This window comes from Haliotis rufescens, unplaced genomic scaffold (assembly GCF_023055435.1).
Source record: "Haliotis rufescens isolate VD_foot unplaced genomic scaffold, xgHalRufe1.0.p SCAF_20, whole genome shotgun sequence".
Lineage (NCBI taxonomy): Eukaryota > Metazoa > Mollusca > Gastropoda > Lepetellida > Haliotidae > Haliotis > Haliotis rufescens.
Window position 1 is genome coordinate 18,337,293 of NW_025963891.1, and position 121,086 is coordinate 18,458,378.

General features: G+C 40.8%; 2 protein-coding genes across 3 annotated transcripts; both read right to left on the bottom strand.

Annotated features, from left to right (window-relative positions):
* Positions 1-7,092: 7,092 nt before the first annotated feature.
* LOC124132966 lies at positions 7,093-55,755 on the bottom strand. Its single transcript, XM_046497153.2, has 25 exons — positions 55,604-55,755; positions 44,594-44,815; positions 44,080-44,264; positions 40,744-40,908; positions 34,634-34,791; positions 33,874-34,066; positions 32,254-32,387; positions 29,986-30,121; positions 29,512-29,691; positions 28,596-28,637; positions 28,241-28,420; positions 26,353-26,511; positions 23,357-23,566; positions 22,195-22,310; positions 20,992-21,127; positions 20,574-20,773; positions 19,830-19,911; positions 19,231-19,450; positions 18,336-18,505; positions 16,261-16,413; positions 14,977-15,119; positions 13,354-13,496; positions 9,738-9,838; positions 9,087-9,249; positions 7,093-7,943 (listed from the first exon to the last, which is right to left on the bottom strand). Exons 1-25 carry the CDS (start codon positions 55,647-55,649, stop codon positions 7,873-7,875), a joined length of 3,708 nt encoding a protein of 1,235 aa, XP_046353109.2. The 5' UTR covers positions 55,650-55,755; the 3' UTR covers positions 7,093-7,872.
* A 6,201-nt stretch (positions 55,756-61,956) lies between these two features.
* Positions 61,957-110,537, bottom strand: LOC124128363 (phospholipid-transporting ATPase ABCA3-like). Of its 2 annotated transcripts, XM_048400907.1 has the most exons (20): positions 110,441-110,537; positions 98,756-99,160; positions 96,434-96,742; positions 95,820-96,079; positions 94,480-94,720; positions 93,106-93,279; positions 92,148-92,329; positions 90,577-90,714; positions 88,242-88,371; positions 87,202-87,356; positions 86,298-86,453; positions 85,002-85,212; positions 82,938-83,187; positions 82,403-82,527; positions 75,834-76,862; positions 74,595-74,795; positions 72,939-73,459; positions 68,005-68,192; positions 64,669-64,839; positions 61,957-63,433 (listed from the first exon to the last, which is right to left on the bottom strand). In XM_048400907.1, exons 2-20 carry the CDS (start codon positions 99,108-99,110, stop codon positions 63,010-63,012), a joined length of 5,220 nt encoding a protein of 1,739 aa, XP_048256864.1. In that variant the 5' UTR covers positions 99,111-99,160; positions 110,441-110,537; the 3' UTR covers positions 61,957-63,009. The 2 variants fall into 2 exon arrangements, with proteins under 2 accessions (XP_048256864.1, XP_048256865.1); XM_048400908.1 differs by lacking the exon at positions 61,957-63,433 and having other exon boundaries at positions 64,707-64,839; positions 67,959-68,192.
* Between the last annotated feature and the right edge of the window lie 10,549 nt (positions 110,538-121,086).

A 121,086-nucleotide genomic window follows, 5' to 3' on the forward strand; every position in this document is an offset into this window, starting at 1 on the left:
GTGCCTTTTACTATTTAAAAATTTTGGATTTTTTTTTTTCAATGACAACAAGTTGAACTTTTAGAAATTTATGAATTCTTCTTTTAAGTGTCAAAATCTTGGACGCGATGTTAAACCCAATTTCACCTCACCTTTACGTGTCAAAAACTCAATCAGTATAGGATATTGTTATCACTGGGGACTTCAATATGGACCAGTCTGTCCGTGACAACAATGCACTATCCAACCTCATGGAGCAGTTTACATTCGCCCAGTATATCAGCAAACCAACCCACGCCCTTGGGGGTACACTAGACTTGATCTTCTGTAATGAGCCCATCTCAACTAGATTCTTTCCAGTTCCATACACTGGCCATCATCTTGTGTGGGGTATGACGGAATAGGTGTAGCATATTGAAGTGACTATCATTATTTCTTTGTATGTTAATCAATGTAGTAATGAACTGAACGTTTTGAATCTTAATATGTTGCATTTAATATACTATGTCCAAAGCAACATCTTGGGTTTGAACTGGTAATGACCATAGTCACATATCACAAACTAATACCATTTATGTTTCTTAACAAATATTCCAGTCAAAATGTGACTTGTAATGTTTTTTCTTTCTCCCAACCTAACGAATTCAGTAGTAGGTGTAGTAACTGGTTTTGTCAGTTTGTACTTCCTTCATGTTTTTTGTGGAGAAGGTTTCATTTGTTTCTTGAACTTCATAGAAATTGTGTTTTGCAGCATTATATTTTGTTTCTTCAAGATATTTTGCATTTACATCAAGTAGATGCTTCCCTTCTGCCTTTCACTCCTTACAAAATTTTGAATATTTTCAAATGTATGTATTTGTGTGATCAAATTTCACTGTTGTTGACATAATATACACTTCATTTGCTGGGCAGGAGACTTCGCCACGTTAGTGGCAAACTCTTCTTTTTTTAACAATTTCCATGACAAGTTCCACCTCGGTTAAAAAAGGTTAGGGTTTGTTTAGATTTAATTATGTCATAAATTCTGCAACAGGGGCGGGGGATATAGCCACGTTAGTGGCAAACTCTTGTTTGTTTTTGTCGGGTAAACAATTGACTTGCTTTTGCATGTGACTGTGACGGGTGCCACCGGTGGGGCAGGATACGCTCACCTTTTTGCGAATACCCGGTCTCATCTCTATTCGATAGTATTCATAAACACATGCTCAGGTTATAGTCGGAATCGTACAATCAAGAGTTTTGTCTCTTTTATTTAAGAATTGAACGTCAGTTTGGATGGGTTCATTGGATAAACTGTGTGAACCTCCGAGCTTGCGAAAGTTTAACCAGCTCTTTTAAATCGTTCACAGTTCAATGAACCCATCCAAACTGACGTTCAATTCTTATAATTTCATACTTTAATTGTAGTTTACTGGTCTCGCCGAATAATATCGTAACAATGTTTGCTTAAACTTGAAGTCCTCTGGTTTCGCCGAAGAACATTGCAACAATGCTATTTTGTTGGTATTTGCCGGCTCTCGGTCACATGTGTGTCCCCATTCATACTCAGTTACGCAACGAAAAAATAGTTCTTTGAATATATAAAACATAATCTAGAAATATGTCAACATAATTTAATTCTCTGAACAAATTTACAAACAACATTTGGGATAAATCAAATCTTAAAAACAGGTTACATGAAGTTGAACAAAAATATAAAAATGACCTCGAGGCGAGGTCAACCTTCAAGCGTGGATTTATATATGACGTCACATAAGTTTGCAAAGAGGTGCATTTCGAGTCGAACGGGAGCATGAGGATAAAATTTATATTTACTGCTGTTGAAAATAACGTTAATGGAGCAAATATGGAAAACACCCCGACGCTTGAACCCTCCCGTGGCACTAGCAAATTTGGAATATCACCGATTTATGAATGTGTTGCTTGTGTTTGGATAATCGCAAACCAATGCGGACGATGCGGAATGGACTGGCTGGGATTGAACTGAGTGCTCTGAAACCTGTGTGTTTTGTGTTAATTTTCAACGTCAGGGTGTGTTATATTTGGAGTTTGGGATTTGTCGCGTGTGCTGTAATACTTTGCTTAGCTGGTGTTTCTTGTCACTTGAGATGGACCTACTGTATGACCTGATGCCAGCTTCATAACTGTGCCCCGTAACTCCTCATGTGCCGCCGCTTCTCGGCCTAGATCGCACGGAAAGGATCGGCTAACTCAGAAACCGGAATAGTAGACTTCTAATTCCGCCTACGGATATTTTCTCGTCTCCGATGACCAATCGATAAAACAGGTAGTCAAGTTTTGTTTGTTTTTTTAAATTTAAGTTTCTTTCCTTACCTTTTTATGTTTTCTCAAAATCTTAGATTTTTTCCCGAAACGTATGAGCAGGATACGAAATTGTTTTCATTTGTGCTAGATTCCTGTCATTTCCGAAAACAAGGCATCAAAGTCAGTATCGCTCAATAAATTAATTTCGTTCACCTCAGTAATTTTACAGAATTAATTTTCTTCACTTGCGTCATTAGATCTAAATTTAGTATTGAAAGATAGCCATTCCATATCCAAATCACATTTTGTTTCATAAGGCAGCTATAGACGACATCAATCACCAGAACCAAAGCGTTTACTTATTTATAAGTCACATGAAATGTTACAAGACCAGGCAAAAATACTTAATTAATTATATTGCAGATAAATGCAGGTATTAAAAAGAAAATAGAAAAACGAGTTGATCGTAAACGCCGATCGACAATTCGGGGGAAACCCCGGAAAGTAGTTCCGGTGTCGCCCCCAGAATAAAATCTCCCCCCCCCCCCCCCCCCCCCCGGCGAATTTATACTGGTACAGTTCCGCCCCTCGAAATAGACTCTCCCCCACCCTACGAAATAAAATCTCCCCTAAGAATATTTCCTACCCCGGTCGTTTTATAAATACTTGCCTTGCAGTTCAATAGTTGAGGGCGTTGCCTAAATGTCGGACCGATTTTTTTTAGCCGAGCGGTCCTATAACCGCGCCTATTGAAATACTACATCATAAATGAAACTAAGTCGCCGAACTTATAAGCATAGTTTTTGCATAGCATTTCAACCGCCTCCCTAAACATGCCCCAAACCGCGTGGCAAACCTCGCACATGGAAACTCAGCCTAAAGGGCGGCGGCTTTTACATAAGCCAGTAAAGCTTGTTTGTCAATCCCCATTGATATATTTATGTATAAAAATCTGTTGAAACAAAATACATTGTAAAGCCTGGTTTGTTTGCATTAAAATCAAAACAAAGGAATCTGTAATTAAAATGGTATCTATCTATTTTTTATATCTATGCATAACTTATATATAGAATGCAAACCGAATTTGATGCGTGTTACTATTTTGTTTGGTTTAATAAAGTGTTTGTAAATATCTCTCGTTCTCATTAATTTCTTCAGTTCTGCCTTGTAGTCGCAAAATGAACGACGTCTCGCGATTTTTTATTAATGAAAAAAGTAGTCACGGTTATCCAATCAAAACGAATAAAACAAGGTCAACCTTGTACGACACACGTGTGACGTACGGATTTAGTATCTTACCACCTGTATCTTCACCACGTGGGTAATAAATAATTCTATATACAACTTTTCTTGAATGGAGCACATTTTAAAAAAAGATAATCAAAGTAAATTCGATATTACCGTGTTTAAAGAATTTATATCAGTAATATATTTCTAACTTAGATCACCCGTATGTAACCCAGGTAAAGCATGCATATCGGGGAACATTGTATATGATGTAATGTAATGTACAGTTTATCGTGTCTTCGTGCTTTAGCATTACACATTGGCTTTTCATATTCCTCTAGGTGTTAATGTTTATTTGTTTGTGGTTTTTTAAATTTTATTTTTTTTCTCTCCTTTATTTGTTCTGGGTAATATATTTATCTAAATATACATTTAGTTACTTGTGTGTGTGGGTTGGGTTTTTTTATTTGGTGATTTTTATTTTTATTGATTTTGCGGGGGTTTTCGGGTGGGGGCACTTTTCCTTTCGTTTTTCATAATAATATTTTGTTTAAGTTGTATATAACGTATGAACCCCTTCTCAGATTACTTTATCTCATTTCTATATGACGTGCTATTTTACTTCTCTGTGTTGTTCTTGTTTTCTCTTCAGTATGAGGTTATACTGTATCATTTTTACTGTTTTGATATTTTGTAATATGTTGTAGTCTTCAGTTATGCAAATCAGTTTCGGTGTGTCTTTTTAACAAGGTGTTCTTCATTAAGATTCACCGCCAGTCCGATTGTAACAATTACATGTACACTTTGCTTTGACGATGCCGGTTGATGTTGGCTGGCGGTGGGTGTTTTTGAATCTATTCTACATGCCAATCATTTCGGGAAGATGATACACATTTCTCTATGTTTTGGGTTACTTTGCTTATATAATTTCCGATTATCATTCTTAGTTTTATTTTTTCTCTTCTGCTGCGGTGATATCCATCCGTATCCAGGACCTTTGCATAGTCCAGATTTAAAGATTATACATCTAAACGAACGCAATCTTAAAGACAAAGTAGATTTAATCAGTGCTGAATTAGATAGTTATGATGTTGTATGTTTAACAGAAACCTGGTTGCACCATGATATTCTAGCCACTGATACCATTTTCATATCGTATCCCGTATCAAGGAATATATTTTAGATCTTAAATCAGAGAATAACGGACAGCCTGAGTTGGAGGCGCGCGTGGATATGCTGACAGTTTTTACGTAGTTAGTGTTAAAACCGAATGTTTGCGAGGATTAATAAGATTTCTGAATTCAGTTACAACAGTAACCGTACATGTATTTGTTACATTAAGTCATTTCATTCAAATTTGTTTGGTATGATTATGTCTTATAATTATTTTCGGATGGAAGGTACAATTACCAAATAAAATATGCTGAAATATCAATTCATTATGACCATAGTTCATAATCTATTTTTTAAAGTAACCCTCCTTACATTAAAGATAACTATTTAAGGAATATAGTACTTAAAGACATTGCAACAAACCGAATAATCATGGGGGAGACTTTATACTGAGGGGGGCGCGAAATATATCCGCCCGGGGGAGATTTTATTTCAGAACAGATTCTCCGGGGGAGAATCTGTACCGGTATAAAATCTCCGGGGGGAGAATGTGTATTGAGGAGAGTTTATATCGGTACACCGGCAAAGGTTCACGGGATCAAATTATTTTAGTAGTGTAGATCTATATGAGTTGAAATATTGGTACTGTCATGTACAGGTGTTTCCGGGTGGAAAAGACGCTTACGTAATTTTATGTGACGGTCATACAAATTGAGTGCAAATAATATGTTATGCTCGTAAATAACAAACGTCAACGCCAGAGAATGATCAGTCTCAATTGTCTGCCAAAACAGATTTCACTGGGCGTAAGTGCCAAAATAGTGATGAAAATTATATGAATGGATCACTGAAAATCAGTGATAGCACCATTGAATACACGTATGGAAATACCATTGCCTACATTATGAACAGTAATAGTTGAATTAAACATAAATCTGATTTTATTTTTTATGATAAATAACGTTTTTGTTATTTATCTTGAGTTTTGTACATTTACATAATCAGATGTAGACAAGAGTCCATCATTGTATTTTTATTGTTGTACAACACTGATGGTATATGGAAAAGAAGTAAATTTTCTTTCGGAATACTGTGGCACGCTACAAAATATGTACCCTTTAAGCCTTGTGACATCAGTGAATCGAAGATAACCACAACAAAAATCGGAACTAGTTTCAGCATATTTCTGTTTTTCCAATCATATATGTGACTCGTCGTAGTACGACTTTTCTTCAGCACATTGAGAGTTGTGGTTGTATGTGTTTGTAGTAGTAGTTAGGCACATTGTATTCAACATTTTGTATTCTTCAAATATATGGACTTTAAATTTGCAAGTTATGTCTTTTTTTATTAATGTCATTTTATATGCTCAATTTCAGATTACACATTAAAATTCTGAATTTACAATGCACTTCTGAAACGTTTGTCTTTCAGCTTTGTGATATAGTATAATTCTGTTTGAAGTGGAGATATGTGTTATAGTTTCATTAAAAGTTTCATTGATTCTTAATTCTGTATTTTTCATGTTCTTTTCTTGATCTGCACAGTAAAACATGTGACGTAATCCTAAAAGTCTTCGATTAAGCATTTTTAGTCAGTTGTTAAGTACTAACATATGGACCGGAATTGGGGTTGGGGGTTGGTGTGTGTGTGTGTGTGGGGGGGGGGGGGGGGGGTCGTCTAAGGCGCCGCAATTCGCTGTGCAGAGTTGCGTCCCTTGGGAACGCCAGAAACCTCTGATTGTTGGTTCGAATCCCGGTTCGCCCCGATTATGTTTCTAGGTTTGTCTGCACCATACCCGTGCTCGTGCGTTTCACCGAAGTGGTAAACCTGTAGTCCTGTATCACCCAAATAGACTTCCTGAATAGCAAATGTTGTTAGTATTAGTTGTTCATGCCATGACTACAAAATGACCAAAAAAACAACAAAGAGATGATGAATTATACATTTTTATTCGACCAATATAGCCGTGTCGTTATTGAAGAGTTTTAAGCACATCAAGGGAATAAAGTTTTTGTATATTCACCAAACCATGTCTTCTATATCCATATAAACAGTAACCAAGATGCACGTAGTCGAAACCATGTAGACATATAGCGCCTGAACGAAGTTTTTATTAATTCGGATTAAGTTCCCCCAACATGTCAGTATTGGCCATGGCCATCCTATAAATAGGTTCAGTTTAGCGTAACACGCCGTTGGCATTATGTTTTTCTGTGAAAACAATACACATAATGTTTGACTATCACAAGAACGCTTTATGTTTGACTACACGTGAATATTCGAATCTCACTCTAACACCATATAATGTCAAACTGAAATATTGTCATTGTTGGTGGGACGGAATTTCCTGAATATATTTACTTTTGTTTGTTTGTTTATTTGTTGTTTAACACCGCAACTCAGCAATATGCCAGCTATATGACGGCGGTCTGTAAATAATCGAGTCTGGACCAGTCAATCCAGTGATTGACATCATGAGCATCGATCCATGCAACTGGAATACGATGACATGCATCAACCAAGTCAGCGAGCCTGACCACCCGATCCCGTTAGTCGCCCCTTACGACAAGCATAGTCGCCTGTTACGGCAAGCATTGGTTGCTGAAGACCTGTTCTACCCCGGATCTTCAACTATTTACTGACTTCAATTGTAAAGAAATACCCGCAATACTGCCATGGATACAGGGAGACAATTATAACGAGACGGCATGGTATGTGGACGGACTGAAGAACTACATGTTATAATTTTATCATTCTTCTCGTTAGCGTTGCGAGACGTCACATAAAAAAAGTCTTTTTGTTGAAAGCGTGAGGTTATTAAAGTGGGACGCTGCCTCACTGTCGGCCGCCGAGTTCCAACCCAGACTATACGTTATAGATGGGGCATTGTCTATGGGTAATTATCAACTGCCAGATGAATATATACTAGTACTCAAAACAAGTTAAACACCCACAATTGGAAGGCTGTGTTGCAAATGCCACTAGCCATGACATATTAACTAGTAATATGAAAAGAAATCGGGTGTTCCTTTACTTCTTTTGTGCATTATACATCAGCAGTTTGGGTTTTGATAGACGTAAATCAAATTTGCTGGGACTGCCAACTGGCCGAGATTATCCCCTCTTTAACAACAGCTATGACGCTATGACTATCTCAGAGTTCGGTGACACACCGTTTAAAAACATGACAAAATAAATGACAAATAGAAACAGGGTTGAACACAATCAATGTGTGAAATGTATCAGTAAAAATATGCGTCCTTGGTCAAACCCACAGTGTACCCTTTAAAATAAGGCAATAGCGACAGCGGACCAGATCGTAGCCAAAACGAGGCTAAGATGGCGGACACTTGCCCCTGAAAAGAAGCCAAAGCAAAACCACGTGAATTTTTAGCAATAATAATCTATACAATAGTGTTAAGTTTGTTCAGAGTAAAGAGTAAAGGGCATGTTAAAATATCGTATATATTTCAGTATGGTTTGTGCAACACATTTACAAATTACTTTAAACCATGAGGGCATAACGGGCGCTGAATACAGATCTTCTGGACAGAATATTACAAAATATGCCCCAATGTATGTCCTCCCTTGCCTTCCTCATTAAAGAGGGGCAGTGGGGTAGCCTAGTGGTTAAAGCGTTCGCTCGTCATGACGAAGACCCGAGTTCGAATTCCCACATGGGTACAATGTGTGAAGCCCATTTCTGGTGTCCCCAGCCGTGATATTGCTGGAATATTGCTAAAAGCGGCGTAAAAACTCATCATGAAAGGGACACCATCTATAGGATACCCACAAACACGGAAATGGTGCAAACAAACAAAGAAACACAATCGCGACGAATCGTGATGCAATGAGATAGCTTTGGTTAGCCTTAGGGGTGCACCGCTGCACAGTTAATTGTGAGCCCTTGAAAACAAGAACGACAGTGGAGGTTAGTCCATGTTTAATATGGCAGTTCTATTCGAACTCAACATTTACAACGTAAACCTGTAAGCCATATTATCGTAAAAACCGCTATTTCATAGTGAGTGAGTGAGTTGGGGTTAACACCGTTTTTAACAGTATTCCAGTTATATCGCGGCGTGTCAGATTAATGTGGGAGGAAAGCCCGAAGTGATACAAGTCTCGGACGTTTACCACTTCGACGAAACCCACGAGCACGGGTATGGTGCTGACAAACCTAGAAACAAAATCGGGGCGAACCGGGATTCGAACCCACAATCATAGGTTTCTGGCGTGCCCAAGGGACGCAACTCTGCACATCGGATCGCGGCGCCTTGGACGACTGGGCCACCCGTGTCCCCGCTATTTCATAGAACATGATTGAATCGTGATATGACGAGGCCTTTCAACTGTGTCTACTTGTTTTGCCTGGAAATGATACCATCTGATTTGCATGGACGGTTTAATCTGTACTTGCAATAGAAGACGGTACATCTGATCCTGTGTTTCGAAGAAACACACTTAAAGTAAGTTTATCAGGTATAACACAGTATTACCGTTATTTGGATCTAGGGTGTCCACGATACTGAGAACCACGTTGAAGGAGGCGGACTCTTCGATGATGGATTTCTGGGCGGGACTCAGCTGCTGCTTCTGGAGATCCGAGACAGCGTTACTCTGCTCGGTCGTCAGCTGGGCCAGCTCGTCGGCCGTGAACGCCTACAGCACGCATAGCATCAGTAACTATAAAATTCATGTACTATTTAATCTGATATATTTCTGACTCCGTGAAGTCAACAAACATACACTTTTCTACTATCCATAGTGAGAGCGCCTTTGAGGTCAAACACCAACGGTGTTAGTGTGAGAGTGTATTTAATGATGGTCATTCGTCACCACTCGCCCCTTTCCGTATAACCTGCAAGACGATCGGCTTGTTCCGGAATAACACGAGTTGGCGGCATAATGGATCATGTTGTCAGCGTCGGCGACATTGTGTCATCGTACCCTGACGGCGTGGATCGTTGCTCATGATATCAATCACTGAACTGTCTGGTCCAGACTCGACTATTACGAGGCCGCCGCCATATAGTTTGAATAATGCTGAATGTGGCGTTAAACAACCAACAAACAAACTTATTGTTGCGTGTGACATATATAACAATTGTATACGATGTTCATTTGTGTTTATTGTTCCCAATACTCACACTGGCCAGGGTAGCTGGGGGCATGGAGGAGATAGCTTCTGGTTCTATCTCCTTGATGTGTTCATTGGTGAACGAGCTGAGGGTGTTCTGGGGAAGTCCACCTGGAGTACAAATACAATACATAGAACTCGGGACCCGTGAAGATCCGGGGTAGAATAGTCTTCAGCAACCCATGCTTCCCGAAAGGCGAGACTATGTTTGTCGTAAGAGGCGACTAACGGGATCAGGCTCGCTGACTTGGTTGATGCATGTCATTGATCCAAAATGCGTGAATCGATGCTCATGATGTCAATCACGGGATTGTCTGGTCCAGACTCGAATATTTACAGACCGCCGTCATATATCTGGGCGCGGCGTTAAACAACAAACAAACAAACATATAGAACTTGGAGATTCTTCTCACGGCCTATACAATACTCAGTAGCCACATCACTTTGGCAGATTTATTTTTAAATCGCAAAAACAAGCTTTTTTTACTGCTTGCTGCCCCGGCGCTTTGAGAAATCCCCCTTTTTATGATGTCATTTGAGGGTGAGAAAACATGTGGTTTGACAAATACATATTAAAGACAAAATTATGCCAAAAAATGAAGTATTATTAATTCTGTTGAAACATCAGTGTCTGTATGTCATTGACATAAAGCATTCCAGAGACGCCGAAATACCTCTTAACACAGGCTAGAACTTTGTCCATTTAATTAATTAAAATATAATCCCTTTGCACATTTATGATCTGCTAGAGTATGTCTTAAAAATGTAAGTTACTTTCTATATTTCGTTAACAAACAATCGACAACTGAATCGCTGCCCAAGTGTGGGTTAAAGTGAAACGCGCCTACGCACTGCATTGCACAGCCCTGCCACAGAGCTTGTTTAGTGTGGGGAGCCCTTAAACTCGCACACGTACAGATTGGTTCACTGTTAACACAGCACAGTATAAATCAACACGTCTACAGAACATAGTGATACTCATGCTGGTCCATTGATAAATCGCAAAGACGGAGCGTGGTGTATTTCGGAGATAGGTGAGGTGAGGTGAAATTGGGTTTAACGTCGCGTCCAAGATTATTGCACTTATATATCGACATGTGTGTGTGTGTGTGTGTGTGTGTGTGTGTGTGTGTGTGTACTAGTCCGGACTGATGCCGATATATAGTGCTAACTCACTGTGACACCATGCCGCAGTTAAACATGAATACGCCACTTAGACACAGTATTGACTCCGAGCCGACCAGTCCTTGTTTTAGCCCCTTAATGCCGAGCGCCAGACAGGGTAGCAACAAGTACCATCTTTTAACGTCTTTTGGTATGACGCGGCCGGTGATCGAACCCCGGACCTTCCGCTCTCCGGGCGGACGCTCTACCACTAGACCACGGAGGCTGTCCTTATTTCGGAGATAACATGTATAAACAAGAGTAATCTACTTTACAGTGAGACTACATCAAATTTTAAAGTAGGTTTATCTCAATTCTACCTTGACGGCAACAGCGCTTTGAAAACGCTGCTCTCTCGCAGCAACTACACCGGGTACAAAGGTCCCCTATCTTAGAACATTCCGAAAACGGGTCGCAGGTAGTTGGTTGGTTTGTTTGTTGTTTAACGCCGCACTCAGCATTATTCCAGCTATATGACGACGGTCTGTAAATAATCGAGTCTGGACCAGACAATCCAGTGATTGACATCATGAGCATCGATCCACGCATTTTGGATCAATGACATGCATCAACCAAGTCAGCGAGTCTGACCACCCGATCCCGTTAGTCGCTTTTACGACAAGCATAGTCACCTTTTACGGCAAGCATGGGTTGCTGAAGACCTATTCTACCCCGGAATCTTCACGGGTCGGTCGCAGGTAGTAATATTTGTAACACATATTACTATATTTCAATATTCAAATACCCATAGTCTTGACTAGTTCAAAATAAGTGTTCAAAACACATAGTTTTTCAAAAAGAAGTTAGCAAATAACCCTCCAAACTGTTTTACATTCGTCGCAATCTGCTGTGCACTGTTTGGGCTTTCGAAGGGTGGAGTGTTTTCCGATGGCATCTGCCAAATCCTTACGGCGGTGGTTGACGGAAACGGCAATGGATATCGATCACACACATTTTGGTAAACGACATGTTGTCATGAATAAAGATAGATTTTAAAATACGTTTTATAATGTTATATTTTACATTCATTGTCGGTTGTTTCAATGAGGAATTTGCCTGTTCCCTAACAATTTCACAAACATTATCTTTTGTATGCAAGATATGTCTTTGTTTAAGGCTTTTTATCTCATTATCGGAGCAGTTATTACGGCCGTGAACATCATATCTGTAAAAAAAACCATGGATATCAAAATACCGTATTTCCTCGCTAGACCGTGTATTAATTTCGCTAGAGCCGCTGATCAGGCGTGCATAAGAGACCTGGTTGTCAAAGAAACAATCGATGTATTCATACACACGTTTTTTGTGTGTGTGAAAAGGATTAATATATTTACACGGGTTTACGTAGCAAAAAGGAAACCTCTTTTTACCCAATCAGAATCAAGTATTCTTCGATGTCATAATAGAATTCACGATAAAACATTGTTCTATCATGACGTCATTTCTGGAGAATCGAATATGCGCTTGCAACTTGATGGCGTCATATTGGACAACGTTATTTTTTAGAGGGAAGTGTCTTGTAAGTTGTTCCCCATAGACGTGGTTGGTTTACGCAGATACACGCAGTGGCCGAACGATCGCATCCACAGGTGGGAGAGATATGTCATTAGGCATAAGGAGAAAAGGTACAGATGATCGACGTGAGGAAAATACCAAACTTAACCCACCTGTTCATAAAATGGACTTGTCCGACATTTCCGAGGTCGGATTCTATTCAGGGAATCATCATTAAATATAATTTGGTTAAATATTTTTTAAGCTTGTACATTTTATCAACATCCTTAAAGAGGCTGTACGTAATGTTGATATCTCATATAAGAAATAAACGACTCGTGGTTTATTCTTCCTGCGGTGTTTTATGTGTAGGATAAAACATATCAGAGGGTTTTTATGAGATGAACCCGAATCCAAGGTATAAAACCAAGGTCTTAAATCTCATAAAAAGGCCGAGGGGAATTGTTATCTAACTTATAAACCGAAAAAAAGGAACTTAAAACAAAATTTATCGACATTTTATGTTTCAAATATACTTTTCACGAACGTTAGGAAACGGGCGTAAAATATCTGTTGCTGGCGTGCAGTTACTTGAAAAAGACATTCTTAATGGCATTGTGACTTGTTAGCCTTGCCTGGGCTACAGATACGATGGTTGCGAGTTCGATCCGCGGGTATATAATGAAAACATTTATCATTTGATTTTATATTTCATAATATTGTGTTAAAATGCAAAATATATTTCTAACGAGAAAAATTCCTTAGTCACAATAAACGGAACTTGTATTAATAAAATCCCGGGGATATTATAACATCACTGTTTATGATATTTAACCCAACTTGAGAACAAAAGGATGACGTCACTAGCGGTTTATAATGTAACAACTCCCACTAGTCCTTTATTTCTTAAATAATTCCTTACGTTGTCCTACCAGTAGTCTGATAAACCGGGTCCGTCGCATACTCACCTACAAACACCCCGAACTCCCCGACCACAGCAGCATCCTTGCCGCTCCAGTCCGACCCCTCCACGGCCACGACTTTGCTGCCCACGGCAGTCAGCTGGGTCTGGTCCATGCACTGCACAGTGTTGAGGTCCTTGGCTGCCTCGCTGGTAATATACAAAACCTTACACAATACACATGACTGGAGTATGTTGACAATGTTCGCCTTTTATTCTTTTCCACAGTGAATCGATTTGCTCATGTTATGAACTGTATATCTGGTCTGGGATCTGTTGGGCGGTCGGGTAGCCTAGTGGTTAAAGCGTTCGCTCGTCACGCCGAAGACCCGGGCTCGATTCCCAACATGGCTACAATATGTGAAGCCCATTTCCGGTGTCCCCCGCCGTGATATTGCTGGAATACACGCAAACTCACTCTGGGATCTGTTCTCCAGATCGTGGTGGTTCAGCTGTAATAACAACAGTCTGTACTCACTGTCTCAGTAATATCCTATAAAAATATAACTTTGTATCGGCGACCTGTAAATATTCATGTCTAATCCAGATGACCATCAGTATTCAGCAACGCCCAACGTCGTCGGGGTACGATGCCAACACCCCTGATCACCCGATCTATTAAGTCGCCTCTCACAACAAACATAGGTTGCTAGGGACCAATTCTAACCCGGAATCTTGACACAAGCTCATTTCTGGTGTCCCCATCAGTGATATTGCTGGAATATTGCTATAAGCGGCGTAAAACCATACTCACTCAGGGATCTATTCTCCAGACCGTGGTGGTTTAGCTGTAGTAATAACAGTCTGTACTCACTGTCTGTGTGTTTGTGTTTAACTCCACACTCAGTAATATCCTATCTATGTAAGGGCGACCTGTAAATATTCATGTCTAGTCCAGATAGACCATCAGTATTCAGCAACGCCCAACGTCGTCGGGGTACGAGGACAACACCCCTGATCACCCGATCTATTAAGTCGCCTCTCACAACAAGCATAGGTTGCTAGGGACCAATTCTAACCCGGAATCCCGGCGGTAATCTCCCCTCAGTGACTGTAAATCATCTTCCCAAAACAAGAGAGTTAACTGACTATAAAAGTCCAGTTTCCACCCTTGCCGAACTAGGCTGGAATTACTGGGCTCGATCGTAGCGCCACCAGTGGCCATTACCAGTTATGTCCCTTCTAAACCTCTCCTATGGACCAATCAGATTCCACCACTCGTATCACTTGCGTTTGCTTCAGACAAAATGGTGACGCCCAGTCAAGATGATCTGATCGATAATCAAGATCTATATTGTGAAAAAACGGGTCTTACATCGCGAAATGCATCAAATCACGTGAGCACCTTGATTAAAAACATGAAAAGACTTGGAAAATATCTGCTGACAACGAGTTAGCGGTGCACATGCTTTGCAAATCCTGCAATCGACCGAAATCTGCACGGCAGTTTACGAACTGGATTTCGATTTCGGTGCGCGAATTTGATTGGACTATGCCAAGACTCGTTAGTCCAGCCAAAATGTAACTCCATAATACCAGCCTAGTTCGGCAAGGGTGGAAACTGGACTTTTATAGTCAGTTAACTCTCTTGCCTCGGGAAGATGCTGTAAATGGTCACGTGTAGACTTACTGTACGGCCGTCTGTTGCATGTCCCCAATCTGAGCTGCTGTGAAGCCACAAACCATGTTGCCCATGTCTCCCAGAGTCTCATCGTCCAACGTCGTCAGGTCAGCTCCCGTCTTGTTCAGGTAGGCCACCATCACATCGGCTGACTGAGACACACACACACACACAAGCGGGCGTTACTCATTTGAAATCATCGTGGCATTATATACCTACTTCTTTAAGTGACATTAGAAGTTGTATGATGAACAAGGGAGATTGTTCTATGGATATAAAGCTTCTAATTACAATGAATGCGGTGTTTCGGCGTAGATATTAACATCGTTATCAAGTAAGTGACGTGAACACATAGTACCAATGTAATTTATAATGAACATTCTTACACTGAATAAAGTGTTTCTCTGCCTCGTGATTCTATTGGGAACAGCTTATGAATCATGTAACATTATCCGGTTTTTATTTCCGTCAGAATATATCATTTCTCGCTCAGAGTGAAAAACAACTATTCATGGTTTCATTATCACACAAATTACAGTAAACTACGCTTATAACGAACTCAAAGGGACCACTTAGTTCAGTTCGTAATAACCGTAGTTCGTTATAAGCATATGTACAGCATAAATACATTGTATGGTCGGTACTAAAAATAGTTCGTTATATCGGTCAGTTCGTTAGAAGGGTGTTCGCTATAAACGTAGTTTACTGTAAGCTCAGAGCCTTAAAGGGGTGGCACAGTTGCCCAAGGGACCGCAATTCGCTGTGGAGATATGCGCCTTTTAGGCTAATGGATGATCGTGGGTTCGAATCCCAAATTTACTTTGGTAACACCTGGTTTTGTTGCTGTAACTTGCAATGATTGATGTGTCAGTATTTGTGTTAAATTGACGCTTCCAAATGCTGGATGTTGGTTAAGGCCGCAGTTATAGATATTTCTGTCATGGCACGTAGCTTGTAAGTAAGTGTGTGTTGATCAGACAAGGAGGCACTGGTGACCCAGTCGTCTAAGGCGCCGCAATTCGCTGTGCGAGTTGCGTCCCTTGGTCACACCAAAAACCTATGATTGTTGGTCCGAATCCCGGTTCGCCCCGATTATGTTTCTAGGTTTGTCAGCACTATACCTGTGCTCGTGGGTCTCACCGAAGTGGTAAACGTATGAGACCTGCATCACTTCGGGCTTTCCTCCCACATTAAGCCGACACGCCGCGATATAACTGGAATACTATTATAAGCGGCGTTAAACCCAACTCCCTCACTCACTTAATCAGACAAGCAACGTTGGGCATGACATACCTTAGCAAGTGGCATGGCGCCCAGCGCTTGGAGGACCTCATCATCCACGTCCAGAGACTGGACCTCCTGTGACGTCAGACAGTCCACCATTGTACCAAGAGCCTGGACGTCGGTTTTGCCCCAGGTTTTGACATCGCTGCCTAGGGCGTCGGCCTACAAGGGAACAGAGTAACACAAGGTAACCTGATATAGCCAGATAAAGGGAAAAAAGCATCCCTTATGTTTTACCAGTGTGCATGAGCTATGTTTGATGATCTACTGATGTGAATGAGGCATGATAAGGTCTACCGATGTGCAAACGATATGCTTGATGCTCTACCAATGTGCATGAGATATGCTTGATGCTCTACCAATGTGCATGAGATATGCTTGATGCTCTACCAATGTGCATGAGATATGTTTTATGCTCCCCCAATGTGCATGAGATATGCTTGATGTTCTACCAATGTGCATGAGATATGCTTGATGCTCTACCAATGTGCATGAGATATGCTTGATGCTCTCCCAATGTGCATGAGATATGCTTGATGCTCTCCCAATGTGCATGAGATATGCTTGATGCTCTCCCAATGTGCATGAGATATGCGTGATGTTCTACCAATGTGCATGAGATATACTTGATGCTCTACCAATGTGCATGAGATATGCGTGATGTTCTACCAATGTGCATGAGATATGCTTGATGCTCTACCAATGTGCATGAGATATGCTTGATGCTCTCCCAATGTGCATGAGATATGTTTGATGCTCCCCCAATGTGCATGAGATATGCGTGATGTTCTACCAATGTGCATGAGATATGCTTGATGCTCTACCAATGTGCATGAGATATGCTTGATGCTCTACCAATGTGCATGAGATATGCTTAATGCTCTCCCAATGTGCATGAGATATGCTTGATGCTCTCCCAATGTGCATGAGATATGCGTGATGTTCTACCAATGTGCATGAGATATGCTTGATGCTCTACCAATGTGCATGAGGTGAAATTGGGTTTAACGTCGCGTCCAAGATTATTGCACTTATATAGCGACGTGCATGCACGTGTATGTGTGTGTGTGGCTGCTTGTACTAGTCCGGACTGATGCCGATTTATAGTGCTAGCTCACTGAGATACCATGCCGCAGTTTAACATGAATACCCCGCTCAGACACAGTATACTGACTCCGAGCCGACCAGTCCTTGTTTTAGCCCCTTAATGCCGAACGCCAGACAGGGTAACAACAAGTACAATCTTTTAACGTCTTTTTGTATGACACGGCCCGGGATCGAACCCTGGACCTTCCGCTCTCCGGGCGGACGCTCTACCACTAGACCACGGAGGCGGTCACCAATGTGCATGAGATATGCGTGATGTTCTACCAATGTGCATGAGATATGCTTGATGCTCTACCAATGTGCATGAGATATGCTTGATGCTCTCCCAATGTACATGAGATATGCGTGATGTTCTACCAATGTGCATTAAATATGCTTGATGTTCTACCAATGTGCATGAGATATGCTTGATGCTCTACCAATGTGCATGAGATATGCTTAATGCTCTACCAATGTGCATGAGATATGCTTGATGCTCTACCAATGTGCATGAGATATGCTTGATGCTCTACCAATGTGCATGAGATATGCTTGATGCTCTACCAATGTGCATGAGATATGCGTGATGCTCTACCAATGTGCATGAGATATGCTTGATGCTCTACCAATGTGCATGAGATATGCTTGATGCTCTACCGATACGAATATGTGAAATATTCTACCCATATTCATGAGGTGCACACAAGATATGTCTCAATGTGTATGCGAAATTGTCTTTGCTTTACATTCGTGAACACTTGGTGTTCCATCGATTTATATCTGATGTAGGTCAGCACATCTACCCGTCTGTATGGGATATGTCAGATTTTTAAATGATATACATAAAATATACCTGATGTTCTATAGATGTGAATGAGATATATTTCGTTACTGTCATCTGTATGAGATATATCACAAGCTCAGCTTGTGTTGGTGAGACATGTACGTGAGCGAGACAGCCTTTGGGGTGCTCTATCGTTGTGCGATGTTGTACTGACGTGCATGAGCTGATCCCTGAGTGCAGCACACTGAGCAGCGTTCCATTTCGTCGTGGACAGTTGGGCCAGACAACCTCCCACCTCAGCTGGAGCCAGACCGGCGATTTGGCTGGCTGTAAGGAAGTCCAAGTTGCTCCCGAACTCAGAGACAGTCGTGCAGTCGCCACTACCTGGAACATACCAGGACGTGGTATCACGCAGTGTAAATTGGTAAACCAGGTTTCAGGACTTTTTCCTTAGGCACCTTAAACCTTGAAAATATTTGTCTGACACAAAAAACACCTTGTCCAAATCTTCTCAAAAGACCGACCTGGAGTAAATCATTTAAATAAATTAAATAAATTGAGACACACGTCTCCATTCCTATAAGAAACATAGAAACAAATCTTATTGATATCGGGAGAACACGTCAGACCATATCTACTGAAACTGACCACTGTCCTGAGCCTGCTGTTAGTTTGGCCGTACACCTACCTGTCGCCCTCTTCCTCCTGTACAGACCTCTAATGTAACGGAGGTAGACACCTACACCTACACCCACACCCACCTGTCGCCCTCTGTCCTAGGTCTGCTGTAAGAGAGGTTCACCATCCACCCACCTGTCGCCCTCTGTCCTAGGTCTGCTGTGAGGAAGGTTCACCGTCCACCTACCTGTCGCCCTCTTCCTTCTGTACAGACCTCTGATGTAACGGAAGTTGACACCCACACCTACACCTACACCCACCTGTCGCCCTCTGCCCTAGGTCTGCTGTAAGGGAAGTTCACCGTCCACCGACCTGTCGCCCTCTTCCTCCTGTACAGACCTCTGATGTAACGGAGGTTGACACCTACACCCACACCCACCTGTCGCCCTCTGTCCTAGGTCTGCTGTGAGGGAGGTTCACCGTCCACCTACCTGTCGCCCTCTTCCTTCTGGCAGCTTGCTGCTGGTTGGCTGTGGTCACCTCGATGGCAAAGTTCCACAAGTCCCCAGAGGCCTTCTTCACCGCCGTCATGTATGTCGTCTTTTCCTCCGTACCGATGTCCCTGTTGTCTCTCTTCTCTTGTTCCTCACGGAACTCAGACACCTTCTCCATCACCCCTTGGAGGATTGAGACCAGTTCCTCCTTCAGGGCCTGGAGGACGGAACATACTTTCAGTGCACAGTGTGTTCAGTGTTCGCCAACACATGTCGGGATTGTTTCGTGTTCAATTGAAGCCAATATATTGTAGGTTAATGACAGTAAAACATAAACAGTAACTTTTCCTTTCAATATATGTTAAGGAATATACATTGACTTTCACAGTGAGTCACTTTATGTAAAGCAATCAATTTTGGCTAAGTATATGTTGCAAGAGAAAAGCTAGTTTGTATGATAAGCATTCATTTTTTTTGTTTATAAGGGATGGTCATACATAGTTACAAAAATGGAACTTGGTTTGGTTTATCAGTATGTAAGCTGTCCTCTGGGATATAATACTGTTACATGTTATCTTTTAATAAATTATAATTACTAAATTCATGTCAGTGGCTGGAATCTCGTCCAGAGCGAACACCATAGCTGCCCCAAGATCTTCCAAGTCACTTGCTTGAATCCTGCAAAGAAATGGTTGAATGGCGTTAACATATCTAACATATCTAATCACTAGTTTAATCATTCCCGTGATCATAAGAAAAATTCAGTGGAGAATATATTCAGTCAGTACTTACGTGCAGACCATTGGATATCGTGGGAGGGACCTGGTATTGGTGTAAGAGACAAAATATTTTTTTCTGTCACTGCCTCCAAAACGAAAGGAGGATCAGAACATTTTTTTCAAAACACTGTTTTGTTATGACATCAAGTTTCTCTATAAAACTAAGGCTGAATTATTTTTCCCAGTGTTTTCAGCATAAAAATGTGCTTTTCAAACAAATCCACACACGCACGCACGCACGCACGCACGTAAACACGCACACGCACACGCACACGCACACGCACACACACACACCAGAATATCGAATGGTTAGTCCTTACACGACTCTGATTTGATTTTGTTTCAAATATCGATGACACATTTCGTTAACTTGATGTGTTGCTGTGTCGTCCCAGGTCCGGTAATATAAGCAAGTAGTGATGAACCCTAGCAAGGCACTGGTCACTGCCTCAGATCTGATGTCACCTAAAAATTCCGCAGTTCCCCAAAACATTTGTTTCACTACAAATGAGCATGTACGTGTGTGTGATAGAGTTCTTTTTGATTCAATCTGGTCCTTACTTCGTGACTGCAGCCAAGAGCTTCTTGACGATGGCCTTCTTCGTGGTCACGTCCAGCTGGGGACACTTCAGAAAGTACATGCCGTATTTCTTGAAGGCGTCGGTGGTCATCTTGTTGACGTCGCCAGCGCTCATGCCGCACATGGCGAAGGGGCCGATAAGGTCGATGTCGTCAGCAGAAAACGACGTTTTCTGTGTCTCCTACGGCAAGGAATTCAGAGCTCAGTGATTGACGAAAGAATATTCTAAATAATGGAACATTAACGCTTGAAAATGAATATGAAAGCACAATCGTTCTGGGCCCACTTGCACAAAGCGACCTTAGCGATAAGATTATCGTAACACTCATACTTTAACATAGGCTTACAATAGTCGCAGCGCTAAGATCACTTTGTGCAAGTGGACCCTGACGTATTTACCTGAACCTTGAGTGCGATCTTCGTCAACAGTTTCATCTGAGACCGAGTGACCTTCTCGATATATTCCTTTTTCTCTCCAACCACGCGCATCACTGACCGCAGGGTCTTACGGCTGAACTTGACCAAGTCCTTTCCGCTGGGGTAAACATACAACGCATCTTAATAAAGGCGACAAAACCTTTTCCATTTTCATAAGAAATCCATTGTACGATTCCGACTTTACCATAAGCCCATGTTTATGAAAGACTATCAAAAAGTGATGATACCAGGGGTGCGTTGCAAGCCACGAATCGCTAGGAGAAAGCAAATTAATCGTTCAACCCTGGGTCTGCAACAGATCGAAGCGCTTGCGCATTCTTCCAAAATGGCGGCGCAACTACCGCTTGGTTGCCTTGACGTAATGAAGAACGTAATAGAAGAGGCTCGATGACGAAATTTATGAGTACTTTTAAGATGTGGAGCAGACGGGGGATGGTGGAATGTTAGCTGCTTTTGCTCATTTCCTCGTTGATCCAGTCAGGAATTTCTTGTTCCGCTGTCAATGTCAGCCGCCATTTTGGTTTGAGAACGAAGCGACTTTAGCCAGCTATTGTTTCGCTTGCAAGCCGCTCCAAGTTAGCGCACTGTTGTAAGGCGAATCGCTGTACATCGCTTACAAGCAATTAGCGCTTTGCAACGCACCCCATATGTTTGCGAAAAGGTGACACACGTCACAAACATGAAATTTGAACATATCAATTGACCAAATAAGACTACGTCCCAATGAAGTACTGCACTATGTATACGAAATGCTGAGAGTTGTTTGCCTTGGTTTCTTCAAAACTTGAAACAAATATTTTTAAAAGTACTTAAACTATGCAATGAGATTATTATTTATAATATATTATGTGATGTAGTGTCTGTCTTACCGAGCGGGGGCACGGGTGGCCCAGTCGTCTAAGGCGCCGCGATTCGCTGTGCACAGTTGCGTCCCTTGGGCACGCCAGAAACCTATGATTGTGGGTTTGAATCCCGGTTCGCCCCGATTATGTTTCTAGGTTTGTCAGCACCATACCCGTGCTCGTGGTTTTCACCGAAGTGGTAAACGTCTTAGACCTGCATCACTTCGGGCTTTCCTCCCACATTAAGCTGACACGCCGCGATATAACTGGAATACTGTTAAAAGCGGCGTTAAACCTAACTAACTCACTCTGTCATTCTTACCGCGCGTGGGCGAGGAACATGCCGACCTGGTCGATAAGAGGGCCGTCAATGCATACATCCTTCACCTTCCCAGAGGCGCCAAAGACTCGCATCAGCTTCTTCACGATACCTCGGATCTGGAAGTCATGGTCCACAATTACTTGTTTGTCCTGGCACTATAGACCAGTGAAGATCCGGGGTAGAATAGGTCTTCAGCAACCAATTCTTGCCGTAAAAGGCGACTATGCTTGTCGTAAGAGGCGACTAAGGGGATCGGGTGGTCAGGCTCGCTTGGTTGAAGCATGTCATCGATCCCAATTGCGTGTATCGATGCTCATTATATCAATCACTGGATTGTCTGGTCCAGACTCGATTATTTGCAGACCGCCGTCATAAAGCTGGAATATTGCTGAGTTGCGGCGTAAAACATTAAACCAACCAACCTGGCACTATAAGGATTTGATATTTGCGCCCTGCCAACAGGTAATTCCTAACCATTCCAAAGACCAATTGTTCCAAATGTCTGATCCAACAAACCTTGTGTTTCTTTGAGATTCACCTGATTGTCTACACCGCTATCTGGTGAGGTGAAATTGGGATTAACGTCGCGTCCAAGATTATTGCACTTATATAGCGACGTGCATGCATGTGTGTGTGTGGCTGCTTGTACTAGTCCGGACTGATGCCGATTGATAGTGCTAGCTCACTGAGATACCATGCCGCAGTTTAACATGAATACCCCACTCAGACACAGTATACTGACTCCGAGCCGACTAGTCCTTGTTTTAGACCCTTAATGCCGAGCGCCAGACAGGGTATACACCGCTATAACTTGATTGTCTGATCAGCATCCGGGTGTTTACATGCTGCCATCGTATGGCGGGGGTATTGCTGTACGGCGTTAGGCAATAAACAAACTCACTTTTATCATGCAAATTGTGTGAGTGGCAGGTGCTACCGGTACAGCAGGATATGCTAAATAATCGAGACTTATTATTCTCTGGCATTTATATTTGCTTCCAAGTCTCTTTGAAGACGTCCCTCACTTAACGCAAAAACAGACATCGAATGCTTGTCCGTACTGCTGATTTCTAACGAAATGTTACATAAGTGACAGCGAATGTGAGGTAGATATGATTCTATACAGCCACAACTAATTCACATCCATAGCTCGTGTACTGACCACTCTACCAGACAGCTGTTGGATGTGTTTGGCCGCCCTGGCGATATTCTCCATGAGACTCTCATCCTCACACAAGTTCTCCCAGTCCGCATCACTAGCTGCGGAGAAGAAGAGGTCTGCAATCCTCTCAAACTGTGTCCCGCAGAAATTCCTGTTGGTGTGGCTCACGGGTCCGAAGCTACTCGTCACCTTCTTCCATACAGCGTTAGCCTGAAGTGAACAGTGCGTGAGTGAGTGAGTTGGGTTTAACGCCGCTTTTAACAGTATTCCAGTTATATCACGGCATGTCAGCTTAATGTGGGAGGAAAGCCCAAAGTGATGCAGGTCTCAGACGTTTACCACTTCGGTGAAACCCACGAGCACGGGTATGGTGCTGACAAACCTAGAAACATGATCTGGGCGAACCAGGATTCGAACCCACAATCATAGGTTTCTGGTGTGCCCAAGGGACACAATTCTGCTCAGCGAATTGCGGCACCTCAGACGACTGGGCCACCCGTGCCCCTGAAGACAACAGTCATTGGTACAATCAAATATTGATCTTTTGAATCGTAATTATTCAAAAGGTGAAATTAATTATTATACAGCAACCCACGAGTATGAAGAAACCAAAGAGCGGAAAAGGGTTTTGGTGTAGGCTTCTAGAGCAGAGAAGGGCACGGGTGTAGGCTTCTAGAGTAGAGAAGGGCATGGCTGTAGGCTTCTAGAGTAGAGAAGGGCATGGGTGTAGGCTTCTAGAGCAGAGAAGGGCATGGCTGTAGGCTTCTAGAGTAGAGAAGGGCATGGGTGTAGGCTTCTAGAATAGAGAAGGGCATGGGTGTAGGCTTCTAGAGCAGAGAAGGGCATGGCTGTAGGCTTCTAGAGTAGAGAAGGGCATGGGTGTAGGCTTCTAGAGCAGAGAAGGGCATGGCTGTAGGCTTCTAGAGTAGAGAAGGGCATGGCTGTAGGCTTCTAGAGTAGAGAAGGGCATGGCTGTAGGCTTCTAGAGTAGAGAAGGGCATGGGTGTAGGCTTCTAGAGCAGAGAAGGGCACGGGTGTAGGCTTCTAGAGTAGAGAAGGGCACGGGTGTAGGCTTCTAGAGCAGAGAAGGGCATGGGTGTAGGCTTCTAGAGCAGAGAAGGGCATGGCTGTAGGCTTCTAGAGCAGAGAAGGGCATGGGTGTAGGCTTCTAGAGCAGAGAAGGGCATGGGTGTAGGCTTCTAGAGTAGAGAAGGGCATGGGTGTAGGCTTCTAGAGCAGAGAAGGGCATGGGTGTAGGCTTCTAGAGCAGAGAAGGGCATGGGTGTAGGCTTCTAGAGCAGAGAAGGGCATGGGTGTAGGCTTCTAGAGCAGAGAAGGGCATGGCTGTAGGCTTCTAGAGCAGAGAAGGGCATGGCTGTAGGCTTCTAGAGCAGAGAAGGGCATGAGTGTAGGCTTCTAGAGCAGAGAAGGGCATGGGTGTAGGCTGCTAGAGCAGAGAAGGGCATGGGTGTAGGCTTCTAGAGTAGAGAAGGGCATGGGTGTAGGCTTCTAGAGCAGAGAAGGGAATGGGTGTAGGCTTCTAGTGTAGAGAAGGGCATGGGTGTAGGCTTCTAGAGTAGAGAAGGGCATGGGTGTAGGCTTCCAGAGTAGAGAAGGAAATGGGATGCAATGTGTTGTTAAATATATCCTCTGGGTATGTAAGAGAGAATCGGTCATAATTAAACATCGGTGATTTTCACATCATCCGTGTCATGTTGTCTCGTTAAAATTTGACTTAAATTAACATTAAGTGATTACATTCCATGTTGTATTCGAGTTTGCTTAGTGTTGACTCGCAGTGCAAGGTATCTGGAAAACAGCATAAATAACCCCAGATGTAGACTAACATCTAGTCTCTGAAATGAACTTATTTAAAAAAAAACAACAGTTGTTCAATTATAGTTACAAAATATAAGAGACTTTCTTCCATTTCGGATAACGATAATTTAGACTTGCAAACATTTTATAGACTTTCAAGGGTTGTATTTGATATATTTGTTTCAGGGTCTGAATGACAGACTGCCCCAGATGATCAGGTTCGACAAGTTGATGTCGTTATAGCCCAAGTTATGTAGATGTGTCCAAGGCGCTAACGTTGAACTTATACCTAAACGTGTCAAGATAAGACTCTGAAGAGAATAACAGTATTGTTTTAGGTTTACGGTTTGCCTGTTTTCTATCAAGTGGAGCCCTTTCGTCCGGCTGATTCGATAACCCCGCCGTCCTGACGAGAATCTGGGAAGGGTGACAGATGTTTAATGGAGGTGGGGACATTCTCATATGGGAGAAGGTGCTAGCCATGGAAGAGAATTTTTCCAATTAAATGTGGAATGAGGAAGATATTCGTATATGTCGCCTTTTTCTGCCATTATTGACATCCTACTTACCAATTGGGGCACGGGTGGCCCAGTCGACTGAGGCGCCGCAATTCGCTGTGCAGAGTTACATCCCTTGGGCACGCCAGAAACCTATGATTGAGGGTTCGAATCCCGGTTCGCCCCGATTATGTTTCTAGGTTTGTCGGCACTTTCCCGTGCTCGTGGGTCTCATCCAAATGGAAAACATCTGACACCTGCATTACTTCGGGCTTTCCTCCCACATTAAGCTGATATGCCGTGATATAACTGAAATACTGTTAAAAGCGACATTAAACTTAACTCATTCACTCACTCACTTACCAATTCTTTAGAGAATTGAATGCATTTCACGTTGTCAAAGTAGTTACGGCGCTCAAGGCCACAGTACTTACCGTTTCTGTAGAGATTTGAAGGGATTTAATTCTCTATAGGCCAAAGTACTAACCGATTTAAGGCCCTCAAGGCCTCAGTACTTGCCGTTTCTTTAGAGATTTGAAGGGATTTAATTCTCTTTAGGCCAAAGTACTAACCGATTTAAGGCCCTCAAAGCCTCAGTACTTGCCGTTTCTTTAGAGATTTGAAGGGATTTAATTCTCTTTAGGCCAAAGTACTAACCGATTTAAGGCCCTCACTACCCACCGTTTCTCTAGAAAATTGAAGGGATTTAAGGTTGTCAATGCCACCAAGGGACGTGATGTCAACACCAGATAGGTCACGCACACTCCTGCCAAGGTTAGGCCCGACTTGCCGGATGTAAGTTCCGAGCGTCTCGTTGTTTGCCATCGCGTGGTTCTTCACCTTCAAGAACATACAGAACACTATACAATATGTGTTTAGGTATTAGACATATCAGTTGGCATGTTTAGCTGTAAACGGGTTTAGGATTGCGTTTAAACCCTAAACGGAAAAAAAGGTTTTGCGTTTTGTACCTAAACAGGTTTACATTCTAAACACGCTGAATACGTCAAGACATATTATTTCCAGCCATGTTCGGGCACGAAACACACGTAGGTAGTAACATGATGCTTATTATCACGTTCTTCTCATGTCAACAGGTGACCGGAGATGATCAAAACATTTGTAATTTGTTGGTGCAGTAGATAAAGTTAAATTATTATAAACAAAATTACTGTTAATGGCTTATACGACACCTAAGATAGCTGATACCGCATTCTCGGTGCGTTCTTTGAGTACACCAGAATTATATGATTGTGGGTTCGAATCTCGGTTCGCCCCGATTATGTTTCTAGGTTTGTCAGCACCATACCTATGCCATTGAGTTTATGAGAACACAGAATTTGTCATTTGTGTGATTAAACACTGCAGAAAATGAATACCATTTCTTACTTATATGTCTGTTGTGTGCTGAACTCAGAAAATAGTTCATTGATAAATATTATATCCTTTATCCTAGTTTACAGAATGTTTTTTCTTAATGTCAAGTTACAATGTTGTAACAAAAGAACTGTCAATGTTCATAGTTAATGCTGTGAAACTAAGAAGTTCAAAATGTGTCATACTTGTATATACACCCATTACTATATAACATGTCAGTATTATGAATAAACACACACCTCACATGCCAGGGGGTCACTTAAGTGGTAAACGTCTGAGACCTGCATCACTTCAGATTTTCCTCCCACATTAAGCTTACACGCCCTGATATAACTGGAATACTGTTTAAAGCTGTGATTAAACCCAATTCATAATTGCCATGTCACGAACATCTTCCAGAGGCAAGGAAGTTAACTGACTATATAAGTCTAGTTTCCACCCTTGCCGAACTAGGCTGGAATTTCCAGACTCGATCGTAGCGCCATTAGTGGCTATTACGAGTTATGTCCCTTCTATATCCCTCCTTTCGACCAATCAGATTCCACCTATCTCTTCATTTGCTTCAAACAAAATGGCGGCGCCCAACCAAGACGATCGGATCGATAATCAAGATCTATATTGCAATAAAATGGGTCTTACTTCGCGAAGTGCATCAAATCACGTGAGCATCTTGATTAAAAACATGAACAGATTTGTAAATTTCAGTTGACAACATGTTGACAGTACACATGCTTCGCCAATTCTGCATTCGACCGAAATCTGCACTGCAGTTTACGAACCGGATGTCGATTTCGTTACGTGATTATGATTGGACTATGCATAGACTCGTTAGTCCAGCCAAAATATAAGTCCATAATTCCAATCTATTTCGGCAAGGGTCGAAACTGGACTTATATCGTCAGTTAACTCCCTCGCCGCGGGAGGACTGGTTGGTTGGTTGTTTTACGCCGCACTCAGCAATATTCCAGCTATATGACGGCGGTCTGTAAATAATCAAGTCTGGACCAGACAACCCAGTGACTGATACCATGAGCCATCGTTCCACGCAATTGGGATCGATGACATGCTTTAAGTCAACGAGCCTGACCACCCGATCCCGTTAGTCGCCTCTTACGACAAGCATAGTCGCCTTTTACGACAAACGTGCGTTGCTGAAGACCGCGGGAAGATGTCTATGGACCATAAAACGTACCTTCTTCATGATGAGTCTGCAAAGGCCTCGACGTCGTGGACACACAGGTTCCAGTTTAGATGTCATGCTCTGTATGCATCCTGCTATGACGGCGTCTGGTATGTCTTTGACGACGGATCTGGGGACGACCTTGACGAGAACGCCGACCTCCACAATTCCTTCGCAGGTGTAATCCGAAGGCTACCGAAAGAGGAAGTGACGTCATTGAAATCAGACGAATGTCTCAAATGTTAACAAGAAGCACCTAATAAGATCGACTGGATTACGAGAACACGGGTTTAATTTAATGAAGAGAAGAAGACTTATGGCGTAATTGTTCTTGATAAAAATAATACTTTCATCTCCGAGTACTCACACTTCCAAATTTTGATTTGCACTTGTCCCATATATAAGACAGCTGAAAGACAAATTGTTTTAGGAGTTAGTTATAACATATTCGGCAAGTAATAATTTCAAATCATAAAACAAAACAACAGACGCAGACATGTTGCCATGTGAATGACAAGATCCTGACGAGATTGATCCAAGAATTGAGTCTATCGGGTACTTCGCTAGATAATATATGATGGAGTGATGTACCCACCATTTCCCTGGAATCTGCATTACATTATACACTAGAGACGCTTGTTTAATTCTGGAAGGTATACTTTAGAATTATATGCCATCCCAGGACAAGTCGAATTTTCGTACTGGTTACAGTGAGTGAGTGAGTGAGTTTAGTTTAACGCCGCTTTTAACAGTATTCCAGTTATATCGCGGCGTGTCAGCTTAATGTGGGAGGAAAGCCCGAAGTGATGCAGGTCTCAGACGTTTACCACATCGGTGAAACCCACGAGCACGGGTATGGTGCTGACAAACCTAGAAACATAATCGGGGCGAACCGGGATTCGAACCCACAATCATAGGTTTCTGGCGTGCCCAAGGGACGCAACTGTGCACAGCGAATCGCGGCGCTTCAGACGACTGTGCCACCCGTGCCCCCTTACTGTTTACAGAGAAGGCCCATTTGTGTAAGGTGCCTAAATTAGCAGATTTGCATCCCTGGGTGCTGCGTCAGAATCCTGTGATCCATGATTATGTTTCCAGGAAGCTCGCCCCAAGATGGTAAACGTCTGATCATCATTTCTCCTCCCACATGAAGCTGACTCCCACTTATATAACTGAAACACTATTTTAGGCGACGATAAACCAAACCCGTTCACTACTGTATAGGGAAAGTAATGTAATTGTCGCTGGTGAGTGATTTCACTGAACATCCCACTGTACATTACCACTGCCCTTGACATGTCTGCTTCATTGATCATCTGCCAGTTGTCACAGAGGACGTCGTCGGAGATGTTCTTGAGGACGCTGATGGGGAGACCACCGATGAGGCGGCCATAGTCTGTAATAGCTTGCGCTGTCCACGAAAAGCCGTCAGCCGTAACGATACGCTTCAGAATCCGTTTGGCCTGAAGGTAAGATTTATTTAACATATGATAGTATTCGAGCGCTCCTTAATATATTTCGTGCGGAATATGAAGAGAAACATCATATGTTCACAACAATCAACCCAATCTATTTACATTACAGGAAACTACGGTTATAATGAACTCAAAGGGACAACTAATTTTAGTTCGTTATAACCGTAGTTCGTTATAAGCATATATACAGCATAACTACAGCAAATAGTCGGGACCAAAAAGTAAGTTCGTTATATCGGTCAGTTCGTTATAACCGTAGTTTACTGTATGTCATTCCCTTACATCTTTTGGTGAAATCTCGAAATCTGCCGGACAGTTGGATGTGAAGTTCTTCACAAAGGTCTCAAGGTCACTTTTGCTCAGGGTCTTGTCAATCAGTTTCCTCAACGGGGCGAACTTTACTACCACGCAGATCAACCTGAGAAAAGAGGTTTCGGTGATATACATTTTTGTAATATTATAGGATAAGGTCGCGGGTGGCCCCGATTTATAACTATTATAAATTGGTCTAGACTTTGATGGTGGGAGTCGGGGGCGGTAGGGCGTGTTATACAACGGCAATACAGTGTTGTGTGTGTGTGTGGGGGGGGGGGGGTCATGGAAATGGTCCAGTCACCAAAGCGGCACCACAATGTGCTGTGTAGTGTCTATTCAGCGTAACAGAATGTGATTTCGAACCCAGATTCTCCCTGATAGTGTTTCTAGGTTTGTCAGCACGGGACTTGTGGATTTCACCCAAGACGTATACGTCAAAGAGCTACGTCACTTCGGGCTTGCCTCCCATCGAAAGCTGACACGCCGTGATATAACGGGAATACTGTTAAAAGCGGCGTTACAAACAATCCCTCCCTCCCTTCTGATTGTATGCCAACATAATGGCGGTCGACACCTTCTCCTCTAGAAACCTTTGGCAGTATGTTTCCAGTGCCGTCTCATTCAGTTCGCCAAACACAAAGCAGTGAGCTGTTTTCTGGAACGAATTGGTGGTTAGTTTATGTTAAAAACTGATGACCAGTCGGTGATGATGACAGCATGTTCCTGTTCACAAATAAATGTAGCGGGATCAATGTATAATGTCATTCTTGATGTGCCCAGGTGACACAATATGTCTATATGGGGCGGTGGGGTAGCCTAGTGGTTAAAGCATTTGCTCGTCACGCCGAAGACCAAGGTTCGATTCCCGACATGGGTACAATGTGAGAAGCCCATTTCTGGTGTCCCCCGCCGTGATATTGCTGGAATATTGCTAAAGGCGGCGTAAAACCATGCTCACTCACTCACTCACTCACTCACTCACTGTTGTTGTTGTTGTTGTTGTTGTTGTTGTTATACATTTATATACCGCAGATATCCAAGTACTAGTATCTGCTAAAGTGAGGTTTTTATTTGTTCCCCGTCAAGTGGATCCGTTTGAATTCCAGTTATCATTCTCAACTCCTTGGGGAGTATACAACTCAAGCTGCCTAGGGGCGCCAGAAGGTTTTTACATCCACCTCACATTTCGGGTACCCATTCCCTGCTGGGTGAACAGAGGCACATTTGAACTTAGTCAAAAGTCAAAAGTTTCATTTTGAGGGCACATCCTTGTACGTTATGCGTACAGACATTTAACAGGTCATTGTCACAGATATTGTCGTCACGAGAACAGTTAGGAAGGTGAGGTCAAGTGTTCGGTATTCGAGCATGTAGTCAGGGTTCACATACACAATAATGTAACCTTAAAGAGATGAAATCATACAGGTCACTGAATAAAGCGTATTTGTGTCTATTGCCGTCATATAGCTGGAATATTGTTGAATATATTTGTTAAATATTCAAAGTAATAAACTGCAATTGTTAATCCCGATTAGAAAATGGTTCAAAATATCTTAAGGAAGCCTTAAACGACAAGCAATCATTATAATTACCTGCCACTGCTCAACAATGCAAGGTAAATTTCTTGAATGTGTGCAACACTCTTGTACTAACGATTATGTACTGTAATGTACACGGGCATGGCCTAAAATAAAATAAATATGGTTTGATTTGATTTTCTATCGTTATACAGTTCAGATATCGTTCTGCACATGCAGTAGATTGTTTAACTAAGTCAAAATTGTTATGGATGAGCAACTTCTTCATTACAATTGGGCGACCATTCCAACTTCTAAATGCCACTCAAAGAAGTTATTAGATTTTTTGTATTGTTTAAATTTATTTCTTACGTATTTGAGCTGTCAATTTAACCTATTCAAACGGCCATGTTAGATGCGTTTGGTTGAAACCTATGAAACCAATGTCCAATCAGAGAACGTTTCGTACGCTGTACGCTCGCATGAAAGTGTTTTACCGCTGCCTGTGGTTGTCGCAATCTTTGTGAAGCCATACAAGCTAAGAACAGCGATCTGACTGGGTATCGCGTTTTCATTTCAAGGGGCACAACTCGTGATCTACGCGAGGTGGCGCCAGGGTCAAGCCAAGAAAAGTGGCCTTGATGTGGCAAGGGTAGAAACTAGGCTTGGATATAGGCAAGTGGACATGCTTGCCTCGAGAAGATGAATTCACTCTTACTTAGTTTTCTGTTGTTCTGTGAGCGACCCCGAATTAGCTTCCCACCAGTCGCCGATCTTGTAACCAAGGATACGAAGGAACTTGGTTTCTTTCACGTCGTCTACGTCCAAAAAGGTATCCAGGTTGGCCAGGAGCTGAAACATAGCCGCCGGTGTAAAGGACAGAGTGGACCAGGTCTATGTGTGAACTGTGGTGTGTGAAGGACAGAGTGAACCTGGTCTATGTGTGAACTGTGGTGTGTGAAGGGCAGAGTGAACCTGGTCTATGTGTGAACTGTGGTGTGTGAAGGACAAAGTGAACCTGGTCTATGTGTGGACTGTGGTGTGTGAAGGACAAAGTGAACCTGGTCTATGTGTGGACTGTGGTGTGTGAAGGGCAGAGTGAACCTGGTCTATGTGTGGACTGTGGTGTGTGAAGGACAGAGTGAACCTGGTCTGTGTGCAGTTAAGGTGTGTGAAGGACAGAGTGGACCTGGTCTATGTGTAGTTAAGGTGTGTGAAGTACAGAGTGAACCTGGTCTATGTGTGGACTGTGGTGTGTGAAGGGCAGAGTGAACCTGGTCTGTGTGTGGACTGTGGTGTGTAAAGGACAAAGTGAACCTGGTCTATGTGTGGACTGTGGTGTGTGAAGGGCAGAGTGAACCTGGTCTATGTGTGGACTGTGGTGTGTGAAGGACAGATTGAACCTGGTCTATGTGTGAACTGTGGTGTGTGAAGTACAGAGTGAACCTGGTCTGGGTGTGGATTGTGGGATGTGAAGGACACAGTGAACCTGGTATATGTGTGGACTGTGGTGTGTGAAGGGCAGAGTGAACCTGGTCTATGTGTGGACTGTGGTGTGTGAAGGGCAGAGTGAACCTGGTCTATGTGTGGACTGTGGGGTGTGAAGGACAAAGTGAACCTGGTCTATGTGTGAACTGTGGTGTGTGAAGGACAGAGTGAACCAGGTCTATGTGTGACCTATGGTGTGTGAAGGACACAGTGAACCTGGTCTATGTGTGAACTGTGGTGTGTGAAGTACAGAGTGAACCTGGTCAGTGTGTAAATGTGGTGTGTGAAGGACAGAGTGAACCAGGTCTATGTGTGACCTCTGGTGTGTGAAGTACAGAGTGAACCTGGTCTATGTGTGAACTGTTATACGTGAAGGACGGAGTGAACCTGGTCTCTGTGTGAACTGTGGTGTGTGAAGGACAGAGTGAACCTGGTCTATGTGTGAACTGTGGTATGTGAAGGACAGAGTGAACCTGGTCTATTTGTGAACTGTGATGTGTGAACGACAGAGTGAACCTAGTCTGTGTTTTAACTGTGGTGTGTGAAGAACGGAGTGAACCTGGTCTATGTGTGAACTGTGGTATGTAAAGGACAGAGTGAACCAGGTCTATGTGTGGGCTATGGTGTGTGAAGTACAGAATGAACCTGGTCTATGTGTGAATTGTGGTCCAAATCTGAATTATAAGGAAGCCGCTCTTTGCTGAATGGATTTCTGTACGATATACAAAATTAAAAAAAAATATAAAAATATATAAAAATATGTGCTGCATGTTGCAATGTCATAATGGCAGATACTTGGCATCTGTGGTTTTGTAGACGACCGCTAAATTTCCAACTTTAGGATTTCTACCTGAGCAACCGTCATGTTGTCGATATCGTCACGAGGCATGTTGACCACATAGTTGGCGAAATCTGTAAGTTGCTGAGCTGTCCACTGAGACAGTTGACCGAAACATAAGATGAGCTTCTGACCTATCTTCCTCCTGACCCCTGACCTCAGCTTGCTGTAGAACCTCTTTTCCTTCAGACGGCCCTGTTGTGTGCTGAATTCACAAGGTCACATATAATTAAGGGTCCGAACATTTGATATTCTGATGGGAATTTATCGAAAATAATAAATTGTCCCAGAAAATTCTTGAAAACAAATAATAAGGTTCTGACTGTTGAATGAATAAGGAAATGTCTGCCACCTAAAAATACATTGTTGCAAGGTGTTGGTCTTTACAAACAGTTCAGGCTCTTAGTGTTATTAGAAAAAATATTGGCTTTGCTGCTGTAGGTAAAAGGACATCTTATCTCTAACCATATCAAGGGTCCGTCCCTAACTCCAGATATGTCGAAATGTAGTGGACAAATTGACACACAGTCCACTTCTGATATATCGAACTGAAGAGCACATAATGGGTTTTCCGACCTCATAATTAATTGCTACTTTCAATGAAAATCAGTCCCAACTTTGAACAAAACAAACCCGAAACAAGTTGCGGAGAAAAATCATGGTTGTCTGACATTGTTCATTACAAAAATAACTTGAGCCAAAAATGTTGCTATAGAATAAATGGTCTGCACTTAGATCGATGATGTCATGAAGGGCACCATGAGATACATACGCATTACAGAAATTGCTGTCTTCGATCCTGCCGATGTCCCTGACGGTGACGACGTGTGGACACCAGGTCATGTGGTAGACGTCCCAGCCGGTAGGCTGGTACTGCGCGACCTTCTGCATATACGCCCGGCACTTGGGGTCCGACATCCTGCCGATGATCTGGGAACAATGACACAGGACGTTAAGGCCAAAACAGGTGTCAGGGAACTTACCCACAACAGATATAGGTCGCTGAGTAGGTCAAAAGCACATTAGAATTGATTTATGTTTGGATGAGTATTCCTGACCATAGCTCACATGTGATGAAAAAATCAGAGTTCAATGGAAAACTGAAAAACATAATTTTGCCACCGGTTTTACAAAAGAAGAAAATAGCTTAGCTAGACTTTGTTTGGATGACAAGAGAATTTTTTTTTTAAAAACTAACCGGAAACAGACGAAATAGGGGCCTAGGGGCGAGAGCTAGCTGCTAGATACACTATCATAATAATAAAAACTATACTACAGTAAACTACGTTTATAACGAACACGCTTATAACGAACTGACGGATATAACAAACTTACTTTTTTGTCCCGACTATTTGCTGTAGTTATGCTGTATATATGCTCACAACGAACTACGGTTATAACGAACTAAAATTAGTGGTCCCGTTGAGTTCGTTATAACCGTAGTTTACTTTACTTAAAAATGTAAAGGACCACCCGATTCTTTCATATTGCTATAGTTATTCTGTCATGACACAACAGTTTAACTCATAATATGAAAGAATCGGTGATCCTTAACTCATTTTAGTAGTATATTATACTTGCTGATAATGAATATCTGAACAACAGTTTAACTCATAATATGAAAGAATCGGTGATCCTTAACTCATTTTAGTAGTATATTATACTTGCTGATAATGAATATCTGAACAACAGTTTAACTTATAATATGAAAGAATCGGTGATCCTTAACTCATTTTAGTAGTATATTATACTTGCTGATAATGAATATCTGAACAACAGTTTAACTCATAATATGAAAGAATCGGTGATCCTTAACTTATTTTAGTAGTATATTATACTTGCTGATAATGAATATCTGAACAACAGTTTAACTCATAATATGAAAGAATCGACGATCCTTAACTTATTTCAGTAGTATATTATACTTGCTGATGATGAATATCTGAACAACAGTTTAACTCATAATATGAAAGAATCGGTGATCCTTAACTCATTTTAGTAGTATATTATACTTGCAGATAATGAATATCTGAACAACAGTTTAACTTATAATATGAAAGAATGGGTGATCCTTAACTCATTTTAGTAGTATATTTTACTTGCTGGTAATGAATATCTGAACAACAGTTTAACTCATAATATGAAAGAATCGGTGATCCTTAACTTATTTTAGTAGTATATTATACTTGCTGATAATGAATATCTGAACAACAGTTTAACTCATAATATGAAAGAATCGGTGATCCTTAACTTATTTTAGTAGTATATTATACTTGCTGATAATGAATATCTGAACAACAGTTTAACTTATAATATGAAAGAATCGGTGATCCTTAACTCATTTTAGTAGTATATTATACTTGCTGGTAATGAATATCTGAACAACAGTTTAACTCATAATATGAAAGAATCGGTGATCCTTAACTCATTTTAGTAGTATATTATACTTGCTGATAATGAATATCTGAACAACAGTTTAACTCATAATATGAAAGAATCGGTGATCCTTAACTTATTTCAGTAGTATATTATACTTGCTGATAATGAATATCTGAACAACAGTTTAACTCAAAATATGAACGAATCGGTGATCCTTAACTTATTTTAGTAGTATATTATACTTGCTGATAATGAATATCTGAACAACAGTTTAACTTATAATATGAAAGAATCGGTGATCCTTAACTTATTTTAGTAGTATATTATACTTGCTGATAATGAATCTCTGAACAACAGTTTAACTTATAATATGAAAGAATCGGTGATCCTTAACTCATTTTAGTAGTATATTATACTTGCTGATAATGAATATCTGAACAACAGTTTAACTTATAATATGAAAGAATCGGTGATCCTTAACTCATTTTAGTAGTATATTATGCTTGCTGATAATGAATATCTGAACAACAGTTTAACTTATAATATGAAAGAATCGGTGATCCTTAACTTATTTTAGTAGTATATTATACTTGCTGATAATGAATATCTGAACAACAGTTTAACTCATAATATGAAAGAATCGGTGATCCTTAACTTATTTTAGTAGTATATTATACTTGCTGATAATGAATATCTGAACAACAGTTTAACTCATAATATGAAAGAATCGGTGATCCTTAACTTATTTTAGTAGTATATTATACTTGCTGATAATGAATATCTGAACAACAGTTTAACTTATAATATGAAAGAATCGGTGATCCTTAACTTATTTTAGTAATATAGTATACTTGCTGATAATGAATATCTGAACAACAGTTTAACTCATAATATGAAAGAATCGGTGATCCTTAACATATTTTAGTAGTATATTATACTTGCTGATAATGAATATCTGAACAACAGTTTAACTTATGATATGAAAGAATCGGTGATCCTTAACTTATTTTAGTAGTATATTATACTTGCTGATAATGAATATCTGAACAACAGTTTAACTTATAATATGAAAGAATCGGTGATCCTTAACTTATTTTAGTAGTATATTATACTTGCTGATAATGAATATCTGAACAACAGTTTAACTTATAATATAAAAGAATCGGTGATCCTTAACTCATTTTAGTAGTACATTAAACTTGCTGATAATGAATATCTGAACAACAGTTTAACTTATAATACGAAAGAATCGGTGATCCTTAACTTATTTTAGTAGTATATTATACTTGCTGATAATGAATATCTGAACAACAGTTTAACTTATAATATGAAAGAATCGGTGATCCTTAACTCATTTTAGTAGTATATTATACTTGCTGATAATGAATATCTGAACAACAGTTTAACTTATGATATGAAAGAATCGGTGATCCTTAACTCATTTTAGTAGTATATTATACTTGCTGATAATGAATATCTAAACAACAGTTTAACTTATAATATGAAAGAATCGGTGATCCTTAACTCATTTTAGTAGTATATTATACTTGCTGATAATGAATATCTGAACAACAGTTTAACTTATAATATGAAAGAATCGGTGATCCTTAACTTATTTTAGTAGTATATTATACTTGCCGATAATGAATATCTGAACAACAGTTTAACTTATGATATGAAAGAATCGGTGATCCTTAACTTATTTTAGTAGTATATTATACTTGCTGATAATGAATATCTGAACAACAGTTTAACTCAAAATATGAACGAATCGGTGATCCTTAACTTATTTTAGTAGTATATTATACTTGCTGATAATGAATATCTGAACAACAGTTTAACTTATAATATGAAAGAATCGGTGATCCTTAACTTATTTTAGTAGTATATTATACTTGCTGATAATGAATATCTGAACAACAGTTTAACTTATAATATGAAAGAATCGGTGATCCTTAACTCATTTTAGTAGTATATTATACTTGCTGATAATGAATATCTGAACAACAGTTTAACTTATAATATGAAAGAATCGGTGATCCTTAACTCATTTTAGTAGTATATTATGCTTGCTGATAATGAATATCTGAACAACAGTTTAACTTATAATATGAAAGAATCGGTGATCCTTAACTTATTTTAGTAGTATATTATACTTGCTGATAATGAATATCTGAACAACAGTTTAACTCATAATATGAAAGAATCGGTGATCCTTAACTTATTTTAGTAGTATATTATACTTGCTGATAATGAATATCTGAACAACAGTTTAACTCATAATATGAAAGAATCGGTGATCCTTAACTTATTTTAGTAGTATATTATACTTGCTGATAATGAATATCTGAACAACAGTTTAACTTATAATATGAAAGAATCGGTGATCCTTAACTTATTTTAGTAATATAGTATACTTGCTGATAATGAATATCTGAACAACAGTTTAACTCATAATATGAAAGAATCGGTGATCCTTAACATATTTTAGTAGTATATTATACTTGCTGATAATGAATATCTGAACAACAGTTTAACTTATGATATGAAAGAATCGGTGATCCTTAACTTATTTTAGTAGTATATTATACTTGCTGATAATGAATATCTGAACAACAGTTTAACTTATAATATGAAAGAATCGGTGATCCTTAACTTATTTTAGTAGTATATTATACTTGCTGATAATGAATATCTGAACAACAGTTTAACTTATAATATGAAAGAATCGGTGATCCTTAACTCATTTTAGTAGTACATTAAACTTGCTGATAATGAATTTCTGAACAACAGTTTAACTTATAATACGAAAGAATCGGTGATCCTTAACTTATTTTAGTAGTATATTATACTTGCTGATAATGAATATCTGAACAACAGTTTAACTTATAATATGAAAGAATCGGTGATCCTTAACTCATTTTAGTAGTATATTATACTTGCTGATAATGAATATCTGAACAACAGTTTAACTTATGATATGAAAGAATCGGTGATCCTTAACTCATTTTAGTAGTATATTATACTTGCTGATAATGAATATCTAAACAACAGTTTAACTTATAATATGAAAGAATCGGTGATCCTTAACTCATTTTAGTAGTATATTATACTTGCTGATAATGAATATCTGAACAACAGTTTAACTTATAATATGAAAGAATCGGTGATCCTTAACTTATTTTAGTAGTATATTATACTTGCCGATAATGAATATCTGAACAACAGTTTAACTTATGATATGAAAGAATCGGTGATCCTTAACTTATTTTAGTAGTATATTATACTTGCTGATAATGAATATCTGAACAACAGTTTAACTTATAATATGAAAGAATCGGTGATCCTTAACTTATTTTAGTAGTATATTATACTTGCTGATAATGAATATCTGAACAACAGTTTAACTTATAATATGAAAGAATCGGTGATCCTTAACTCATTTTAGTAGTACATTATACTTGCTGATAATGAATATCTGAACAACAGTTTAACTTATAATATGAAAGAATCGGTGATCCTTAACTCATTTTAGTAGTATATTATACTTGCTGATAATGAATATCTGAACAACAGTTTAACTTATAATATGAAAGAATCGGTGATCCTTAACTTATTTTAGTAGTATATTATACTTGCTGATAATGAATATCTGAACAACAGTTTAACTTATAATATGAAAGAATCGGTGATCCTTAACTCATTTTAGTAGTATATTATACTTGCTGATAATGAATATCTGAACAACAGTTTAACTTATAATATGAAAGAATCGGTGATCCTTAACTCATTTTAGTAGTATATTATACTTGCTGATAATGAATATCAGAACAACAGTTTAACTTATAATATGAAAGAATCGGTGATCCTTAACTTATTTTAGTAGTACATTATACTTGCTGATAATGAATATCTGAACAACAGTTTAACTTATAATATGAAAGAATCGGTGATCCTTAACTCATTTTAGTAGTATATTATACTTGCTGATAATGAATATCTGAACAACAGTTTAACTTATAATATGAAAGAATCGGTGATCCTTAACTCATTTTAGTAGTATATTATACTTGCTGATAATGAATATCTGAACAACAGTTTAACTTATAATATGAAAGAATCGGTGATCCTTAACTCATTTTAGTAGTATATTATACTTGCTGATAATGAATATCTGAACAACAGTTTAACTTATAATATGAAAGAATCGGTGATCCTTAACTTATTTTAGTAGTATATTATACTTGCTGATAATGAATATCTGAACAACAGTTTAACTCATAATATGAAAGAATCGGTGATCCTTAACTTATTTTAGTAGTATATTATACTTGCTGATAATGAATATCTGAACAGTTTAACTTATGATATGAAAGAATGGGTGATCCTTAACTTATTTTAGTAGTATATTATACTTGCTGATAATGAATATCTGAACAAGTAATGATTGCAAATGATTGCATGCACGCGTTCTGGTCGCCAGACAGACATATATTGACGTACCCCGTCATCAAAGCGGTTCCTAACTCCGAGAGCCACACAGTCTCCGCACCTATTGATGGTTGCCAACATAATGGCGGTCGACACCTTCTCCTCTAGAAACCTTTGGCAGTATGTTTCCAGTGCCGTCTCATTCAGTTCGCCAAACACAAAGCAGTGAGCTGTTTTCTGGAACGAATTGGTGGTTAGTTTATGTTAAAAACTGTTGACCAGTCGGTGATGATGACAGCATGTTCCTGTTCACAAATAAATGTAGCGGGATCAATGTATAATGTCATTCTTGATGTGCCAAGGTGACACAATATGTCTATATGGGGCGGTGGGGTAGCCTAGTGGTTGAAGCGTTAGCACGTCTCGCCGAAGACCCGGGTTCGATTCCCCACAAGGGTACAATGTGTTAAGTCCATATCTGGTGTTGTTCCCATCCTATCTATGTAACAGCGAATAGATCCCTGAGTGAGTATGGTTTTAAGCCGCTTTTAGCAATATTCCAGCAATATCACTGATGGGAACAACACCAGATATGGACTTCACACATTGTACCCTTGTGGGGAATCGAACCCGGGTCTGGGTTAGAACTGGTCCCTAGCAACCTATGCTTGTTGTGAGAGGCGACTAAATAGATCGGGTGATCAGGGGTGTTGGCATCGTACCCCGACGACGTTGGGCGTTGCTGAATACTGATGGTCATCTGGATTAGACATGAATATTTCCAGGTCGCTGTTACATAGATAGGATATTACTGAGTGTGGCGTTAAACACAAACACAAAGACAGTGAGTACACGGGATCTATTCTCCAGACCGTGGTGGTTTAGCTGTAGTAATAACAGTCTGTACTCACTGTCTGTGTGTTTGTGTTTAACTCCACACTCAGTAATATCCTATCTATGTAACAGCGACCTGGAAATATTCAAGTCTAGTCCAGGTAGACCATCAGTATTCAGCAACGCCCAACGTCGTCGGGGTACGATGCCAACACCCCTGATCACCCGATCTATTAAGTCGCCTCTCACAACAAGCATAGGTTGCTAGGGACCAATTCTAACCCAGCATCCCGACACAAGCTCATCTCTTGTATCCCCCACAATGACATTGCTGGAATATTGCTAAAAGCGGTGTACACCATAACACCACATTCATACTCATTCGTTATGTCTATATTGATGGCATAATGACGCATACACATAAACACTTACATCCTCGATTGTCAAGTCTATTAACTGTATTAGTTGTATCATCTGAACTCTGTACTAAATCTATACTTCAACTTTGCTTTGAGTTCGATTCAACTGACGTGCTAAAAATCTTATCCAATTACAGCCATGTTGTTAAGCAATATTCCAGCTATATGACAGCGATCTGTAAATAATTGAGTCTGGACCAGACAATCCAGTGATTGATATCATGAGCATTGATCCACGCAATTGGGATCGATGACATGCATCAACAAAGTCAGCGAGCCTGACCACCCGATCACGTTAGTCACCTAGCTAGGCCTCTTACGACAAGCATAGTCGCCTTTTACGGCAAGTATGGGTTGCTGAAGACCTGTTCTACCCCGGATCTTCACGGGTCCAATTACAGCCATGGATGAGATTAGGGTAAGATATGCTGATCTTCAGAAACGAAGATGGCATGATGACGACAACCACGATTGTGCAGTCATTGTGCAGAATGTGCAGTCATTTTCCGCCACGTCAGGGCGAAGACCCGGGTTCGATTCCCCACATGGGTACAATGTGTGAAGCCCATTTCTGGTGTCCCCCATGATATTACTGGAATATTGCTAAAAGCGGCGTAAAACTAAACTCACTCCCTCATTTCCGCCACCGTCCTGCAACATGCAAGTCTTGTACAACAAGATGGTTATTTGGATTCCTTGGTGCCTACAAACCTGATACAGAGTCCCGGGGCCACGTACCTCCAGCACCCGATACACATGTACAGCCAGCTACAGCCTCTCTGTTTGACTGACATTTAGTCTCAGAAATAAAGTTATCTTATTAACAAATATATATCTGTAAAATAAAAATAATAAAATCCAAATGGAGCAAGAACAATCCTGCATTTCAGGGTCGAGGCAATCTAGACTTGCCAAATTATTCTAGTCTTGAGTTGGGCTCCTGTTTTATTTTATTTTTTCTCTAGGGTCTGGATGACAGATTTCCTCTGTCTGAGAAAGAGACACAGTTACGGCCTAACGCAATCTGGCATCTGTATTAGCAGTTAGGCCATCATCTTCTTCATTCTGATATGGGGCAAGATTTACCACGCGATAGAGGACGTCACTTCTGTCGTTCTACCATTAATGTTACTGTTAGATAAGTGTAAAGGGTAAAAAGTACCAACATCTGTGTGCTACATCTATTTCATGATGTTTCGGCCGCCTCCGTGGTACTGAGGTACAGTGTCAGCCTGGAGTGTGGAAGATCGGGGGTTCGATCCCCGGCCGCGTTATACCAAAAGACGTTATAAGATGATACTTGTTGTTATTCTGCCTGGCGTTCGGCTTTAAGGGGATAAAAAGACAAAGATACAAAGACAACGCACCACCTTCCCAAAACACCAGATGAACAGAAGGGGCCCATGTTTCTAGAGCGCCCACCACCCGAAACAAAGACATTGCACCACCTACCGACAACACCAGATGAACAGAAGGGGCCCATGTTTCTAGAGCTCCCACCACCCGAAACAAAGACATTGCACCACCTACCGACAACACCAGATGAACAGAAGGGGCCCATGTTTCTAGAGCGCCCACCACCCGAAACAAAGACATTTGCACCACCTACCGACAACACCAGATGAACAGAAGGGGCCCATGTTTCTAGAGCTCCCACCACCCGAAACAAAGACATTGCACCACCTACCGACAACACCAGATGAACAGAAGGGGCCCATGTTTCTAGAGCTCCCACCACCCGAAACAAAGACATTGCACCACCTACCGACAACACCAGATGAACAGAAGGGGCCCATGTTTCTAGAGCGCCCACCACCCGAAACAAAAACATTGCACCACCTACCGACAACACCAGATGAACAGAAGGGGCCCATGTTTCTAGAGCTCCCACCACCCGAAACAAATACATTGCAGCACTTACCCACAACACCAGATGAACAGAAGGGGCCCATGTTTCTAGAGCGCCCACCACCCGAAACAAATACATTGCAGCACTTACCCACAACACCAGATGAACAGAAGGGGCCCATGTTTCTAGAGTGCCCACCACCCGAAACAAAGACATTGCACCACCTACCGACAACACCAGATGAACAGAAGGGTCCCATGTTTCTAGAGCTCCCACCACCCGAAACAAAGACATTGCACCACCTACCGACAACACCAGATGAACAGAAGGGTCCCATGTTCGTAGAACGTCCAGCAGGGTAGTGTAGTCAATCTGGTCCCACTGTTGCGTGACGTTAAGGTAAAGGGCTTTACCAGTTTGGTCCAAGGCCGAGACGAGGAACGTAAAGGTCTCCCTGGCCTCATCCGAGGTAAATGGAGACCAGTCATGATCTGTGCGTGGTGTTAACAACATTGGTCAACTGTTATAATGTAATAATATGAATTGGCGATTTTCTAAAATCCCGAGTGACTAAATAAATGCTTAAATCGTCTTATAACCCTGCAGTTTTACTATAGTATTCTTTTTGGATCATCAAGACAACAAGACCGATTCATTTAAATTACGATCTGATTTCTTAACTTTGAGTTTTCGTCATGCAGTAACCATATATGTCTGATCTAGTTTTACTCCTTTTATCCCCTTCTCACTCTTAAAACAAGGCACTAAAATCAAATACCGTTACCCGTTCGAATTACTTAATTAAATCCTATCGACTCACTTTTGCTCTGTCTTATTTGTTGGAAGAATGTCCTGTTAGCTTCAGGAAGTGTCTTTTCAAAGGCATTCAACTTAGCCTCGGTGTCGAGAAGGTCAGACTGACGTCCCCCGGTGCCGATCTGCGCATGACAGCGGAGGGACGGCAAGTTCCGAAACGCCTTGAAGTCTTTCAGAGTACTTATTGCAGGGCCACGTTGCCCCCTTTGTGTGTTCACTTGGCAAGCTGGAATATGATTGAGGTTTTTACTAACATACAGTTGAGGCGAAATATTGTCCGACTGAGGAAAAGCACATGGCGATAACACCCATAGCCAGTTGAATTAGAAAACAATAGCAGCAATGCAGTTTAGGAACTTTTCTTCATTCTTTGTTTACCGATTGTACTCAAATAGTCCTTGGTCGGAATAGACAATGAACATAACTTTTAAAATGATATGTTGAAAGTATACAAAATATCTTTGATGAACGGATGACATATTATGATCTCCTACACGTCCACGTGCATACGATTTAAGAAATGAGTAAAATGTCGGACGCCGTTATCATCCTTATCTTATGAATGCAACTCATTTTCAACATTGGCATCTTTTGGTTTTATTACAACTCGGTTGAAGAGGTGCAGCTTAAATGTTTTGAATATTTTGAGTTCAGATGTTTTGAATAATTATGTTTTTGACCCTATCGGTATTTTTTCAAGGACACTACAAACGTATCGTGAAAATGCGGCATCTTGGATCGGGGATTTTCTCATTCTCAATGTCGGCCGCCTTCACTCTCATTTTAGGGCCCAGTCGTCTAAGGCGCCGCGATTCGCTGTGCGGAGTTGTGTCCCTTGGGCTCGTCAGAAACCTATGAGTGTGGGTTCGAATCCCGGCTCGCCCCGATTATGTTTCTAGGTTTGTCAGCACCATACCCGTGCTCGTGGGTTTCACCGAAGTGGTAAACGTCCGAGACCTGCATCACGCCGCGATATAACTGGAATACTGTTAAAAGCGACGTTAAACCCAACTCACTCACTAACTCTTATTTCACCCACTTTTGTGTACTTCATCATGTTATAGTCCAAAACTTGAAGTACCATAAATAGGGAATATATCAGTTATATCAACGTTTTCGGTAATTGAATTGTTTGGTCGGCATACTTAGAAGTTAACGGATGACAAAGTAAAGACAATTTTTGGATAACAACATCTTTATTTGCTGTAAAGGCGACGTTTCGGTATCGATCCTTATACCGTTGTCATGCAAGGCTGAAAAAAAGTCGGCTGAGGTTGTTTATGTTGATTGCCGCGTCTCCATGTAGACGACGGATGAATTGTTTGATAAGCTCATAGTTTTTTTGTAAATAAGTAATTTAACTTCCACCTTCTTGAAAAAATACTCTCATCATCAATAAACAAAGTCTCGACCGCTGTTGTGACTGAACCAGTTGTGCTGACTGTGATGTGAAATGCCCATTATGCACCATGTGAGTGAGTGAGTGAGTTTGGTTTAACGCCGCTTTTAATAGTATTCCAGTTATCTCGCGGCGTGTCAGCTTAGTGTGGGAGGAAAGCCCGAAGTGAAGCAGGTCTCAGACGTTTACCACTTCGGTGAAACACACGAGCACGGGTATGGTGCTGACACACCTAGAAACATAATCAGGGCGAACCTGGATTCGAACCCACAATCATAGGTTTCTGGCGTGTCCAAGGGACGTAACTCTGCACTTATGCATCACGTACTCTTACTTGGAATAGAGATACAGCATAAACACGTCATGACAAATGTAAAGGAGGATATTTGTTTGTCCAGAGAAATGAATTATAAACATCATTACAAGTTATGCTGTGAATGAGAAACGTATTGTATTAAACGGGTAGTGTCCACAGTTTGGAGGATGGGGTCAGTTGTTCAGCAATCGATCAATCATTAAGACTGAAATCAGCACATGGAACCTATAATCCTTCAGATTGTCACAATTGTGATTCCGTATTGAGTATTCCCCTCACGGGCATCAATACATGCCCCAACTCGACGACAGGCGGAAGATGGGAGACGTCTGATCACAAGAAATGGGATGCCGCATCGACAGGATTCCGCAATGTTCCAAATCCCGCGTTGGCAGCGCTACAGATGCCGCATTGATAGGATTCCAGATGCCGCATTGACAGGGCTCCAGATGCCGCACTGACCGGGTTCCAGATGACGCAATGACAGGGTTCCGAAATATTCCAAATCCCGCATTGACAGGGCTCCAGATTCCGCATTGACAGGGCTCTAGATGCCGCATTGACAGGGCTCTAGATGCCGCATTGACAGGATTAAAGATGCCGCATTGACAGGATTCCGCAATGTTCAAAATCCCGCGTTAGCAGGGCTCCAGATTCCGCATTGACAGGGCTCCAGATGCCGCGTTGACAGGATTCCAGATGTCGCGTTGACAGGGCAACAGATGCCGCGTTGACAGGGCTCCAGATGCCGCATTGACAGGGCTCCAGATGCCGCGTTGGCAGGGATCCAGATGCCGCGTTGACAGGGCAACAGATGCCGCGTTGACAGGGCTCCAGATGCCGCGTTGGCAGGGCTACAGATGCCGCGTTGGCAGGGATCCAGATGCCGCGTTGGCAGGGCTCCAGATGCCGCGTTGGCAGGAATCAAGATGCCGCGTTGGCAGGGCTCCAGATACCGCATTGACAGGGCTCCAGATGCCGCGTTGACAGGGCTCCAGATGCCGCGTTGGCAGGGATCCAGATGCCGCGTTGGCAGGGGTCCAGATACGGCGTTGGCAGGAATCCAGATGCCGCGTTTGCAGGGCTCCAGATGCCGCGTTGGCAGGGCTACAGATGCCGCGTTGGCAGGGATCCAGATGCCGCGTTGGCAGGGCTCCAGATGCCGCGTTGGCAGGGATCCAGATGCCGCGTTGGCAGGGCTCCAGATGCCGCATTGACAGGTCTCCAGATGCCGCGTTGACAGGGCTCCAGATACCGCGTTGGCAGGAATCCAGATGCCGCGTTGGCAGGGCTCCAGATGCCGCGTTGGCAGGGCTACAGATGCCGCGTTGGCAGGGCTCCAGATGCCGCGTTGGCAGGGCTCCAGATGCCGCGTTGGCAGGGATCCAGATGCCGCGTTGGCAGGGCTCCAGATGCCGCATTGACAGGTCTCCAGATGCCGCGTTGACAGGGCTCCAGATATCGCGTTGGCAGGGATCCAGATGCCGCGTTGGCAGGGGTCCAGATACCGCGTTGGCAGGAATCCAGATGCCGCGTTGGCAGGGCTCTAGATGCCGCGTTGGCAGGGATCCAGATACCGCGTTGGCAGGGTTCCAGATGCCGCATTGACAGGGCTACATATACCGCACTGACAGGGCTTCTGATGCCGTATTGACAGAGCTCCAGATACCACATTGACAGGGCTCCAGATACCCCGTTGGCAGGAATCCAGATGCCGCGTTGGCAGGGCTCAAGATTTCGCATTGACAGGGCAACAGATGCCGCGTTGACAGGGCTCCAGATGCTGCGTTGGCAGGGCTCCAGATGCCGCGTTGGCAGGGATCCAGATGCTGCTTTGGCAGGGATCCAGATGCCGCGTTGGCAGGCATCCAGATGCCGCGTTGGCAGGGATCCAGATACGGCGCTGGCAGGGATCCAGATACCGCGTTGGCAGGGATCCAGATACCGCGTTGGCAGGGCTCCAGATACCGCGTTGGCAGGGATCCAGATGCCGCGTTGGCAGGGATCCAGATGCCGCGTTGGCAGGGATCCAGATGCCGCGTTGGCAGGGATCCAGATACCGCGGTGGCAGGGCTCCAGATACCGCGTTGGCAGGGATCCAGATGCCACGTTGGCAGGGCTCCAGATACCGCGTTGGCAGGGGTTCCAGATACCGCGTTGGCAGGGCTCCAGATGCCGCATTGACAGGGCTCCAGGTGCCACTCTGACAGGGCTCCAGATGCCGCGTTGGCAGGGCTCCAGATGCCGCATTGACAGGGCTCCAGATGCCACTCTGACAGGGCTCCAGATACCGCGTTGGCAGGGCTCCAGATACCGCGTTGGCAGGGCTCCAGATGCCGTATTGACAGGGTTCCAGATGCCCCATTGACAGGGCTCCAGATACCGCGTTGGCTTGGCGCCAGATACCGCGTTGGCAGGGCTCCAGATGCCACATTAACAGGGCTCCAGATGCCGCATTGACAGGGCTCCAGATGCCGCGTTGGTAGGGCTCCAGATGCCGCATGGACAGGGCTCCAGATGCCACTCTGACAGGGCTCCAGATGCCACATTAACAGGGCTCCAGATGCCGCATTGACAGGGCTCCAGATGCCACATTAACAGGGCTCCAGATACCGCATTGACAGGGCTCCAGATGCCGCGTTGACAGGATTCCAGATGCCGCATTGACAGGGCTCCAGATACCGCATTGACAGGGCTCCAGATGCCGCATTGACAGGGCTACAGATACCGCATTGACAGGGCTCCAGATGCCGCATTGACAGGGCTCCAGATGCCACTCTGACAGGGCTCCAGATACCGCGTTGGCAGGGCTCCAGATACCGCGTTGGCAGGGCTCCAGATACCGCGTTGGTAGGGCTCCAGATGCCGCATTGACAGGGCTCCAGATACCACTCTGACAGGGCTCCAGATGCCGCGTTGGCAGGGCTCCAAATGCCGCATTGACAGGGCTCCAGATGCCACTCTGACAGAGCTCTAGATACCGCGTTGGCAGGGCTCCAAATACCGCGTTGGCAGGGCTCCAGATACCGCGTTGGCAGGGCTCCAGATGCCGCATTGACAGGGCTACAGATACCGCGTTGGTAGGGCTCCAGATGCCGCATTGACACGGCTCCAGATACCGCGTTGGTAGGGCTCCAGATGCCGCGTTGGCAGGGCGTCAGATGCCGCGTTGGCAGGGCTGACAGGGCTCCAGATGCCACATTGACAGGGCTCCAGATGCCGCATTGACAGGGCTCCAGATACCACATTGACAGGGCTACAGATACCGCATTGACAGGGCTCCAGATATCACATTAAGAGGGCTACAGATACCGCATTGACTGGGCTACTGATGCCGCATTGACAGGGCTCCATATGACGCAGGGCTACAGATCGCAACTGATTGTGTCACCGCGATTCCTCAGATGGAGGATACGTGGAAGATCTGCCACTCCCAGGCCTGTCTCTCCTCCGCCCAGTCTGCCGGAAACAGAATGTGCGCCAGGTGACTTTTATTCCGCTACAGCCAAAACGTACGACGTGGTCATGCGTTGATCCTTGATGTAGCATACAAACATTTTTCCATATCTGTGCAGTAAAACACTGCAGGGAGAATAAACCATGAGGGCGCAGTCCCAAGTGGTTTAATCTCTCCGCAGTGTTTTATTGTAAGATAAACAACGACCACGAGTCGTTTATTTCTTAGCTGAGATATCAACATTATGTACGCCCTCGTTGATGATGATAAACTGTACAAGCTTGAAAAATATTTACCGGTATTTTAATAATGGTTGGTTGGTTGGTTGGTTGTTTAACGCCGCACTCAGCAATAGTCCAGCTATATGACGGCGGTCTGTAAATAATCGAGTCTGGACCAGACAATCCAGTGATTGACATCATGAGCATCGATCCACGCAATTGGGATCGATGACATGCATCAACCAAGTCAGCGAGCCTGACCACCCGATCCCGTTAGTCGCCTTTTACGACAAGCATAGTCGCCTTTAAGGGCAAGCATGGGTTGCTGAAGACCTATTCTACTCCGGATCTTCACGGGGATTTTAATAATGGTGACTCCCTCAATAGAATCCGACCTCGGCAATGTCGGACAAGTCCATTTTATGCATGGGCGGGTATTTCCCACATATTCTCGCAATCCTCACGTCGCCTACCTGAACCTTTTCTTCCAATACCGATTGTCATGTCTCTCAAGCTTTCGGATGCGATCTTTTGGCCATAGCGTTTATCTGTGTTGCCCAGCTACATCTATGGGGAACAACTCACAAGACACTCCCTCTCCAAAATAACTTCGTCCAATATACGAGCTACATCTATGGGGAACAACTCACAAGACACTCCCTCTCAAAAATAACTTCGTCCACAAAGAGGATTTGAGAGGGAGTGTCTTGTGAGTTGTTCCCCATAGATGTAGCTGGGCAACACAGATAAACGCTATGGCCGAACGAGCGCATCTCCAGAAATGACGTCATGATAGAACAATGTTTTATCGTGAAATAAACAACACTTTGTTCTTCGTTGTTCTTTGTGATCTATCGCATAGCTTTCTTATATAAAAATTAAAAAACGGAAAACTAAATGTGAATTTCTTTTTGCTGCCGTCGTCTATGTTTGAGGTCAAAAAGGTGTTGAGCACATGTAAAGTTATTATACAATAAAGAGACAAAAGCAGATTGAACATATCAAACTATGCTAAGCAGCTACAAGGACGAAGGGGGTTCTAACAAACGGTTACATCTGATTGGCTGAGGTTTGGTGAATACAACATCCGGGGTATTTCCCATTCTAAATTCAGTACCGTAAATTACCATATACTAGTATTCCTATCAATAATATGAGGTAGGGCCAACATAGAGACTGTCATATCAAAGGCCGTTACAACCAGACCCGTATTACACCTCCTGGCGGGCTGACACAGCTTGTCAATGCATTTGAATGGCAAACGGTACCAGCCATGGTAAGAAATTGGAGTTTCATCTCTTTGTGCGTCGCCTGCTCGGCTTGCTTTCCCGTGACAATGTCTTCCAAACAAGGTGAAGATACAGTTTACGAGTTGATGTTATGATTTATGATATAAAGGTTATGATATGGCAGTTTTCAACTCTTGTGTCGTGGTATCCTAGTAAGTTTTAGAGGAGCGGATTAATTAACTGGTATTGATTCCTTTCACTGGATGGACAATTGAAAAACGACTTCATCTGCAGTGTGCTCGGTTTTTACCGTAACTCACTAAAAGCATATTGTACTTCGTGAACAGGACGTGTATCGATTTTGACGTGTTATTATGTGCTTATGTTTCGCCATCTAGTAACCATGGTCGACGTCAATAGGTGAAAGTGACTCGGATAGACAAACAACCCAAAGCCTGTTCAACCAAAAGAACAGTGGAGGACATCACGAAGCTAAAGATTAAGTAATTGTTATCGGGGATTTAAAAAAAATATTTGTTGTTCTTTTTGGAGGGTGTGTCATTGTGTGTTAGTGTCTTGGTCTCTTTGTTTTGTTTAGATATTTTATTTTTGGTCATCTTATTGATATAACATTAATAATTATTGTTTTAATTGCATCCTGCAAATCACTAATCCTCCAATACCAAGCCACTGTATTAGCATTCAGTCTGACATCCATTACCAACATAAAACACTACCATCTAATCAAGTGAGTCTTTATCAGGATAATATCATTTAGTAAACAGTCCAATAATAAGATCTGCAAATAAAGCGTTTGCTATCATTCACTATCCAAAGCGCCCTTTCAGTTTCACGTCGATTAATACTTAATAGTCGTAATGTCGGTGATTCGCCTCACCTATCAATCTGTCCTATTCGGTATACCTTGTGTTTGTTGTGGAAACCTTTGTTACGTTAGTGAGAAAACTATATTCCTATCGACATATTCACTCTCATAATCCCTACACAGCAACCTTCAACCCGATCACCTGATGTTTATAGGGGCATTTTACACTTGAGCGAACACTGCCACGTTAATAATGGCATTTCAAAGTAAACTACATAAAGCTTGGACTGTACTATAATATACAATCAAACCTGAAATCGCAACCCACACGTCGATCTGACAGTGTGGCATTAAATATTTATTTTAAAGTATGCGAGCGCAAAGTCAGGGTATAGCTTTGATGCACTAAAATATATTTAGCGTATTTTTTTATGTTTCAGTGCATTCGTACAATACGACGTCACATATTAAATCAATATAATAATCAAGTTATATGACGACGGCCTGTTAATAATCGAGTCTGGGCCCCGTTCCTCAAAGCGATCTTAGTGCTACGATGATCGCAAGCCTATGCTAAAGTATGGGACTTACGATCACCTTAGCGCTAAGTTCGCTTTGGGGAACGGGGCCCTGGACCGGAAATCAAGTGATTGATATTATGATCATCAAACCACGTAGTTGAGACGCGATGACATGCGATCAACCAAATCACCGAGCCCCCACAACAGGGCCCACTTGCACAAAGCGATCTTAGCTCTACCATGATCGTAACTCCCATACTTTAACATAGGCTTACGATAGTCTTAGTGCTAAGATCGCTTTGTGCAAGTGGGCCCTGATCGGTTTAGCCGCCTCTTCTGACAAGCATAGATTGCTGGTACCCTATATTCCTACGAATCAGAAGACGAGGACATGCGTACTAATGCATGTAATCGATAAAGTATTTCCGAAGTGCAAACAGGCCCTATTGGTTCATGAAAAGCGTGCTATTATCGAGTTCCCACAAAGCCATACTTTACACCTTAGATGTTTCGTGTGGCTGCGAACAAGCCGCTTCTGTGTTAAACCGTCGCAGAGAAAGTACAGGTGTCAATTTTAGTTTTGTTCAAATGTATATATTTATGGTTTAGAACAAAGGTGCCGAGGATCCTTGTCTCAGAACAAGGGTTCCAGCGGGTTGTTGTTTTCTGTTGCCAAGCAACATTCTAACATCGTTAATGCGTCGAAATCGATCATCAGACAGGCACCGCCGGTCAATGTAAATCTGAGAAAGTATCTTATTACAGTCATAGTGACACTAGAGACCGTGTTTGTCGATAATCATGCATGTTTATATTATTCTATATTAAAACTCAAGGTCTGCGTTGTCACCATGGATGTTTTAGGTGATAGACGTATTTGTCGGTTCAGCAGTGTTACCATGACGACAGTTGTATAAATTCGCCTTTACACATTCGATTTCTGATGGCAATGTCTTCCTGGTTCTGAGAGGGTGTTTTCAATGCCATACTGGACCTTGTACTGCTGAGGTTGTATGGTACCAGATATGTGCATGTTAATTACCCGAAATCACCTAAAAGACTTCTATTAAACGGTATACATACCCACCTCGATATACCGCAGACATATCCGCCAGACCTAATGGCTTATCATGTACCAAGGTTCTCTTGAAAAGCCTTTGTTTTTAGTGTCAACCTTGAAAAGGTTTGAAAATCACAGAATTCGCGAAATAGCTAAAAAGCTTTGATTTTGTACAAAGTGACATAAACGTGTGAATAAAAGTATTAAAATTCATGACAGGCTTAATATTTTTTATTTGGTGGTTGGGAAAATATATCTTGTGCGATGTTTATATTGTTTGTTAGGTGTCATAACTGTAATAGGACTAATATATAACATGCTGGATTAAGAAAGAAATATTGAAAAGGCCTTGAATATTAGTGTTCCATATCTGTATGAACCTTGCGTATGCGATTGGTAGTTCACTGGTAAAGGAGCCGAAAAGCCGGGTTCGATACCCCTCTTGGGTAGATGAGCATCTAATTCTTTGTGCTCACTGTCATACTGCGGGACTGTTTCTGACTCATTAAAGCCGAGAGGAACGCAGCCTGTTTTCTAAAATTATCAACATCTTATATCGAGATACATATTTCAGTATGTAACTGCTTCGTATTAACTTGTTAGTTTGTAAGTTTCTACATGACAGCGGTCTGTAAATAATCGAGTCAGGACCAGACAATACAGTGATTGGCATTATGGTCATCGATCCACATAGTAGGGATACGATGACATGCATCAACCAGTCAGCGAGCCTGACCCCTCGATCCCGTTAGTCGCCTCTTACGACAAGCATATTCGCCTTTTAAGGTAAACATGGATTGCTGAATAAATATTCTAACCCGGTTTGTTTGTTTGTTTGTTGTTTGAAGCCGCACTCAGCAATATTACAGCTATATCACGACAGTCTGTAAATATTCGAGTCTGGACCAGACAATCCAGTGATTGACATTATGAGCATCGATCCACGCAAATTGGGATACGATGACATGCATCAACCAAGTCAGCGAGCCTGACCACCCGATCCCGTTAGTCGCCTCTTATAGCAAGTATAGTCGGTTCTTGGGGCAAGCATGGGTTGCTGAAGACCTATTCTACCCCGGATCTTCACGGGTCACCTTGTCATTATTATTATTATTATTATTATTATTATTATTATTATTATTGATGAAAACCATTTAGGATAACAAGGTTATAAAAACGTTTTAAATAACGATGAATTCGTATATACAAACCAGTTATTTTTTACAAACTAGTGGACAGAGCGTCTGCCAGCAGGGCGGAAGGTGGGTGATTCGATCCTCGGCCACGTCATACCAAAAAACACGTTACAAGACGGTGTTTGTAGTCAATACAGTATTCCCTGCCTGGAACTCGGTAGTCTGTCTTACAGACCCTGATACAAATATATATCAAATACAGCTCATGCAAGTCTGTAATGTTTGGTAAGTCTAGATTACTGCAGTATCAGGAAGAGAGTCTCTGGGCTCCCTTTTATTATATTTTTATTAAGATAATTGACCAACTGTTTTTTTCTGTACGATATGTTCATTTCAGAGACTAGATGTTAGTCTAGGAACTCGGCATTAAGGGGATAAACCAAGGACTGGTCGGCCCGGTGTTAGTATTAAGTGTCAAAAGGGGGTACCCATGTTTACCTGCGGAAGAAGTGCAATAATCTTCAACACGCCATTAAACCCCATTTCACCTCACCTTTTTTATTTTCTCAACACTTTTTCCATCAGTTACTCGGACACATTTATTGCTTGTTGGTTGGAATACTTGTACCTTTTAACCGTACAACAATCCTCACCTTGATATCCTCATCCTGAATACCTGTATACCTACATGTATAAACCGTACATCCTCATCTTCATGAACACTGCTTGATAATCGATTTTATAAAACACATGGTTACAATCATGTGAAATAACGAAATACACACGACACTGTTTCCCTAAATCAAAGAGCATTAATTAACACGATTGCGGTGAAGTTAAGGGACATACCTTGCAGCAGAGTCGCAATCAGCACAACCAACCTTCCTGTCGCCATCGCTTCTGCTTGTGTGTTGGATTCACCGAGACAGGGTGTGGGGATGTTTACGACTGTGACAGCGCGGTCGGTTGCTCGCTTACCGCGGGTGGGGCGCGTAACACCTCCCTTTGAAATGTTTTACAAAGAACACAGAGGTTGTTTACAACATGCGTGTAGGGGGTAGGGCGAGGCCATGTGTTCACTCAGTCGAAAAAGATAATACTCTTTACATAACAGAATTAAGCTGCGCATAAGTAGAATTATGTATAGAAAAGCTTCGTTGAAAGTCCATTGCCGTTCCATTTATTCCAATTGTTTATATATACGTAGGTCTAAGTGGCATCGATGGGGTTTTTTATCACTTCCGATAGCGTTTACGGTTGCGTGCATCTGCCAGGTGAAGGCCGCTTGTACTTACCACACAACGAATACGAGGAGTTCTTTAATTAATCACCGCAATACCACAAGAGCCCCGTGAAGATCCAGGTCAGAATGCTTGGCCTTACAAACGACTATTTGTTTGTTTGGTGACAAGAAAAACCACAAGAAGCCATTGACATCAGGAGACACCAGCCAGCCATGAACCGTGACCAGGGATCTGCCAAGTGCTTGGGACTTATTTCTTTGATCTTTGTCGGTGCTAATTACCTGGCTGGCTTCAACTTGCCCTTTGCCATGTCCACTCTGCTCCATGTTGCTCCCCTGGATTTTTTTTTATTTATAGAAACCAGTTTAATTTGAATCATGAAAATACAAGTTGGGGACAAGTGATGCTTGTACAAATATTTGCACACACACACACACACCCTCCCATGTAAAAAAAAGTTAACTACGGCCTTGATGTACATATATATCCTCTCTGCCTCATGGAATTCATTCACCTGATGAAGGAGTAAGCATATACTCTGAACTCTGAAACGTTGTGTTCCTCATAATAAAGAAGTTGACATCCATATATTCTCTTACTTATGTTTGTTTGTTGTTTAACGCCGCACTCAGCAATATTCCAGCTATATGACGGCGGTCTGTAAATAATCGAATCTGGACCAGACAATCCAGTGATTGACATCGTGAGCATCGATCCACTCAATTGGTATACGATGACACACATTAACCATGTCAGCGAGCCTGACCACCAGATCCCGTTATTCGCCTCTTAAGACAAGCAAAGTCGCCTTTTATAGCACGTGTCTGCTGGTGTTTGGTCTGTGTTTGATATAAATGTTTAAAACACAGATAAATTGCAGCATATTTGCCTTCTTTTACATTTCCCCTAGCTACGACCTAGCTAAACCACATGTTGTTTATCAGCTTGCTAGAGGTCAGTTGAGGCACGTGTTAGTGACTCGGGTTTAACTGCTTTTAACAGTCTTTCAGTTATTTCCTCGATCATGTCATAAGAACTTAACATTAGGGCTGGGACGGGTAACGCGGGTACTTGGGTCGGGTGGGTATTGAGTAGGACCCAGGTACCCACAGGACTACCCGGACCCGTGGTTAGTCACGTGATATATTGTTTAATGACAAAAAAATATCTAAAACTCTATGGTTACAAGTCACCTATGTTCGCTTTTTTTCTGACTATGCACCCATTCCTTCTGACCTTTGTAGGTTTGAATAAAGATAAAACTTCAGTCAACTTCAGTGTATGCATGACGAGTTCGTTTTATACGTGTATCTACATACATTTTACCAGGGCTACGGTCAAACTATTCCCAATCGTGCTGGGTACGCGGGTAGTAAATGTGGACTCGTCCCAGCCCTATTTAACATGGGAGAAGAGTCTGGAGTGATGCATCAGGTGGTGTATCTATAATTGGATCGTTGACAAACATTTAAAAATATATTACCATTTTGAAAATGTTCCTGATATTTTCTCTCTGGTGACTCCCATTTCCCACCACAATTCTGATCTTGTAATAATAGTCTAAGAGAACCTTTGATGAACCAGGCTCCAACAGTCTCCTCAATTCATACCTAACAATTCCTCCCATTTCCCACCACAATTCTGATCTTGTAATAATAGTCTAAGAGAACCTTTGATGAACCAGGCTCCAACAGTCTCCTCAATTCATACCTAACAAAACAGTTTATTGACAAGATGTATTTTCATACAATCTGGTCACAGAAAACAGTTCAACAATAAGGATGCTTTGTCCCATCTTCCCGAGGCAAGTGAGTTAACTGACTATAAAAGTCCAGTTTCCACCCTTGCCGAACTAGGCTGTTATTATGGAGTTACATTTTGGCTGGACTAACGAGTCTATGCATAGTCCAATCAAAATCGCGCACTGAAATCGAAATCCGGTTCGTAAAGTGTCATGCAGATTTCGGTCGACTGCAGGATTTGCAAAGCATGTCAACCGCTAACTCGTTGTCACCAGATATTTTCTAAATCTTTTCATGCTTTTAATCAAGATGCTCACGTGATTTGATGCACTTCGCGATGTAAAACTCGTTTTATCACAATATAGATCTTGATTATCAATCAGATCGTCTTGACTGGGCGCCACCGTTTTGTTTGAAGCAAATGCGAGTAATACGAGAGGTTGAATCTGATTGGTCAATAGGAGAGGCATAGAAAGGACATAACTCGAAATAGCCACTGGTGGCGCCACGATCGAGCCCAGGAATTCCAGCCTAGTTCGGCAAAGGTGGAAACTGGACTTTTAAAGTAAGTTAACTCTTTTGCCTCGGGAAGATGACTTTGTCCTGTCCAAAATAATTTTAGAAAAATTATATCAAATAGAAAACAAAAATGCCTTTTAGAAAGTGGTCAAATGTAACTACATGTAATGTTATATTTGGGGTGACACTTTCTTAGTGAAGTACAGATTCTCATACTTTTCTAGGATTGAGTTCTATCCGGGTTTCAGACCCCCATTGCCATAGTGAGGCACCTAATCGCCAGCACACAAAGTCAGCGATCTAACCCACTCAGCCACTGAGACTTAACCAAAAATGAAAGTCCGACAACTGGTAGTCTAGATCGCATGCTTTTTGACTACTTTCTAAAAGGCATTTGTGTGTTCATAGCTTTTGGCCATGGGAGCCGTGCCAGTTTACACTTGTCAGAGTGGTACTCAATGTACGTGATCTAGACTACCAGTTGTCGAACTTTCATTTTTGTGGAAGCCTCAGTGGCTGAGTGGGTTAGATCGCTGACTTCGAGTGCTGGCGATTAGGTGCCACACTCTGTCAGTGTGGGTTCGACTACCGGACAGCTTCAACCCAAAAAAGTACGAGAATCTGTACTTTACTAAGAAAATGTCATCCCAAATATAACATTTGTTACAATATCAAAATAATTTTTGAAAAGTAATGTCATTATTAACGTCATTGTTTTGTGATAAATAACAACAAAAATCATCTTTGTAGTGTCGGACAATTTAATTTGTTATATTGGTGAATATGCCCATGGACATGTACAGGAGGCCAAATTAAAACAAAATAAAAAACTTGCTTTTGGAGTTAATTTCTTTATTTCTTTTTTTTAAATGATTAAAAAAACAGTTATCACAAAATTACAATAAATAACATGTTTAAAATAAGACTATTTTCAGTCAAACATAATATTTCACATCTAAATTTTAATTTACTTTTGCCATAAATAGGATAGTTTAATCCACATAACAAGCAAAAGGCATCTTCCCAAGGCAAGAGAGTTAACTGGACTTTTATAGTCAGTTAACTCACTTGCCTCGGGAAGATGGCAAAAGGATACTGCAGGCCTACATGGAAATGTATGTCAACTTCACATAGCAGAATTGAGATCTTTTTCTTCAAGAAAAAAAACCCAGAACTTTTTCTTCAGGATGTTGAAAGTGTTGACATTGTCCATGTTTCTACTGCTCGAGTTCTCTTTAACAAAAAGACATTCACTTTTCAACAATTTATAATGACTGCTGTTTTTCGCAATGGTAACTTTCTTTGGCACTGCTGGGATATTGTCTACTAGTATGTATTTGTTTTAACCTTTCTCTCACCACATGTGATTCATATGAATGACACAGGTAAATATGTGAGAACATTCAAAATCAGTATCATTAGCTTACTGTTGATAATATCAGGCTTTGTGAAATGTGGAGTTGACCGTTCATGTATTCACCATCTTTATCGTTCATGAAAGCCAGATGTTCACAGAATTTTCACAGCAGCCTGAAGTATTGTCATAGTTCTAAAGGTTTGACATACATAATATCCCTGAAATAAAGTTATGTATATGGTCAAACAATAATTCTATGTGTGAACCCTCAAGTGTCTCATAATGTCATTGCCAGTACTTCACGGTGTTGTGTCTCTTATCATGCTTATCAGTGTAGTTGCTATTTTAAATCAAGCAGTGAGAATGAAGCCTGTGATTGCAATGTCAAGTGATTTGCTGGCACGTTTGTTTACGTACGAATTTACACATAAGGAAAGCTGTATCTAAACTAGAACGTTATGCAATAGTTCTTTTAGCTAGTAGACATCACATTAATGTCAATCTCATTAAAATCAGATCTTAGTTATCGCTACCTCTAAACAAAGATCTGACCATTGCGGGTCATTTCAGACCAACCTTTCATCTGACCAATCAGAGCATCGCTTAGCAGATCATGAAAGTGACAGCTAGAATGTGATTATCGTGCAACCTCGAAAAAAACCCACACAGGGTATTCTGAACGAGTTATTGCCTTTATGTCTGTATTCATACAATATAGACCATCTGTTAGCCATTCCAGAATGTTCTTTTGTTCAGTTTTTCATTTTTAAATCAAGTATATACATGTATTTAAATATTTTTCGAAGCGCAGTTGCTAGTTTGAAACTCGTGCCGTAAAGCTTGATTAAGCTGCCTTCTGATTGGCTATTGCTGACTTCTTGTTAGTTATTCCATTGGTCAGTCAAAGTTCGCAAAAGTTCAGTCTGACGTGATCCTGTAATTGGATGTCCTCAGATCTTTGTTCAGCGGTAGCGAGAACTAAGATCTTATTTCAATGAGATTGCCTGTGATTGTTCAGATTACATTGCACAAACAGTATTGTTTCTCGCTTGACACAGTCATAGTCTAGCATTTGTCTGCTGTACACATAGCCTCGATCTCAGGCAATGGCAGGTTCACACAATGTTCATGTACAAAGTAGGGATTAACGAGACACACATCACCACCACATCACATTGCATCTGTATGTAGTCATGGGCGATGGAGTAATGTAGTGTATATAAAACCGTGATGTATTGGGAGTGAGTGAGTATTTGTTTTACGCCGCTTTTAGCAATATTCCAGCAATGTCACAGTGGGGGACACCAGAAATGTCCGGAATCAAACCCGGGTTTACAGCTTAAAAAGCGAACGCTTTAACCACATGGCTACCCGACGATGACGATGACTAAGTTGAAACCTGAGGATGAGGATGGACTAAGGCGAAACTTCAGGATGAGGATGACTAAATGGAAACTTGAGTATGATAAAGTACATCAAACATCATCACAGCCATTACAAAGTCAGACATAGAGAGATTACGGTATTATACAAGCATGTGTGTCAAGCTGATTTTACAAACAATTTTCTTCTATTTCCCCGAGGGAGAGTGAGTAAAATCAGTGTGACACACATGCGAGCGTAATAATTTCTTTATTGCCAATTACTTCTTAGTTGTTTGATATGCATTACCGGGTACTTAGAAGTTGACAGATGACAAGGTAGACACAATTTATGGATAACAACTAAATTACTGTAAAGTTTCGGTATAGATCCTTATACTGTTGTTAAGCAAGCAGTCTTGCTTGACAACAGTATAAGGATCTATACCGAAACATCTACTGTGTTATTTCTTAATCGTTTTGAGCTCCCCTTTAGAAAAACCCGGTCTAGGAAATCCACAATTGTCGGAAGACGTCAACAATCTTCAGCTTTGACGTTGTTTCTAATGTGACGTCATTCTGACCTTATGTCACAATAAGATTTGAATGATGTCAACAATGCTGTCCGGATGACGAAACAATACACTGGTGCGTGTGAAGTGATATTTGAACTAGTTTACATACGATTTTTATAAACTTGGTTATTTCTAACCCTGTGGGTAATATAAGACCATATCACAGCTGCTCACTCTATCACAAGAGAATATACATACCGTATTCGACGTAATAAGCGCCCTGCTCTTAATAAGCGCCCACGGCAATATTTGATAATATATTGGCTAGTGAACAATCCTAATTAGCACCCCTTCTGATTGATCAATGTACACAAGATTTATGTATTCGCGTATAATACGCACTCGTGTGTTATATGCATCCTTAATTATGGGCAATTAAATTCTGGAAAAATGTATCTGTCGTATATAAACATTTAAGGCTGTCAGCATAAACCACAAAACTTATCTTTCAACGGTTTTTTTCACCAAAATATTATTCTTATAAAAGCCCCCCCATTTCTAATTTGAGAGCGCCCTGGGAGCTTATTCCGTCAAATACAGTACTTGACTTTTGTCAAACACACCACCATGTCTCACAAGCATTTACAACACTGAAGAAAAACAGCACATGGACATTTTCTGAGGGAAGGGAAGCAACTCCAATCGGACACCCACTGCTGTAAACATTGAGTGCTCTCCCTTTGTCTATGCCAATCAGAAGTGTCACAGGTAAAGTAACAAACTTTGAGGGTTTGCTTTTATATTAAAAAATAACAAATGGCTGTCGTTCTAAGTTTAAGTGAGACATGCAGATTGTTCTTTGCATAAAGAGGTAACCTGATGATTACAATTAGAAAAATATGAATACTTCTTGTCTTGGAATGTTTAAAAACTATTCCTTTGAAATAGTTCTGTCATGATTGTGACATTCTTCTTCAAACAGGTTAAAATACAGTTGTAAAACTATATTCAAAATATATGAGGCTAAAAAAAATAATAGTCTCGGTTCTCAGGCACCGCCCACAACATCATTAAGTTCATTGCCATATCATTTTTAATTCCATTTAAAAAAAATAAAATACCTTAAATATGCCAAGTCCAACGGTTGTCAAATACTGTATTTCCAGTATTTTACTCATCAAGGAATACATTTATGTAGGTAAGCCCTTTCCAAGGTTTACAATTGTTTATTTGGTTACACAACTGTTGATCTGGTTACAAACTAGATAGCAAAACCAAACAACAAAAGACACTGCCCACCCACACAATATTTTCAAAAACCATTGCCCGAGAACCAATTCTTTTATTTTTTAAAGCCTTAGTAAACATTTTGTTTAATATCTACATTCTATATTATGCTCTGGTTACAGAAAAGACATAAATGTCAACAAATGTGTAGTCATGGTTATTTGAACAATTCCTTGATTCAATAAAAACTATTTTGTGACTTATTTCTCTGATGTCCATATCCAATATAATTAACAACACCAAGACATACATCCTTTCACTGCCTCATTTGGTGTTTTTTGTGACCTGGCAAAGTTGATAAACACTTGTTCAAGTGTCGTCTGCCCGACGAGGTAGTCCTCAATGTGGTACGTGTCCTTGGCTCGTTCCATCGTCCCGAACAGCTGTGCCCATGTGAAACGTGTATCAGTTATGTGATAATGTAACATGCATTGATGAATGTCCTTGAGAATGCTCCCAGGGAACTGACCTTCAATGAAAGCCCTTAAAGGTTCAAGGTCAGGTTCAAGGTCACCTTCAGGATAGGAGACCTTGACCATCAAGGTATAACCTTCACCGAATTTGTTCTTGAGATGTTGTGTGCTTCCCAAGCATTTGAACTGACCATTGACCATGATGGCTATTCTCGTACATAGGGCTTCACACTCTTCCATGCTGCAGAGAAACAAAACAGAATTAGGGCTGTAATTTTGTATTTCTTGGTTTAACAATTTCATTTTCATTTTCAAACCGTGGTCAATATGAAAACAGAGCACAAATATACGTGACCTCTTCAAAAGTATGCTTTGAACAATTCATGTGAAAAATTGTACGGAAGATTTGTACGGTTCCAGGAATGTTTCACTGAATGGGAAGTGAGTTAGTTCTCTCCTCACACTCTTCTAATTAACACTGAGTGAGTGAGTATGGTTTTACACCGCTTTAAGCAATATTCCAGCAATATAACAGTGGGGGACACCAGAAATGGGCTTTACACATTGTACCAATGTCGGGAATCAAACCTGGGTCTTCAGCGTGTCAAGTGAACGCTTTAACCACTAGGCTACTCAACCGCCAATGGGAAAGAAAAAGGATTGTCCTTAAATTTAAATTTAATTCCTCATGTATTAGTCTGTCAGAAATTCCAGCTAAAGTCTAGAATGATTTGGCAAGTCTAGATTACCTCTGCTCTGAAATTAAGGATTGTTCTGGGCTCCATTTGAATTTTATTTCTTTCATTGAATATATATATATATATATATATATATATATATATATATATATATATATATATATTTATATATATATATATATATATATATATATGTGTGTGTGTGTGTGTGTGTGTGTGTGTGTGTGTGTGTGTGTGTGTGTGTGTGTGTGTGTGTGTGTGTGTGTGTGTGTATATATTTATATATTCTTGAATAAGATAACTTTATTTACAGCAGAGTAAAGGGATAGATAAATGCTCAACAGAACATGATGACAATGACCATTATTTTCGGTTTAGAGTGTGAACAATTTGTACTCTGTTTACAGTACAACCCATAAACATCATCTTGTTAAAATTGTTACTGGCTTTGGGGTTTTTTTTGGTTTGTTGTCCTACGCTGCACTTAGCAATATTCCAGCTATATGATGGTGGTCTGTAAATAATCGAGTCTGGACCAGACAATCCAGTGATTGACACCATGAGCACTGATCCACACAATTCGGATCGATGACGTGCATCAACCAAGTCAGCGAGCCTGACCACCCGATCCCGTTAGTCGCCTCTTACGACAGTAGCTGGTACACTACTGAGTCTGGGTTAGGCAAGCCAGTGGTTGATAGCACGAGTACCCAACCTTGTCACTATGGAGAGGTCGTACCCAATAAGCCAGGTTACGCATGAGGTATTCAGGACTTACCTGTGAGATGTGAGTACCAGCGTCCTCCCGCTGTCCCGTACAGTTGCCAAGGCATCCCATAACAGTCTCCTGGCGACAGGATCCATACCTGTTGTTGGTTCATCCAGAAATATGATTGGTGGGTTGCCAACAAGAGCGATAGCAGTGCTGAGCTTCCTTTTGTTCCCTCCACTGAAATATCAGCAACAGGAGAAGAGTAAATTTGTTCAAGTTGATTTAAATATTGAAGTTTCATTGACTCTTCTACTATGTCATTAGTCACCACTCGCCCCTTTCCGTAACCTGCAAGAAGACTTGTCTCCCTTTCGCTGAATCTTATGTGCAAAAATACGACAAACCAGTCAGAAAGCACGGTCAAAGATTTCCTCAGGAATAAGTTTAGATTTTACATATGTCTTACATTTTAAAATATACCCAAGATACAGTTAGATAAATGTGTTCAGTCGTACTGTATAATAACGTAAGTCCTGGTGTGTTTTCAATAGCATCTGGAATATATTTGACATATGGGGGATTCATTACACATCGAGTTGACAATTCTTTTAGCTATACCTGTTTGCGCTTAGACGGAACCCAGTCGCAAAAATGGCGACGAGTGGGGCATGAGTCACTATTCGGCTTGCCCCAAAGTAATTGAGTTAGTCACGAATTCTACTGTGTCAAGTCAGTCTTCAGGATCCAGTCAACCATGGATCTAAACAATCCCTTCCTTGTTTTCTGTGAGTAAGTTCAAATTTAAATCGCAGTATTTCTGTTATATTTCTGACTCCTATTATTCTGAAGTATAGGACAGAGATATTCCATCCCTAGTCTGTGTTTCTGTACACAGTCTAAAAAAATGCCTTACACATTAATAAATGTCATATTTTCTCATGACCTCAAAAGTATACTTAAAGGCAAAATAATTGATTGATAACTGAACATTAATAACATGCACAATCTCTACAAAGAAATGTCTCTAAAATAGACATAGGCAAAGAAGAACCAATACCATCATAAACAAAATAACAATCAAGACTAATTCTGAAGGTATCTTAAGGCCAAGGGAAGATTTTATGAAGAGCTCAACTGCATGGGCTACTAACTCACTGTGCACAGTTATGTCCCTTAGATGTTCTATTTTGTTTGTTGTTTAACGCCTCACTTAGCAGTATTCCAGCTGTAAGACGGCTGTCTGTAAATAAACATGTCTGGACCAGACAATCCAGTGATTGATATCAAGAGCATTGATCTTTCTAATTGGGATATGATGACATGCATGAACAAAGTCAGCAAGCTGACCATCCCATCCTGTTAGTTGCTCTTTAAACAAACAAAGTCACCTTTTATTGCAAGCATGGGTTGCTGAAGACCTATTCTACCCGGGATCTTCACGGTCCCCTTGGACGTGTTAGGATGGAATGTGTCTGAATATGATTGAGAGCACTGTACTTATGCTTGAGGAAAGTGGTATATTTTCACAACCTGCTTCATCTTGGGATCTCCCCCCAAATTAAGGTGATGTGCTATAGAAATACCGCTCAGGGCTCTGTTCCACAAAGCAATCACAGAGCGATCAATATTACTACCCTGACATACCTGTAACTTAGTGTAAGCTTGGGCCACACACTATCCATATTACTACCCTGCCATACCTGTAAGCTTGGCCCAGAGACTATCCATATTACTACCCTGCCATACCTGTAAGCTTGGGCCAGAGACTATCCATATAACTACCCTGCCATACCTGTAAGCTTGGGCCAGAGACTATCTATATAACTACCCAGCCATACCTGTAAGCTTGGGCCAGAGACTATCCATATTACTACCCTGCCATACCAGTAAGCTTGGGCCAGAGACTAACCATATAACAACCCAGCCATATCTGTAAGCTTGGACCAAAGACTATCCATATAACTAACCAGCCATACCTGTACGCTTGGGCCAGATACTATCCATATAACTACCCTGCCATACCTGTAAGCTTGGGCCAGAGACTATCCATATTACTACCCAGCCATACCTGTAAGCTTGGACCAGAGACTATCTATATAACTACCCAGCCATACCTGTAAGCTTGGGCCAGAGACTATCCATATTACTACCCTGCCATACCAGTAAGCTTGGGCCAGAGACTATCCATATAACAACCCAGCCATATCTGTAAGCTTGGACCAAAGACTATCCATATAACTAACCAGCCATACCTGTACGCTTGGGCCAGAGACTATCCATATAACTACCCTGCCATACCTGTAAGCTTGGGCCAGAGACTATCCATATTACTACCCAGCCATACCTGTACGCTTGGGCCAGAGACTATCCATATTACTATCCTGCCATACCTGTAAGCTTGGGCCAGAGACTATCCATATTACTACCCTGCCATACCTGTAAGCTTGGACCAGAGACTATCCATATTACTACCCAGCCATACCTGTAAGCTTGGACCAGAGACTATCCATATTACTGCCCTGCCATACCTGTAAGCTTGGGCCAGACACTATCCATATTACTACCCTGCCATACCTGTAAGCTTGGCCCAGAGTCTATCCATATTACTACCCTGCCATACCTGTAAGCTTGGGCCAGAGACTATCCATATTACTACCCAGCCATACCTGTAAGCTTGGACCAGACACTATCCATATTACTACCCAGCCATACCTGTAAGCTTGGACCAGAGACTATCCATATTACTGCCCTGCCATACCTGTAAGCTTGGGCCAGACACTATCCATATTACTACCCTGCCATACCTGTAAGCCTGGGCCAGACACTATCCATATTACTGCCCTGCCATACCTGTAAGCTTGGGCCAGACACTATCCATATTACTACCCTGCCATACCTTTAAGCTTGGCCCAGAGACTATCCATATTACTACCCTGCCATACCTGTAAGCTTGGGCCAGAGACTATCCATATTACTACCCAGCCATACCTGTAAGCTTGGACCAGAGACTATCCATATTACTACCCAGCCATACCTGTAAGCTTGGACCAGAGACTATCCATATTACTGCCCTGCCATACCTGTAAGCTTGGGCCAGACACTATCCATATTACTACCCTGCCATACCTGTAAGCTTGGCCCAGAGACTACCCATATTACTACCCTGCCATACCTGTACACTTGGGCCAGAGACTATCCATATAACTACCCTGCCATACCTGTAAGCTTAGGCCAGAGACTATCCATATAACTACCCAGCCATACCTGTAAGCTTGGGCCAGAGACTATCCATATTACTACCCTGCCATACCTGTAAGCTTGGGCCAGAGACTATCCATATAACTACCCAGCCATACCTGTAAGCTTGGGCCAGAGACTATCCATATTACTACCCAGCCCTACCTGTAGGTTTGGGCCAGTTTATCAGCATGGTCAGTGAGGAGCAGAGAGTTGATGAGGTTGTTGACAGTGCCAGCTATCTCCCTCTCCATCACACCACGGAGGCGTGCGTACAGGGTCAACGTCTCCCGCCCTGTCAGTTGACCAATGAGTGCATCGAACTGTGGACAGTATCCTAGTCGCTGCTGCACCTGAAAGTGTTGATGTCTTATACTAGCCAATGCACTGTCATGAGTCAGATCGCAATGTTTCATAATAGCCAGATTACATGTCTCAAATAGCAGTATTTAATACTGGACAATATAATTACAAGGTCAGATAGCAATGTTTAATACTAGCCAATATAATGACATGGGTCACACAGCTATGTTTAATCCTAGCCAACATAATGACATGTTTCACATAGCAATGTTTAATACTAGTCAATGTAATGACATGGGTCAGATAGCAATGTTTAATACTAGTCAATATAATTACAAGGTCAGATAGCAATGTTTAATACTAGCCAATATAATGACATGGGTCACACAGCTATGTTTAATACTAGCCAACATAATGACATGTTTCACATAGCAATGTTTAATACTAGTCAATGTAATGACATGGGTCAGATTGCAATGTTTAATACTAGTCAATGTAATGACATGGGTCAGTTAGCAATGTTTAATACTAGTCAATTTAATGACATGGGTCAGACAGCAATGTTTCATACTAGTCAATGTAATGACATGTTTCACAAAGCAATGTTTAATACTAGTCAATTTAATGACATGGGTCAGATAGCAATGTTTAATATTTGTGAATTTAATGACATGTTTCACATAGCAATGTTTAATACTAGTCAATATAATGACATGGGTCAGATAGCTATGTTTAATACTTGTCAATTTAATGACATGGGTCAGAAAGCAATGTTTAATACTAGTCCATGTAATGACATTGGTCAGATAGCAATGTTTAATACTAGTCAATGTAATGACATGGGTCAGATAGCAATGTTTAATACTAGTCAATTTCATGACATGTGTCCGATAGCAATGTTTAATACTTGTCATTTTCATCACATGGGTCAGATAGCAATGTTTAATACTAGTCAATTCAATGACATGCATCAAATAGCAATGTTTAATACTAGTCAATTTCATGACATCGGTCATATAGCAATGTTTAATACTAGTCAATGTAATGACATGGGTCAGATAGCAATGTTTAATACTAGTCCATGTAATGACATGGGTCAGATAGCAATGTATAATACTGGTCAATGTAATGACATGGGTCAGATAGCAATGTTTAATACTAGTCAATGTAATGACATGCGTCAGATAGCAATGTTTAATACTAGTCCATGTAATGACATGGGTCAGATAGCAATGTTTAATACTAGTCTATTCAATGACATGGGTCAGATAGCAATGTTTAATACTAGTCAATGTAATGACATGGGTCAGATAGCAATGTTTAATACTAGTCCATGTAATGACATGGGTCAGATAGCCATGTTTAATACTAGTCAATTTAATGACATGGGTCAGATAGCAATGTTTAATACTCGTCCATGTAATGACATTGGTCAGATAGCAATGTTTAATACTAGTCTATTCAATGACATGGGTCAGATAGCAATGTTTTATACTAGTCAATTTAATGACATGGTTCAGATAACAATGTTTAATACTCGTCCATGTAATGATATGGGTCCGATAGCAATGTTCAATACTAGTCAATGTAATGACATGGGTCAGATAGCAATATTTAATACTAGTCAATTCATTGACATGGGTCAGATAGCAATGTTTAATACTAGTCAATGTAATGGCATGGGTCAGATAGCAATGTTTAATACTAGTCAATGTAATGACATGGGTCAGATAGCAATGTTTAATACTAGTCAATGTAATGACATGCGTCAGATAGCAATTTTTAATACTAGTCAATTCAATGACATGGGTCAGATAGCAATGTTTAATACCAGTCAATGTAATGACATGCGTCAGATAGCAATGTTTAATACTAGTCCATGTAATGACATGGGTCAGATAGCAATAATTAATACTAGTCAATTTAATGACATGGGTCAGACAGCAATGTTTTATACTAGTCAATTTAATGACATGGTCCAGATAGCAATGTTTAATAGCAGTCAATGTAATGACATGCGTCAGATAGCAATGTTTAATACTAGTCCATGTAATGACATGGGTCAGATAGCAATAATTAATACTAGTCAATTTAATGACATGGGTCAGACAGCAATGTTTTATACTAGTCAATTTAATGACATGGGCCAGATAGCAATGTTTAATATTTGTGAATTTAATGACATGTTTCACATAGCAATGTTTAATACTAGTCAATATAATGACATGGGTCAGATAGCTATGTTTAATACTTGTCAATATAATGACATGGGTCAGATAGCAATGTTTAATACTAGTCAATATAATGACATAGGTCAGATAGCTATGTTTAATACTAGTCAATATAATGACATGGGTCAGATAGCAATGTATAATACTAGTCAATATAATGACATGGGTCAGATAGCAATGTTTAATACTAGTCAATTTAATGACATGGGTCAGATAGCTATGTTTAATACTAGTCAATTTAATGAAATGCGTCAGAGAGCAATGTTTAATACTTGTCAATTTAATGACATGGGTCAGATAGCAATGTTTAATACTAGTCAATGTAATGACATGCGTCAGATAGCAGTGTTTAATACTAGTCAATTTAATGACATGGGTCAGATAGCAATGTTTAATACTAGTCAATGTAATGACATGGGTCAGATAGCAATGTTTAATACTAGTCAATTTAATGACATGGTTCAGATAGCAATGTTTAATACCATTCAATTTAATGACATGCGTCAGATAGCAATGTTTAATACTAGTCAATGTAATGACATGGGTCAGATAGCAATGTTTAATATTTGTGAATTTAATGACATGTTTCACATAGCAATGTTTAATACTAGTCAATATAATGACATGGGTCAGATAGCTATGTTTAATACTTGTCAATATAATGACATGGGTCAGATAGCAATGTTTAATACTAGTCAATGTAATGACATGGGTCAGATAGCAATGTTTAATACTACTCCATGTAATGACATGGGTCAGATAGCAATGTTTAATACTTGTCAATGTAATGACATGGGTCAGATAGCAATGTTTAATACTAGTCAATGTAATGACATGGGTCAGATAGCAATGTTTAATACTACTCCATGTAATGACATGGGTCAGATAGCAATGTTTAATACTGGTCAATGTAATGACATGGGTTAGATAGCAATGTTTAATACTTGTCAATGTAATGACATGGGTCAGATAGCAATGTTTAATACTAGTCCATGTAATGACATGGGTCAGATAGCAATGTTTAATACTAGTCAATGTAATGACATGGGTCAGATAGCAATGTTTAATACTAGTCAATATAATGACATGGGTCAGATAGCAATGTTTAATACTAGTCAATGTAATGACATGCGTAAGATAGCAATGTTTAATACTAGTCAATATAATGACATGGGTCAGATAGCAATGTTTAATACTAGTCAATGTAATGACATGGGTCAGATAGCAATGTTTAATACTAGTCAATATAATGACATGGGTCAGATAGCTATGTTTAATACTTGTCAATTTAATGACATGGGTCAGAAAGCAATGTTTAATACTGGTCACTTTAATGACATGGGTCCGATAGCAATGTTTAATACTAGTCAATTTCATGACATTGGTCAGATAGCAATGTTTAATACTAGTCAATGTAATGACATGCGTCAGAAAGCAATGTTTAATACTAGTCAATTTCATGACATGTGTCAGATAGCAATGTTTAATACTAGTCATTTTCATCACATGGGTCCGATAGCAATGTTGAATACTAGTCAATTCAATGACATGCATCAAATAGCAATGTTTAATACTAGTCAATTTCATGACATCGGTCATATAGCAATGTTTAATACTAGTCAATGTAATGACATGGGTCAGATAGCAATGTTTAATACTAGTCCATGTAATGACATGGGTCAGATAGCAATGTATAATACTAGTCAATGTAATGACATGGGTCAGATAGCAATGTTTAATACTAGTCAATGTAATGACATGGGTCAGATAGCAATGTTTAATACTAGCCAATATAATGACATGTTCACATAGCAATGTTTAATACTAGCCAACATAATGACATGTTTCACATAGCAATGTTTAATACTAGCCAATAAAATGACATATTTCAGAGAGCAAGATTTCAGAGACAGATATAGTGTGTGTGGGGGTGACATTTATATATGTAGAACTAAAATGTACCAAAGCTTGTACAATGTTTTGTTATATCTGAAGTATTTTTACTTGTTGTTGAAGAACACTGGGGATATCTACCCATATGTGTACCCCGGGTAATATCTATGAACAAGCATGAAAAAAACAAGTTACGAACCTTAAATTTAATTCTTTTTGCACTTGAGTTACTTTTGGAATGTATTATGTAAACATTTGTATTGTACCAAAATGCTACCAAATGAAAAGTTTTGAAAAGTTGCATGCCCAATCAATGATTGGGCTATTATTGTATTCCCTAAATTACCTAAGCTTTCTAGTTTAAGATCAGGGTAACAGATAAATTAACTGCAAACGTTAAACATATTATTGATGAATAAAATTTCAAAGTTAAAGTTACTAAGTTGATAATCCACCAGTTTATTGTTATTTTCAGAGAACTAACATTAAACAGTAGTATTTTGATGTTTACCGTTTTGTTATGGACTGGAAACATTCTATCTGATTTGCAAACTTTGCAAAGTTGCCAGTCAGGTTATCTGACTGAAATTTGGGGGTATTTTATACACTGTCATGCTTCCAAATTCATGATGGCCATAAACATGTGTTCACAGATTAAGATTGCACACAAACCTCTTGTGTATCTGACTTGACACTGAAGCCATCAAGGAAAGCATTGCCGCCAGTTAGGATTTCATCCCCCGTCAACATCTTGAAGGTTGTTGTCTTCCCGGCACCATTCACACCAAGAAGGCCAAAACACTCGCCTTGGGGAATCCCCACAGAGATGTGATCCACGGCGCGATTGTTGTCATAGTCCTTCACTACTTCCTGCAGAAGCAGCTTGTCAGACTGGAACAACTGATGTAGGGATTGGTTGGCCAACCGAGCACGCTCAGTTGCGACATCGGAGTCTTCCTGTATTTGACTGTCGGTGTTGCTGAGTTGTCTGTACAGGAATGAAGACCGTCTGCTTCCAGAGCCAAGGTTGCGAATGGCATAGAAAAGCTTTTTGAAAAGGTTGAGTTCGATTGCAAATAGAAGGCTGAAGTAGACCACACCTTGGATAGCCAGGAAGATTAACATTCGGCCAATACCATTCTGTGCCCAGCCGAAGTAGTTCTCGTTGTTGTACAGGCAAGAGTCCACGCATTCTGGAACCGAATGATTTGTTTGTTTGTTGTTTTACACTGCACTCAGCAATATTCCATCTATATGAGGCAGTCTGTAAATAATCGAGTTTGGGCCAGAAGAGTCAATGATTGACATCATGAGCATTGATCTATGCAATTTGACAACGATGGGATGCATCAACCAAGTTGGCGAGCCTGACCACCCAATCACGTTAGTTGCCTCTTACGACAAGTATGGGTTGCTGAAGACAAACTCTAACTCGAATCTTCACTGGGTAGGAACCTCAAGAAGTCCATTGAAATAAACTTAAGCAAGTTTTATAGGGTACCATCATAAACAAACAAAAAAACAACCAGAAACAAACAAAAATCTAGACCAATTAAATAGGTATGTTCGGGAAATTACCATTGTCCAGAGAGACAGAACAGCTGACTGACTGAACTAACAGCTAACGACTGAACTATATAACAGCTGACTGACTGAACCAACAGCTGACTGACTGAACTAACAGCTGACTGACTGAACTAACCTGACTGACTGAACTAACAGCTGACTGACTGAACTAACAGCTGACTGACTGACTGACTGAACCAACAGCTAATGACTGAACTATATAACAGCTGACTGACTCAACAAACAGCTGACTGACTGCCTGAACCAACAGCTAATGACTGAACTATATATAACAGCTGACTGACTGAACTAACACCTGACTGACTGAACTAACACCTGACTGACTGAACTAACAGTTGACTGACTGAACCAACAGCTAATGACTGAACTATATATAACAGCTGACTGACTGAACTAACACCTGACTGACTGAACTAACACCTGACTGACTGAACTAACAGTTGACTGACTGAACCAACAGCTAATGACTAAACTATACAACAGCTGAGAGACTGAACTAACAGCTGACAGACTGAACTAACAGTTGACTGACTGAACCAACAGCTAATGACTGAACTATATAACAGCTGATTGACTGAACTAACAGCTGACTGAGTGTCTGACCTAACAGCTGAGTGACTGACTGACTAATAGACTGCAAATGCTTGTTTTTCTTAATCTATACAATTATCTATATGACACTAAAACAGCTAGATCAAAACAATATTCAAAAATACTTTGAAAACAAAATAGTGTATTTACCATCACTGCAAAACATCGTAGATGGTTTAGGCATCTGGCATATTTGTAGGAACTCATAGTTGGAGTAGAAGTCCTCCAGGCCCTGCCCGAGGCAGAAGTTGGGCAACACCGACATGAAGACCCACTCCAGGATCCGGGACGTATCCTCGAGCTCCAGCTGGGGGATGGCCAGAATACCCACGGTCAGAACTGTAGCCACACCTGGAGGAGAAACACCAGATATACACTTCTTGTGAATCTCATACTTCACGATTAACCCACACTGAAAGGACTTTCTATCCCTTGAATGAGGCAGAGAACTTACTGGATCTGCCTGACCAAAATCTAGACCAATCTGCAGTTATCTTCATAATCGCCCTGTACTAAGCCTTACAAAACTTAAAAACTTACATGACAGTCCTTATTTTCTTGTGTATGTTAGTGATCATTTTACAAAATATGCAAGAGTGTAGAAAAGGATTATCGTTGCCAAATAACTATTATCGGAAAGGTTATAGTTTCATTTACAAAAGGTCTCTAATGCTCAATCTCTGAAAACAAATTTAACTTGTGTATGGTTTCAATAATAGCTCTAATTCTCAATTTTCTAAAGACCCATGGTGCTTATTACAGCAATTATGGTACATCACATATTTAGCAGGCAAAGATAATTTGTATTGCCGACTTTCAAGTAGACTAGTAGATAAAAACCCTTATTACTGAATTAGAACTGAATTGACTATTGAAATGGATTGACTATTTCGTATTGGATTTCCAGGACAATAATGTGATGTGAAACTTTGTTTGGATCCTTTGCTTCCCTTCTCCACCCCAATCCATTAGGCCAAAAAAATAATAGTCTTAGTACTCGGGCAGCACCTCCACCACCATAAAATGAGCCGCATGTTTCATTTTTATTTTTATTTTTCCAAAAAATATAAAAATAATCATAATTAAAAACAATGCAATCTAATATGGCACCCAGTTACTTCCCTTTACATTAGCACTGCTTTACTGTGCATCTCGTGTTATGGTCTTGGCGGCAATAGGAGTTTGTATGCTTGTTTATGTAGCGAGGCCCTTTACCAGGTTGATGGTACACAACTGTTTATTTGGTTACATACTACATGTAGTTTGAAGAAGTAAAAAAAAAAACACCACCCACCGGCAATATATTTTCAAAAGTCATTGCCTGAGACCCAATTCTTTTATTTTTTTTAAGTCTAACACCTAAAATTTTTAAATGGTCATGTTTCTTACCTGAGAGTATGTTGAATATGCTGATCCAGACGTACGCTGATGCTGGCACGGAGAAGATGAACGACATCAGGTACATAAATGGCAGCATGGCCCATCCATACATGACAAACAGCAGCAGTATGCCTGCCCAGTGGAAGTCCACGATGTAGGCATCAATCTGGAATGCTGCAAAACTGATGATGAGAAGAGTACAAGGAACAAGATAGTTGAACATGTCCCAGCAAAACGTGGCAGCCCAGAAGTTGAAGGCGTGGACTCCACTAACAAACTGGATGTGTTTTGCCTTGACACTCCGCTCTTTAACAAGGAACAGGACAAAACTGCTGGCCAAGAATGCCATTCCGAAGCAGACATTGAATGCAATGGTAAATCCTTCAGTACCTTGCGTGAGTTCATCATTGGCCCTGTTCTTGTCCGTTCGTGGGAGAGGATGGTTTGTCACCTCCATAGAGTAAGAGGAGTCATTTGTGATGTACTGAAGCACAGCACTTGCAACCGTTGCAAGAGCAATGGCTGGGCTGTGGTAGGCTTGGTTCTGGAAGTATGCTGTAGCATTGCTGATACCAGCCTCCGTACCTTCTTCAAATGATGCAGCAATTACATATCTGATGTTATATTTCCCGATTCCTTCTTCGCCTTTCTTGCTCAAATATTTTATGATGTCAGGGTCTTTTTTGAATCCTGCAATGTTGTTTATGTAGGTCAAGGCCGATGATGAATTTCCAAACTGATTCACATAAGCTGCAGCCAGGTTGCTTAAAGATTCATCTGGATTCAATCCAGTGGCATAGGGCACATAGTTTTTCTTGAACTGGTCAATGGTGAGCTTGAGAGCTGGTGAGTCGGTGGGCCCTGGGAAAATTTTAAGGACGATAAGTGCCATGACAGTGAAAAAAAGAGGCACAATCAGCTGTGACGCTGTGACGAGTTTGTTCCTGAATGTGTGTAGAAAGCGCTTGACGAACATGGCCCTAAACTGTTGGACATAGAGCGCGATCCCAGCATTGCGTCTCAGCTCCCGTCCCAGATCTGCAGGAAGGGAAACATCAAGTTTCAGTTATCTGTTAAATGTACAAGTTTGTTCACTGAATCACATGTGGCATAAGGTTAGTGAGTGAGTGAGTGAGTTGGGTTTTAACGCCGCTTTTAACAGTATTCCAGTTATATCACGGCGTGTCAGCTTAATGTGGGAGGAAAGCCCGAAGTGATGCAGGTATCAGATGTTTACCACTTCGGTGAAACCCACGAGCACGGGTATGGTGCTGACAAACCTAGAAACATAATCTGGGCGAACCGGGATTCGAACCCACAATCATAGGTTTCTGGCGTGCCCAAGGGACGCGACTCTGCACAGCGAATCGCGGCGCCTTAGACGACTGGGCCACCCGTGCCCCCTGTCATAAGGTTAAGTAGCAATTGTTCAATTTTACAGTCGTCATGTCTTCCTATGACCTGAGAAACATAAGAACATGAGAGACATGTCATGTCAGGTTTCAGTGCATGGGATGCAGTAAGTTCCATGAAAACAAACCATTTGCGTAAACTGTCAAAGTTGACTGTTTATTACAAGCCTGCACGAAAAATGTTGCTTGGAATTATTTTTAAAAACATGACCCCCTATGCAGGAACAGAATTTAATCATGGTCTTACACCTCTTTAAGCAATATTTTTGCAATATCACTGCAGAGGACCCCAGAATTGGGCTTCACACATTGTACCCATCTTGGTCATCAAAGCCTGGGTCTTTGGCGAGATGACTAGCTACCCTATCGCCCCCTTCTTTAATACAAAATAACCTTGAAAGTCTACTGGTCTGCAAAACGACATGTTTGACATACTACTAGCCCTTAGGATACTATTCCAATTCAGGACACTTGCTCTAGCTAGTGCACTGGAGCTAATTACTTCATGTGACCAACCATGAGATAAGGCACCTTGTGGGTGAAAAATCACATTTTGACTTTTTACTATATATTAAAACAACAGTATCTTAGGACCACAAAAATACATTTGATAAGCTTCAATTCATATTTATTACGGAGTGACATGCCATCAAACATTTGGACTCATTTTCTGCAAATTCCCATTTTCAGGCTTACATGTATTACTGTTTATGTCTGATTAATTGAAAGTAGACATGTATGCTGAAATGCTTTGAAATAATGTTTTTATCACATTACGAACTAGTGATGGAAAAATACTATACTTTTTTTACAGTCTGCACATATGGCGATTTTTACGGAGGCAAGTTGATGTCAAACGTCCTTCTTTATGACGTCTCAGCACAATTGTATCCTGGCACCCATAAGGCCCTTTTTTAACTCCTGACAGGTCACATATGTGTTAATAATCCTTAAGATGGCAAAACTAAATCATTCAACCCAAAGTTTCGGCAATTTTTTTCCTATATGATTTGTTTTCATACAATAAAATTTCAAAATTGAATCCACAAACATCCATGTAAAGTGCTAACAGAGGGAAAACTCAAACCCGGGCAATAAAAAATCTTACTGCAAAAATCGCAAACCTGTGTAAAATGATGTAAACCCCAAATACCTGTGATTCAGGTGAGCTAAATAGAACTTGGCTGTTTTAGCTGCCATTAATACTCTTTAGATAGCAAACAAGTGAATAAACAAGAAAATTAATTGTTGAGATTCTTTGTTCTCAGAGTAGTGATTCCCATAAACTCATGTATATATTTGGCTGTTTGTAATTTCACACTGCACACAAACATTTTCCTGCAATATGGCCGTGGCCAGTAAACAATCCAGTATGGACCAGACAAACAAATGATTGATATTATCAGCAATGATACATGCCATGTGGGCATGCAGTGGCCACCCGATCCATTAATATAAGTTGTCTCTTAAGACATATGGGCTGCTGGGGACCAATTCTACCCCAGAATCGCCATGGTGGTATTTTCCAAAAACGTCTACTGATTATCTGCCCTGTTCACTAGACAAAGCTCAACAACAGAAATGACAAGACCATGATATGTTCCTTCAATAAAACACAGCACCAAGACACTGTAGCTCAAGTTAATGGAGGAAGGGCTCAAAGTTTCGCGGAGTGATACTTCAAGCCATCACATAAGACATATATGAATGTTATGAGCCTCCAAAATATTCATCATATTAACTACAGAGTCATACATTCATTAAATGTGAAAAGACAATTTGGCATCAATGTACTATTTCTAAAAAAGATTAAAAACATGTTTCTGTAACAAACAAGTATCACCACATTAATTTACCATCATCAATATATATCTCAATATATTCCCGGGTATTTCAAGGGGTAATTAAATAGGTTTGCAGCAGTATATACATTATATATACATAAGATACAAACATTATTATTCAGCCGTTAATATGTATGTATAACTATCTATTTGACATAGAACTGTAAAATATGCAGATGCAATCTTGTTATTGTCACTTTGAAAATTTGATAAAGTAAGGTAATAGATGGCTTAAGAGCTGCTAGGATTACTGATTTATGTTTGTGTCTTTGTTTGTTGTTTAACGCCGCACTCAGCAATATTGCAGCTATATGATGGCGGTCTGTAAATAATTGTGCCTGGACCAGACAATCCAGTGATTGATATCATGAGTATCGATCTACGCAATTGGAATACGATAACATGCATCAACCAGGTCAGCAAGCCTGACCACCCAATCCCGTTAGTCGCCTCTTACAACAAGCTTATTCGCCTTTTATAGCAAGCATGGGTTGCAGAAGATCTACTCTACTCCGGATCCTTGCGAGTCAGATTTGTGTAATAATGATTTTTGTAATTGTAATAAGTACTGGTCAAGAAATAAGCAACTATACTTATATTTTACTTGTGACCTTTCTAGCATGAAAGAGAACATCAAGTATGTTAAAGTCAATGTTATTTAAATGTTTCTGATCAAAACTTAAACTCCCACGTTATAACAATTTCTGAATGCATTAAAATTTCAAAATATGTTTTTCACATCTGATCATGCTAATCAGTGATAAGAATTGCAAGCATTATATTATGATGAAATATAAAATCGTGTGAAGAGAATCGATTGAAGAGTTAAAATCAGATCTTAGTTCTCGTTGCCGCTAAACAAAGATCTGAGGACATCCCATTATACCGGTAGGTCACGTCAGACTGACCTTTCGTGAACTCTGACCGACCAATGGAATTACTGACAAGACGTTGACATTAGCCAATCAGAATGCAGCTTTCTCGTGCTTTAGCGGTAGCGAAAACTAAGATCTGATTTTAATGAGATTGGAAGAGTTAAAACACAAAAGATAAAAATTACATAATCAGGAATCGCTAGAAGTGAGTGAGTGAGTTTGATTTGAGCAAAATTCAAGCAATATCACGGCGGGGAACACCAGAAGTGGGATCAACACATTGTACCCATGTTGGGAATCGAACCCGGGTCTTCTACATGACGAGCGAAACTACAAGTTTGTATTAATGAGTAAGGCTTGGTTGAGTGACTAAGGTACTCGGGCCGGGTGGGTACTGTGTAGGATCCGGGTACCCAGATGACTACCTGGATCCATGGTTAGACATATTGTTTAATGACGAAAATTATCTAGAACTCCATGGTGACACTACAAGACACTAATGACACCAATGACACTGCAAATGAAGAAGCTGGATGAATGTGATAGAATTACTTGGGCAACTCATGTAAAATATTTACTAGACATTTATGGATTTGGTGTGTGGCACGAACAGAATATTGGTGATGTTAAGTGTTTCTTGCAGCTGTTAAGACAGCGTTTGTTGGATTGTAACAAACAGAGTATACAGATGAAAATTTATGATTCTTGTAAATTAAGGTATTATTCACACTTCAAGATATTATTGGATATGGAATATTATGTTACAGCTTTCAGAAATAGAGACCATAGACGTATGCTGTGCCTCTTGAGATTAATTGAATTGCCTATATTGAGTACTCTGGGCAGAAGAGAGGATATTGTTTATTCACAATGCTCTTGTCGACTATGAAACAATGGTTGTATTGAGGTAGGTCCATTTTGTGTTTGTCTGCAGGTTTTACGCATCATTAAGACAAAAGTATATTCCTGTAAGATTCTATTATAATCCATGTATTAATACTTTTAGCAATCTTTAAAATAGCCAAAATGACTGTATACTCATAAATGTAGCTAGGTATGTGAAGGAAGCTCTATTATTACGTACAAAGACCTAATATTGTACTTTAGTATTGTTTTCAATGTAAATTGCCTCAATTGTGTGTTACTATATATAACTGAAAGGCACATGGGCCTATGGCCTCCCATAAATGAATAAACATATATAAACTACTTATACTGGCATTTCTTTCTGACAATGCACACAAAGCTTCTGACTTTTATGGTTTGAATAAAGATAAAGCTTCAGTCAACTTCAGTGTATACGTTATCAGATTGTTTTATAGTGTAGGGGAGTATCTAAATACTTTTTGTCAGAGCTCCGTTCAAACAATTCTCAGACATTTTGTACTCATCTCTTGAGACCTACAGCTGGTACCCTTTAGGATCAGGTAATAGGGTGTTGGGCCTATTAATGAGGGCAAAAAGAAAACAAATATGGATCAAAACAGGGACTAATTGCACAAAATTACAACTCAACGCAGAGTTTGAAACATCTCAAACATAACACTCAATGCGGTTTCTTCTCCCTGATGCAGTACCTCCCACTGAAAATGTCCCATCATTGAAAGCCACTGCATTCTATTTCTTATGACGATTCCTGACTACTGGTAATGTTTTGCTTATCCACAAGATAAGTAGCAGTTTTAGGGGTTACATAGGCTAACAGACAAGGGGCTACACACAAGCTGCCTTTAACCATATACAAGCAGTTTTATAAGCAGCGTCACAGATAGGTGAGGACACAGCACTTACTGCCGGTACCGCTGACACTGTTGCGAGTATCAAGTACGTTTGAGAATTTGAAATTCAAGCATCACCTCATTCCTGATAATAAGTTACCAATAACAGAAGTACCATTAGTACAGTAGTGAGTGAGTGAGTATGGTTTTACGCCGCTTTTAGGAATATTCCAGCAAAATCACGGCGGGGGACACCAGAAATGGGCTTCACACAGTACAGTAGTGTACGGCTGTACAGGACAATCTGACTGCATCTCATTATGAAAGTTTTGTTAACCTGTAAAATCTGTTATATTTAAGCAGATTATTTTAATTTTGTGTATAAATTTCAGTACAAATAAAAAGTACAAATTTCCTGTACTGATTAGTTATTTGTGTGAAAAATAATATTATAAATGTGTGAAATTAGTAAAAAATTAGTAAATATCAAAACAAATTGTTAAACATGTTAAACATAATCTTCAAGCGCTAGTTTTTTTCAAGATTTGTTGACTTGTTTTGTCAGTTCCATCAGTTCAATTTACGCTCAGAAAGTATTTTCAATAGCACTTGAAGACAATGCTTAAGGTCATGCAGGCTTGTGCAATTAGGTATCAACAAACAAGCAAGCGTGAGACAAATGCTACCTCCTGATGAAAGTAACCCTTGCTCAATAGGTTTGTGAAGTACCTAGGTGCGTGTTGATGGAGGAGTTATCAGCTCCAGTAGCCCCTTGGGAGCCCTTCATGACTGGTAGGTTCACGCCCCCTTTCTGCAGCCTCTCTCGGAGATGACTATTGTTGTCCTCTCCAACTCTGAAAAATAAAACAAACTGCATGAAACAGCAATGAAAACATTTCAGTTTGGTGTTGAAGTTGACCTACCGGTAATCCCTTTTAATGCTCGGGGACCTATTACCTTCGAAATTTCAGATTAACATATTGTCTTGATTCAGGCAAAACAGCTTTTGCAAAAGTGAAAGAAAATGTATTAAACATGCCGTGGTCAATGCATTATTAAATGATATGTTTTGCATTGTATTAAAACAATTATTTTAAAATGGGTCTTTTTTAGAAATTAATCTAATATTGATATTTTGCATCCTGAAATCTGTAAAAGAAGAGAGTAATTGTTCTAATATGATCCCACAAAGCTTTGTTCTAATTGATTCAGCTATAACAGCTCAAAGTGCTGCTTTACAAGACTCCTGTGTGATGGTCCCCACCTGAGGAACACCTCCTCCATGGTGGTGACTGACGCGCCGAAGCTGGAGATGCCCAGCTGCTTCTGCTCCAGCTGCAGCTGGGTGAACAGCTCCTCGAAGCGGTGGGAACTCTCCTGGGGCAGGATGTAAGACAGCTCTGCACCAATGTTGCTCTCCAGCTCGGCTTCAGGGATGTACTTGGTGACAAGAGCAGTGATATTCCCCACCACACACTGAGGTTCCTTCACTATGACCATGTGGTAGCCAGCACCTGCAGGAGAGAGAGATGAGGGGAGTAAACAAGGGGGGTAACTCTAAACACACATCAATGTGGTAGCCTGCTCCTACAGGAGGGAGAAATGGAGTAAACAAGGGCAGGTAGCTCTAAACAAACTTCAATGTGGGAGCCAGCACCTACAGGAGAGTTAGAGGGAGTAAACAAGGGGGGTAACTCTAAACACACTTCAATGTGGTAATCAGTTCCAACATCAGGGAGAGATGGAGGGAGTAAACAAGGGGGGTAACTCTAAACACACATCAATGTGGGAGCCAGCACTTACAAGAGGGAGAGATGGAGGGAGTAAACAAGGGGGGTAACTCTAAACACACATCAATGTGGGAGCCAGCACTTACAGGAGGAAGAGATGGAGGGAGTAAACAAGGGGGGTAACTCTAAACACACATCAATGTGGGAGCCAGCACTTACAGGAGGGAGAGATGGAGGGAGTAAACAAGGGGGGTAACTCTAAACACACATCAATGTGGGAGCCAGCACTTACAGGAGGAAGAGATGGAGGGAGTTAACAAGGGCAGGTAACTCTAAACACACATCAATGTGGTACTCAGTTCCAACATGAGGGAGAGATGGAGGGAGTAAACAAGGGGGGTAACTCTAAACACACATCAATGTGGGAGCAAGCACTTACAGGAGAGATGGAGGGGGTAAACAAGGGGGGTTACTCTAAACACACATCAATGTGGGAGCCAGCACCTACAGGAGAATTGGAGGAGTAAACAAGGGCAGGTAACTCTAAACACACTTCAATGTGGGAGCAAGCACTTACAGGAGAGATGGAGGGGGTAAACAAGGGGGGTTACTCTAAACACACATCAATGTGGGAGCCAGCACTTACAGGAGAGATGGAAGAGTAAACAAGGGCAGGTAACTCTAAAAACACTTCAATGTGGTAATCAGTTCCAACATCAGGGAGAGATGGAGGGAGTAAACAAGGGGGGTAACTCTAAACACACATCAATGTGGTAGCCAGCACCTGCAGGGGGGAGAGATGGAGTAAACAAGGGGAGATAACTCTAAATACACTTCAATGTGGTAGCCAGCACCTACAGGAGAGATGGATGGGCAAGCTCCTTCCCAGCACGTGACACCTTCGTTACACTCTCGGTAACATCACTGCCACCAGTGTGGGCGCGGCCATTAAAAGAATCTTGAAATTTGCCCTCTAACCCCAAAAGTAGTCATGTTCATACTTTTGTTTATGTCTTTGGGAATGCCATCATTTTTCATTTAGAAAAGGTTTATGACTGACAATGTTTTCCAGATGAATTTACTTTGTTTTTTAAATAATCAGATTGGTTCGAGATTGCAGACTAACGGAAAATCAACCAATTTCTCCCCCCTATATTCTTACTGTATCAATAACACGATAGTTTTAATGAAACAGAAATTCAAATTGACAAAGAAAGAAAGTAATAAAGCAGTGATAAGTGTATTCGGCCTCACGACAGTCATCACTTGTTTGTAAACATAATGGTCATTCAGTTGCGAGTTCAACTCCAAGCATGGTTTTGGCCACCTATCACAGTGGGGAGTTATGACTGGTGGCAGCAATAGTATAGAGAGCTCCGCGAACAGGCTATCGCCAGAGTAGCTTGATGGAAGGCGTAAATAAGGGCAGGTAACTCTAAACACCCATCAATGTGGTAGCCAGCACCTACAGGAGAGATGAAGGGAATTTGGTAATCTGTTTCATTCACTGATGCTAGAAAATGGAATAAAATCTTGACACTGGGCAGATATAACTGTTATTCAGGAACAGATGATATTATGTATCAATTCCATCTTACCATATTTATTCTTCAAGAAGAGAGAGCTGCCACAACATTTGACAACCCCTTCGGCCATGATGGCAATCCTGTCCCCCAGTAGATCAGCCTCGTCCATGAAGTGGGTGGTCAGCACCATTGTCCGGCCTGCCCGGTTGTTCTGCAGCACGGTCCAGATGTGCCGACGAGCATCCGGGTCCATACCAGAGGATGGCTCGTCCAGGATCACCACCTGATAATCAGTAGAACATTAGACAAGTCACCTTGACTGCTAGCTGTTTCCTGAACAATGTTTTCTCAATCTAATTGACATGAAGACGATTACTTCTTCTTATTTCTTGGTTTACTGATTTGCAGAATATAATTCTCAAATCTGTGTACACCCACCAACATTTTAACCGCTGAGAGGAGCTACCTTAGATCCATCTATGAGTGCTATGCCCACAGTTTTCCCACTGAGATTAGCTACCTTAGATCCACCTGTGAGTGCTATGCCCACAGACAGTTTTCCCACTGAGATGAGTGAGTGAGTGAGTTGGGTTTAACACAGCTTTTAACAGTATTCCAGTTATATCGCGGCATGTCAGCTCAATGTGGGAGGAAAGCCCAAAGTGATGCAGGTCTCGGACGTTTACCACTTCGGTGAAACCCACGAGCACGGGTATGGTGCTGACAAACCTAGAAACATAATCTGGGCGAACCGGGATTAGAACCCACAATCATAGGTTTCGGGCGTGCCCAAGGGACGCAATCTGCACCGCGAATCGTGGCGCCTTAGACAACTGGGCCACCCGTGCCCCCGTCAATGGATCTTACTATGAATGCTATGCCCACAGACAGTTTTCCCACTGAAATGAAATACCTTAGATCCACCTATGAGTGTTATGCCCACAGAGAGTTTTCCCACTGAGATTAGCTACCTTAGATCCACCTATAAGTGCTATACCCACAGACAGTTTTCCCACTGAGATTAGCTACCTTAGATACACCTATGAGTGCTATGCCCACAGACAGTTTTCCCACTGAGATTAGCTACCTTAGATCCACCTGTGAGAGCTATGCCCACAGACAGTTTTCCCACTGAGATTAGCTACCTTAGATCCACCTATGAGTGCTATGCCCACAGTTTTCCCACTGAGATTAGCTACCTTAGATCCTTCTATGAGTGCTATGCCAACAGACAGTTTTCCGACTGAGACAATCTACATTAGATCCACCTATGAGTGCCATGCCCACAGAGAGTTTCCCACTGAGACGATCTACCTTAGATCCACCTATGAATGCTATGCCCACAGTTTTCCCACTGAGACAATCTACCTTAGATCCACCTATGAGTGCTATGCCCACAGACAGTTTTCTCTTCATGCCACCAGACAGAGTTCGCGACTGGGCTTTCCTCTTGGGCTGCAGTCCGATGTTGTTCAACATAAGGTCCACCTCAGATGCCACTTTGGCTGATGGTACACCTTTCAACTGTGAAAACAAGAAACAGATTCAACATAAGTATTGAAATTGCGAACATGATGGTAAAAAAAGACTGTCAAAAATTAATGAAATGAAGAAATTTGTCTGTCAAAATTCCATTTGCCTTGTAGCGGTAAAAGAAATGCAAATATTATTCTCTTGTGACAGACTTTCTTGTGTTCATCTTTCATAGGTACACATCTTTAATTCGGTGAGCATTTGAAAACAGGGCACAGAGGGTGAAAATTGGTTTCTGACTCACAGGACCTTGTGTCGAATTAAATATTTCTAGATCAATCACGAGTGTCAGAAATGTACTATCCTATGATCCTTTAACACAAGGCCAGACACTCCATACAGCACAGCTCGAGGAGAACTGTTTCTGACACACACCCATTCTGTGTGGGTCTGATGTAGGCCATTTGTGCCCAGTTGGTTTCAAAGTTGCGAGTCGACGGCTTTGGGTCGGTATTATTTCATAGCAATAAAGAATTGGGAGGTGTCATGTATTGGAATTGATAGAATAGTCACCCTAGACAAGGTAGATATGAAGTTTTTGTGCCTGATCTGCGATTGCACTTTAGTAACAGTGATACAAGGTGAGCTGTGCTGTATGGGGTGTCTGGCCTTGTGTGAAGGTATAATAGAATAGTGCATTTCTGACACTCATGATGGATCTAGAAATATCTAAGCAACGACACAAGGGCCTGTGTTCTGTTTCAGTAGTTGCTCAGATAAGTAAATATTGACTAGTGACCTTGGCAAAGAAGTTGAGATGTTCCTCCACTGTGAGACTGTCAAATAGGATGTCGTGTTGAGGACAGAGACCGAGGCTGCTTCTCACGCTGACAATGTCCTCTCGGATGTCGTAGCCATTGACCCTGGCAGTGCCCCCTGTTGGAGAGATGAACCCTGCGGGGACAGAATGTAGTTACATTAAGATACTGTATTAGACACAGAGCTGTACATTCATAATGATAGTTTTTTTGCTGTCGGAGGGAGGTGAGATAGCTCATCACAGAGAGTGTTTGCTTGTAATTTTAAGTTTGTTTGTTTGTTGTTTAATGCCACACTCAGCATATTGCAGCTTTATGATGGCGGTCTGATAAATAAATGAGTCTGGACCAGACAATCCAGTGATCGATGTCATGAGCATGGATCCACACAATTGGGATACGATGACATGCATCAACCAAGTCAGTGAGTCCGACCACCCAATTCCCTTAGTTGCCTCTTACAACAAGCATAGTCGCCTTTTATGGCAAGCATGGATTGCTGGAGACCTGTTCTACCCCGGATCTTCACGGGTTGTAGTTTAAAGACACAGGTTTGATTCCAAACATTGGTACAAATCATGTCCTCAATAACACCTACAGATTTAAACATAATATATGTTCTACCAGATTAGCTGGAATAAAGAATGTTATAAATGAGTATATTATGAAAAAAAACATTCTGACGCTATGCAATTTGAGTATTTACTATACAAATCTGTAAAAGTAAAAAATACATATAATGTATTACTGAGGGAGTAATTTGGGTTTCACATTGCCCTGAGCAATAGTTCATTTCTATCACATTATATCAACTAACATGAGAGTAAAGCCCAAAGTGACCGGTCCTACACGTTTACTACACTGACAAACCAATTATCATTATTCGAAGCCTTAGTCAATGGATCCTGCATGACAAAGGGACATAACTCAGTGAATAGCAGCCTCTTTAACCACAGGATGAGCTGTGACCCCTATAAAGGGTTGTGGCTATCCACAAATGTGAAGGCAGAAAACATCTGACCTGTCAGCATGGACATGGTGGTGGTCTTCCCAGCGCCGTTGTGGCCGAGGAGTGCAGTTATCTGCCCTTCATACATGTCAAGGGTCATCCCAGACACAGCCTTCTTACAAGCTTCCCCTGTGCCGAACTCCTGCCATACAAACACAGGGTGGTTAAATCATGAGGTGAAGTGAAGTGGGATGGGGTGAAGTGGAGGTGAAGTGAAGTGGGGGTGAGGTGGGAGTGAGGTGAGGTGGGTGAGGTGAGCTGAGTCTAAATGAAGTGAGTCAAGGTGAGGTGAGGTGAGGTGAGGTGAGGTGGGTGTGAGGTGAGGTGAGTCTAGATGAAGTGAGTCGAGGTGAGGTAATGCGGGGTGAGGTGAGGTGACGTGGGATGAGGTGAGGTGAGGTAAAGTGGGGTGAGATGATGTGAAGTGAGGTGAGGTTAGGTGAGATGGGGTTTAACATCAAGATTATTTCACTTTTATAGCAACATCCATGCATGTGTGTGTGTGGCTGCTTGTCCCAAGTCCAGACTAATGCAATTTACATAGTGCTTGGCAGAGCTACAGATATCCTGCATATTTGCGTAAAATACACCCTAAAATTATTCAAAACCCATTTACTATCAATTAACTTGCATACAGAAACGCATGCATGAAATGGAAAACTCAACTGTTTTAAAACAGCACAGGTAAATACCCAATGAAGCTTTTTCAACATGCGTACAACGGAGCTAATTTCCGAAACAAAATTACGAGCTAATTTACTTTCCGAGTCAAGCATATATTTAGAACCGTTATATCCACAACACCAGCTCCCTATCCACTACACCACAGAGGCCATAGTTAAAACATGAGGAAATTTAAAGTGACATTTAAAGAGATATTTCAACCATACAATTTTAGCTTTAAGTGGCATTTTAGAAGCTGTAATACCACTGAAGAAAGAGTTGAAATCCATCAGTGAACCCTGTCTGCAGTAATACAATTTTCGGGGCGGTAGGGTAGCCTAGTGGTTAAAGCATTCGCCCGTCATGTCAAAGACCCGGGTTCTCTCACGCACACAATTTTCATATATATATTATGCGCTATATTTCCGGAATTTCCCACACCACACAAGTTACAGGACTGGCTATCATGTTTTTCTCTGAAATCCCTTATCAACCAGAACTGCAGAGTTTATGGGAATAGTGCTGGAAGAGATATTTTTTTTAGCGCAGATTTTTAAGCGTTCTTTTTAAGCACAGGCACTGATTTCAGTGTGAAAGGGATGGGTTCCACAAAGAAGTGACAACGACAATGAAAGGTATTTTACTCTGATTTTGAAACCTGGAGCGGAAATTATTGATTTGACCGAAGTGCTCTAGCTGGGTTAAAGTGCATTGTGATATCTTTGAGATAAGAGGGATAACTAACGTTACATTCTGTATCCTGTCTTGATGGAATACAAAAATGCATTAAGCAGGTCTGATCAGGATAATTTCTTGCTACCTTTCTGTGTTCCATTAATACTTCCATCTTTGTTTTAACTATAGAGGAGTTGTCCATCTTTCTTACTCTCCCAAGGTTCCTACAAAACTTTTCAAGGTAATCATGCGTCTCTTCAAACAGACGTATTTGGACAATAGAACTTAATTGTCAGATTGACTGGTGTTTGTAAATACATCCAAGTCCACCGACCTGTACGTCAACTAGGGTTGAGACGAGTCCAAATTTATTACCAGGGTACCCACCCCCCTTTTACCCGACCCTACCCAGGAACCTGCTGGAGGTCTCAAGAGATGGGTACAAAATGTCCGATTGGGAATAATTTGACCGTAGCCCTGGCAAAATGTATTTAGATACACTTATAAAACAATCTGATCATGCATACACTGAAGTTGACTGAAGTATTATCTTAAGAAGGAATGGGTGCATAGTCAGAAAGAAGTGCGAACATTAGAGACTTGTAGTGTAACCATGGGGTTCTGGATAATTTTTGTCAGCAAACAATATTCAACATGACTAACCATGGGTCCAGGTAGTCCTGTGGGTACCTGGGTCCTTCTCAGTACCCACCCGACCCGAGTACCCGAGTTACCCGTCCAAGCCCTAACGTCAACATTAATTATCCATTACGTTTTGGGCTAATTTTCTGCTACATCATGCAATGATAGTAAACAAATGGAAGATATTCATATAGCATCAGAGTTAAAAACGGTTTCCACAGTCAAGGCATGTTATCAATTTTCAGGCCTTTTCCAAGACCAGACTGCTAAATTCGCCTTTGAAACCCGTGCTGGACATCTCGTCAAATCCTACCCAGGCCAGGACCTGCTGTGATACATGACACCTTCCTGAAGTGCTGTAGCTCACCTTGCTCAGGTTTCTTATGCTGATTCCGGGCCTCATGCCGACTGGGTCCTTCTCAAAGTATTCATCTTCTTTTTCGGTATTCAAGTCTTTGCTGTCATCAACATCATCTCGCTGTTTTGTACCACACCAGTATGACCGCTAGAGAAGGATATGGGAACATGTTGTGAGATTGGTGTATGACCGCTGGAGAAGGATATGGGAACATATTGTTAGATGGGTGTATGACCACTAGAGAAGGATATGGGAACATATTGTTAGATCGGTGTATGATCACTAGAGAAGGATATGGGAACATATTGTTAGATCGGTGTATGATCACTAGAGAAGGATATGGGAACATATTGTTAGATGGGTGTATGACCACTAGAGAAGGATATGGGAACATATTGTTAGATCGGTGTATGACCGCTGGAGAAGGATATGGGAACATGTTGTGAGATTGGTGTATGACCGCTGGAGAAGGATATGGGAACATATTGTTAGATGGGTGTATGACCACTAGAGAAGGATATGGGAACATATTGTTAGATGGGTGTATGATCACTAGAGAAGGATATGGGAACATATTGTTAGATGGGTGTATGACCACTAGAGAAGGATATGGGAACATATTGTTAGATGGGTGTATGACCGCTGGAGAAGGATATGGGAACATATTGTGAGATTGGTGTATGACCGCTGGAGAAGGATATGGGAACATATTGTTAGATGGGTGTATGACCACTGGAGAAGGATATGGGAACATATTATTAGATCGGTGTATGACCAAGATCACATGGACCAATCAGATCTCATCATTCTAACATGGAGGTATGATAATAACATATAACAAACAGCAGGATGACAGTCTGCTTTATTCCCTGTTCCTGACAGTAGCCTCTGTTCCTGACAGTAGCCTTATTCCCTTTTCCTGACACCAGCCTTGTTCAATGTTACCAGTTAATATAGGCTAATATAGGTTAATATAGTCTTATATGTGGATGAATGGTGCAAGGAAATATGCTAGATTCAACAAATTTACTAATATAAAAGAAATGAAGCCAGAAAACCAAATTTTCCAGGCTCAAAATATTACCTATATAAATTTGTTGCAGAATCTTGAGCTGAATATGAGTAGGTTTTAAAGTATGGGAGTTGAATAATAGTGGGGCTCTGATGACCATGGCTCTTTATTAAGTACCAAGTGATACAAACCGAAATCTGTAAGAACTCGTATAACAGATAGTAGCCATGTAATCACAAGATGCAGTGCTAACACTTGTTGGTCGGTTTGTTGTTTAACGGCGCACTCAGCAATATTCCAGCTATATGACGGTGGTCTGTAAATAATCGAGTAAGGACCAGACAGTCCAGTGTTTGATATCATGAGCCATCGATCAAACACAAATGGGATCAATGACATGCATCAACCAAGTCAGCGAGCTTGACCACCTGATTCCGTTAGTCGCTTTGTACGACAAGCATATTTGCCTTTTATGGCAAGCATTGGTTGCTGAAGACCTATTCTACCCCGGATCTTCCCGGGTCACTAACACATGTACCCCTGGTCAAAGTCTGTAAAGATCACCTACCGTCAGGAAAAAGTACCACTTCTGAGGGACTCCAAATTCTCCAGGGAAGACGGCTTCCACGTACCAGGCAATGGCACAGTAGAGAACAGAGTCGAACAACATCATGAGGAGAATGTGGAGCAGGGCGAAGTTGTCATCTACGGACACACCCTGGTCCAGGTTGCTCCACTGGACTCCCGACCCTGCCATCAAACATTTACGGCTAACTACAGTAAACTACGTTTATAACGAACTCGCTTATAATGAACTGACGGATATAACCAACTTATTTTTAGTCCCGACCATTTGTTGTATATATGCTGTATGTATGCATATAACGAACTACGGTTATTACGAACTAAAATAAGTGGTCCCCTCGAGTTCGTTATAACCGTAAACTACTGTACCACTAATAGTACTTCAGTCAATCAACCTCATTTCATGAGTTCATGTCTATGATTTTAATTTCATTGACCAACGTATCAAAAGCATGAACCTTATTTGTTATCATTCCTATACAGGGACAGACACAGTATTAAGATGTTTTTATATCGGAGGTGCTATAAGAAGTCCTGGAGCAATTGTGTTCTGTAATTTCATTGGTAAACAAAATATGCTAGGTTCAGCATTTACATCAACAATGACTGCAGTAAACGTTTCTGTGAGAGACACCATTAGTTAAATCCAACTGGGCATAATTCAAACGAGTGGTTTTTGAACTAGTTACACTCCCCTCTTATTCAATTAAACAGATTGGTGGTGATGTCTAACTCTGCATACATAATTGGTCTAAATAAATATTCTGACAAATATAATTTGTCTAATTAAAATATTTTGACAAACATAATTTGTCTAATAAAAATATTCTGGCCAACATAATTTGTCTAATAAAAATATTTTTCGTAAAGTTAGTAAACCATAAAAGTTCTTCTAATCTACATCACCAAAGATGATACTCTGCAGAGTAGATGACACTGACCTATGCCTTCAAACATGCCGATGACCTGACCGCCAAATGCCATGGCGACTTGGAAGTCAATACAGGCGGCCATCTTCTCCCCCCAAGTCATGGTATCGTACCGGTTCTGGATGAAGAAGTATGGGATGTAGGAGCAGAAGAACAGGATCCCTCCTGCCGCTGCTGCAGAGTTGGCTGGTACAAGGAACAAGGTCATTGTCAGGAACATGGAACAAGGCTCCTGTCAGGGACATGGAACAAGGTTACTGTTTGGAACAGGGGACAAGGCTACTGTCAGGAACAGGGGACAAGGCTACTGTCAGGAACAGGGAACAAGGCTACTGTCAGGAACAGGGAACAAGGTCACTGTCAGGGACATGGAACAAGGCTACTGTTTGGAACAGGGGACAAGGCTACTGTCAGGAACAGGGAACAAGGTTACTGTCAGGAACATGGAACAAGGTTACTGTTTGGAACAGGGAACAAGGTTACTGTCAGGAACATGGAACAAGGCTACTGTCAGGAACATGGAACAAGGCTACTGTTTGGAACAGGGGACAAGGCTACTGTCAGGAACATGGAACAAAGCTACTGTTTGGAACAGGGGACAAGGCTACTGTCAGGAACAAGGAACAAGGTCACTGTCAGGGACATGGAACAAGGCTACTGTCAGGAACAGGGAACAAGGTTACTGTCAGGAACATGGAACAAGGCTCCTGTTTGGAACAGGGAACAAGGTTACTGTCAGGAACATGGAACAAGGCTACTGTCAGGAACATGGAACAAGGCTACTGTTTGGAACAGGGGACAAGGCTACTGTCAGGAACATGGAACAAAGCTACTGTTTGGAACAGGGGACAAGGCTACTGTCAAGAACATGGAACAAGGCTACTGTCAGGAACAGGGAACAAGGCTACTGTCATGAACAGGGGACAAGGCTACTGTCATGGACAGGGAACAAGGTTACTGTTTGGAACAGGGGACAAGGCTACTGTCAGGAACATGGAACAAGGTTACTGTCATGGACATGGAACAAGGCTACTGTTTGGAACAGGGGACAAGGCTACTGTCAGGAACAGGGGACAAGGTTACTGTTTGGAACACGGAACAAGGTTACTGTCAGGAACAAGGAACAAAGTCACTGTCAGGGACACGGAACAAGGCTACTGTCAGGAACGGGTAATCGGACCGACCTTCTGCTCTCCAGGCAGAAACTCTATCCACTCATTACAAACACCATGACTGTAATCATTAATTCCAAGATTCAGCTTAATAGGCCTTGTGGTTTAAGAGGATTTGTTGAAAAAGCAGTGAAACCAGAAAAAACAAAGGTACATGAAGATAGAGGTCATATCTGGGTTAAAAATGAAACTCTGTAAATGTATGTAATATCACCTTTCTTGAAGAACACACTGACGGCAAAGCAGAAGCAGATGGCCGAGATGCAGTAGATGATGAGGAAGAGGAAGAGGATGAACGGGTCCGTGTTGCCGATGACGTTCTCATGCTTGGGTCCGACACGGACGGAGAAGAAGATGGTCATCAGTATGATGGAGATGAGGGAGAAGAGGAGGTACTTGATGAACCACGCCATCCAGTGCAGCCAGTTGCTCAGACCCATCATCTTCATGGACTCCTGCACACAGAACAGCAGCAAGTTAGAGGGTGGTCTGAACAGGTGTAACACAGGAGTCTGAACAGGTCTGGATGGTTTGAACAGGTGATACACAGTAGTATGAACAACTGAACAGGTTGAACAAAGTAGTCTGGATGGTCTGAACAGGTGTTACAGTCTGAATATGTCTGACAATAATATGTACATGTGTCAACTAGTAGTCTGAACAGGTCTTACAAAGTAGTCTGGTTGGTCTGAACAGGTGTTGCACAGTTGTCTGCACAGGTCTTACAAAGTAGTCTGGATGGTCTGAACAGGTCTTACAATGTAGTCTGACTGGTCTGAACAGGTGTTACACAAGAGTCTGAACAGGTCTGGATGGTCTGAACAGGTGTTACAACGTAGTCTGGTTGGTCTGAACAGGTGTTGCACAGTTGTCTGAACAGGACTTACAAAGTAGTCTGGATGGTCTGAACAGGTCTTACAATGTAGTCTGGCTGGTCTGAACAGGTCTTACAAAGTCTGGATGGTCTGAACAGGTGTTACACAAGAGTCTGATCAGGTCTGGATGGTCTGAACAGGTGTTACAACGTAGTCTGGTTGGTCTGAACAGGTGTTGCACAGTTGTCTGAACAGGTCTTACAAAGTAGTCTGGATGGTCTGAACAGGTCTTACAATGTAGTCTGGCTGGTCTGAACAGGTCTTACAAAGTCTGGATGGTCTGAACAGGTGTTACACAAGATTCTGAACAGGTCTGGATGGTCTGAACAGGTGTTACAAAGTAGTCTTGATGGTCTGAAGAGGTGTTACAGTCTGAACATGTCTAATGATAATCTGAACAGGTGTTACACAGTAGTCTGACCATGTCTGGGACAGTCATCTGAACAGGTCTTACACAGTAGTCTGAACCACTTGCATAGGCATAATACAATAACCTGTACCTTTCCCAAAAACCAGCCCTAACCCTAAGATAGACAAAATTGTTCCATAGTGAAGGTGGAGAACTGTTACAAATTCTAAACACAACTTGTATCGCATAAACTGCATACTGCAGAAATCTGTTGCCTCAAGCATATCTTGTTCCGTTAGGTCTTAGTCTACAAATACATATGGACTTTGCCTTGAGCTTTCTCTCCTTCTCATGTACGACGTCCTTGACGATGCTGAGAGCAGTGATGATGAAGCTCAACATCAGGACCAGCGGGAACTGTTTCTGTATCACCAGCACGAACGGGTCGTCATTGTACGGTGGGTAGGGGTGACGGCGCACACTCATTTTTGTCTGGTTGATTAGTTCTGAGGCTTCATCGGGAGCCAGTTCCTCAAATATAGCATAGCTAATGGCATTCTGCAGAGTCAGGAATCCCTCTCTTTGGTAACCTGGGCAAAGAATAGAAATTGATTTTTCGTATCTTTCCCCTTTTTTATGTGGTCATGGTTTTCAAACAAATAATATCAGAGCTAGATTCTAATCATGTTCATCCAAATCATTTTACTGTTACTGTTTACTACTGGGCGATTTATTGCAATGATTGTCCATATTTTCTGCCATTGCGTAAATTTGTGGCGCTTTACAATAGATAAACTAGTTATTATTATCATTTGAAAGCATGCCTTTACTGACATACTGCAAATGTATTTGAAAAGCAACAACCTAAAAAACAAACTACCTACACTAATTATGGATTAGCTGAAATAGGAAACATATTTTGTTACGGCGTGTAGGGGCTCTACCTGGCATGCCTCCACAAGGATGATTCTTTTCCCGCGGCCCTACTTTCTGGAACTGGGGATAGTTGGCCCGAGTCATCCATCGCGTGTCGGTATTGAAGGGGTTCAGAGAGGAATTCTGTTTACCAGCATTCCTTGGGGAGGAACTGAGGCGAATTGTATACTCTATCTTGTGTGGGAGCTTGTCAACCCCGGAGTTTTTGATGAAGCCGCTGAACACAATACCGCCCAGATAATCTTGTGTGTTGTTGACTGTCCCATTGGCAAACATTAGGTAGGTGACCATATCACTTTCAGTAGCAAAGGAAGCGTCTGAAACAGCAAGCAGTTAAATGATATTTCGAACTACTTTGGAATTAAAAAAGGGACTACAAATCCATGTGAACATGAAGACAAGGTCATTGATATCCCCCGCAATGCCAAATACTTGTTGTGGATAAACATATGAAACTAACTGCCATAAAACTAAAAAAATATTTGTTTAAAAAATCCCAAACTATCAAAAGGCATCAGTTCATCACTAGACCTGTCTAAGTGCCATTTTGAAGAAGAAATATCTACTGTTCAAAATCTGCTGCGGAAACAATCACAACACCAATTTTCAGTCAAAGCTGTTGCTATGGAAACTAAAAAAAAATGTTTAAATCTCAAACTATCAAAAAGCACCAGTTCACCACATGACCTTGTTGAGGATAAACATATGAAACTAACTGCCATAAAACTAGAAAAAATATTTGTTTAAAAAGGCATCAGTTCACCAGTAGACCTGTCTATGTGCCAAATTTGTCAAAGTAATATTGTACGGTTTTCAAGATCTGCTCCGGAACTGAGCACTACCGCCATTTTCAGTCAACGTCAAAGTTGCTGCCAAGGAAACTTAACTTCAAACTAAAGTTCATTTTTAAGAAATCTCAAACTATCAAAAGGGACTCTATGTACCAAGTTTGGTGAAGAAATAATCTACGGTTTTCAAAATCTAGTCAGGAAACGACATCTTGCACATACGAACATTTTAATACCACCCTGGGAAACACTTTGAGGGGGATAAGAAATTACAGATTTTAAGAATATCATATAAATATTTTCATAACTGATTTATTCGCGGTAATAAAAAAATATCGAGAAGATGCTTGGATTGGCCAAACAAAAACCTGATAACCTTGGTCAGTTGACATGACTGAGGCTAAGCTGTTAAAACTGCATGTTAAATCAACACGCTGGTAAAAATGACTACTGAGGGTTAAACATGTCTGAAACAGTCATCAGTCTTGATTCAGAACAAGCTTAACCATGGGAACACTGAAACCTGAAATCAGTACTGAATAATTCACACAATGATTTAGATTAATTACAAGGATTGGGACATGTCTGTTGCAAAGAGAAAGGGCAGTATTTAACCACTATTGTTTATGTCTGAAGAATCAACTTAAAATGTGTCAATATATATAATGACCATGATTATATATATAATCAATCTCACCATCCAAGTCTTGATGTGGAGCTCGGTATTTTGGCACACAGCACCAAACAATCTCAGCATTTTGTCTGTCATGGCATAACTACATTGGGTGTATTTGTTGCTAAACACCCACTCAGCAATATTACAGCTATATGACGGTGGCCTGTAAATAACTGCGATTGGTCCAGACAATCCAGTGAATAATATTGTGATCCGGTTGGTAAACAACTTGGATATCAACGTGGAGATTTCAGTCGACTGAAGGATTTGCAAAGCATGTGTACCGCCAACTGTGCATCGACAGATATTTCACAAATATTTTCATATTTTTATTGAAGGTGCTCAAGTGATTTGATGCACTTCGCAAAGTAAGGCCTGTTTTATTACAAAATAGATCTTGATTATCGATCAGATCGGTTTGATTGGGCGCCGTCATTTTGTTTAAAGCATTTGCAAGTGATATGTAAGGTGGAATCTGATAGGTCAGTAAGGAGGGACATAGAAGGGACATAACTCTTAATAGCCACTGATGGCGCTACGATCAAGCCTGGAAATTCCAGACTAGTTCAGCGAGGGTGGACACCAGACTTTTATAGTCAGTTAACTCCCTTGCCACGGCATGTCAGACTAAGGCGGGAGGAAAGCCCGAAGTGATGCAGGTAACAGACGTTTACCACTTCGGTGAAACCCACGAGCACGGGTATGGTGCTGACAAACCTAGAAACATAATCAGGGCAAACCGGGATTCGAACCCACAATCATACGTTTCTGGCGTGCCAAGGGATCGCGGCACCTTAGACGAATGGGCCACCCGTGCCCCCTGCCTCGGGAAGATGCCAGTGCAAGGATAACCAGAAGATACCAACCTGCAATAACCCCAATTCTCTGTTCCACTGACTTCATGATCCTCTCCATGATGGGGTTGTTCGGACTATATGCAAGTTTCCCTGGCAAACTGGGTGAAAATGGTGCTGTTTTTGGCAACTGCTCAATACCACAAGCCAGCCATGATGTGGTATTGGTGATGGGTGTTCCATTTGTTATTTGTCTAATACCAATCAGTAATAAAGAAAATAGTGTTGGAAGTCCAATTTCCAGTAAGGTTCGAACTACAGATCGCTTTTGGATCAAATAATTCTTCCACAACAACAACCGGAACTGTAACGCTTTCCCTGAGGCTTTGTGCTCCTCTATAAGTTCGTAGTTCTCATGGCCAGGCATTGTTAGTTCTCAAACTGTTTCCGGTAAACCTGTTGAAGACTGCTTACATTCTGAAAGAAAGGAACGGATATCATCATTATCATCATCATCATCATCATCATCATTTCAATCACCATCTACATCATCATCGATACAATTATCATCATTATATTCACCATCATCACCATCATCATCACTATCTACATTATCGTTATCTACATCCACCAGGCAATGTCTGAATCCTATAAATAAAGTATGATGCCTGTATATTATTCACAATTAATGGACAACTATCACATAAACTGGAGGGATGGGAGTGTAGTCAGCAAAATAAGATACAGTCCTAAAACCAATGTATCCCCCCCCCCCCCCCCCCCCACCTCTCACACACACACACACACACACACGCGCGCGCGCGCGCGCACCCTATCATACATGTTCAGTCCCCGACCCTACCTTATGTGAAGACATTGTATGCTAAAAATGTATCCATTAGAACCAATCTTGACAAGAATCTATCCCTACAATAAATTCATCATGGATCAAAGAATTCACAGAAACTGTCAATCCAAAAACTTCCCAGACTATATATACTGCTCAAAAGAAGGTAAAAAACACCCGATTCTTTCATATTACGATAGTTAATCTGTCATGGGATCAGATCGTCAGGCTTGCTGACTTGGTACATGCATGTCATTGTATCCCAATTGTGTAGATCGATGCTCATGATATGAATCACTGGATTGTCTGGTCCCGACTCGATTATTTACAGACTGCCTTCAAACAGGGGGAATATTGCTAAGTGTGGCGTTAAACAACAAACGGCCAAATCAGAAGAATGTGGTTCCAATTAGAATTGATTTCAAAATACAGTCATGACCCTGGAACCATGTTGGAAAACTATCAATTAGGAAAGTAGTTTCATGTGTGCTCTTTGTTTTATCCCAAACAATACCACACTGAAACGTCGGCAGATTAAATTAGGGTCAATAGATACATCGGAACATATTTAAGGCTTAACAATACATATTAATAGTCGACAACAGTTCATTAAATTATAAGTTTAACAATCTATCTGGATATTCAAAATTATAGATTAACAAATAATGTTCTCTACGGTCATATTAAATAATTGACAAGACTAAGGAGGTGACAATGGTTTTAAGACCCTTATTTTTTTCCAAACAAATTACCAAAATTACCACAAAATGGCAATACACGCATAACCTTGTGCTAAATCATGAATGTCAATGAGCCGAACAAGTTGTAGATCAAGCTGTTGTGCTTTCATTTTGGGTTCCATCATCTCAGACTGACTTATTGTCATGGTTACACCAAGAACAGTAGCGGCATAAACTTTTAGCAATATTCCAGCAATATTGTACCCATGTCGGGAATCGAAACCGGGTCTTCGGCATGACTAGCGAACGCTTTAACCACTAGGCTACCCGACCGCCCCATAAGAATAAGATACGTATAAAGCAATGCAAGGTCAGTGCGTGATTTATCACTTCTATACTACGCCTATAGCTAAAGGAGATAATCGCTCAATGCGCAATAGTTTATTCTTACAAAATATAGACCGGTTAACTTTAGCAAAATGGGATCATTTTTAGCTCTTTTGAAAAAAAATGAACAAATTTCATGGGTTATCAGCATTACGAAAAATGACTAAGTCTCAGAATAGCAAGACGATTTTGAAGTATCTCTTATTGCTGGAAAAGATAAACATCAACATTTCACGCACATTTCACATGATTTGTATGTTTCGTTTCGGTAACTGTGTGGCTTGAAATTTCAAAGAAACCAACATGTCGACTTACATGCTATAAAATTAACCTCTCCCGTATACTTATAAGAATAAAGAATAAAGAATGCCTTACATATCTACTGTAGTAACACATGCCATGGCAAGTAGTGCTGACTTACCAATACATGATCTGTCCGGTAGTGTACTCGGTGCACCTAGCTCGTCCCAGGCTGACACACAGTGACAAAATCCACCCATGTATGTTGAAACACTTGGTGATAAGGGTACTTACAATAAATTAGTGACATGTTTGCTTCATCAAACAGGTCCTGATTAGAAAGGTTGTTGACAAACTTGATATGTTATGTTTTGGGTGTTGACCTAGTTTTCGATACATAAACCAAATTTTAAGACATTTATTATATTGTTATTAATAAAAATATTATTAATAATATAATAATATTATTAATAATATAATACAATATTATTCCCCCAGTCAGTGGTGATGTGATGTTGATTGTTGTTGAACGCCGCACTCAGCAATATTTCAGCTATTATGCAGCGGTCTGTAATAATCAAGTCTGGACCAGACAATCCAGTGGTTGACATCATAAGCCTTGATCCATGCATTTGGAATATGATGACGTGCATCAACAAAGTCAGTGAGCCTGACCACCTGATCCCTTTCATCGCCTCTTACGACAAGCAAAGTTGTCTTTTATGGCAAGCATGGGTTGATGAAGACCTATTCTAACCCGGATCTTCACGCCACGGTCAATGGACCAGTGTGCACTCGATCTTCATTCTCAGCTCCCTGGGGATCATACAACACAAGCTGGCTGTGAGGCATTTGAAAGTTAACAGTCACATTAACAGTATTTACCTACCAAAAATCAGTGTGACCCTGTAAATCCAGAATAGACAATGTCTTTAAGAAGGTGGTCAAAAACCATCATACATGTCAAAAGTACCTCCAGTTTTTCATAGTTATCCGGTTTCTACTAAACAAGATTTTACTGTACTGTTGAAACAGCATAATATATTTTCAAAAGTAAACAGTGTGACTTTGAGAATGAAAACAAGGCCTGCCATCATTAACATTGCACACAATCTCCACAACAACAATAAAAATAACGTAAGTCACTTTTTTCAGGCCATAACATGAATGATTCAAATGTAATAGAAAATAAATTCATTGAGTTTCGTCAATAATTTATTTCCAAATCAACAATTCAATTTGCATTCATTGTCCTGGTATTTAATTGATACACTGAAGGTGAAACAGATGTTACAACTGGAGAATTTGTATTGGCCTCAACGAAATTTAAATACAAATCATCAATAAAACAGTAATTGATTTTATATCCGGTACTTCATATTTTTAAATGCTGTCACTGACTCTCACATCACTGATTTAACAGCTATTTCTATAAGCATACTTTAAAATGTAAACTTCTCCTTCTCGCCTGATATGCAGAAAGTTGATGAAAATACAGAAGTTGAAAAAATAACCGAAGACAGACACTGGCCATCACATGATTTGTATACTACGGTTGAAAATACCAAGTTTGGTCAAAACTGGGATATCCATGTTTGGAATTGCCAGACCTAAATGTTTGGAATAGCCAGACATGATGTTTGGAATAGCCAGACATGAGTGTTTGGAATAGCCAGACATGAGTGTTTGGAATTGCCTGACATGAGTGTTTGGAATTGCCAGGCATGAGTGTTCAGAATAGCCAGACATGAGTGTTCGGAATAGCCTGACATTAGTGATCAGAATAGCCAAACATGAGTGTTTGGAATAGCCAGACATGAGTGTTTGGAATAGCCAGACATGAGTGTTTGGAATAGCCTGACATGAATATTCAGAATAGCCAGACATGAGTGTTTGGAATAACCAGACATGAGTGTTTGGAATAGCCAGACATGAGTGTTCAGAATAGCCTGACATGAGTGATCAGAATAGCCAGACTTGAGTGTTTGGAATAGCCTGACATGAGTGTTTGGAATAGCCTGACATGAGTGTTTGGAATAGCCAGACATGAGTGTTTGGAATAACCAGACATGAGTGTTTGGAATTGCCTGACATGAGTGTTTGGAATTGCCAGACTTGAGTGTTTGGAATAGCCAGACATGAGTGTTTGGAATAGCAAGACATGAGTGTTTGGAATAGCCAGACATGAGTGTTTGGAATAACCAGACATCAGTGTTTGGAATAACCAGACATGAGTGTTTGAAATAGCCAGACCTGAGTGTTTGGAATAACCAAAAATGAGTGTTTGGAATAGCCAGACATGAGTGTTTGGAATAACCAGACATGAGTGTTTGGAATAGCCAGACCTAAATGTTTGGAATAGCCAGACATGAGTGTTTGGAATAGCCAGACATGAGTGTTTGGAATGGCCAGCCATGAGTGTTTGGAATGGCCAGACATGAGTGTTTGGAATGGTCAGACATGAGTGTTTGGAATAACCAGACATGAGTGTTTGGAATAGCCAGACATGAGTGTTTGGAATAGCCAGACCTGAGTGTTTGGAATTGCCAGACATGAGTGTTTGGAATTGCCAGACATGAGTGTTTGGAATAGCCAGACATGAGTGTTTGGAATAGCCAGACATGAGTGTTTGGAATAGCCAGACATGAGTGTTTGGAATAGCCAGACATGAGTGTTTGGAATAGCCAGACATGAGTGTTCAGAATAGCAAAACATGAGTGTTCGGAATAGCCAGACATTAGTGTTTGGAATAACCAGACATGAGTGTTTGGAAAAGCCAGACATGAGTGTTTGGAATAGCTTGACATGGGTTTTCAGCCAAGCCGATAAGGGCAAAAAGGTCAAATATGTTGACAATGTAAAATATCAATCTGAAAACATTGTGCTAGATGACAAAAACTTGTCTTCACAAATGAATAGGATTCAAATGAAAGGTTTGATGTTTGTATTTTTTTACTACTTCCACATTCCTGGGGAAACCCCTGGGAATTCCCTAGCACAAAAACATACCCAAGCATTCTTTCTGATCATTTAGAACCTTTAATCTTTGTCTCAGCATTTCAGTATACATTGAGAAACGTCAGAGAGTTTGACTGCTTGATTGTTCACGAACAATCTCATTAAAGTCAGATATAGGTTCTTGCTGTCGCTAAACAAAGATCTAAGGACATCATATTACAGGTCACATCAGAACAACCTCAAGCAAGCTCTGACGTTCACACAGTTCGGCCTTCACTCTATGAAGGTTCATACTCCAATAAACTCACACAAAGTGAAAGTCATTTCTTAAATATACTCCTATGGCTTTAATTAATAGCACTGTAGCACTGTTTAATACATTGCTGAAAAGCACTGACAGTGGCTTTGTTATGTTAGTTTGAATATCTTACAAACTGAAATAAATATTTCCATATTTGAAATATGAATTAGAATTATTTCATGTTATGAAATAAATGGCCATTATTTTTATTATTCTTTGGATATTTTATTGAAAACCAATATTCCAAATTTACACTTGCTTTTATTTTACCAACATGTTATATATGCAAAATTATTTCAGGATTACTGAAGTGTTTAAAAAAAAATCTTCTATAAAACTAATGATAGATGTACAATCTGACATGAATATTTCACCAAATCATTCAGTCAATGAGATGTAGCGACATTCCTTGCATAATGAATCTAGTACCATGTCCCGTGATACCGTACACAGTCTAGGTGATTACACAGTCTTGTGTCTTGTTATCAGTCGTACTGAACTACATAACCTCAAGGTTACCTGCATTTAGAAAAGTCATGCTAGATTAATGACTGGCAACTTTTTACAGTGAAACTACAAATTGGAAAGAACACAAGCACCAAAAGGATGAGTTCACTACAAACCTACTTTCAGGGGGCAGTATTATATGTGTCAAATATACAGTAAACCATGGTTATAACAAACTCAAAGGGGCCAATAATTTTAGTTTGTTATAACCTAGTTCATTATAAGCATATATATATGGGATATACACAGAAAATGCCCAGGACCAAAAAACAGCATGAGATATCCGTCAGTTCGTTACAAGCGTGTCCATTATAAACATAGTTGCCCATATGTCACATGTATGTCAGACACTGAACTGGTTACCTACTCCGATAAGACTTACATGCTTAATTCAAGGGTTTACATACTGTTTTAGGCAGGGATCCGGAAATATGTTTTTGCCAATCGGACATTTGTGTTGTGGCCACACCCACCTCATATCTGAGATGCTGGATGTTCATGCATGAATAAAGAGAATAAACTCAAGTGTCACTTTTATAACATATATACAAGATATATACAATTTATTAACAATCCAACGACACATAGAGCTGATATATACAATTTCAACCTATCGGGATCCTGGTTTTATTAACTTGGCTATTGAATGGTTTCCACTGTATAACTGTCGGTTGTGTCTAGCCTTCCAGAGTCGCATCCTCGCTGTTGGTTCAAAGTCTGTCAATTTTGGTCCACAAAGCGATATAAGCATAAGTCTGTCCAGTGTCTCCATCGTTAATCTACATCTCAGTCGCATCTTAATGAGGTTTTGTTTTAAGGATTAATCTTGCATTGGTGGATTGAAAAAGGAATAAAAAGTGAAACTGAGTTTCTGAATATTTTCATATAACTTTATTTCAATTGTCATGACAACGTTTGGATCAGACTGTTTAGTGGGAACATAATAATGACTGAAACTTGTATAAATAATAAACCCCAGCTGTATGACAGTGGTCAGTAAATAATTAAGTCTGGACCAGACCATCCAGTAATGTTGTACGCAACAATCCATTCAGTCGGGGTACGATAACCATGATAACACACTATCAACCAAGTCAGTCTGACCATCCAATCCGTATGGTAGCTTCCTACAACCGTCCTATGTTGCTGGGGACCGGTTCTAACCTGTTCTTCCCACAGGGAAGTGTGTCTGTCTGTCCGCATATGTGTCCATGTGTGTGTGTCTGTCAGTGTGCGTGAATGCCTATCGGTGTGTGTGTGTCTCTGTGGGTGTGTTTGAATGTGTATCTGTCTCAGCCTGTGTGTGTCTGTCTCAGCCTGTGTGTGTCTGTCTCAGCCTGTGTGTGTGTGTTTGAATGCGTATCTGTCTCAGCCTGTGTGTGTCTGTCTCAGCCTGTTTGTCTGTGTGTGTGTCTGTCTCAGCCTGTGTGTGTCTGTCTCAGCCTGCGTGTGTCTGTGTGTGTGTTTGAATGCGTATCTGTCTCAGCCTGTGTGTCTGTGTGTGTCTCAGCCTGTGTGTCTGTGCGTGTGTCTGTCTCAGCCGGTGTGTCTGTGTGTGTCTGTCTCCGCCTGGGTGTGTCTGTGTGTGTGTGTCTGTCTCAGCCTGGGTGTGTCTGTGTGTGTGTGTCTGTCTCAGCCTGTGTGTGTGTGTCTCTGTGTGTACATGCATGCGTATGTCTGTGTGTGTGTGTGTGTGTGTGTGTTTGAATGCGTATCTGTCTCAGCCTGTGTGTCTGTGTGTGTCTCAGCCTGTGTGTCTGTGTGTGTCTCAGCCTGTGTGTCTGTGTGTGTCTCAGCCTGTGTGTCTGTGCGTGTGTCTCTCTCAGCCGGTGTGTCTGTGTGTGTCTGTCTCAGCCTGTGTGTCTGTCTCAGCCTGGGTGTGTCTGTGTGTGTGTGTCTGTGTCTGTGTGTGTCTCTTTCAGCCGGTGTGGCTGTGTGTGTCTGTCTCAGCCTGTGTGTCTGTGTCTGTGTGTGTCTGTCTCAGCCTGTGTGTCTGTGTGTGTGTGTCTGTCTCAGCCTGTGTGTGTGTGTGTCTCTGTGTGTGCATGCATGCGTATGTCTGTGTGTGTGTGTGTGTGTGTGTTTGAATGCGTATCTGTCTCAGCCTGTGTGTCTGTGTGTGTCTCAGCCTGTGTGTCTGTGTGTGTCTGTCTCAGCCTGTGTCTGTGTCTGTGTGTGTCTGTGTCTGTGTGTGTCTCAGCCTGTGTGTCTGTGTGTGTCTGTCTCAGCCTGGGTGTGTCTGTGTGTGTGTGTCTGTGTCTGTGTGTGTCTCTTTCAGCCGGTGTGGCTGTGTGTGTCTGTCTCAGCCTGTGTGTCTGTGTCTGTGTGTGTCTGTCTCAGCCTGTGTGTCTGTGTGTGTGTCTGTCTCAGCCTGTGTGTGTTTGTGTGTATGTCTGTGTGTGTGTGTCTGTCTCAGCCTGAGTGTGACACTGTGTGTATACCGACTCATCATCCAAATACAGATGACACGCCAGGGAAAAAAATGACTTGTTTCCAATAACGTGTATCATGAGTATTTGGGTCAGAAGCTATATGCTCAGTTTATATACATAATACAAAATCATCGGAGTCTGAATCCTGATCAGCTGTACTGATCACATGTTCACAAGTCATCCAACAGAACACCGAGCCACTCCTCTTATCATGAGAATGCTACACATACTTCTGTCTCCAATACCCACAGTTCACCATGACACACCGACGCTGTTATCACCTCAAACAAGCACAGATTTCATGTACCGCATCTTAAGGATGCCCCCTGATCTGTAATCTGAGAATTTAACTTTTTTATTTTGCTCCGAATATCAATCACTGGATTGCCTGGTCCAAGCCCTCGTCAGATAGCTGGGACATTGTTGAGTGAGAAGTAAACAAACACAACCGACTTAATTGAAGGAATAAAGGACAAGCCTTGAAAAGGAGTCTGTATCAAGTCTAAAAATAAACTGAAGTTAATAACAGACTGGGCTCTTAATAGGGGAAATATGGTGCAAGTAAGAATGGGGTTATTTTCCCACACATCCGAATATTTGTCATTAGCGGGGTGGGGTGAGGCATTCAACTGATTCACACTGATTTTTTCTAGGTTTATCAGCACCATACTCAAGCTTGTGGGTTTCACCCAAGTTGTAAACATCTAAGACTCACTCACTCACTCGCTCACTCAAACAATTATACTCAATCACTCAGGCACATATTTTTGTCATTTTGTCAGCTTAAGTCAGTTCACCATATTCATATAGACCAGCCAGGAAAGGTGATTTTTGGGGAATATTTACAACAGTTTGTTAATGTCCAACCCTGTATAAAACATAACCTGGGGTTGTGGTAGGGAACAGACAAATCTTGTATGAAATAACAAAGAAATGTGAGGATTGGATGAATTTAAGCTCTACATCAATAGACATAACGAAAAGTCATTATTGACAACTGTTGGATCACCATGTTAAAGAATTTAAGGATTGACTGTGTATTTTTTCCGGTTCATTGTGGTATGAATCAAGACGATGTGCAAACTGTATGAATTCTTACAAAAGATTGATCCCTGATTACGGTAAAACACAGTAGGAAAAATGCGAGTCAGAAATGAAACCCGAGGACATGAAAGTTGAGCTGAGGCGAGCGGGGAAAAAACAGGCGAGTGAGCCCGCACGTTTGCTGTTTCATTCATTCTCGGCCTTCGGTTTCAAAGGGTTGTTTGGACAATGAATATGCATGAAAGTCGCTGAATGTCCTGTGCATGACGATACACGTGAGCAGAAAGGGAATTCCCTCGACTGTAATATTGGGATACCCCGACATTCCTCAGTAGAAAACGTTGTGCGCCTCGGTGGGCGTGGCTTAATTTTTTACATTCATTGGGAAACGAATGCAATAACAAATTACCAATTCAGCTAATCAGAATGCAGGAATTTCAATGAACACAACGAAAATTTAATTATTGTTCGATGTATGCATCGTGAGACACAGTGTTAAATAATGCCAGGAGTATCCAGCTGCCAATCCATCGCTATGATCAGGGATATTACTGGCATTTTTCTGGAAAATTTCAGGGACAGGCTAATAGGAGAAAACAGCAGCATACAAATTTGGCAATACAGTGCTCCCTCGTTATTGCGCCCTTCAATATAGCGCTAACTCGGTTATAGCAAGCGGTAAAGCATGGCTCCCAAAATTTACAAACATTTTCAATGTATGTTATAATTCCTAATATCATCCTTTTAAATTCAGAGGTATATTAACATTGTTATGTAATAATGTAACACTAAGTATTTAAGTATTTTTCTACTTATGTGTCCCATGACCAACATGTGACCAATGAGTGAGTCTGGTTTTTATTCCACTTTTAGCAATATTCCAACAAAATCACACATCGTAGGTTTGTATGAAAGTAACCACTGCAAAATTAAAACACAATATTCATAACTGGGAAATCTTTATGTTTAATTGCAATTAAGGAATTTTAAAAACCTGTATTTGAAGCAGCAGACGTCGAGAATGCCATGACATACTGACCCCACAATGTGTTTATAAGCCCAAACCCTACTTATACCTACTTGATATTGAAATATTTTGGCTCAGTTAACATGTAAATGATAGAAATGCATGAACAAATTTACAGACACACTTCATTTGACCCCACCTACCACTATTAGCAGCGTTCGAAATACCTGCCTGCCCGACCGTCCGAGACGGGTTGATTTCAACTCGGGCTGTCAGATTTTCAAATCCCCCTGCCCGACGGTCGGGTTATATTTCATAGGTGAAAATATTCTAAATATTTCCCGATGATAAGCATTAATTCACATGTAAAGATGAATGATAAAATGTAACCAAAAAGAAACCCAGTTAGCTTTTAGACAACCTAACATTTAGCGATGCGCTTATGCTACAAGCAATCAGTTTTCATATTTTTAATTAAATAATCCTGAGAAACATATGATTATAGTGGGCAGGCAGGTTTTGGTCAGGGCTGGCAAGTATTTCAGCTAGCCAGTCCTGTGGTCTGGCTGAAATTTTTGGGAGTTTCATACCCTGGTACTATTGGTCTCTCCCTAAAATATACAAGGCTTTAAATGAAATGGAAGGTATACCAGCCTGAACAGTGAAAAATTAGGGCTGGGACAAGTCCAAATTTACTACCCGGGTATCCGACCCCCTATTACCTGAATCGGGTGGTCAGGTGTGCCAAATTGGTTGATGCATGTCATCGTATCCCAACTGCATGGATCGATGCTCATGTCAATCACTTGATTGTCTAGTCCAAACAAACAATCAAACAATAACTGCACTTGATTTGTGACCTACCTTTACACAGGATTGTGTCACTATGTAGCCTAATAAAATGTATACAATTATTGGATTAACAATAACATGAATAACATAGGTAATTGTGAAATTATTCTGATCAGGAACTGCTCACTTTCATTCAATCTGGATAGATAAATAGTGTAACCAAATCTATAACCATATGTCAAATTTGTAATTCTGGAAGTACCAGTGTGTAGATTAGCTTTAGGCCTAGTCAATAAGAAGCTTATATTGACAAAGTTATAACAATCACAATGATTTCTACAAAGGATATGTAACGAAAATTAAATTATCTGTAGCCCTGTGGACCTATATACCTTTGTACTGATCAGACGGACAATGCGTTTATAGTTACCGAGATACCGAGATACCTTGACTTACTGCAGTGACTTGCAGGTACACAAGCACCCCTTGCGTACCCTTGCATCCATTTAGACCTTTCATAATGATTAATCTACAGCTCATAAAAGCAGGTTCGATCAATATCGTACATATTATTTCATCATAAAAATGCAATAAACGTTTACCTTACTCCTTAAGTGCCAACAAGAAACGCTGAAACCTAATCTTTTCTTTCCGAAAACACAGCGATCATGTGTTGATGACAGTATTTTGTACCTAATCATGATCACATGATCTAGTCACATGACAATAAAAACACAGGTGAGAGCTCCAGACACTGTTAGGCTAGCGACAACGGCTTGTCGAAGGTGTGCGTTAGGAAATTTAATGTTTGGGAAAAGAATATTTTCTTTCGATATTTCATTCTGTACCGTTCAATGTGTAGAATTTCAGATATTATAATCACTTTAACAATACCATTCTACAAGCAGCATTGATTGTCATAAAGAGGCTGGATATCTAACTAATGAGAAATAGTATAGATAATAAGCTTCTTCATTATGGAAATGAAAAAGCAGACTCACTGGCGAAGCTAGCTCTAGACAATGCAGGTATACAGCCTATTCCCTTTAGTAAACTAGAGATAAAAAGCAAAATCAAAGCCTCCATAGCAGAAAGATGGCAAGCCCAATGGGACGCATGTAAGATCGGCAGATGGCTATACAAAATTCAACCCAAGGTCCAACAAAAGCCAAACTCATACTCAAATGAAAGGGAAATTGAAATTGCTATCTCACGCCTCAGACTCGGTCACAAAAAGCACCATGACAAGGTTTGTTCATCTTGCAATCAGGCCGAAACCATTGCTCACGTGTTACTAGAATGTCAAGACCATGCCCCAGCCCGGGCTAGGTTAAAACAAGAATTGCAGTTAGATCCGCTATCTGTCATAGATCTCCCAAAGACGTATATAGAATATATATCTAGTATGTATATACGTCCGTGGATCTCCTAAAGCCAAGAGATGCAATAGCGAAGGCCAAACTAACCCTATTTCTGAGAGATGGACAGCTACTCGAACGTATATAAACAGAGCATCCAAGGATAAAAATGAAATCTTATCAATATAAGAAAATAGAAATCATATCAATACAAAAACAGAAATGATGTGAATACCAAACTCACTAAAGATATGTGTACCCTACTCACACACAGGAGTCCCAAAGAGGGACAGGTCAGCCGAAATTGCTTAGGCAGAAGGCGACCTCTTAAACACTTAATCCAACAACAACTTGCAGCTTACCCATTGCAGCGATAGTTGATGGACATTCTAGCAGCATTACCAGAGATTTATCAGTGGTCCGCCATAATAATCTAATATATTATATTTATGGACCGCATTGACAAGCCAAAATTGCCCCCGTTGTAGTGAATATACAAAAATAAACTCATGTTGTCAACACCGGGTCAGATTCCACGAAACCTTCTAATTGAAATATAGAAACACAATCCAAATAACATCAGAGTCTATTCTTTTCCGGCATAATGACCTCTAACGATATTCTCCTTACCAGAAGCGCGGCTGTCACGCGCTGCAGTGGAGCCTTCCTTCTATAGACTGGTTCCTGGTTGTATTTGCTATGCAACACTCTTATAATGCGGATTCCTTCCTTTCGCGATCTCGCGAAGAGGATGGTCCCCAGTACCTTGTGATTGTGGGAAGTGGGGATCAGTTGGCCAGCCTATGTCTGCACGTAACTTGGCTGTGCATGTAACCGTACCTTGTGATTGTAAGAAGTGGGGATCGGTTGGTCAGCCTCTGTCTGCGCGTGACTTGACTGACTGCATGTAATCGTACCTTGTGATTGTAAGAAGTGGAGATCGGTTGGTCAGCCTCTGTCTGCAGGTGAATTGACTGACTGCATGTAACCGAACTTAGTGATTGTAAGAAGTGGGAGTGGGGATCGGTTGATCAGCCTCTGTCTGCACGTGAATTGACTGACTGCATGTAACCGAAATTAATAATTGTAAGAAGTGGGGATCGGTTGGTCAGCCTCTGCCTGCACGTGAATTGACTGACTGCATGTAACCGAACTTAGTAATTGTAAGAAGTGGGGATCGGTTGGTCAGCCTCTGTCTGCACGTGACTTAACTGTGCATGTAACCGAACCTCGTGATTTTAAGATGTGGGGATCGGTCGGTCAGCCTCTGTCTGCGCGTGACTTGACTGTCTGCATGTAACCTCGTGGTTCGTCCCTCATGCTGTCAGTGCGTCATTCCAAAAGACGTTTAAAGATGGTACTTGTTGTTACCCTGCCTGGCGCTCGGCATTAAGGGGTAAAACAAGGACTGGTCGGCTCGGAGTTAGTTCACTGTCTCTGAGTGGGGTATTCATGTTAAACTGCGTCGTGGTATCTCAGTGGGCGAGCACTATAAAATCGGCTTTAGTGCGGACCAGTACAAGCAACCACACACAAACACACACGTGCAAGCACCTCGCTAAATAACTGCAATAATCTTAATTGAACGCGATTTAAAACCCCATTTCACCTCACCTCACCTGGTTGACTGGCTTGTTTACACTAAACGCAGCGAAGCTAGAATATTGCTGTCACAAGCAGTGGAAAACAACACTCACTCACACGTTCAACCTGTTCACTATCAGTTTCGATGAAGACAATGTTACACATGGACGGTCTAGTGGCCATTTTAGATCCATTTGTAATTTGTGGCATGTTTGAAATTCAGACATTGTCTATGTGTATCAACTGTGTACAGATAAGATCAACTTTATTATCCCGAAGTATCTTTTTCTCGCAACGTAAGAATCTCAGCAGCAAAATAAACAAACACATGATTGTTTGTTTGTTGTTAATGCCGAACTCATCTATATTCCAGCTATTAGACAGCGGTCTGTAAATAATCGAGTCTGGACCAGACAATCCAGTGATGGACACCATGAACATCGATCCACGCAACTGGGATACGATGACATGCATCAACCAAGTCAGCGAGCCTGACCACCCTATCCCGTTAGTCGCCTCTTACGACAAGCATAGTCGCCTTTTACGGTAAAAATAGGTTGCAGGCCCATGTACCACCGAGCATTGTGATAGTAGCTGACACAGGGGGCTAATTTCTAATGTAAACTTGTTTTAACTTTTCACAATTATTGGTGTTTGTAAGAGACAATGTGAGTTTAATTTCATTTATTTTACTTCAAAGCATATACTGTTTTCACAATAAGTTAGTTGCGCCTCCCAATCAGAGTCGGCGAGTAAATTGGAGTAGGGGGCTAATTTCTACTGTAAACTTGTTTAAACATTTCACTATTATAAGTGTTTGTAAGAGACGATGTGAGTTTAATTTTATTTATTTTACTTCAAGGCATGTTATGTTTTCACAATAAGTTGAGTTGCGTATAGGCTAAGTTGGAATATAGTTGGAGTAGAGGCTAAATTCTAATGTAAACTAGTTGTAACATTTCGCAATTATTGGTGTTTGCAAGCGACCATGTAAGTTTAATATCATTTATTTCATCAAGGTTAAAACAAATAGGGTGCCGTTTTCGCCAGGCAATAGTAGCCGTTTTCGCCTGAGGCGAGGTGACGTTTTCACCAATAGGTGCCGTTTTGCTGAGGTGCCGTTTTATCTATAACCCTTCTACCCTGGATCTTCATGGGTCACAAACACATGAATAATACAATACAAAACAGATATATGTCACAATTATTTTTTAAAAACAACAACATTTGTACCATATATTTGATGGGAAGATTAATAATGCTTCAGCTGTACATGTAATGATGATCGGTATGAGAAGACTGGCGGAACTTGTCAGCTTCGTTTTCGGCACAAGCAGCCGAAATCTAGTTTGTCGTGTATACTCAAAGACGTGTATATCTATATACATCTTTGATATACTATATGTTCCTTTAACTCGAATGTAGGCTGATCATCACGATATGGCTGAAATATTGCCGATGTGACGTTAAATCTATTTTTTTAACTCGCTCACGTAGGGCAGAGACCATATGATATATAGACAATGAATACATTATAAAATCAGTTCACAATTACATCATTGAAACAAACCGCTTTACGTAAGTTTTGTGTCAACTTAAGAATATAAAATGCATTTGTATCTTGCTTTCCATTTTATTTCATGTTGTGTTACTCATTAATGTCTGCTCTATAGACTTCATTACAATCTACATGTATAATGTACAATATTAGGAGAAGCATTAATATAGGCCTTTTTGGCCTGTTTGCTAATCCTTTTTCCATTTTGTAATGCTATTTAATGTAAAATCTGAACATTAATGGAAATAAAATACTGTTTAAATCATATATATGGTCTCTGCGTAAGGTGATGAAAATGCCAGTCCATTCCGATCACCTTCAGCCTTCTGTGATCTAACCATGGTGTGATAAAATCGACATAGGATTCAGAGAGATCATCGTCAATGAAGGTTTACTTTTACGTTACATATTGTGACATAAATGCTAGTCGTTTCTGCGTAGTTATTTTATCTATCACACACAGCTAGAGATACACAATCGCGTGTACAAAAAAGTAACTGAACAGTACTGTGACAATCTATCGCGCTGCAGGGAGTTTGAGAGGTCATCACACGGCATTGACCTTTACCGGAAGTCGCTGTTGTTGACTGACAGAAATGGCGTAGTGTTTTTCTCTCTGTTGGTGAAGAAATATTGGACAATAGCTGTTCTCATGTGACGAAATTGTTGATAACTGCAACAGAGGACACATCGTTTATGTTCTGCTATTCCCACGTATCAAAATGTCAGAAGATTCTAGCGTAGCGCCAGGAGCAGATGTGCGAATATGTAGGCGAATTGACAGACCCGTGACTCCAGAACTTGTGCATCAAGTGCAGGCACTGCCTCCTCAACTAAGTGTAGAGACTGATAGCTTAAGCTCCTGTTCTTCCACACCCGGGGAACATAGTTCACAAGCATCTTTGCCAAGGCCTGTGCGGTCAAGGATCATGCCCGAATCATCTGAGAGAGACATCGAACTGTCGACAGCTCGTCCAGTAAAGGCGAAACGTTTTGTGATTGTTTGCGGTTAGGAAAGGAAATGGATTGCCGATGTGGAGAGGACGATCGCTGTGGGTGTTTCGTTAAGTTTTTTAGCTGGCTTTGTGGTACACGTGTTAAGTAGACAAAGTTCAGAATGTATCAGATCACTGAGAAAAGAGCATAGTTGTAAAATGTCAGGGCAAGTACTTGTTTTTGTATTTTTTATTGCTATGATCAACATGATTATGTACAATGAGTTAGGCTAGTTTATTTTACATTTTACAGGTTATTATTTTTTTTTTATCACAATATATCCTGCTTGGTCATTTGGAGTCAATATTTACTATAGATCTTTGTGTATCATTTAGCATGTTAGTCAGTATGCAGATGACATGCCGTGACCCACAATAGTCCAGTAAAATCCTGTTTGGTATAATAATCATGATAAGCTCAACTATTAATAGTCCCTATAATCTGAAAATGGTCTCAATAATCTGAGAACGATGCTTTAGATGCCAGGTTTAGGCCAGTAGACTCCAATGTTTTGGACACAGACTGGATGTGTGCCATGTATCATGATGAATATTTATTGCATATTTGAGAAGTCAATATGCATGTTATAATAGTGATGGATGTTGTGTACCATATTATTGCTGAAATTAATCATCAGTGTCCCATGGCCATGAAGTTAAAATATTAACATCGATATACTTGATAAACAAAATACTTTATGATCCACATTAATCTGTATTGATATGAACAGGTTCACAATTGCAGTCTTCTACCTCAGCCAATTATCCTGTTTACAAGTTGAGGGGATTGTGCTTGGCATGTTTCGTATAGTGTGCAAAGTAATTCATATGTTAGTGCTACAATTTTGAATGAGATATGCTATTTGGCTTATATATGTCTTGGTGTAAAAACATTAACAATTTGTGTTTAGTTTTACATTGTTTACAGTGATATAGGTTAAGACAGATCCTGTCAGGTCACTCATATACAGTGGAATCTGTCCCCATCAGATTTCAGTTAAAACTGAAGTTCCAGCATTAGAAATTGGCACTAGTCCTGTAGTCCTTACCAAACTGCCCAATAGTAAAGGTATGCTAAGGACTAGTAGAAATTGGCCCATTTTAAGGGTTTTGCTATATGTTATCATTATAAGGACGAGTGGACAAAAACTGTTAGTTTCTAACCCTGTGAACTTTTTCTCCGGTCACCTCAGTTCCTTAATAAATTATCACTACTCAAACTGACCTACAACTCTCCAATTCAGACTATTACACTATATTCATTTCAGAGACTAGATGTTAGTCGACGAACTCGGCATTAAGGGGATAAACCAAGGACTGGTCGGCCCGGTGTTAGTATCAAGTGTCAAAAGGGGGTACCCATGTTTACCTGCGGAAGAAGTGCAATAATCTTTAACACGCCATTAAACCCCATTTCACCTCACCTTTTTTTATTTTCTCAACACTTATTCCATCAGTTACTCGGACACAGTTTATTGCTTGTTGGTTGGAATACTTGTACCTTTTAACCGTACAACAATCCTCACCTTGATATCCTCATCCTATATACTTGTATACCTATAAACCGTACATCCTCATCTTCATGAACACTGCTTGATAATCGATTTTTTAAAACACATGGTTACAATCATGTGAAATAACGAAATACACACGACACTGTTTCCCTAAATCAAAGAGCATTAATTAACACGATGGCGGTGAAGTTAAGGGACATACCTTGCAGCAGAGTCGCAATCAGCACAACCAACCTTCCTGTCGCCATCGCTTCTGCTTGTGTGTTGGATTCACCGAGGGTGTGAGGTGTGGGGATGTTTACGACTGTGACAGCGTGGTCGGTTGCTCGCTTACCGCGGGTGGGGCACGTAACACCTCCCTTTGAAATGTTTTACAAAGAACACAGAGGTTGTTTACAACATGCGTGTAGGGGTTAGGGCGAGGCCATGTGTTCACTCAGTCGAAAAAGATGATACTCTTTACATAACGGAATTAAGCTGCGCATAAGTAGAATTATGTATAGAAAAGCTTCGTTGAAAGTCAATTGCCGTTCCATTTATTCCAGTTGTTTATATATACGTAGGTCTAACTGACATCGATGTTTTTTTCATCACTTCCGATAGCGTTTACGGGTGCGTGCATCTGCCAGGTGAAGGCCGCTTGTACTTACCGTACAACGAATACGAGGAGTTCTATAATTAATCACCGCAATATCACAAGAACCCCCTGAAAATCCGGGTCAGAATAGTTGGCCTTACAAACGACTATTTGTTGGTTTGTTTGCTTGGCAACAAGAAAAAACACAAGAAGCCATTGACATCAGGAGACACCAGCCAGCTATGAACCGTGACCAGGGAACCTATCTGCCCAGTGCTTGGGACTTATTTCTTTGATCTTTGTCGGTTCTTATTACCTAGCTGGCTTCAACTTGCCCTTTGCTATGTCCATTCTGCCCTGGATTTTTTTTTATAGAAAAGTTTTCTTTGAATCATGAAAATACTCTCTGCCCCATGGCTTTCATTCACCTGATGAAGTACTAAGCATATACTCCGAAACGTTGTGTTCCTCATAATAAAGAAGTTGACATCCATATATTCTCATTTGTGTTTGTTTGTTGTTTAACGTCGCACTAAGCAGTATTCCAGCTTTATAGAGGCGGTCTGTAAATAATCGAGTCTGGACCAGACAATCCAGTGATTGACATCATGAGCATCGATCCACGCAATTGGGATACGATGACTTGCATTAACCATGTCAGCGAGCCTGACCACCAGATCTCGTTATTCGCCTCTTAAGAGAAGCAAAGTCGCCTTAAATAGCACGTGTCTGCTTGTGTTTGGTCTGTGTTCAATATAAGTGTTTAAAACACACATAAATTGCAGCATATTTGCCTTCTTTTTCTGACTATGCACCCATTCCTTCTGACCTTTGTAGGTTTGAATAAAGATAAAACTTCAGTCAACTTCAGTGTATGCATGACCAGATCGTTTAATACGTGTATATAAATACATTTTACCATGGCTACGGTCAAACTATTCCCAATCGTGATGGGTACCCGGGTAGTAAATTTGGACTCGTCCCAGCCCTACTTAACATGGTAGAAGAGTCTGGAGTGATGCATCAGGGGGTGTATTTATAATTGGATCGTTAACAATCATTTTGAAATATATTACCATTTTGAAAATGTTCCTGATAATTTCTCTCTGGCGGCTCCCACTTCCCACCACAATTCTGATCTTGTAATAATAGTCTCAGAGAACCTTTGATGAACCAGGCTCAAACAGTCTCCTCAATTCATACCTAACAGAACAGTTTATTGACAAGATGTTTTTTCATACAATCTGGTCACAGTATAACAGCTCAACAATAAGGATGCTTTGCCCTGTCCAAAATTATTTTAGAAAAATTATATCAAAATATGAAAACACAAATGCCTTTTAGAAAGTGGTCAAATGTAACTACTACCTACTTTCGTTTATCCGACATACTCGGACATAATCATATGAAACCAACAATGTCGGATTAACGGGACTTGACTGTACATGTAATGTTATATTTGGGGTGACACGTTCTTAGTGAAGTACATATTCTCATACTTTTCTAGGATTGAGTCCTATCCGGGATTCAAACCCACACTGCCATAGTGAGGCACCTAATTGCCAGCACACAAAGTCAGCGATGTTACCCACTCAGCCACTGAGACTTAACCAAAAATGAAAGTCCGACAATTGGTAGTCTAGATCACATGCTTTTTGACTACTTTCTAAAAGGCATTTGTGTGTTCATAGCTTTTGGCCATGGGAGCCGTGCCAGTTTACACTTGTCAGAGTGGTACTCAATGTACGTGATCTAGACTACCAGTTGTGGGACTTTCATTTTTGTGGAAGCCTCAGTGGCTGAGTGGGTTAGATCGCTGACTTTGTGTGCTGGCGATTAGGTGCCACACTCTGTCAGTGTGGGTTCGAATACCGGACAGCTTCAACCAAAAAAAGTACGAAAATCTGTACTTTACTAAGAAAGTGTCATCCCTAATATAACATTTGTTACAATATCAAAATAATTTTTGAAAAGTAATATCATTATTAACGTCATTGTTTTGTGATAAATAACAACAAAAATCAACTTTGTAGTGTCGGACAATTTAATTTGTTATATTGGTGAATATGCCCATAGACATGTACAGGAGGCCAAATTAAAACAAAATAAAAAACTTGCTTTTGGAGTTGTTTTAATGATAATTTCTTCCAAAAAAAAAAAAGATGCATCAGGAGGTGTATTTATAATTGGATCGTTAACAATCATTTTAAAATATATTACCATTTTGAGAATGTTCCTGATATTTTCTCTCTGGCGGCTCCCACTTCCCGTCACAATTCTGATCTTGTAATAATAGTCTAAGAGAACCTTTGATGAACCAGGCTCCAACAGTCTCCTCAATTCATACCTAACAGAACAGTTTATTGACAAGATGTTTTTTCATACAATCTGGTCACAGTATAACAGCTCAACAATAAGGATGCTTTGCCCTGTCCAAAATAATTTTAGAAAAATTATATCAAAATATGAAAACACAAATTCCTTTTAGAAAGTGGTCAAATGTAACTACTACCTACTTTCGTTTATCCGACATACTCGGACATAATCATATGAAACCAACAATGTCGGATTAATGGGACTTGACTGTACATGTAATGTTATATTTGGGGTGACACGTTCTTAGTGAAGTACATATTCTCATACTTTTCTAGGATTGAGTCCTATCCGGGATTCAAACCCACACTGCCATAGTGAGGCACCTAATTGCCAGCACACAAAGTCAGCGATGTTACCCACTCAGCCACTGAGACTTAACCAAAAATGAAAGTCCGACAATTGGTAGTCTAGATCACATGCTTTTTGACTACTTTCTAAAAGGCATTTGTGTGTTCATAGCTTTTGGCCATGGGAGCCGTGCCAGTTTACACTTGTCAGAGTGGTACTCAATGTACGTGATCTAGACTACCAGTTGTGGGACTTTCATTTTTGTGGAAGCCTCAGTGGCTGAGTGGGTTAGATCGCTGACTTTGTGTGCTGGCGATTAGGTGCCACACTCTGTCAGTGTGGGTTCGAATACCGGACAGCTTCAACCAAAAAAAGTACGAAAATCTGTACTTTACTAAGAAAGTGTCATCCCTAATATAACATTTGTTACAATATCAAAATAATTTTTGAAAAGTAAAATCATTATTAACGTCATTGTTTTGTGATAAATAACAACAAAAATCAACTTTGTAGTGTCGGACAATTTAATTTGTTATATTGGTGAATATGCCCATAGACATGTACAGGAGGCCAAATTAAAACAAAATAAAAAACTTGCTTTTGGAGTTGTTTTAATGATAATTTCTTCCAAAAAAAAAAATGATGCATCAGGAGGTGTATTTATAATTGGATCGTTAACAATCATTTTAAAATATATTACCATTTTGAGAATGTTCCTGATATTTTCTCTCTGGCGGCTCCCACTTACCGTCACAATTCTGATCTTGTAATAATAGTCTAAGAGAACCTTTGATGAACCAGGCTCCAACAGTCTCCTCAATTCATACCTAACAGAACAGTTTATTGACAAGATGTTTTTTCATACAAGCTGGTCACAGTATAACAGCTCAACAATAAGGATGCTTTGCCCTGTCCAAAATAATTTTAGAAAAATTATATCAAAATATGAAAACACAAATTCCTTTTAGAAAGTGGTCAAATGTAACTACTACCTACTT

Bases quoted from the DNA above. Each gene is read 5' to 3' on its own strand.
- LOC124132966 (XM_046497153.2), bottom strand. From the start codon at position 55,649: ATGGCGACAGGAAGGTTGGTTGTGCTGATTGCGACTCTGCTGCAAG. The intron at 20,774-20,991 runs GTAAATACGTCA...TCCTTGCCGTAG, and splicing joins AGATCGCACTCAAGGTTCAG to GAGACACAGAAAACGTCGTT. The intron at 16,414-18,335 runs GTCAGTACAACA...GTTCCCTTGTAG, and splicing joins TCAGGGATCAGCTCATGCAC to GCCGACGCCCTAGGCAGCGA.
- LOC124128363 (XM_048400907.1), bottom strand. From the start codon at position 99,110: ATGCCTGGCCATGAGAACTACGAACTTATAGAGGAGCACAAAGCCTCA. The intron at 96,080-96,433 runs GTAGAGCCCCTA...TTCTTTGCCCAG, and splicing joins TCCTTGTGGAGGCATGCCAG to GTTACCAAAGAGAGGGATTC. The intron at 73,460-74,594 runs GTAAATACACTA...ATTCGGTTCCAG, and splicing joins TACGATGTTTTGCAGTGATG to AATGCGTGGACTCTTGCCTG.